Raw genomic sequence first — 140,187 nt, forward strand, 5'->3', positions numbered from 1 at the left:
CAGGCAGAGTCTATGTCCTGTTCTTTGCCAGTTGTGTTTTTCTCCTTCCTGGATTGCCAGTACTTTGAAGACAGGGCTGCTGGTTATTATACAGCGTGTGGATTGCTCTGTATGAACATGGAAAAATCTGCTGAACAGAATTTTTGATGATGTGCTTGTCCCAAGCCTGTCAATATGTCAGGAACTGCTTGCCAGGTTGGGGTGGCCTATTAACATAATCCCCAGATTCACTGGGCCTCCGCATCCTTGACCCTCTGAGCCTTATCAAGTGTTAGTTAAACAGTGGCCCAGCCCAGGTGGGTTACTGGTGGGACTCTGCGGCCTGCCTAAAGTAACCAGATGCATTCCTGCACCAAGCAGGCAATTTACACATGCAGGTTCTGCCCTAAGAGTGGGGGTGCCGCGGGAGGAGGCAGCGGAGTTCATTAGCCCCCTCATTTGGGGTAAAGGGGATCCGTGTGGTGACAAACAATTGTCCGGGAGGATTTAGGAGGCTTTGGCCAAGTGTCCCTGTGGGCCCCAAGCCTCGTCCTAATCCGGTCCACATTTCAGACTACTTAGGATCGCATTAAATGTCAAAGCCGGCGTTTAGGGAAATATCTACATTTCGTATGCATCGCCCGGGTCAAAAGAAAAGCTGAAGCGAACCTTCGAGCACTTGGCTGGAGAAGCGCTCTGTGTGGTCCGGAGTGTGAATGGGGAGAGGGGGGCGGCGCCCTCGCGGCCTCTGGGCCCAGGAATGCGGGCTTTTCACATGTAGAAAATGCTAATGCTTTGTTCCAGCCTCGGCCTCCCGGAGGCTCGGAGGCGCCCGGCCGGATTGTCACAGCTGCATTTGCATGTGAGCGGCCCCTTGTCCCCATCCCCACCCCCATCCTCCCCTCCCCCACCCCAGCTTCCCTGGGGGACTTGCTGAGACAGATGGAAAGGCCGTCTGCAATGTCCTCTGCCCCATTAATCCCCGCCAAAGCCACAGGTACTATTTGGGAACTTTCTGAATAGCTTCCCCCTGAGGTAGCAGGCAGGTGAATTGTTTTTTACTCCAATATCGAGATGTTATTAAACACTTCCGATTATTTTATATAAAACAACTGACGCTGTCACGGAAGATCCAAGCGTTGGTGGCCCAGTTGCACATTCACGTGGGAAGAGCCCTGCATTTGATGTGACACTTTGCAGGGACTCCGAGAAAGCCAGTACGTGGCTCGAGCTCAGAGTGGGCGGCCGAGAGGCCGCCGGTGGCGGGGTGAGGAGGGAGACGCGCAGCCCAAAGGGTTCGGGGGCGGCGGGGGTGCAGACGCGCCGACTTAGAGCGGCTGTCCCGGCGGCCGGCAGGGTCCGCGGGCGCTGCGCCTGGGCCTGGGGACCCAGAGCGCCACCTACCGCGACGCGGCCCTGCCAGCTCGGCGACGAGCCCGGGAAGACCCGCGTTACCGTCAAGCCCGCAGCGCCCCATCTCCCCAGCTGGGCTCCGCATTTAGGGGCTCGGGAGCCCACCCCGGGCGGAGGGAGGGGTGCAGTGTCGGGACCCAGCGTTTCTCAGCGCCGAGCTCTGCCTCTGGCCGACAGCCGGGGGCCCGAGATGCTGGCGGAAGAGCGCATCGTGCCCAACGAAAAATACTGCTGTTTCCTTCCGTGATTGTGGCGTTTATTCGATTAATTTCCTTTCTTTTCATTTTACTTAGTTCCTCTTATTTGTTTAGTTAGTTTTATTTATTTCACTTTCTTTAGTTATTTCCTTTTATTTAGTTTTTATTTCGTTTATTCCATTTTGTTACTTTATTTGGTTTATTTCCTTTCACATTCGTTTCACTAATTTTGTTGCATTAATTTCATGTTTATTTTCTCTACCTCACGAATTTATTTTTAATTTTATGTTATTCACTTAATCTTATTGTTTACCTTATTTCGATTGTTTTATTTTACCTTAGTTTATTTGCGGGTCAAAGAAAGACAGCTACTTCTTTCATCCTATTCGGAGGCTTATATATTTTTCTGCCTCTGAGTCTTGAGTGAAAACAAATAATATCAGCTAATTATTCAGGTGTTAAGAGACTGAACGTTATTAATAAGCACTTCCTCAGCGGATACGGTGTAAAACTCATTGCCTGTCTAGAGAATTCCGACTGTTCAACTCCATGACGAGAACGTGCCATGTAGGGTGCATGGCCAGGGATGGAGGACAGAAGACCAGGTGAGAACACGTGGTCCGACCTGAAGAGCTCTAAGCCAACTGGACCGAGGGGAGCAGAGAGCTGCTGCAGGTAACTGGATGACAGGAGACCTGCTCCAGATGGATGACACGGAGAGAAGTTCTGTGTCCCACTGCAGAGTCAGGGGCTGCAGGGAGGAGGTGGTCTGTAATCTGAGGTAGGCGAGCGATCCTCCGCCAGAGAAGTCTTGCTTCCCCGGCCCTATGGTTCCCCGGGTTTCCTGAAGGGTCTGAACCCCTGGGGCTGACGCTCCTGAAAGACCTTGTGCCAAATGGTGTGTGTCCTGGGTGATCTGGGGGAAGGGGAGCACCAGTCACTATTGATTTGCTATGGAACACTGTGAATTGCATTTCTGAATGTTTACCTTATCTTCCCCAACTTTTCTTTTGGAAAAATAGACATAGATGTTATGTTTATAAAATGTATGTAGTGCATTAAATATATATTTTTAAATAACTTGTGAGAATTAAGATGTGGACATGATTCTTCACTGCTGAATGCTCCGCCCTGCATCTCTAAGAACAGGACCACTTTCTATGTAACCATAACATAATGATAATTCCCACGAAATTTAACATTGATCCAAAATTTTATTTCATTAGACACAGTCCGTATTTAAATTTCCTCACTTGCCCCCCCCAAAAGTCCTTTATGTGTAGGTCCTCATCCACCTCAGGATGCTGCATTGTATGTGGCCGTCGTGAGTTTTTAATTCAGAACATTGCTCCAGGCTTCTGGTCACTTACGACTTGGAGAGTCTTGAGGGCTCCAAGCCAGTGGCTTTGGAGAAGTGTCCTCCGCCTGGATGTATCGGATTATTTCTTGATTCTATACATGACACGGTCCCTCGCCCCCGAAGCTGAAGGACCTCTGCTGAGAAGCCAGGATTGCGGTTTCTTAAAAGTTTTCTCCTCTTGCTTTCCTGTCTGTTCAGATTCCAGCCCCTCTGGCCTTACACCACTGTCAAAACAGCCCAATAAGGAAGGCACTGAGACTTCCAAATTTCCCTTCCTATAAATGGCATGTTTTCCAAGTTGAGAAATGCAACTCTCTATTCCTGTTTCGTTACTGCTGTTTTGTTTTGTTTTTTTAAGATTTTATTTATCTTCAGAGGTAAGGGGAGAAATATCAATGTATGGTTGCCTCTTGTGAGTCCCCTGCTAGGAACTGGCCTGCAACCCAGGGATGTGCCCTGACTGGGAATTGAACCACGATTGTGTGGTTTGCAAGCCCGCACTCAATCCAGTGAGCTACACCAGCCAGGGCTACGTACGTTACTGCTGTTTTCATTAGCACTGAGCACTGCAAAGGCAGGAATCTGGGAGCTGTAGGATGTGGTTGCAGACCCAGGCCACAGGTCGGAGGCCGGCTAGAGGAACGCTATGGGATCAGGAGATGGACCCCGTGGTGAGGAGCTGTGAGCTACGCTGGCCCTGCTGAACCTGCCTCTGGTGCAATGCGAGGTAGATAGCAGTCCTGAGCTGGGGACTGATCCACTGCCTGTAGGGGCGGGTCTTTGGACACCTCTAGCTCACGTGGGGCTTTATGAGATTGGCAAGGGGAAGGAACGAGCGGGTATAAAGAGAGAAGCCTCCTTCCAGGACTTGGACCCTGTGGCTCACAGGGCCACAGTCAACAGTAGAGCCAAGGAGCCTGCTTGGACAAGATTCCTGCTGTCCCTGAGGGAAAGGGCCCCTCAGAAAGGAAGGGCTGAAAAAGTGCCCAAAGACGACGCTGGCCAGGCATGACTCCCTATGAGGCTCTCCTCTCTCAAACAGGGCAGAAGACCAGCTTCCTTTCTGCGAATTTCGGGAGGTGCCCCACTCTGCTTTCTTTGTAATTTGTGAGGCATTCTCTTGTACACCCTCTCCTTTGTGGGGATCTGGCTTCAGGGAAGGTTGGAAACAGACTCTGGAACCCGACTGACTGCCTGTGCCCAGTCGCCATTCCACTACTTCCTGTGTGCCCTGGGACAAATTACCTCGCCTCACTGGGCCATGAGATCTTAATGATATGAACCTAATAGGCCTGTTTTGAAGTGTCAGTGAGCTAATATTTGTAAAGCTCTAGCAGGAGTGCCTAGCCCTGGTGAGCACCAGATCAGTGATGGCTAAATAAATTAATAAATGCTGGGGCTCTTATCAGTGCCATGCAGAAATCCTGAATCCAGCCCTCTCCCACAGCCTGGAAAAGGAAGGATGGGCTCACAGAAAGTCGTGGGCATTGGAATCAGACACTGTTAGATTCAAAGCCCAGCTCTGCAATTTTTTGGCTGTGTGACCATGTGCAGGTCGCTAGCCCTCTCTGGACTTCAGCTTCCACACCTGTAAAACGAACTCGGTGCTCACTTTGCAGACCAGCTTAAGGAGGAGTACTTTCCTTTAAGGATGCAGCGTAATAAATGAATGGCTGCTAGCCATTTCAGGAGTGGTTCTGAGTCTCTCTGATTTCTGCCTGTGAAAATCTGCTCTGCTCAGGCATAAGGAGTGGATGGGAAGGGGCCTCCCCTGGCCTGCCTCTTGCCTGGAGCCCCGACTTCTCCAGGCCTTCTCTCACAGAGAAGGAAATAGGCCTTTTCTTCCTTTCTGGTCTTCCATAAGAACGAAGAGTGTAAAGACCCAAGAGTGGTTCCATGAATTAGGACTCTGAGGTCACCAACAGCCCTCACGTGGCCTCTGTCAGCCCCTCAGAGGCCACAGAAGCAGAGTGGCTGTTGGCTAACCCAGTGTTTCTGTTACAATTGTCCTCACAACATCAGAATGTTTTATAGAATTCTGAATATAGGTTGGCTTACCCATGCATCTATCTATCACCTCTCTGTCCATCCATCTATCTATCTGTCTATTATCTTTCATTGAAATCGGCTAGGCTGTTTGTGAAAATGAGGGCCGGGTTCTGGGAGGAAATGACAGGCTTTCCACCTCCCATCCACTCACTCATTCAGTAAAACTCATACAACAAAAGGACTCAAGGTTTCCAGAAACCTGCCTGAGCCCAGGATTTCAGAGAGAAAGTCTAGACTTTTCTTGGCACAATATTGTATTTTGGGAATTTTTACTATGTTTATCTATTCAAAAAAGTTTTAAGTCAAAATAAAAATGGTTTTTTAAATTTGTTTTGTTGTAATGAAGGTGGAGTTCTGAAAGGGGCGGAGCAAATGGAAGAAAACCGAGCCAATAGAAGGGTGACTTGGGCCACAAGGGAATGATCTTAGCCGCAGCGCCNCCCCCCCCCCCCCCGCACCAAGTCAAAAGAAGAAAAATCGAATTTGGGAGGGTGAGTAGATTGAGCCTGAGAAAGCTGGTGGTTGGTTTCCCTTCCTAGGCCATCCTTTGCTGAGAAAGAAAAGGGAACTTTTTCTGCCCTGGCTGGTGTAGCTCAGTGGATTGAATGCAGGCCTGTAAACCACACGATCGCAGTTCGATTCCCAGTCAGGGCACATGCCTGGGTTGCAGGCCAGTTCCCAGCAGGGGACACACGAGAGGCAACCATATATTGATATTTCTCTCTCTCTCTCTCTCCTTCTCTTCCTCTCTAAAGATAAATAAATAAAATCTTTTAAAAAAAGAAACCTTTAAAAGAAAAGGGGACTTTTTCATTATGGCTCAAAATAGAGGTGCGTGTGGGGTGCCGCATGGCTGGATTTCCACCCTTCGATACCCCACTCTGCTTGAAAAGGGCTTTAAAAAGGCGTCAGAGCCCTCTCTGGCTCGACCTGGGTAGTCGGTGCTCCTTTTTCAGAGGGCGATCCTACTGAATTAAAATTCAATTAATCTGACTTTAAGGGCAAGAAAAACTGTTTGTGAAAAATCATTAAACAGCACATAAAACCCTTTGAGGAGCAGCGCGGACTGGGGGCAGCACAGCCCGGCTTTTGTTAAGGCGCTTTGAGCCCAAGGAGTTCACTTTTTTCAGGAATTTTAACAAGATAGTGGTCAAAGTGGAATTTGTTCATGTAGTTTATTTAAGGTTTTACAAGGCCCTGCAGAGAGTAACCCCCCCCCCCCCCCGCCCGGAGTCTGGACCAGAAGAGAGTTGGGTAACAACGTGGTGAGAGGTACAATCTTAGGGGCGTTTTGAAACCCGTGAGGAAACAAAACCCCTGGCCTGGACGCTTCTGAAAGGTCGGGGTCCTGAAAAACCAGGCAGGGCTGGGGACTGTGCCGGGTTAAAGGGAGCTGCACAGACGGGGACTCCTGAAGGCAGCCTGCCACCCCGGACTGGGTCCTGGGAAGGACAAATGTGCTCAGAAAGGATGTTATTGGAACAACTGGTGAAAGGTGAATGCGGTCTGGGAATTAGATAATAGTGTTGTATCAACGCTAAATTTCCTGATTTAGATAATTGTGCTTTGGTCATAAAGATACCGTTGGTATCCCTAGGAAATGCACGAGAAAGTGATTAGGCACAGAGGGGGCATTGTTATTCCCTCCCACACGTTTCAGAAAAACGTAAAACACATATATACATATATGATACATACACAGTATGTACGTGTACTATAAACATATAAACGGAGAGGGAGAGAAGGAGTAAAAATGCAAATGGAAAAAAATGTTAACGTTTAGGAAATCTGGGTGAAGGAAATATGGGAGTTCTTTGTACTACTGTAATTTTTCTCTGCACTTAACATTATTTCAAAATACAAAGTAAAAATAGGTAAAACTAGCCCTGGCTGGTGTAGCTCAGTGGATTGAGTGTGGGCCTGCGAACCAGAGGATCGCGGTTCGATTCCCAGTCAGGGCACATGCCTGGGTTGCAGGCTGGTTCCCTGCAGGCCAACTCCCAGCAGGGGATGCAAGAAAGGCAACCATACATTGATGTTTCTCTCCCTCTCTCCTTCCCCTCTAAAGATAAATAAATAAATAAAATCTTAAAAAAAAGGTAAAACTAGAGAAGAGATAAAAGATAAAAAAAGTAAAAGAAAGCAAAGGAGCAGGATGTAGGGAAATAAACCGAGTGTTCACATCCAATGACAACACTCACTGGTCCTGTACCCCGACCCCTCCAGTCCCGAAGATGAAGCCCTAACATAGGTGCCAACAGGCTGCACGTGAGTTAGGGACCACCCTGTGGGAGGTTTACACCCTCACTGGGAAGACCTAAGGCACTTGCGTGTAGTCATTGAACATCCACTGTCATCCACACATCCAGCAGCCAGCATTCAACAGAGTCACTGATGACTGATGCCCTGGCTGGTGTGGCTCAGTAGGTTGGAGCATCATCCCATAAACTAAAAGGTCACAGGTTCAATCCCCAGTCAGGGCACATGCCTGGGTCAGGGCATGTTGCAGGCTGGTTCGCAGGTCGGGGCAACTGATCTGTATTTTTCTCTTATATCGATGTCTCTCTCCTCCTCTCTCCCTTTCTCTCTAAGCATGTCCTTGGGTGAGGATAAAAAAAAAAAAAAGAGCCTTGGCTGGTATGCCTCAGTGGACTGAGTGCTGGCCTGTGAATCAAAAGGTTGCCTGTTCGATTCCCAGTAGAGGCATGTGCCTGGGTTTTGGGCCAGGTCCCCAGTAGGGGCCACGAAAGGGCAGCCACACACTGATGTTTCTCTCCCTTTCTTTCTCCCTCTCTTACCTTATAAATAAATAAAAATCTTACAAAACAAAACAAAAAAGAGTCCCTGAGGGCCACTGGTGCCTAGAGTAGAGTTTGGGACTTAGCCCCCACCTCCAAAGAGCTGGCCATTTTATAAGGAAGACAGACGTGTGTGAATTTACTGCAGTGTGGCTTGGCAGGAACCGTGGTGGCAGTATGACTGTGTGTGCGTGTGTGTCTGGGTCTGGGGAAGGAGCCTACCAGAAATGACTGACTTCTCGATGGGACACTTGAAGTAGGCGTTGAAGGCTGAATAGAAGTTTTCCAGGAAAAGGGAGCTGTGAGCAATAGTAGAGGGGACAGTCTGCCAAAGCACAGAGGTAGGAGAGAGAACGCAACCACTGGGCAATGTTTGAGCACGTGCACATTGAGCAAAGGCCACAGGCTGGAAGCTGGACAGATGAGTCATTGCTGGAAGGCCTGGAGGAGGCCAGGGTTTCCGAGCTGGGATTTGAGGAGGGAGATTGCTGTGGATGCATAAAAACCGAGCATTACATACAAATGGAAAGAATGTCTGGTACAAAAGCACAGAGGTCAGCAATGAGCAAATCCCAAGGTGAAGGCTGGTAAACACCCTGGAGCCTGGGAGTCTGTACAAGGTGGGGTTGTGCAAGGTGTTTGCTTCCCACCTGAGCCTGCATGCCTTCATGTGAGTCCTCGGCCTATAGTCCCATGGTCAGGGTCAGCTCAGAAAAACAGAGCTGACTTTACATAGTTATACAGAGGGGATTTAATGGAGGGATTTAATTGGACAGGTGATGGAACCCAGAGGTCAGCTATGGCAGGAAACTGCTGACACTCCATGGCTGGAAGGTCAAAGAAGCAGATGATGTTACCAGAGCCCAGGGGTTGGGGTCACCTGCTGGAAGCTGAAGCCACAACAGGCATGAGAAATGCGTCCGTGGCTGGAGACTGAAGTTGCTACCAAAGCTCGAAAGTGAACGGGAGAAGTACCATGGCTTTCCCTTCTTCCCACTCTCCAATCTACTGTCAGACTCCTGTTTGCCAAACCCAGGCAGAAGTCAGCTGACTCAGGACCCCAGGCAACAATGCAAAAGTCAGCCCCTCTGTGATACAGGACAGAGCAGCGGAGGACAAGGGACAGCTCTGAGGGCACACAGGCCCAGAGGCAGCCCCGTTAGAACTTGTCCACAAATTGCTTTCTGTCCTATACATAAAGTGCACAGTCCTTTCATACCAGTCTCAGCACAAACTCATTCGACGCCCCTACCCCCAACATTCTGCAGCTCAGAAAATGGTACCACCATTTAACCAACTGTTCAGGCCAAAACTTTGGAGTCACCCCCGTTCTCACCTCTTGACCTTCTCATTCAATTCTTCTTTCAAAATATACTGTAGCCAAAGCAATCCTAAGAAAGAACAAAGCCGGAGGCATCACACTCCATGATTTGAAACTCTATTACCAAGCTATAGTAATTAAAACGGTATGGTATTGGCATTAAAAACAGACTTATAGGTCAATGGAACAGGATAATCAGCCCTGAAGTAAATCCACATATATGTACGGTCAATAAAGTCATATATGACCAAGGAGCCAAGAATATACATCGGGGAAAGGTAGTCTCTTCAATAAACAGTGCTGAGGAAATTGGACAGCCACATGCGAAATAATGAAACTGGATCACTAACTCTCACTATACACCAAAGCTAACTCAAAATGGCTTAGACGTAAACATAAAAGTTAAAACCATAAAACTCCTATGATACAATATAGGCAGCAAGTTCCATGAGACAGATCTCAGAGATGAGTTTTTGAATCTGACACCAAAAGGAAAATTAAGAAAAGCAAAAATAAACAAAGGAGACTAGATCAAACAAAAAAGCTTCGGTACAGAGAAGGAAACCATCAAGAAAATGAAAAAGCAACGTACTGAATGGGACAAAATATTTGCAAATCATCTATCTAATAAGGAGTAATATGCAAAACATATAAAGAGCTCATACAACTTAAGAGCAAAAAGACAAACAATCCTATTCAAAAAATGAGCAAAAGTTCTGAATAAATATTTTTTTAAAGAACACAGACACACGGATGGCCAACAGTACATGAAAAGATGCTCACCATCACTCACCGTCAGGGAAATGCAAATCAGAACAACAATCAGGTTATCACCTCACACCTGTGAGAATGGCTGTCATCAAAGAGACAAGGAATGTGTCGGCGAGAATGTGGAGAAAAGGGAACGCCTGTGCACTCCTCGGGGAAAGGTACACAGGTGTGACCGCTACGGAAATCCTCACGGCAGCTGTTCAAAAAGTTAAATAGAGAACTATCGTGTGGTCCTGCAATTCCACTTCTGGGTATTTTTATGAAGAAAGTAAAAACACTTATTCGAAAAGATATCTGCACCCCCATGTCCATTGCAGCATTACTCACAACAGCCAAGACGTGGAAACAACCTAAGTGTCCATCGATGGATGAATAGATAAAGAAGATGTAGTATTGCCCTGGCTGGTGTGGCTCAGTGGATTGAGTGCCAGCCTGCAAATCAAAGGATTGCTGGTTCGATTCCCAGTCAGGGCATGTGCCTGGGTTGTGGGTCAGGTCCCTAGTTGGGGGCACATGAGAGGCAATCATGCACTGATTTTTCTCCTCTCTCTTTCTTCCTCCCTTCCCCTCTCTCTAAAAACAAATAAATAGAAATATTTAAACCTATGCACCCCAATGTTCACAGCAGCACAATTTACAATAGCTAAGTGCTGGAAGCAACCTAGCTATTCAGTAAATGAATAGACCAAATGAATCAAATAGATCAAATGTGCCCATCAGTGAATGAATGGATCAAAAAACATGGTACATTTACACAATAGAATACTATGCAGCAGAAAGAAAGAAGGGCCCCCTACCCTTTGCAACAGCATGGATGGAACTGGAAAGCATTATGCTGAGTGAAATAAGCCAAGCAGTGAAAGACAAATACCACATGATCTCACCTTTAACAGGAACTTAAACAACAAAACAATCAATCAAGCAAAATATAAGCAAAGACACTGAAATAGAGAACAGGCTGACAGTGTCCAGAGGGGAGAGGGGAAGAAATTTCAGGAGATGAGAGGAAGGATTCACAGGAACAAGTATAAAAGACACATGGACAAAAACTAGGGGGGGTGGAAATGGGAGGGAGTAGGGAGGGCTGGATGGGTGGGCTGGGATGGGAGTAAAAAACAGAAAACTTTACTTGAACAACAATTAAAATAAAATTTAAAAAGTGTCTTGATCTAAAAATAAATATATATTTAAAAAGGATGATGTACTGCTTATATATACAATGAAATATTATTCGGCCTTGAAATAATGAAATCTTGCCATTTGCAATGACATGGACAGAACTTAAGGGCTTTATGTTAAATGAAATAAGTCAGACAGAGAAAGACAAATATGTGGAATCTAAGAACAAAAACAACCACAAACAAAAAATGAACTCAGGTTCACAGACACAGAGAACAGATTGGTAGTTGCAAGAGACAAGGGGCAGGTGGGGAGAAATGGGTAAACTAGTTTTGTTTAAATAATTGAATACATTTTTTAAAACCCCAAACATAGTGTATTTCATCCATCTGAAGAGGCACATTTTTCCTGCATGATGTTACTGAGACTGGGATTGATGGTGCAGAATAGCAAATTGGAAGTTTTTTTGTTTGTCTGTTTTTTAGTGATGGGTAAGAATGGTATATGCTCCACTTATCCATTGCTGCTTAACAAACCATGCAAAACTTAGCAGCCTAAAACAAATGCCATTTTACTATGCTCCAGGAGTCCGGAGTTAAGACAAGGCGCAGCAGAGCCGCTGCGTGAGCTTCCTGGGTGAGGCCTGCAGTCTCAGCTGGGAAGGCCCCAGTGGCTACGGGGTTCTAAGGGGTGGAGCCTAGAATCGTTTGGAGACAATTTCACTCACGTGTCTGGCTCCTTGGCTGGGATGGTATGAATAACTGGGGCTATCTGCCTGTCCATCTGTCTGTCCATCTGTCTAGTTTATCTATCTAATCTGCAAGTATTCTCAGGATTCTTCATGTTTTTTTTTTTAAAGATTTTATTTATTTATCTTAGAGGGGAAGGGAAGGAGAGAGAGAGAGAGAGAGAGAAATATCAATGTGTGGTTGCCTCTCATGCGTCCCCTCCCGGGAACCGGGAAGTGGCCTGCAACCCAGGCATGTGCCCTGACTGGGAATCGAACCGCGATCATGTGATTCCCAGGCCCACTCTCAATCCACTGAGCCACACCAGCCAGGGCTTCCCATGGATTCTTTACAGGGCCTCCCATGTGGCCTTCTATGACTGAGCCTCTGAAGTCGTCAGGGTCACTTCCACTGCACCCTGTTGCCTGAAGCAGTCACAACCTGCCCAGGTTCTAGGGGAAGAGACATAGACCACTGACCTCTTCATGAGAAGAGCATCCGAGAACTCGAGGCTGTTGTAGAACTGCCATAGTGGATCTTACAGTCAATGGGGTTTCAGAGTCCATAGAATATAGTATGGATGCCCTGGCTGGTGCAGCTCAGTGGATTGAGCGCGGGCCTGCGGACCAGGCAGTTGCAGTTCGATTCCCAGTCAGGGCACATGCCTGGGTTGCAGGCCAATTCCTGGCAGGGGATCCATGAGAGGCAACCATACATTGATATTTCTCTCCCTCTTCCCTTCCCCTCTAAAGATAAAGAAATAAAATCTTTAAAAAAGAATACAGTATTTTTTAAAAAAGATCTTCTTTATTTATTGTTATTTTTAGAGAGAAGGGAAGGGAGAGAGAAAGAGGAGAGAAACATTGCCTCTCACACGCCCCCAACCAGGGACCTGGCCCGTAGCCCAGGCATGTGCCCTGACGGAATGGGAGAAAATGGGACAGGGAATAAGAAGCATAAATGGTAGGTAGAAAATAGACAGGGGAAATTAAGAATAGTATGGGAAATGGAGAAGCCAAGGAACTTATACGTACAATCCATGGACGTGAACTAAGGCGGGGGGGGGGGGGATGCTGGAGGCAGGAGGATGCAGGATGGAGGGGGATAGATAAAGAGGAGAAAAAAGTGGGACAACTGTAATAGCATAATCAATAAGATACACTTAAAAAAGAGTGAGCTGATAAACTGAACATCAAAATTTAAAATTACTCTAAAGAAAGAATGAAAACACAAGCTAAAGATGAGGAGAGAAATCTTTGCAAAGCATGTATCTGATAAAGGATTTTATCCAAAATATATAAAGAACTCTCAAATAACAAGGAAATACTCTATTATAGGGGAAAAAAACAACAACCCAATACAAAAAAGCGAAAGCTTTGCCCGGACTAGGTGGCTCATTTGGTTGGAGTGTTGTCCGTTTAACCCCTGGTCAGGGCACACGCCTAGTCCGGAGGTTCCGTCACTGGTTGGGGTGTGTATGGGAGGCAACTGATCAATGTTTCTTTCACATTGATGTTTCTCTTTCTTTCTCTCCCTTCTTCTCTTTCTAAAATTAATAAATATATCACCTTTGGTGAGGATTTAATTTTTATTTAAGAAGCAAAAGGTCTGAACAGACACTTCACAAAAGAAGACCTATGATTTGCAAATAAACACATGAAAATACACTCAACATCATTAGACATTAGGGGCATGAAAATTAAAACAATGAGATATTACCTTATCTTGTATCTTAGAATGGCCAAAACGAAATAGAACACAAGAACGATCGTACCAACTTTTGGTAAGGACATGGATAGAACTGAACTCTCACACACTGCTGGTGCAAATGTAAAATGGTGCAATCACTATTTACAACTATTTTGCAGATCAGATCCTTGACAAGGTAACATACACCTGCCATATGATCCAGCTCTTCCACTTACAGGTATTTTTCCAAGAGAAAAAGATATGCTTGTCCATACGAAGACTTGTATATGAATGCTCCTGGCACCCTTACTTGAAATAGCCAAAACTGGAAAACAAACCAAACGACCAACATGTGCATGAACCAACAAGTTGTAATGCACCCACACACAATGGAATCCTACTCAGTCATAAAAAGAAATGAATTACTGATGCCCACAATGTGGATGAATCTCTCAGTGATTATGCTGAATGAAAGAAGCCAGATCTCTACCCCATCCAAAAAAGTACAAATTGTACAAAAAAAAAACAACAAACACCAAACCCTAAACCATATCATATGGTTTCATTTAGAGAAAATGCAAACTGATCTACAGTGACAGAAAGCAGGTCAGCGGTTGCCCTGGATCAGGTTGAGTGGAGGGATTATCAGAAAACTTTTAGGGGTGATGGACACATTCGTCCTCTTGGTTGTGGTCGTGGTTTCATGGGGATATCCATCTATCTAAACTGACCAAATTGTACACATTTTTTGGTTTGGGGGTAAGTTTTGATTTCTCTTTTTCAGTTACAGTTCACAGTCAGTATTATTCTGTACCAAATTGTACACTTCAAATGTGTGTAGCTTATTTATCGAGTGTCATTAAAGGCATTAATCTGGCAGAGCATAGAGAGTGAGCTGGAGTGCAAGCATCTGCGAATTATTTATTGCTGTGTAACAAAAGACCCCAAAATGTAGTGGCATAAAACCATTTATTATATTTCACAGTTTTGCGGATCAGAAATTTGCGCTGGCTCAGCTGTGATGCTCCATAGCACGGACTTAAGGCTACATGGTCTGGAGGTGCCAAGAATGGCTTCCCTCACGTGCCTGGCACCTCAGCCTGGATAGCTTGGAGGCTGAGCTCAACGGCACCTTTCCCTCTCTGTGTAGGCTCAGCAACTCTCCATGTGATCTCTGCAGAAGGGAGGTCAGACTGCTTACTTGGTGGTTCAGTCTGTAGAGTCCAGAACTAGCGGAGCATCTCTTCTGCCACATTCTATTGGTTAGAGTAAACCAGCCCAGATGCTAGGGTAGGGGCACTAGACCCCACTTCTCAAGAGAAAGGCCTGGGAGGGGGAAGAGGCTGAATTGGCACAGCCAGGATCAGGTAGAAAACATAACAGGGTCCTAAGCAGTTGAGTTTGGGAATATATGGAAGGTGGGCAGGACTTTGTGGAACAGGGGATTGGGGACAGAGCAGAGAGGTCCTTGGCCATCAGGTTAAACCATCTGAGTTAACTTGTTTAGGTAAGAGGAAGCCCTTGAAGTCTGGAGCAGGTGGAATGAGTGAGGGTCAAGGTCAAGCTGAAACAGGGATAACTTGAATGGCATAGAGTCTTTCTGCTACAAAATCAGAGAACATGTGGAATAAGAAGTCTTAACTATGTACCGATTTATATATCTTTCAATTTTCTGCTATTTTAAATTTTAAAATATTTTTATTTATTTATCTTTAGAGGGAAAGGGAAGGAGAGAAGGAGAGAAGAGAAATATCAATGTATGGTTGCCTCTCATGCATCCCCTGCTAGGAACTGGCCTGCAACCCAGGCACGTGCCCTGACTGGGAATCAAACCGCGATCCTTCAGCTCGCAGGCCTGTGCTCAATCCACTGAGCGACACCAGCCAGGGCTGCTATTTTAATTTTAAGAACAATTTTTATAGGGTTTTTTTGTCCCCTTCTTATGAAAGACATGTTTCCTCTCTAGAAAATTGAGGTTGAGAGCTTTAGCTAAACCATAACATGCGGGCCATAGGCAGCCACAATAGGGTCTTCAGTGGAGAGTGACCGGAGGTAAGGTTACAACTCTATTACGGAGGAGGAGGAGTACATAAATGAATGTGTGAAATTCTAAGGTCTGGTGAAGGGTAGTGAGTAGGTAATGGCAAACTTAAATGCGTGGACAGGCACTTTGCAGAACAGCCTGCTGAATAAACATAATAAAAACAGAAATATTTAAATGTGTGCTTGAGATGTGATTGGTACTATACTAAAACTGTACAGTTAATAGCTCACTTAACCCTGATGGGCTAGGTACTTGTACCAGTCCCGTTACATGCATGAGAAAATTGAGGCACAGAGAAGTAACTTGCCCAAGGTCACAGTTAAGAGTGAAGAAGCTGGGACGTAAGCCTTGCTGAGCTCTGACCTACTTTTAACTACTAAAGCTGGATGTAGACTTTTAGTTTTCATATGTGCAAATCAAGTTTCCTTACTGTTTCTGAAGATCTAAGTGACCAGAGCTTACACTCTATCATCTGACTTGTCGCTATTCTGAATTCTGGGATATGGAAAGCACCTGACACACATCTGTTAATGATGCTAAGGCCAGAGTCAGGGTAGAGTCAAGAGTTGGTCTGGAGTGTATAACTCCATCCTCTCTCAACTGGCAGGATGCAAGCAATGCCTCAACCGAAGGTGGTCTATTAGGCTGGTACCCCACCCACCGGCATAAATCAAAATAGTCACCCTGATGGAATATTTGTTTAGCGTTTTAAAAAATACTCTGGTGAGTTATGTCTGAAAACACTACATGAATATACTCTGAGGAAGATGGTGAAGGCGCAACTTTGACATCAAGACAAGTAGGTGCATCGGGTGTTTAATTAAAAGATCAGCTGGAAAAAAAAAAGCAGGTGCAAAGTCGTTCTGATGAAAATGTGGTCGAATCTCCAACCCCAGGTCAGAGAGCAGCAGCGTCTAGCATCATCTTTGGAAACAAAATATGATTACAGGTAAATCTGAGAAAGAATGCAAATTTAGAAAGAAAGAAGGCAATACGGACTCCCTTTCTGATGATAACCTGCAGAGGGTAAACTGGGAGGCTGTGTGCTTCTCCCTTGCTGAGAAAGGGTGTTTATTAGCTGGGATGCAATGAAAATTTTAATACTAGTTTATAGCAGGGGACTGTCTTTGGCCTTTCATCTGGATATAAGGCTTTTGTTCCTCTCGTGGATAAGCCTAATTAGGGTGGAATCCTAATTAGTTCTTTATCATTATACCAAATTTAAAAAAAACATCCTGGCTGTATTTCTGTACAATTAGACTAAATGACTTGCTTTAAAGAGTTCCGTCTTTCCTACCTACAGTACATTAAATCAATGGACATCAGGAATGTGCTAATTTAACAATTTATATACCACGGCCCTCTTTCCTGGCCGGTCTCTGTCAATTCAAGGAAAGGAAAGTGATTTTGTGAAATCAAAACCTTCCCCCCCCAACCCCGCTACTCTCTCTTTTTTTCCTTTTAGTTTATTCTGAGCAATCGTCCCCAGGTAGCTAACCCACCAATCACTGGCGGCCAAGTTTGATTCCTCTTTCTGGAGTTAGGCCTCCATGAAGTCTCAGCGGACTTCTCCTGTCATCTCTGCTACCCACTTGCAAGGCACTTTAAGGTCCCACGATCAGAACTGTCCAGATCTGCCCCCAACCTCTTCCCTTCACCATTTCTTTATTTTTTTAAATAAACCTTGTAGGATGCTGGTGGGTGGGGCCAACGGTCTGGACCATTCTTTTTCCGACCCTCTGGGGCCGTCTTCCTCCTGGCAAATTCTCTTCCCCCATCTGTTTTCCTATTTTTTTAGGGGTGGGGGGAGGAATGAAAAACAAAGAAAGGAAGAGAAACCAACCCCAAACACCTACAACACCTCTGAGGTAGGGCCAGTGTGGTGGAAAATTCTACAGGTGTGTGTAGAATCCTGTGTGACGTGAGCATGTTTACACACGTGTCAAACTATGGAAGAAACTACAAAATTCATAAAGGCAATGCATGGTAGCATGAGACGCTGCTCTCTGAAGCAGAAACTGTGTACTTCTCTTCCCATTGGCAACTAAGGAGCTGTTTTATTTTCCAGTTTTACTAAGATATAACCAACATGTTTTGCTTTTGTTAACAATTTTTGCACTCACACATGTATTGGTCAATGTTCCCCGAGTCTGGATGAACCCCAGGTATTGAGGAGAGGACACCTAAGGGCAGCTGACACCTTGGGCCTTCACAGAGGGCCTCTCAGGCACAGGACAGCACTTGGCTTTGTCCCTTTAGGGAAGCGCCTGCAGCCTGGGACTTTTCAGCACATTTGTCCCGCTGGGTTGATTTAAGGGGTCTCTTTCCAGGTTGCTCTTTTCCTGGAAAACTCCCTGAATTCTGCTGAGCAGATTCAGAGGAAGAGCTTGGGATACTAATGTAGTTTGTTTATGTATTTTTTAATCTTTATAATCCAGGCATTGTTATTCAGGTTGGACACCAAATTATTATTTTTTCACTTTACTGAAATATAATTTAAACACAGTGAAATTCTGCATAGATTTTAAATCTCAGATTCGCAAGTTTTGACAAACGTAGACACCAATATATAATCTCTCTCTGTCATTACCTTAGACGGTTCCCTTATTCCCCTCTCCCAGTCAATACACCTTCACCCCCAAGGATAATTTTCCTATCCCCATAGTTTAGTTTTGCCTCTTCTAGAATTTCCTGTAAATGGAACCACAAAGTATGGGCTCTTGTGTTTGGCATCTTCCTCCTAACGTGCTGTTTCTGAGATTCATCCAGGTTGTTGCCTATAGAAGTGGAATCCAACGTGTCACTCATAGCTTGACAGTGTTTAGAAGGGGATGACTGTTCACCCCCTTGGCCTCCTGACCAGATACCTCTAAATCCCGATAGTATGTGGTCCCCTCTGCTCTTCCAAGTCAGTCTCTCTCCAGGGCCAAGCCAGTTCCTCTCCCAGAGCCGCCCAGGCAGCCAGGGGCACCACCCAGATGGCCGGGAGGCCATCACCCAAGGAGCGTCCCCTGAACAGCTGCCCTCGGCCCCCACCCCTTATTAAGACGCGAAAGGAAACCGTCCCCTCCAGAGATGGGAATTCAGATTTGTTTAATCCCACCCATTCGACTGCACACAACCGAATGTTTTGGTGTTGATCGCGGATATGCAGAATCCTTAAGAACACGTAAAAAAAAATAGTAATGAAATGAGAGAGAAAGAGAGAGAGAAAGGAAGCAAGGAAGGAAAGGTGGGGGGAAAACTCAGATCTCACGGGCAGTGGATATCAGCTCCTGCTGAAGCAGGATTCAGAATGAAATCTTTTCCTTTCTTTTCTTTTTTAAATAAACGGGAGTCGCTCCCCGTTCCTCGCTAGGAAGGTTTCAAAGGTCGTCACACTGAAGCTTGGGGGCGTTCATCTCCCCAGCGGCCTGGAGAAGGGAGGAGGTTGGAAGGAGGAGGGAGGGAGCACACAAAAGCGAGCCACGCAGAGAGGGCTAATGTTTCCTGTTTGCCTGGAACCCCCTCCCCTGTGTCCCCTCCCCCAGCCCCCTCCCAACACTCGGGCGGAAGTGAGTTTGCTCCTTTGGAGATTAAAAGGATTCCGAATTCCGATCAGTCCCAATAACCGGCGTACTAAGAAGAGGAGGAGGAGGAGGAGAAGGAGGAAGAGGCGGCAAAGCAGAGAAAGAGAGGGCTCGCGCGCGCGCGCGCGTGCACGCACGCAGTCCGTATTGGGGGAGTTGTGCAAAGCCCCAGGAGGTCAGGGCGCACGGCGTTAGCAAAGCCTGGTAGGCGCAGCGCGGCCGGGGCCACCGAGTCTCACACGGCGACCGGTTTCAGAAAGAAGATGACGTGGGCGCGGGCCGGCGGCGTTGGCCACGCGGCTCCAGAGCTCACCGCGCTGGGCTGTTGCCGGTTCCACTGATTCCTGCGCGCCCCGGAGGCGGCTCCGTCCCTGCGACTCGGGATCGGAGGGGGACTAAGGCGAGGGCGAAATGGCCCGATGACAAAGGAAATGTGATCCCCCTTCGCTGCCAAGGTTTCAGAGAGGACGGACGTGAGGAGGAGGAGGGGCGCGGGGCGCGCGCGGAGCTCGGATAGCATTGCACGACGGCTCTCGCGGAGCGGGCAGCGGGTACATCTAATATCTTCCTGCGGATGAATAATTCAGGACGGCCCGCGGGGACCTGCGGCCCCGCGCTGCAGCGCAGCTAAACCGAGAGGAAGGAGCGCGGGAGGCACCCAGGCCGGGCAAGGCGGGGGCACGAGGGCCCTGGGCCGCGTGGGACGCGCGTGCGTGTTAAGTGTCGGCAGCCGAGGCCAGGCAGGCGCGCGGGAGACTCGAGGCGCGTGGGACGCGCGTGCGTACTACTACACGCGTGCGGCCGCGGCCGGGCCCATACGACCTGCAGCTGCTGCGGGGCCCGCGCCCGGCCGTGCGCAAGCCCGAGCGCACACTCCGGGCCACCCAGGAGGAGTCCCTGGCCGCCGAGTCATGCAGTGGGGTGGCCGGCGTCGCGCAGGGGGACACGGGCTTGGCGTCGCGCCGCTCCCACCTTTACTAGTTTTGGGGTAACCTTTCTCTCCAAAGAGACTAACCAAATCCGTTTAAAGAAAAGCAACGCACCAAATACTCGTCAAACCAAATTTTGCTTCTCCCGCTGGGACTGGGATTGCACATTGGACTTTAGAGGACTTATCTCCGCGAGCGAGAAGCTAAGCTAAGGTCCAGCTACTCTAGGGAGTCTTCTGACCTCCCTGCCCCCACTCTCCCCTCTCGAGTCGAGACTTGTTCCGGCGCTCCGGGTTCGTAAGGCACGCAGTCCCCACGTCGTCCGGGAAGAATCTGTGTCACCTCTGGATAGTGGCATTTAATGCCCGCAGCGTCGGGGGTGGCAGCGAGAAGGGCCGGACGCGGGGAGGCCAAGGGGGCCGAGCCGCTCTGGTGCGGGCTCCTGGATTGCAGGCCTAATAGATGCATTTTTCTGAGTGAGTTGGCTCCCCCACCCACCTCGTCCGCACTCTCCTCTCCTCCTCTTCCTCTCTGGTCTCCTCCCTCCTCCGGGCCTGGTTGCAAATGGCTTCGTTCCCCGAGACCGACTTCCAGATCTGCCTGCTGTGCAAGGAGATGTGCGGCTCGCCTGCGCCGCTCTCTTCCAACTCGTCTGCGTCCTCGTCGTCCTCGCAGACGTCCACGTCGTCGGGGGGCGGTGGCGGGGGCCCTGGGGCTGCGCCGCGCCGCTTGCACGTCCTGCCCTGCCTGCACGCCTTCTGCCGCCCGTGCCTCGAGGCGCACCGACTGCCGGCGTCAGGCGGGAGCACGCCGGGAGAGCCGCTCAAACTGCTCTGTCCTGTGTGCGACCAGAAAGTAGTTCTGGCTGAAGCGGCAGGCATGGACGCGCTACCCTCGTCTGCCTTCCTACTCAGCAACCTGCTCGACGCCGTGGTGGCCACGGCCGACGAGCCGCCGCCTAAGAACGGGCGTGCCGGCGCCCCAGCGGCCGCGGGCGGCCACAGCAACCACCGGCACCACGCGCACCACGCGCACCCTCGTGCGTCTGCCTCGGCGCCCGCGCTCCCGCAGGCCCCGCCGCCGCCGCCGCCCGCGCCTTCTCGCTCCGCGCCTGGAGGACCTGCTGCCTCCCCGTCGGCGCTGCTGCTGCGCCGTCCTCCTGGCTGCAGCTCCTGCGACGAGGGCAACACCGCCTCGTCGCGCTGTCTCGACTGCCAGGAGCACCTGTGCGACAACTGCGTCCGCGCGCACCAGCGCGTGCGCCTCACCAAGGACCACTACATCGAGCGCAGCCCGCCGGGTCCCGCCGCCGCCGCCGCCGCCGCGGCCCAGCAGCTCGGCCTCGGGGCGCCCTTCCCCGGCCCGCCCTTCTCCATTCTCTCGGTCTTCCCCGAGCGCCTTGGCTTCTGCCAGCACCACGACGACGAGGTGAGTGCGTGGCGACTTTCGAGGGGGCTTTCCGGAGTAGGGTTTGGGCATGCGCGCGCGCGCGCGTGTGTGTGTGTGTGTGTGAGAGTGTCCACCCGGGAGTCGCGGGACGCATCCCGAAGCGGTGGGTGGCTGGCTGGGGGAGTCCTTTCGGAATGCCTTCTTTTTCTCCTTGGCTAGGTGGCGGTCATCGCCACCAAGAAGTAGCGGCTGCAGTAGTAGTGCGTGTTTAGAAGATAGGCTTTCTGTGTGCGTGGCTGCGGGGTGTCCCCTCGAGGAGTCCCGGAACGCGGGCTTCCCTTCCCTCTTTTCCTCCTCTGATTTTTTTGGGTGGCAAAACGTGGTAAACATTTTTCTCTAATTAGATACGAGCCGGGGAGAGTGAGGTGTGTGTCCGTCCAGATCTGGTTTCCTTGTGCGGAGGTTCCCGCCGCCCCCCATTCCCGAGGTTTGAGGACACCCCCACCCCTTCTTTGTGAACTTTGATTTCCTCACTCCATTTCTGTTTGACAAAGCGTACATGCTATTACTTTAATTAAGACCCGAGGTGGAAAAAGCATGTGCTGTGTATCTGTAGATGGGTCTCCTTGTGCACGCACGTTAGAGGCCTCTCAACGTACTGACGGTTCTCCTGTCCCTTGGTTTCTCCTTTCTGTTTGTAAAACTCCTACATGGTTGCATTTTGGTAGGGCATAAGTCAGGAAGAGGTGGTTGTGGTGGGGGAGGGTGCGTGTGACTCTGACCTGGGTTCCGCGTGCACACTTATGAGAGGAATGAAATTTTTTTGTTGGGACACGGTGGCAGTCGTTGTCTTCTTGGGGCCTCTTGATCTTTGACGGTCAAGGGGCCCTCGGTCTAAACCCCTTCCCCGCAGTTGTTTACTGCATTGAAGAGAAAACGTATCATAGGCCCAGGGCCTCTCGGGCCCCGGGGCTGCACCTTATAGAAGAGGAATTCAGGGGACTGGACCCATTGCCCTCTCCCAGCTGGCGGTCCCTCGGGCCGCTCCAGACGGCCCCTGTTTTGATCCCTACTGGAACGGGTTCCCTGGTTTGGAGGTGTTTTTCACCCCGCTTAACCAGGAGCTAGACTTCTCTTGGGGGGAAAAAGCCGGACCCAGCTGCGTGCGGCCTGAATCTGAGGGCTGCACTGCGGTCTGTGGGCTTGAGTTCTCTGTTTTGGCTGTTCCTTATTGCTGATTTTTCACACCATCCTGTGACACTTTTGCACTCTTAGGAACCATGATTGGAAAGGGCCCGACATTTTTAGCAGCAAAGAGGGTCGGCAGTTTCCGTGATCTCTGTAGACCCGTGAGATGTTAGGTGTGTGTTTGGTCCAGTCTTGGCGTTGGACGGAGAGCAGGAGACAGTAGAGGCTCTAAAAATCATGGGGGGGGGGTGCGGGGGGGGCGTGCTGGCAACACGCCGGGCAGGGGCTTGCACAGCGCAGAGTGTCCCACTCCTGATCTGTTATTTGGGGAGGAAGGCGGAGTTGTTTCCTGATGATGGCCTTAAGCCGGGGTCTCCTATTGGAAAAAAAGTTGAAATCCTAATCTACTTGTGGTGGGTGCCTCACTTGAAAAGTTTCCTCCTAGGGACGAAGATAGGGAGAAGTGATTCTTCTCCTCGGTTTTTAAAGCTTTGGATGGACTCACTAGAATTTTCCACATTCATGGGTGAATGTTTCCAGTATGTTCTTTAATCACTGCTAGAAAAATGATTGAGCTGAATATCAGTCCGCATCTCAGGAGACGTAAGAGGGACAGGTAAGGAGGGTAAGGTAAGGAGGGGGGCGCCCTCAGTGCAGGGAAGAGGGGCTTTGCATCCACCACCGTTTTCCTCCTGGGAGGGGTGTTGACTCAACCCTCCTTCCCACCAGTTGATTTTAAATGTCGGAATTTGTTTATATTCCCAGTTAAAGATCCACATAATGTTTTATTTGGCCTAAAACAGTGGATGCTCAGTGTTGCCAGACTTGTAAAAGGTTTATACACTTTTTAAATGATAAAACCATTCAAATGGGATGGGAGAGTGTAAATTGCTAAATGAACCTCCCCTCACCCTGGGAGGCTACCTGGCTGCCCTGAAATTTTACTTTGTAGAGGTGCTACACTAGGTTAAATTTGTTTGGCACAAGTGTGAAGATGTTACATTGTTAAAATACAGGTCCTTTAAAAACATGAAACTTTTAAGTTTTGAGCAAAATCATCCCCCCCCCTCACTATTCAGTTTTTCATTTAAAGAAAACTTGGAAGTTAGATTTAGCATGCTAGAAAACTTGAGATCAAGTAGGAAATGGCCTTAAGTTCATACATGGCCTTAAGTTCTTCTTTCCTTGGAAGGAAATGATGGGTAACAGTTTTAAAAACACCATTGCATTGAAAAGTCACCCCTTCGACCGGGAAAAGAGCATGAGGGCACTTCGGGAGGATGTCCAACCTCCATCTGTGACAGGACTGAACCCCTAAACCTGGGTGTGTGGCTGTATGTACAGTGCACCTCAGTTTTTAAAACTCACTACTTTGGCGAGTTGCCTGTCGGGACAACAGGCTCCGTTAAATAATTCAGGGTGCTCTTGCTTTGTGGCGACTAACGCCACCTGACCTTGGGGAGGAGGTCTGACTCCAGGTGTTTGTTCGGTAATTTTAGGGAGGATGCCTCCCACAGTTGGCCTTCCTCAAGCATCCTATCCTCCTCCCCCCGTTCCTCCAGTGGCTTTTCAGCGATTGGCAAAGTGCTTTGAGCGCTTGATTTAAAATTAACTTTAAAACCTTAACAGTGGCTGGGGAGTTATGGTTTGCAAGAATTAAAAGTTGCGTGCTCCCACGCTTCATATTTGGTTTATAAAAAAATAACCGTTTAGGATTTTCGCCGGGCGTAGGTCTGAATGGGCAGTCCGAAAGGCCTGCAGGCACCGCGCCCCGGCGGCCATCCAGGGCAGGCACCGGGCCCTTGACCCCACTGGCTGCGCGGATCCCGCGGGAGGCGCCGCGGAGTCCAGGCGCCCGGGAGCCCGACTGTGGGCCTGCGCGGCCGCCGCCTCCGCCGCGGGGCCAGCCCGCCACCCGCAGCCTGCGGCCCGCGGACCTGGTGACGCAGCCGACCCGGGCTGGCCGCTCCGCAGCCCGCGGGCACCCGAGAAGGAATTTGGAAGAGTTCGCACGAATGCGGAAGAAGAACGCGAGGGCAAGGGAGTGCAGTGGGGCAGAGGGCCCTGAGCCCGGGAGCGCGCTTTTCCGGCCGTTCTCGAGTTGCCCGTTAATGTTGTGTTAGGGGCACAGAGGACGCGATCCCTTTGCTGCCTTGGACGCGACACTGGGGCAGGTTCAGGGCGCGTGTTGCGTGTTGAAGACGTGGGTGCCAGGACCCTGCAAACGGCAGAAGGCCTAGTGGGGTCTGAGCGAGTTCCGGTTCCCAGGAAAGGCCTTGTCGTTAGAAATGCGGGCGATGACACAGCACCAGGGACACACTTCCCAAATTAGCCAAGAGAGACACTGTAGCCCATCTATCTCATCCAGGATGGCAATAGTTGTTTTCCCGTTTGGCAGGCCAGCTGCGGGATTTTTCCTGAGCCCCCTTGGAAGGGAAAGTGGGGTGTTGGTATTGACGCTGTTTATATCCTGTCCCTTCTTTGGTCTTAAGAAAAGCCTGCTGGAAAGGAAAATTTAAGAATTTCCGACCAGTAAAGAAAGACTCTGAATATTGAACCATCCTAGGTCTGGGGAACTGTATTTCCCTGGGAAAACACTCCCCCCAAATTAACCTCAAACCACGTTGAGGAAGACAGTTAGCTGCCTAAAATAATTGGTTGTAGAATAAATTCTTGTCTTGTGCCTTATTTTGAGTAATTCACGGTGAATTGGGGATTATACTACTGTTGGCAACGAAATACATACTTACCGAGCATTCGCAATGTCAACCCTTTTTCAGGCAAGCATATCTATCCAGTGTATGCATGTTTGCTTTAAGATGACGCGTGTGCCATGTAAATTATAAACCTATACCAGAAGACTTGGCTAGGACAAGAGAAAAGTATAGAAATGCACATTGTACTATTTCTGCACCCCATTTTCAATCCCCTGTGTAGGACTTCGGCGGTGTGCCTGTGTGTGTCTGCTTTAATTCATACATCCATACATCTCACCTGTTCCTCAGAAAACCCAACTTTTCATAACTTGGAAATAACCAGAGACTGCTACTTTCAGTCCTATTCAGCAGGTTTGTAGTTTGAAGTCTGTTGAACGAAGAAAATGCTTGCTGAAAAAATATGGGCGGCAAATGTTCATCATGGATATATATATATATATATATATATATATTTGTCCTTGAAGGTAATGGGTAGGCTTTTAAAAAGTCATGTTTGAGCTGAGGAATGTGCCCCATCTTTCATCAGCCACTGTTGTAAGTGATGGGGTTTATCAGTGGGGGTCTCGGGAAGTGGGCCTTGGCCCCTTTGGCAAGCCTTTCCTGGGAGGTAACCCCAGGCCATCATATTCGAGACAGCCAGTGGCATCAGCACTGCTTTGGGAGGGGGGACCTTTTGTGGCTCTTCATATTCAAAAAGAATAAACTACACTGGTTTCGATGTTGCGTAGACTTGCTTAGGGTCTACAGGGTTTTTTACTTCCAGTGCTAGGAACGAATATATAATATATGAAACAGTGAAGAAACTTGAGGAAGAAAACAGGCACTTTCCCTCACACCTCATTCAGTTCTTCATTTGACGTTAGTGTATGTTCTTTATGGTTCAGATGTCTTCAAGTGAAGTAATTGTACACGGAATCAAGTCTCAAAAGTGTAGGAAGATGCAATAAAAATTCCCATTTTTTCCACCACAGTGCTCCCTCACAGTTTCAGCTTCTTACAAATTCCAGGACACTGAAACCAACATTGAAATAGTTTCTTAAAGCACTACTTAAAATGGAAGCAACTTTTTAGTCATAAGTAAAATTTCGAACACAGTTGTTCCACTTGTTTTCAGTTTTTAATTCTGCATGTAAAGGGAGGATGTTAGCTTTGGGGGAAGGAATAAATGAGGTGAAATTGTTAAAATGCTAAGTCAGGAGGAAAAGGGGTTTAGCAGGTTTCCTGATCCAAGAGAAATTTTAACTTATTTGATAACTCTATAGCTCTAAAATTTAACCCCACCAAAATGTTATTTCCTCTGGTGCCAACTGAAAAGCCGTGGTCTGCCTGATCTTGCCACTTCTCCATCCAGTTCCTCGAGTGGGATGATGTTTCATTCTCGGTGGATAGAGGACCATTTTGGTGTCATCCTTCATGAGCAAAAGGTTGAGGTCAATTCTGCCATGCAGGCGGTTCCAAAGTAGTGTTCCCTCCCCTTGCCCCCCATGGCGCTGACAGAGACTTAAAGGTTTGGCTCACAAAGGCTGTTTTTGCCATCTCTGTTATTTAGAAGAGAGCAAGAGAAAGGCTAGTAAAGAGTTACGGTTGCCTAAAGGGAGCAAGACACCACCCATTGCAGTCCACGCTGTCCCCTCTTCTCTTGACCTTTCAGGCATAGGGACTTGCCAGAGGAACCCTGACCCATCTTTCCTCCTCAGTTGATGTGACCTCACGATTGGACACCACTACTAGATTATTTTTCTCCCTTTGAGGTTTTGTCTATACCTACAAACTGAGTTGACTGAAACCAGATTGACTGTTTTGATGGACAAACCTCTGACCTAACAAAAATTGGAAGGGGTGGGGGCCGAGCCATTTACATCTGAAACTGTTTGACTCTCCCCTTATTCCAGTGTCATTCTTTCCCTCTTTAGTTTCCACATTTCAGTTTGCTTGCAAGAGGCTTTGAAGGTAGGGTGGCTTCCAATGGGGGAAGACCCTGCCCCCCAACTCTTGTGCGTCTCTTCTCCCACTCAAACCCAACTGGGATTTTGGGAGATCCATATTTAATCTGAAGACATCAGGCCAGTATTTTGTTTTACTCTCCCTATTGCAGGTTCTCTCTCTTTTTTTTTTTTCAAGACACTTTTTTATTTTTACTTTTTTTAAAAGATTTTATTTATCCTTAGAGGGGAAGGGAAGGAGAGGAGAGAAATATCAATGTATGATTGCCTGTGGTGTGTCCCCTGCCAGGAACTGGCCTGCAACCCAGGCATGTGCCCTGACTAGGAATTGAACCGCGATCGTGTGTTTCGCAGGCCCGTGTTCAATCCACTGAGCTACACCAGCCAGGGCCTATTGCAGGTTTTCTACTAATCCCAGGTAGTTCTTTCCCTGAGCATCACTTATCCCACTGAGTGAAATTTTTAGTGAATCTGTATAACGACCCCCAGTTTCAGAATCAGTAGGCAAAACATGGTAAGGAAGCGGTAATCTTTAGTGATAAAAGTTACTGCTTTGGGCAAATTGAAGTTGTCAGTTTGGGGGAGGGGAGGCTTGGCCATGAATAAGGGGATATTTCTTAGTTGTGGTTATTTACCAGGCTAGACTCCTGCAGAATAGCACACTTCTGTCAACATAAACAGAATTTGAATGAAGCAGAGCCGTGTACACTAAAGAGAATCAAGTTGGGTTAGTTATGCAGACTGAGGGGTGTCCCCCCTCACGGCTTGGCCACCCTGTGAATTTTGAGGCCTCCTGAGTGGACTTTGGAGCCTGAGCTGGTGAGAAACCCCTGGGAATGAGAGAGGAACCCCTCTGCCTTCCTACACATGTGTCAACAGCTGTATCCTTTAGTTGTTACTTCTGGAAAGGGTGGCCAGCCGTTTCCTTCTAGCCTTAGCCATTGCAGTTAAAAATATGTTTTTCTTGAAATGCCTATGGGTTTTGGGAATGTCTTTCCTATTCTTACTAATTGGGGTAATTATAAAAATGCTGTTTATAAAACATCTGCAGATAGATTTTGCTGCTGGACATGGATCGATCAGCTATGACGACTTTAGCACAGGTTTGGTTTTTTTTTTTAATCCTCACCAGAGGATGTTTTATTTTCAGCTCTTTTAGACAGAGAAAGAGAAATGGCTTCATTGCCTTCTCTTAGTGTGCCCCAACTAGGGATCAAACCCACAACCTGGGTATGCGTCCTGACTGGGACTAGAACCCCACCGCCTTTTGGATTATGGGATGATGCTCCAACCAACTGAGCCACACTGGCCAGGGCAGGTGTTTTAAAAATGAGAATGGTGGCCTGGCCAGGTGGGTCAGTTGGTTGGAGTGTTGTCTGGTACATCAAAAGGCGGTGGGTTCCATCCTTGGTTGGGATGCATACAGGAGGCAGCCGATCAGTGTTTCTCTCAAATCAATAAACATATCCTTGGATGAGGAGTTAAAAAGAGAGAGAGAGAGAGAGAGAGTCGTGAATAGGTGGCTTCAGCAGTCAAAATTAATGATGTGTGAAGACCACATCTATAAATTGTGATCTGTGCCCTCTGTCTCTTTGAGATCAATGTCAGAGGGACATATTTCTCCCTGACTGGGGGTCATCTATAGGCTTGTACTGAAAGTGCGCACACACAGACGTGTATGGATGAGTGTTGAGCAGGAAACGGTCGGCAAAGAAAATTCTAGTGGTAGTTGGAAAAAAGGTTTTCGTGATGTTTCTTATTCAAGGTTCCTGTTTATCTTTGAGCCTGAGACAGTGTGATTCTAGGTTGAGTCCTTGGTGGTCTTCAGTTTCCTCATGTGGCATCACACTCTTCAGTGTGGTGAGGATTAGAGGCAACGCAAAATGTCACAGTACAGGGTTCCACAACGGAGGGCAACTGTAAACATTTATAATATGTATTATTAATAAGCTACGTATTAGAGTATTGAAGCGCATTCTCCCTTGCTTTTCCTCCCTTTCCTTTCTCCTAAAAGGGGATGTTGTCGAAGAATACTAATTTGTAGTGGCAGAAATTGCTGCCGAGCTGTGCTTTTATCAGTTTACCATTATCTAAGAGATAGGTGAGGCAAGGTATGCCGGAGAAAAATGCGTAAAAACTTGGAATCAACTTTAACTTCTGATCTCTAGACCATTTGAGGGTTCTAGGGCTCCCCAAACTAAGGAGAGAAGATGGGCGCGAGTATGTTTATAGGCTGTAGCGATACCTTCAGCTTTTTATTTTCAGGCGGAAGTATTGGAGAGCCATTAATCTTTGAAGCCATGATACTTCCCCCACCCCCAACGGTACTGGCATTTTCAGGAGACAGATCAACTTGCTTAAGGGAATAATAGTCTGATTTCAGGGACTGAAATATTATATAAGCTTTAATTTTACATTGTTGTCAGGTGTGTATGTTAGGGGGTGGTTTGGGGAGGCATCTGAAGAGGAAAACTTAAGTTATTAGAGGGAAAGCTTAAATCTCCATGTGGGAAAAAAACCCTACTTCACAAGCCAGGGAGGGTGAAATGACTTCTGTTGGCTGTTGGTCAGGCTCTCATCTAGTCCGTTCGCCTTTTCACACTGCTCCGTAGTCACCGCATTTGGCAAGTTCGTGTTTTTGAAACTAGTCCTTAAACAGCTGGTATTCAACACACAACTTACTTGAATATTTAGCTTCTTGTATCTTATTTTCTTATTTGGGAACGTTTCTAACTTGAAGTAGGAAGTTAAATATCATACACACGAATGGGCTGTGGTCTCGGCAAAAATGAGTGTGACATCCTTACTCTGTGTCTCATCCCCAAATTGAGTAACTTCATGTGTAAAGTGTTACTAGAAACAAGTAAATCTCAAAAGATAGCCCTGCAGTAGCAGAGGGAGAAGGGCGCTGCTTTGCCAGCCAGTTTGTACCATAGGCACAGTCTGCTCTGGATCTCAGGCCCCTCCGGCCCCCCCGGCCCCCACCCCAGTTCACCCACACTCTGGCCTCAGCTCAGCACTTCAGAGAAAGTACTTTGGTGTTGGTGGGTAGGGGCTCTTAGTGGATCTGGCCTCTGTGGATGTTAGTGGATTTTAAGGACCAGTTCCCCAAAAGATTTTGCCGGATTGTCCATTTTCAGTGGGGACTGATGCAAATTGGGTTTGACCTTCAGAAGATGCTTGTGCTGCTGCCATTTTTTTTATTTCTTTGCCAGGAACAAAGGAGACTTTTTAGTTGAAAGCCAAAGAATGAACGCCCTTGAAAATATTAGGTTCTGGTATTTGGAGCTTTCTCTCACCGTATGGGGATGAAAGGAAAATATTGGAAGATGCTTGTAGGTTTTCAGTATAAAGGCAAAGAGTATGAGCTCCTTAGAGTAAAAAGACCTGGGTTTCAGGCCCAGTGTTGCCTTGAAATAGCTGTGTGACCTTGGAGAAGTCATTTAACCTCTTGATCTCTGACCTTTTAGATGGGAACAGCGGGAGTGGAATGGTTACATTTTACCAAGACCTACCTATCTGTGGGGAGAGCTGTAATTTACATAAAGGTGCTTTAGAAGGCACTGGGAAAATTTGTTTTAATAGTTTAGGTGCAGACCACTGTGTAAATACCCTGGGAAAAGTTTCGGCTTCAGCTTTGCCTGCAAGTTGCTGCCGAACAGGTAAACTTTCTTTTTCGTGAAATTAAATATGCTGCTTATCTTTGTTAAACACTTCCCAGTGGGTGGCCAAGCGATACTTGATGCTACAAAATAATTTGCGCAGTTCCTCCTCGCTGACAGGACTTGCTGTAAGATTTGTATGTTTGAATGTCTTTGCTGCCTAGAACTGTGCTCCGCGTTAAAGATTTAAGGCCAGTCGGCCACCTGGCCGGTCCCTGGGCTCGTGTGTCTGTCTGGGAAGGGAGAACCGAAAGGGAGGTGAGTGGAGAGGGGGATTCTTGCCTTTTCTGTGAGGGAGCTTTGTGTGTGTCTTGTTTAAATTACTGGGTGAAGTCCGTGCTCAGGCTCAGGGCCTCTGAACAGAAGTTTCTAGAGGGAGGTGAGTTTGGGCTGAAAGAAGAGGAGTTTCTTGGAGAACTGTGGCATTTAGGTCAGAGATGTACTGACAGGCGGAGAAGCTTCTGGGAACCGGGAGTGGATGGACTTTTTTAGAGGAGGGCGTCTAATCAAAATCTGCACCCTATTTTTCCTAATCCTTTCAACATCTCTCAGGAGAGGGGCAGAGTGTTAGGGTTCCCTCCTCTTGGCCCCTTCTTCCGGCCGGATTACTGATAGAGAGGTAGAGGAAACTGCTGGTGAATCCCGTCAGGAGTCAGGGCCACATTTCTCTTTAACAGGTAGGTTAGTGTAAAGAACTGCTGACTGGTAACCATAGGCGAGGTGAGAACACTAAGATATCTGGGGAGTGGCTGCCACCCCAGGATTGGGATCCACAGGGAAGAGGTTGCAGGTGCTGATACTCAGGGGAGGGTTTCTGTGGGTCTGGCCCCTCGGGTGGGTGTGGGGGGAGGTGGTGGTGAAGCTGGGCCCCCCACGGAAGTGACCCAACCACTCTGTTGCTGGTTTGACCCCGGAAAATCCCCCCTTCCTGTAGCATTCCCTGTTGGCAGAGTAACTCTGCCACCCAGGTGACGAGGAGAGAGAGATGCTTTGCCCCATCTCAGTCCCTCTTCCCCCAGTCACAAAGTGGGGTGGGGGAGGAGCACAGAAGGAGGATGGGTTTTTGAGTTGAGAGACAACTCAGGGAGCAGCATAGCTGGGAAGATGGCCTCCCATTTGGAGGGGCCACCTGGCTTGATTTCATTGAGACTTCTCATGAACAGTGTGTGTGGGGGGGGGACCTCAAGACTGATGAGAACCAGAGCGGGTCCCAAGTTTTCAGCGCTGTTCTTCCCAGTGGTCAGCCTCACCTCACCCAGCCTGCACTGGCCTCTACCAGTTCTCATCAGTGGAGCTGTGTGCTTACCAGGGGCAATTGCTGTCTTTGTATGTTGTACTTGCTCCTGTAGTTACACAGTTTCAGAAAAGGTGCAGTGAAGGCAGGAAATTGTAATTTCTGTGCAAACAGGCCTGAATGTCTGGAAACCACTTGGGTAAAGGAGGAGGCCCTGGGGATACAGCAGCTGGCGAAGTGGCCCCAGATCCCTTCCTCATGACCGATTTGGGGTTGGGTGATTCCCCACCTTCCCTGGAGGTTTGTTTCAGGCCCCGGAGTGGGAGATGCCACTGGTCCACAGAGGGGGCACCTGGTGTCCCCTGGTGTCCCCTGGTGTCCAGCCCATTCTGGTTAAGATCTTGGGAGCGAGCTGGGGAGTCTCAGTCCAGGTTGGAGGAAGGAGCCTCTCCTTGCCCTGCTTCCCCTCCTGCCCCCCCCCCCCCTTCAGCCTTTAAGATACTGCCTCCCCCACACCCCCAGCTTTGTCCTGTGGTTGAATAGAAAGGCCTGACTTCTGGTCTGGTGTTTCTCTAATTTGTTTTTGTTTATTGAGGTATAGTTACATAGTGTATAGTTCTACACATTTTAACAATAGTATACAATGTATAAGTACCACAGTCAAAACAGTTCCACCTCCACCCAGCCTCAGGCAGCCACCTCTATTCCTGCAATTTGGTCCTTTCTAGAATGTCATACATGCAGTGGTGGAACCATACAGCGTTAAAGGCTTTCTCAGTTGCCCTAATGAAGTAAGGAGCCTCTCGGAGTTGTCCGTCCGTGTATAGTGCTGAGTACTTCTCCGTTGTCCGAATGTACAAAAGTTAACAAATGACCGCCCATTGCGGGACACTCAACGGTTCCTGTTTTTTTGGTGATTGTGAATATTGATTTGAATGCCTGGCTTGTGTGCAGAGCTGCGCAGAGTGGCGGTGGGTCAGTCCTTAGTGCCGGAGACCCAGGTTTGATCCAGCGCAGACGTGTGAGATTTTAGCCTCAGTTTCCTCATCAGTCCATAGGGGCTGGTAACAGTCCCATTAGTGAGCCTCAGGCCCACTTTTTTTGTTTGGGGAATCAAATGAAGTATTTCTTGAGGAAAAATTGCCATGTGCCTTGTGCTTAAATTTAAGTGGAGACCTTTAAAACAGAGGGACTGATTTGGGAACAGTGCTGTGGGGGTGGGGGGCCAGTCAGTGGAAGCACCTGCTAGCCCACTCTTTATTTTTAATAACCTTCCAGAGAAACTCCCCTTCATTTTTATCTCCTTTGGTTTTTGTTGTTAATTTTATCAAAGCTTTTGGGGACTGAGAGGGCTATTCTAAGAGGAAATTTTATTTCACCAATTTAATTGGATTCTTAAAATGCCGCATGGGTGCAAATAAAAAGTCAAAGCCAGCTCTGGGTCAGATGTGGACCCAACCCAGGTATAGCTGGAGCTTTTAAGGGAATCTTGGAAAAGATCCCTCCACATGGGGCGGATGGAGGAGGGTTTGAGTCTGGACATTTAAACCGAAAGTTGGACATTCATCCTTAAGTTGGTTGTGCAATGAGAATAGATGGGCCTTGATGTTAAAAGAAGTGAACTTCTCTTACCTATCTTCCTCGGTAGCATCCTTCCTTTACTGTTGGTTTTTTGCTAACTGAATTTGTGTGTTAATTGTTCATTGTGTGCAAAGGTGAATGGCATGTGACTACCTGCGATGAAAAGCACTGAATATATTTGGGCGTCTCAGATTCAGTGCAGCATAACTTTGAAAACAAACACTTCCCTCATAAAACGAGGGGCGCAGTGTCCACACTCGGTGTTTCCAGCATTCGTATGAGAGTGTTTTTTCCTCTGGTGATTGTCTAGGGTTTTGCTGCACAGCTGAGCACAGAATTTGTCTGAATTTTATGACAATCTGCATCGTTCACCAGTGCCTATTTTTTTACCCCCAGCCCCCCTAAAACTTATTTTCAAGTTTCTTTTGTTTGCATTCTAGAATGCAAGACTAACTTTGCTCTTCACCCAAGAAAGGGGAGGGGGAGGGGGAGGCGGCGGGGGTAAAGCAACAAATAAATGGGAATAAAATTAGAAGGCCACATGTGACATCAAATTATGCTGATGAGGAGGTGCTGTTTGGCCCTGGTTTGGCCTTAAAGGGGATGGGGTTGCAGGCTCCGTTGGGTCCACTGTTGTAACATGGTGGAGGAGGAGGAGGAGGATGTTTCATGGGGGAGCCCAGAATGTCAAAGGTGTAACTTGCTGTGGTTCCAGCAGATGCAGAAACAAAAGTCTTAAAAACTAGCTTGGAGGTGGGGTCCTGTGCTGCCCTCCAGGGCCTGCCAGGTCCTAGACTCACAGTTAGGACTTTGCCAGTATTGTCACTGGGTGAGGGCCCTCACCCTGTCTTGATGCTGAAGGCAGACGGGTCTGCCCACCAGGAGCAAAAACGAGGAACCAGGCGAACGTGCCCCTGATAAAAACTACAGATGTGCAGACACTTCATAGCGGTTAAAGGGGGGGAAGAGGTAACAATTTTGATTTAAATTTCTGTTGTTTTTAACAACATTTAAGGTTTTTCTAAACTGGCATTATGCTTGACTTCGTAGCCCTTGTCATTTGGGGGTGTAAGTTTTCTGAATACCTACCTACCTGCTTGGGGACCGTGTTTATTTGACCTCCATTCCTTCCTCCAACCATCCTCAGCTTATAGTTGCTGGGAGGATGGAGACATTTAGGTTTTTCTCAGGGCTGCCTCGTATTCCCAGCAAGTAACTTTGACCAGTTAACTCTAATCCTGGTATAATTGTACGAGTTAATACCTAAATATATCTTTGTGTGGCTCATCTGTAAAAAAATTTTTTAAAGCATACCCCCATTTCCACTTCCCAAAGTGTATATGATCTCGGTTTGTGCATTTTCTTTTAAACCTTAAACACACAGAAATATGGTCGTTTAAAAAAAACCCTTTCAGTGATCTGCTTTTTAAAAATTAAATGTATTGGGGTGAAATTGTTGGTCACTCCTGCTCCGAACTTAGTGTTTCTGGTGTGGAATTTATTTAGTTCTTCCCTTGCTGGGATTTTCTCTACATCTGGCCATTGCCATCCACCGGCCCCCTCTCCTCGTCCCTGTTACTTCTAGAGGGAAGATCCCTCTCCACCCCCAGCCAGGGAATTGCTAGGAAGCTGGAGAGACACATTTGAAATGTTAATTTGCTCCTGAGAGCTTGCCTTCTGCCAGCCACATTTCCTCCCACCCCACCCATCCTTGTTGCCATCAATTTAACGGAGAAAAATGGCTCTGTCCTGTTGTTTTGCCTTGCATTTCCGTGATTGTGGCCAGGTGGGCGTCTTTCTCATATGTTTATTGGCCATTTGGGGTTCCTCCCTGGATTGCCTTGGTTCCTGGGCCTATCCTGGGTTTTTAAAAAATCAATTTGTAGGATAAATACGGAGTACTAGTTGTCTGTCGCGAAGGATTTCTCTGACTACGTGGCTCGCCACAATTCCGTTTAGCTCAGGTAGGCGTTTTAAATTTTAGTGCGGCAGATGGCGGCCACTTATTTTCTCTACATTTTGAACCTGGACTCCCACTTTAGTGCGTCCTATGAAGCGGGATCTAATCCTATTTAGAGCGAATGATGGCCCCGACGTCCTGACTGTTAGTGAGTGGTCTCATTTCCCCCTTTTCTCTGAACCTCACATTTCTGGGAAACCGTTCAGAACATAGCTGTTGTCTGGGAGTGACGAGTGGATGTAGTAGTAAGGCCTTTACCCTGAGAGTGCCAGCCGGCTCACAGTTTAATGCCTGTCGCATTCTGGACATGCCAGTGATCTCTTTAAGAGAAAAATCTTGGTAACGTGCAAACAATTCTCTGCAGATGCATATGGTGCGGTTGCAACACATCAGCAGCAATGCTTATTGGTCTAGGCCTCTTACACACCAGGCCATCCTCCTTCACTTAGCACGCGTATTGCTTGCACGGTTACCCGTTTTACACCAAGTCCTGGGCAGGGCCTCCCCCACCGCTCAATTTTTATCTTCATTCGATCGCTGGCAAATGCTCAGTAGCTAAACAAACAAACAAACAAACAAAATACAACTTGCTAATGCCATTTCTTAGCTGTAATTGCTGTTAACAGTTTTGATCATCATATTTCCTATGCCACCTTATTTTTACGACGGTTGTTTAATCATGTACACACTGTGACGGTAATGAAGCCGCCTTGAAATGTGTTTGTGTGCAGCCTGTGGGCCTGCATTTTATTTTTTAAATAATAACGGACCTGGCCTGTTCTTGCACGACAGACGACAGCAGGCAGCTTGTTTGTTCATCGTTGGTAGTGAGGTACAGTTTTTTTTAAAAAGCAAATGCCCTCATTTGGAGGACTTCTCACAGATTTTTATGTGTCTCTGTGGCACTGCCACCACAATCAAGACGGAGCATCTCTAGCATTCCAGAACGTTTGCTTACCCTGGTGCCTTTTCGTGCTGATCTTGGGAGAATTGGGCCTGCTACTCTGGTCATGGGTTTTTGGAGGATGTTTGGAAACTGGAGTGAGTGGGGGCAGGGGGTTTGGATGAGAACGAATCTCGAATGATGGAAAGTTGCGATGTCTGATGTCCTGGTTTATCGTGGAAGGTGAGCTCACCCTGGAAATCTTTACCTTGAGACATTTTATCCTCTGCTAAGAAGGCCCAGAATCTTTTTTTCTTTACACATTTGCTGTCTCAGGGCCACAATGCAAATGGCCATTGTTTTCTAGTGAGCAGATGCCTGCTGGGAGGCAAATTCCTCGAGGATTGCTTGGAAAATGTGGAAGTGAATTCCGTTCAATCAACATACCTCCCATTGAGCATCTGCCATGTGCCTGGCTCTCTCCGGGTGTTTTGAGGACACAAAGGACTGGAGCAGAGGTCCCCTCTGGGGACTCCTCACATCACTGTAAAGGGAAATAGAATTCCTCGGGCAACTTTGGGGAGCCTGCTGCACGATGTAGGTGTAAAAGCACTCAATTATTTTTGAGCAGGTATAATATGCTCTTGTATACATTCAAGGGCTCAAATGGGATATGTGGTGCAGAACCAAAGTCTTAGCAACGGAGCACCGACTTCTGTGTGCCTCAGAGCGGGGTGGGTGTAAGGGAGCTGAGGCTGCCGCATCCTGGGGGTCGAGGCCCTTGGTGGTAAACACATATGAGAGAATTCATAGCTTTCCACGGCCTGCCAGGTCAGTGGGAGTTGACAGCTTGGTGGCTTCCATTTCCAAAGACTCTTCTTTTCAGGAAAATGTTGGTTTTGAGTTTCTTAGAAAATTTCACTTGGGGGCAGGCGACAGTTCCTTGCATTGGACCGACTATTGTGTGTGTCATTCAGAACTGCCTTTTGCTGATTGACACGTGACCCCCAAGCCTGAGAACTTTAGCCCAGGTTTGAGGCAGTTTCCTGTGCACGGAATTGTTGAGACCTCAGTTTAGAAAGATTGTTGGACTTTGCTGTGGGGGAGGGTCCCTAACTGCCCAACAGCCCAGACTCACAGTTGGTTTCTCTGCTCCCCCACACAACCATGGCCTTAGTGTCTGCCTCCCCCCCCCCCCCCCCGAGAATCCAGTCTACTGAAATAAGTAGCAGGTTGCTGACCTGGAGCTGGAATGGAGTGTGGGTTGGATGCTGTGAGAGACCCAGTGGCAAAGCATGAAAGCAAACTTCTTTTTGGTGTTGGGGGGGCGATGGGGCCTCCAGTGGTGTCCCAGGAAGGAAGACCTGGGAGCCTCTGAGGAGCCTGAAAAACTGGGCAGCACTTTGCTGAGGGCTTCTTTGGCGATGGGAACTTTATCTGCAAAGCAAATGTTCAACTAGTGTTTACGGAGTAACTCAAACAAGCTTTAGGGAGCTTTTGGGCCCCATGAAAAAACCTGTGGTTGGGGACGGTTGAGGGGGGGCCTTTCATGGGAGTAGTCACTCAGCCCCCAAAGCAAAAGAGACAACCGTCAGTTGTGTGGGTCTGCCCCCAGACTTCTTCGCAGGCGCCTTTGGAAGCACAAGTCTCTAATCTTTCTTATAAGCTGTGTGAAGATCCCATCCACCACGCAGTCAATTGGGTGGGCGCACCAGCCTGCAGGAGGGAGGAGAGGTTGCTTTCATCAGCTCCTACTCCCCCCTTCCAAAGGTCCCTTTTGCTGGGGACCCCTGATGGGAACCTCCCTGAAATTATCTCCTATGGAATTATCTCCCGTGGCGACCTAGAAGCCGCAGCTGAAAAAAAGCAAGCCAACAAAACCCACCTTCTCTGTGTTTGGAAGGACAGTAAAATGTTTGCATTGGTTAGAGTAAGAGCCAGTATGTATCATGAATACAAAGAAGACCCTCAAGATAAAGTTAATGATTAAATTCAGAGGTTTTGGCCTAGTTCCTTTAGAGATTTTTCCCTCTTGAACTTTACTCCATTGCAGAGAGAGAGAGAGAGAGACTCAGCCCCCAAATGGCACACCACGTTTATAAAGTCCAATTTTAATGCCTGTGTTGGAGTGCGTTCTTGGCTTCTCCATTCCTCTGGCTTGCAGGGAGTGGGCTCCCTAGGTCCCTTTTTTCTGCCCAGTTTTGTTTGGATACCACCCCACCCCCCAGGCTTGGGGCAGCAGGAATTCCTCCTCGAGCTCTTTGTTCCTCCTGAAGGGCGGGAATGGCTGCCTCCTGGAATGTTGATCGCCTGGGCTTGAGTGGCGAGCCCCATTGAAGCCTTTGCCTCCTGGTCCCCGGGAGTTCCCAGGGCTCCATTGGGCGATGGGATGGGCGCGGGCCCTGGCCCGGGTGGGTGGCCTCTCATCTCCGTCACCCCTGGGTTGGATGAGGTGAGCCAGAAGTACGATCAAACTACCCTTCCTCCCCTTTAAAAATGCTTAAGAAAGATTTGGTGCTTATTTCTGTTCATTGGCTTAAATCCATTTGCGGTTTCCCTTTTCTAGATTTGTGGGGCCTCACCTAACTGGGACACCCGCCAGGACTCACCAGAAAGTCTCTTGATCAGGGTTGCCCCCTTTAGCGCCCCACCTTCTGCCAGTTCATAAACAGTAAATAATTTTATTCAGTAAGATTAGGTACTATGCAGTATTTGGGACGTACGCATACTAAAGATTGTCTGAAGTTTTAACTGGGCAATGCTGTTTTTTGTTTGGTTGGGTTTTTTCTCATGGTAATTCTAGTTCTGACATTCCTCCAGAAGTTATCATGGAGACTGAACTGCCCAGCATGAAAGGCTTCTCCCCGGGGAGTGTCCCCCTCGTTCCTCTCCATGACTCTGCCTTTGGGCCTTGGAGACCATTTAGGGCTCCTCATAGGTGACGGCAGTTTGTCTCAGGACACTACACTTGAAACAAGACCATTCTGACTCCCCCCATCCCACCAGGTCCTGGTAAAGAAGGGAGGGGGTCCTGGCTAGGAATGGGGTGGGGAGATGGAAACCAAATGCCAGCCAGGAAGGGGAGGGAGCGCAAGCACCCCTCCCCCCCACTCCCCTCCATTCCTGGTCCATCACTGCCAGATACTCTGGGGTCTTAGTGCCCCCACAGGTCAGGGTGTGTCATTAAGAAACACTCTAGTCTCAAGGGGTTTGGGCAGTAGCACATAGAGAGAGGTTCTTGGGTTTCCAGAAGAGGATTTTTAGGTTGCAGTTCTTGCAACTTGATTACGTAGGATTTTAGCAGGGGTTTCCACAGCTCAGAGAGCAGGTTATATCTGTGTGTGTCTGGCCGTGTGTAGGGGGCTGCTGGGGAGTGGTATTTAAGGTTACACTACCTACCATGCCTGCATTTGCTGCCAGGAAGACTCTTTGTCCTCTCAAAGTGGTGGATTGACAGTAACACAGTAGCATAGTTTTGCTCATTTTGCTATGGCTGCCAGGAAGCTCAGGACCACACTCCAGGTCCCAGTGTGGGAATTCTCAATGACACGTTTCTCCTTTCTTGACTCATACTGCTTGTTTGTGCCTGTTACTTGGCTTCCTTTGACAGTTGCTCATCCTTGATTTGATTTGGGTAAGAACGTTGCTTGAAATAGAATTTCAGTACAAGAAACTGAGTGAGAAAGATGGGGGGGGAGGTGGTTGTAAGCTGCCCAGGATAGTGGCAGCTTTCGATCCAATAAATCTGGCTGATGAGCATGTAAAAGAATCAAGCCATTGTACCAGTGTACTGCTTGTCAGACAAACACGTAATTCTCATGTGCGCGCCGTCCCTCCCTGGACAGAGTCCAGACCTGTGCCGAGGGGCAGTGAGGAGGCTTTGGGAGGATGTGCCTCAGAGCTGCGGGGCGGCAGGGCTACAAAGCCTCATCTGTAAAAATCAAAGCAATTTGAAAAGTCCCAGGGTTAGTCATGTCCCCTGGTAGAGGTGTAGGATCGATCTTCTGACCTGACTCCCCACCCCCACCCCACCCCCTGGGAACCCTCTATTCTGCAATTTGGTAAAGCTTGAAACCCCTTCTTGAGGGGTGGGAGGAAGTGGTTAATCCCCACTTCCTTCCCTGGGAGTTTTATGGGCCTCTGGGAGCCTGCCTTACTCTGGCCTTAATGGTCATAAATGACCCTCTCCCAGGGCAGGGGCCAGGGCCCTGTGAATCTTGGCCCGGATTCTGGGCTGTTAGGTGTTTTAGTAAATGTATTTCTTTGGTGATGCTCACGGTCTCCTGTAATTGGGAAGTGTGGAGTGTGGGAAGCTTTGTAGGTGGCTCAACACCCTTGCAGCCTGGCTCGGACTTGGAAAGACACTGTGACTGGGCAAGGTTAGATGGCCCCAGGTGTCTGGCCTGTGTGATGATAGCGTGGGCAGAAATGGGAAGGGAACCCTCACTGAGGCTTGAGTGATTGTCAGCTTTAGAGGAAACTGCTACCCCCCCTCCCCCTTTGCTTCATTCACCAGAGCTTTAAGTTTAATTTTTAATGAAAAAAGCATTTGGAGTGGCCCAGCTCTGGGGACAGGTTTGCCGAGTGGCCTTTCAGGAGGGGACACCTACAGAATCGAGCTAGCGGCCCCCTCAGGGAAGAAAGTCCCGGGGGCAGGCAGCACCTCTGTAAGCAGCCCCCTCCTTTCCGCCCAGCAGCTAATCCCCCTGCCTCCCGTTCCGCAGGGTTTTAATTAACTGTGTTTAATCTTGCTCGGGAAGCGGGCTGCCCTGCTGGGTTTTCAGTTCCAGCCCAGCCAAGGACAAGTAACATTCTGGGAAGGGCCATTTGAACCTCCCTGAAAATGCGCCTGTCTTTCCCAGAAGGTTGGGAGGGTGGGGAGCCGACCCAGAAAGCAACCCGGGTGTGGGCAGGGGTCATTCTGGGCTGTGCCCGTGAGGTACCCCGGCCCTCCTTTGTGCGGGAGCTCCATAAATCCTCGAGGATTAAATGATATGCAAATCACTCCAGATAATGCACTTTTTCCCTGCAGGAGTAGAGAGGCTGGGAGGTGAATTGTAAAAAAAAAAACAACAAAAAACAACAACCAAAAAACAAAAAAACAAGTGTCTTAAACTATTAGAGCAGAAGTATTTTATGCATTTTTAGTGACTGCCTACTATGAACTTGCTTATGTTTTCTCACTTCATCCTTAAAATTAGCCTCTTCCCGTGAACAAGGGTGGGGAGTTGATAACCCCGGAAGGCTACCCTGTGGAAATTCTTCTCATGCTTTAAAGCTGAGGTGGGAATCAAATTTGCATTTTTAACTAGCACCTTGTATAGGTGACCTCTGGGTAATAGATTTGAAATGGTACTCTGGAGAGGAGTATTAGGTCATAGCTAGTCCTGAGCAGTTTTGTTTTTTATATTGACATTTAACCCCCAATTGTCAGCCATAAATTATCTCTCTTTCATTTATCCCATTTAAGTGATTGCACCTGAGTTGTTACACCTGTTTATCATCAGATGCCCTGATTTAAGCAGCCCTTGATAATACATGACTTACCATTATTTGGTGTTTCTTCAACTTTAAGCCCGAACCGTATCACCTTATAGCCAGCCCCCTCTTCCGAGACACCTTTGAAAAAAGAGGGTCGAGGTGGAAGAGACATTAGGTTTCTAAGATACTACCCAGTATTCTCCAAATTCTCCAATCTTGATAACATTTGGGATGAAAATCCAGTTGAGACAGGTCAACGAAGGCAGTAAGTCGTTTGTTTGGGCCTGCGTTGGGGTGAGGCACCCCCCAGTTGTGCGTACAGAACTCAGCCTGACACGCACAAAGCAGCTGGAAACAGGTTAGCCGCTCCGTGTGCACACGGCTGCCAAGGGCGGAGGCTCGGTCCCTCGCTAGGTCTTCGGCTGCTGGTCTCGCTGCCGGCTGCTGGTGTCGCTGCCAGTTGGCATCTCCTTCGTTTGAACAGTCCTAGGGCGACCATCTGGAGGCCTTCCAGGTACCTCTCTGTAGGGCACCGAGTCCCCAGGGGTGCGGGGGACCTCAGGGCAGCTCCTGGCAGAGTGGAAAGGCAGTCATCCCCATGAGGGGTTGGGGGAATGAGTGTAGTGCTCCCCCAAAAGCCCAGCCTTAACCCTGCTCATCAGGATCCTGTAGGTGCTGTGCACACCCAACTTGAGTTTTGGTTTAAGAAACGATCCTTTTAGAGCTACACGGTTTTATTTTTATTTGGAAAATTCACCCGTTAACATTGTGCGCTATATATCCCAGTATTATTTTTTATCATCTCCATGTTTCCTGGAAACAGTAAAATTTGGTAAATAAGCTTTTTCTTTTCCCTTGAAGCCGACTGACATTGTTTCATTCAAACTCCCCAGGAGCCATTGAAGGGGAGATACTCAGCTGTGACCCATCTTCCCCAAGTGTCCTTTTCATTTGAAAATTGTATTAAAATGGATTCTCCTGTGCTATGGAGAAAGAGTGCCATCATTTTAAGACACGGCTGAGATGTTGAGGCTGTGTCCCCCAGAACAAGCCAGGGTCGCTGGTCACTGTCCAGGGTGACATGTGGGAGGATTCGTGGCTGTACCCAGCTTCTGACTAGGAACTAGACCCACACAAACCTCACACAGATGTAGGAATCCCTGGGACCCCTGGAAAGGGGGTGGGGTAGGAGGCAGAGGATGCGCACTCACTGCTGGTGTCCCAGAATGTGTCCCCATGCCTTCGTCTCCGCTCCCTCCCTCCCTCCCTTCCTCCCTCCCTCCTTCCTTCCTTCCTTTGTTCCCTTTCAGTCTTGCCTATAAAACTGGTGGCTCTTGCACAAATCAATATCTGTGCCTTTCGCACACTCTAGCACATTTGTAGGGAGTTCGTTGTTCAGGTTTACTCACAGATCCAAACCTTTTCTTAAAAAGCTGTGGACACTAGGTAACTGAGTTCTGTGAGAGCATCAACCCGTTGTGCCTATTGTGGGTTAGTTATATTTCCTTGCCCTGCCCTGTGTGAGAAGAAAGTGCCTAGGGTCTTGCGTGACGTTTCTGGGTCAGATTGCAGACCCGCGGGGTGACATGGGTGTAACTGTGTTTCTACCATCTGTAAAGTGGTGACGCGACCTCTGTCTCCTCAGGTTGTGCTTTTTAAAATAGGGATGATACAGGGGAGCACCAGCTTAGTACCTGACTTATTACTACGTCCATCTGTTTGGCACATACCCTCGGAGTACCTGTTGCGGGCCGTGGAATGCGGCCCCTGCCTTCTTTGGCAAACCAGCGTGCTGACAGCCAAAGAGGCCCACCCCCTCCAGCACTGGCCTCTGAGTCTGGGCTCAGGTTGCTCTCTGTGGGGCTGTGTTCTTGCTGCTTGTGACAGCACACGTTTGAGAAGTACCGTCGACTCACACAGCTCTGGTGTTGGGGTGCTGGCTTCCGTGCAGTCAAATTTCACGCGTGTAATTTTTGACTCCCGCGCAACTTAACTTAATAACTCTTAGTCCACCATTGGCCGGAAGCCTTATTGGCAATGTCAGCAGTCAATGAACACATTTTGTATGTTATGTGTATTATAGTCTGTGGTCTTAACAATAAAGCCAGAGCAAAAAAATGTTCCTAAAAAAAATCATAAGGGAGAGAAAATAAACTTACAGTACTGTGCGTAGCTGTTGAAAAAAATCCGTGTGTAGGTGGACCTGCATGGTTTAAACTCTTGTTGTCCAAGGGTCAACTGGGCTGTGTTAAATGGGTGTGTTTTCTCCTAGAATGTCAGAGAGCGGAGCACCATTTAACTGCTGGGTGACCTTGTGCAGGTTAAAGTTAGTGAATCTCTCTTTGCCTTCATTTCCTTATTTGTTAAATAGGGATAACGAGAGCCGCATTCCTCTGTGCACACCTCTGAGATGTGTGCGTTTTGGCAGGTGAACACCCAGGGTAGGGCTCATTTCCCTCTGCCCTCTTGGTTCAGCAGGACAGAGGAATTCCCGCCAAAGGCGTTCCCCGCGCCCATAAACTGTTATCATTGTCTTTCCAGAAGTCAGCTGGTCTTCTATCTCCTATTCCCTGGGGTGGTGGGGGCCTGAGTCATCAGGTCATGGGGTTGTTGGAAGGGCCCCTCCAAAGAAACAAGGACACGGTTTTTGCTGTTGCTTCATCCCTCTCACATTTCCGAAGATTGCTTCTTTCCATGCTCAGCTTGAGACATGAGACTCAAACACATACTTCATTCACTCGTGGGCAAATGTCTGAGGTGGCTTTCCTCTTGCCATACTCTTTTAAAAGGCCCATATCCTCTTCATTTTTGCCCCCCAGTTGTGGCAGGTCCAGGGAATCCTGCCCAGAGAAGTGGCCAAGATCGGAGACTGTAAGGAAACCCAGAACTAGGCGAGTCTTTCATAGCTGCATCGCCCTGCAGTGGATGTACTTTTGTCCCCAAACCCCAACCCCAGTCAGTGAGCTCCCTGCAGCCGCAGCGTCTGGGGGTGGGTAAGAGTTAAGACGCTACTTAAAAATTTTTCAAGGAAATGGGATCCTGGGGGATCCTGACCCTGGGAGGTCATGGGGGCAGAGCTAGGGGGATGGTCATGATAACTGCAATTTCAACTTAAAAGCCACACGGTAGAAAATGGGCCTCAGTTTGGATGAATAGGGTCAGAAGGAACCGGATCTTCTTGGGGGGGGGGAGGCTGCCATGAAGTCTTGGTCAAAACATCTTTTCATGGGGAAGGCAGAGCCGGGTCCTTTTACCTGCCTTCGATGATAAACCTGGCATCGTGGCCCCGCCAGCCCCACCGCCGGCCAGTTAAACGGCCGGGATAGAGGCCAGAGGCCAGAGGACCACGTCCTGATCCTGCTCCTTTCATTAGCCGCGCCTGTCTCACCAGATACACCCACACCCGCCATCTTCCCCTCCAGTTTGTCTGGTGCAAGTGACAGTGTTGAAGGCATTAACTACGAATTTTCCCTTTTAAAAATCAGGAGCCAGAAAGGCGTGCACACAAACATTGTGGGTTGCACCCGTCCAGCTTACAAGATTTTGTGGTTCAGAGGACTCTCGGGGACTGTCTTCAGTTGCTTCAGCAAGGTAGTCCTCTGTAACCCTANGCCTTCGATGATAAACCTGGTATCGTGGCCCTGCCAGCCCCACTGCTGGCCAGTTAAACGGCCGGGATAGAGGCCAGAGGACCACATCCTGATCCTGCTCCTTTCATTAGCCGCGCCTGTCTCACCTGATACACCCACACCCGCCATCTTCCCCTCCAGTTTGTCTGGTGCAAGTGACAGTGTTGAAGGCATTAACTACGAATTTTCCCTTTTAAAAATCAGGAGCCAGAAAGGCGTGCACACAAACATTGTGGGTTGCACCCGTCCAGCTTACAAGATTTTGTGGTTCAGAGGACTCTCGGGGACTGTCTTCAGTTGCTTCAGCAAGGTAGTCCTCTGTAACCCTAAGTTTTCCAAGTGGACCCGCCACCCCCACCCCAGCCCGCAGGGCTTCAGACGCGAGCCCCTGTGGCGGAGACCCACCTCCTTGAAGCCTGCTAGGCCCTGTATCTGCTTCTTGAGGGGATAAGGTAGGTAATGGGGCAGAAAGGTGTTGAGGCAGTTATGAGCTTGTTTAAGGTACCACCAACCCTGTTGGCAAACCTGGGGAAATGTTGGAGGGAGAGTGGTGATTAGAGGAGGGAATTTGCATTAGTAATGAGGAGTGCCGAATTTGATTCCCTCAGGGCATTGGGAGGGAGAAAAGCTAAGAGGAAAATTGCTTCCCAAAGGGTTTTTGTCAGGCATTCCCCTTCCCCTTTCTCTTGCATTTCACCCACTTATGTACTTTCAGAGTGTTGATGTCACAGCATTTCAAAGGGATATTGTGTGTCTTAACTGGTAACTTCTTTTAAGTGGGCCTAAAATATCCCATCTCCATTAATGACAGCGGGCTCCCTCTAGCACTGGAAGTTGTCAGAGGGGGTCGGATCCCCCCCACCCCCGGTGACTGGAGTCATTCTCCCTCCCGCCTGATTCTGGACCCCCTTTGACAGCGACTGGCGTGTCATCAGCAAATAAAAATAACCTCTACGGAGAACGAGCTGGTGTAGATGAAAGTTCTTTGGATTTTAAAAAATGTGTTTGAAGATGAAATCCTGAGAATGGGTTGGGGGGGAAACCATGCTTCACTAGAGCATTTTTTCACCTATTAGTGGGGGTTTTGTAGGGAAGCCATTCCCTGCGCCATCCGCCTGTTTCTCTTGTGGGATTAATCATTTCCTTTTGACCTTGTGCTCTGCCCCTAACATGTTGCATTGATCAAATCCCGAAATCTCAAGTCATTTCTCCTCCCCCATCCCCCAGCCCCATTCAAATGAGAAGTCTTGAGGTGCAAGTGGGGGGGGGGTGGTTTCAGTAGGAAAAGTTATTTATCGAAACTGCACAAAAATGGGAAAAAAGTTTATTGTTTAAAACAATCCTTTCCACCTTTCTGCGGTTTTGGTTTTTGTGTTTTTTTTGTAAGCACTTTTGTTAACAGGCCATTATAAAAGCCTCTTTTCCCAAAACATGACTGGAAGTGTCACCCGTTCAACTCTTGCATTTTAAAAAACCTTGTTTGACAACGTTTCTTAGGAAATGGGGAGAAGTTGGTTTTTTTCTAATAGGTGTTAGGTTTCCGTTCCCTCCCCTCCCCCACTCACACTTACAAAAAATCCAAGTAGATCCTGAAATTTAAATTTCTGCTTACAATTAGCAGGAGAATTGCCATCGGTAATAAGACAACTAGAGTTCCTAATAGTGCTGAATGCAGTTAGCAACAGAGTTGAGTCAACAGCAAGCAAAGGCAGAATTGACTTGGATTGTATGCTTTCTTCTCTGAGAATCCACTCAACTAAAATACAGTTATTTGAAGTCTCTTAGTTGGTGTTACCATCACCTTTTAGTCCACTTAGTAAGGATGTTAGAGCTGGCACCTTTAAGAGAGGGGTGGGGAAATTCTGGTTTAAATTAATTAACTCTGGTGTGACAATCGAATAAATTTGGGGAACCTAATGATTTCAGGGAGACAAAATGGGGGGGGTCTGAAGAGTGTGTCACAATGCAAACAGGGAAAAGAAAGAAGAGAAAACCAATTTTACCATCTAGGCACAGCTAATCTCTTTGGGGTGGGGTGGGGTGGGGTGGGGAGGGGAAGGGAAGGAATTTTCCGTTCACTTCCTGCTTGCAAGAAACTCTTCAGTGGGACGATGTACCTGGAACCTTCTTGCTGGAGCCTGTTTGGGGGGAACCTGGAAGAACAAAAGGTTCTGCCTTGGACCAGCTGCCATCTTGGACCATCTGTTACATGATTGGCCCTAAGCTCTGGACTAAATTGGTCACAGACCCCCTGGGAGGGGTGTAGACTTTTGGATCCTGGAGCCAGGAGTGAAATTAGGGACAGGGACAGTGTTGTGTCCTAATCGCAGCCCCTGGGGGCACATCCTGGAGAAGGACTTTGAGAGCTGTGTTCCTTGCCTCTGATCAGAGGGGGAGGGGTATGGGTCCGGAGACAGATAAATGGGCTTTCCCAGCCTCCCCACCGGTCCACTGCTGGGCTATGCCCCAGGGAGTTGTATAGAAATTTGAGGTATTAGGCACCAAGATGAATGGTTGGAATAAATGCTGTGTAGGGAGGGAGGAAGGCTCCTTAAGAGCTGGGAGGAGGGTGGGGCCCTCAGAGGTGGCCTGTAGGAGCAGAGGCCCAAGTAAATTGAGAACATTTGGTCAGGGGTTTTATCATAAGTTCATGTTACAGTGCCCTGGGCATGTGCTGGTAAATTCAGGGACACTAAACTCAGTGAATTTATCCTCAACCTGTAGGCCACGGGGACTTGCCAGGATTGTGGACTACTTGTGGGCACACAGATAAAAAAAGCCTGTCCCACAGATTTCCAAACCCTAGCTGGGTAGATGGAAGTTTTCAGAGGTATTTCAAGGTAGCGGGTGAGGGGAGGGAGTGCTGTTACAGTTCGGGGAGGCGGCAAAGCCTGGTGGCTGCCGCATTGACTCTGGAGCCAGATTCTGCCACTTTCTACTTGTGTGCGTGGGCAAGTTACTGTCTGCTCCTCGGCTTCTTCATCTAGAGAATGAGGATGATGACAGTAGCTACCCCCTTGGGTTATGCAGAGGGTTAAACCAGTTTATAGGTCTAGTGCCTGCTGTAGAGATTGATCCTAGTCAACGCTGAGAGAACTGTTTGCCGTTAAATTCCTTCCACATCCGATAGAGCTTGGGAAATAAACCCCAGGGAAAGCCCCTTGATTTGTTAAAGCCCCCAGTATGTATGCTGTATGTGGAAACTTTCAAAATACTATGAAAAATTAGCCCTGGCTGGTATGGCTCAGTGGATTAAGTGCTGGCCTATATGAACCAAAGGGTCTCAGGTTCGATTCCCAGTGAGGGCACATGTCTGAGTTGTGGGCCAGGTCAGGTCTCCAGTATGATGGGGCGCATGAGAGGCAACTGCATGTTGATGTTTCTCTCTCTTTCTTTCTCCCTTCCTTCCCTCTGTCTAAAATAAGTAAATAGAGTGTTAAAGAAATAAAATTAAATTGTTGGTCATCTTAACCAAGAGATAACTTAACAATTTTATGTGTGGTTTTTTTGCTTTGATGGCTTAGAGGAAAGTGGACACCCATCTATTAACCTATTAAGAGCATACTGTTTTTTCATTTCACAGTAACATATCATGTTGATAGCTAGTTTTATCTATTTAGTACAAACAGTAATCAAATGTGTAGCTTATCTTAGCAAATACTTTAGGAATGTAAGGGAAATAGCAATTTTATTAAGTTCTAAGTTATTAGTTAAACACATCCCAGTTTGCACTGGAAGGTACCTGGTAGGATTCTGCAGCATCCAAACCACATCCAGGTGTACCCCTCTCCATAGAGTTGGTTAGCAAGGTGTACTTGTACCTGTTTTTCTTCCTTTACACCAGTAGTGAGTAGCATCCTATGTATGTTACTCCGTATTTTATCCATAGTAATGCGTTTGCAGATCATCCTGTGGGTCCAGAGCATCTCATTTTTTTGCATGTCACCCAGTCAGTAATTGATCTCCTTAACAGTCATTTAGCTGCTCCCCTACTGATGGGCATTTCGTTTGCTTCCCAGCTTAAACGTGGTACCATAAATCATCTATCTGTTCAAGGAAGTGCCTGGTTCCTACCTAGTGGCTTGAACATGGAAAGAACGTACCCTCTCACTTGTAAAGGTTCTTGTTTACTGGAGAAAGGAACACCCTTTCTTCTTCCTGAGAAGCAAGGGAGGTTAAAGCTCTTCCCGAGATCACGCTGGGTCAGTGGTGAGAATAAAAACTAGAGCTCTGGACCTTGGACCAGAATTTGGTTGTGTCCGAAGTCTGCGTGAGAGCGAGTAGCTGAGGGAGACCCATGGAAAGACGTCTTAGGGTCGCACCTCTGGAATCTCACCGGGGACTTGCACTCTGCCCTTCCCATTTAATTGGCTACGTTTTCCACCTCATTCCATGGGTGGTTATTTCTGGAGAACCATCAGGTTGATAGATACTATCTCAGACATGGAAGGATACTTCCAGACATACTCAGCAGACGTGTGAAGCTCTGAGAGCCAGACACCAGCCCTTGGGGTTTGGGAATTGGAATTTTCCTGTGGCTCAACCTCCGTGGCTGCTGCCTGCCTGACCAAGCCTTAGGAACAGAGTCTGGGAATCAGTTTCGATGGAATTGGCCGTGGGCAGGGCTAAGAAGGAAGGAACCTCTGCATATCCTGGGTCTCCCTCAAGGAGAAAGGGACTATTCAGCAGTATCTGGCTGAAAAAAAAAACCCTAGCCCTCAGCTCCTACTTGGTGGAGAACTATTTTATCTCTTTTAAATAAAAACGCTTTTCTCATGGTTCTGTAGGCAGACTCAGCCCAGAGTCTTCTGTCCTGTTTGTTACTGGAGGTGGAAGGCCAGCCAAGCTAGAAGGTCCAAAGTGGCTTGCCCACATGGCTGGCGGTCCGGCGGGGCTGTCCGCCAGTGTGCCCTGGTTCTTCTCCCTGTGGCCTGGGCTCCAAGAATGGATGGTCCGGCACATGACCGCATCGGCTGTGCTGCTCGGAGTTTGCGAGCATGACTTGCACCACGTCTGACTGGGCAACGGCAAGTTGCAAAACCAGTCCATTCAAGGGGAGGGGAAAGCGGACATTTTGATGAGGAATAGCAAGAATAGCAAGAAATGGGCGGTTGACCACAAATGGCTTTTCCAGGAAACGTTCATAAACTTAGCCCAGATACTACCTCCTAGTGGTGGGAATTGGATTTTCCTCACACAACCTGACTTCTGTTCACTGTTTTAGAATTGAAAACTGCGGAATACGATGCCTCTCATGCCTCCTGCCCTGTCTTCTTCCACTTTCTCTGTTGTTTGTTTGTTTGTTTGTTTTTGTTTCTTAGCTTTTGATTTGGGCGTTGGAGTTGGGGTTTCATTAGGCAGATTGCTAAACAAAATGAAAGAGGTAGCCAGAACTTCCCAAATCATTGCTCAGCACACTTGCTGTAGGACTGCTGGTAGAGCTATGAGACTTTTCTAAGCCGCAGTTTTTATTCTGGTGGGATACGATGCTAACCACCACCTACAAAAGCTGTCCCCGTGTTTATTGAGCGAGCCTCCACGTGCCAGGCGCTTTCCGGGGCTGGGAATGAAGCGATGAACAAGATGGAAATCCCTAGTCTTGGGAGTGCTCAAATTCTAGTGCGGAGACTGGCTGTGAGTGAGTAAATAGATGATAACACTTTCAGGTAGTGAAAAAGTGCCCCGAAGAAGAAGAAAACTCCCAGGATAAGGGGTGGACCCAGGACCAAACCACCAGTTTCGTGGTCAGGAGGAGTGTCTTGAATGCAGTGAGGGAGGAGGGTGCGTGTATGTTGCGTGGGCGGGGGGAGAATACAGTCAGCAAGTTCAGCTTGTGTTAATTGTACAGTGAGGCTGAGTGGCCTCCTGATGGGGAGCCCCCAGCAGGCTGGGATGTGAGGAGCGGAGTACTGCGGTCCATCTCTGTCTTTTTCAGAGGTGCTCTCTGTGTGGGCAAAGAGACCTGTAGGGCAGGGATGGGAGAGGCAGGGAGGCCCTGGGAAACAAGTCCCAAGCCTGCTGGTGGTCTGGGAAGGGGTGGCGTGCCCTGGGAATGTCTGAGAGAAGAAAGACTGTCTTGTCCCAGAATAAAGGTTCCGGGGCAGTGGCTGGGTGAACCCAGCAGGGGCTCCGACTTGAGGGGAGAGAGCAGCGACCTCTGAGGGACACATCCTGGGCAGGAAGGGGACCCCGAGTATCAGGGCTGCCCCACCTGAGCCATGCTGTATCCGGAACTTTCCTCCCTCCCCCCATTCCTATTTGTGACATGAACATCTCAGGCCCAGTGCTTCCTGGTTTTCTTCCCCACTCCTGAAATGGCTGGCCTCACTCAGCTGCCCCTCCTACTGAACTGTATCCTCCTGTGGGCAAGGGCCTAGGGGCAAGCACGGTGCAGTAAGGAAATAGGCATCTTGGGAAATCGTGTTAAAAGATATAACGACCTTTATTGGTGGAAGCTAAAAGAGGCTGACGTAACCAGTCCTGAGTTGGAGGGACAGAGGCGAGTAGGAGACAGGTACAGGTCAGAGGTTGTCACCCAGGACACCTTTTCCACTCATCCACAGCATCTTTGCAGTGGGCAAGTAAAATAATAGCCCTGGAGAACACTGGCCCAGAAGCCGCTGGAGTCTGCCTTCTTCAGACCGCGCGCCCCTTGCATCCAGCCTGCAAACGTGAGCCTGGAGACTGAACTTGCCCTGCTACTCCCCTTGTGCTTGAACCCTTGGGCAGCCGGCCATCCCTCTTTCTGTTACAGGTGGTCAGCGTTTGGGTTTCCTGCACTTTATCTGAAGAACAACTCTTCACCACCGCCCGCCCCTGAGATGAAGTGTGTTATCCCCGTTTTATGGGTAGAAACAGAGCTCAGTAGCCAAGTCACCCAAACGAGCGGGGGAAGGACGGGGCCACTTCAGTATTTGAACACAGGGTTTTTTGACTCAACGGAAAGAAGATGGCCCCGGGCTTCGTGCCCCCGTGTTGTGTGTGCTCTGGTCTCCTTGCACGTCTAGCTGGGTGAAACAAGTCACTGTGATCTGTCCCTTCAGGGTCACCCAGCTACCATAAGCCCCTGCTCAGAAGCTTGCTTTCCCCGCACCATCCCGCACACCTGTGGCTCCCTCCAGTCTGCCCCACATCCTTTCCCCTACACCCCGGCCTAAGAACAGTGTGCTTCCTCCTTTGCTCCAGGTGTTCGATTTAATGGGATTTGTGAGTCTTCTACTTTGGTCCTCCTTTTGTTCCGTTTTTAGAAGTCATTTTGGATTTACCTGCCCACCCCCCAGGCCTTGGTGACCACAGTAAGTTGTGTGAAGTGCCTCATTTTCTGGAGGGCAGATTTTCCTCTCTGCTCTTGCGTATTTTGGCAAATTCCTCATTTGTCTTAATGGCCCTCTCCAGCAGGTTTCCAAACTGCCATTTCAGAGAGTGAGAGAGGGTGCTGTCAATGCTTCTACCTGGACAATAGGAGCAGGCTGGACCTCCCAAGACTGGAAGCTTCTTGAGTTGTTTTTTAATTCTCCCAAGGCCCTTAGCTCAGAGCCTTAAATCCAGTGTAAATAGGAAAAAAGAAAAAGAGAAAGAAAAATAGTGGTGAACACACAGCACACTCGATAAGGGTCCCGTGGCCTTGGATTCACCGGTGCACAATTGGGGTGCGAGCTGAGGAGGAGAGCTGACCCTACAACGTGAAGTCGACCACCGAGGGAGGAAGTGTGTGTGTGGGGGGGGGCTCCCCACAGCTGACCAGAAAGTGGACAGGCCAGCCTGAGTCCCAGGCCAGGGCTCTTAGGGGGCAGTTTCTTTGAGTTTTAGGTGCAGCAAGATCAGCAGTTTCAGAAGGACTGAGAAAAGCCGCATGGGGCGAGAACTTCAAAACATGCCAAATATTTGGATTTCGCCTGCCTCCTATCTTCTCTTTATCTAGTGTAGGTGCTCACCAAAGTAGGGGTGACTTAAAAAAAATCAACACAGGGCCAGATGAAGGTGGTTATAAGTTTTAGGACCTAAGCAGAGACCTGATTTCCTGCCTTTTCTTCCTGAAATTTTAGATTACATGACTGAAATCCTACTTTTTCCCCTCTACCCTATCAGGTCTGGCTTTCCTTATTTCTTTCAGTGTATCCTTGAATATCCTTGGGTGGTGATGAAGTTCTGTAGAACCGGGGTCCCCAACTTCCCAGCCACCGACTGGTAACTGGCCCAGGCCTGTTAGGAACTGGTCACACAGCAGGTCACACAGCAGGACGGGAGCTTGAATCATCCCAAAACCACTCCTGCTCCCCAACCCGGGGTCTTCCACAAAACAAGTCCCCGGTACCAAAAAGGCTGGGGACGGCTGCTATAGAAGATGGGGGGTGCGGTGCCTGATTTCATTACCTGTTGAGACCAACACGCAGGTACAGTTTGCAGAGGTGCCTCCCCTTCACAAGCTTCATTTGTTGGAATGAAGTGGGATTTCTGAGAAAGCTCCATATCTAGGACTTGGAATTATTATTTGTCATCACCATCATTTTGTTTAATTGCGGTGTGGGGTGGGGACAGTGAATGATGGATGGTCCTGGGAACGCTGGCTTCTTAAGGAGTTTGACTCCAGTGGTTTGCCTACGTTCTCCCTGAACGTGGGCCTTTTTTCCCCAAGATTGTATCTTATTACTAGTTAGTTGGCATTTTTCTGCCTGAAACCCTGGTGGCCTGGGTGTGGGGCTTCCCTGACTCCCTGCCAATCCGACTGTAATTAGTGCTTCTTTAAGAGCACAGCTGTTAAGAGCCTTGCGCGCACTCGTGGGAAGAGGGATGGGTGAACTCCCCGGCACGAGGGCTTTGCTTCTGGCTTTAGCTGGGCTCCTCTGTGATTCCTGATTGTCTGGTTTGGCAGCTGAATCCATCCTTTGCAGTTGGTGGGTTTATCCCGGTTTGTCCCCTGTGATTCCAGCACTGGTTGGGCCCTTCCTCCCCAGGTCACATCGCCTAAGATTGGAATGCAGCTTTTCTGCCACCCAGTTCTTTTCTCTGCTGGACCAGTTTCTACTGGTTTGCGGAGGCTCCTTGTCCCACCCTTTGTGGAGTCTGGTTTCTGTTTCCCACACCCTCCTTGAAAAAGGCCTTTACGTTTTAATTGTGCTTAATCTGAGATAAATGTCTTAGTGTTAGTGTCTTTCTGCACTGCTGTCCCCACCCTACCTGTGCCTGACCTGGGACCTCTGTACAGTTTGCATTTCCCCCATCTGGGGCGGGCAGGGAGCACTAAGACCCACCCAGTATAATTGCCTTGGATCAGGGAACAGCCCTGGGGCTCCCAGACCCCTGGTGATTCCCAGTGAGGGTGATAAGGGACTCTGAATTTAAGCCTGGGCTCCTAGTCTGTCTGTGAGTCTGGCCAGGGGTGTCCCTTTTTTGGCCTTTGTTGGGGGTATCTTTGGAATTAGGTTTTCTACTGTTGGAGTAGAAGGGTGTACTGAGGGGGTGTGTGTGTGTCTGTGTGATTTAAATTAATTAATTGCCTAACGCAGGGCTGCGTTTAACCCGCCGTCTTAAAAACCCTTGAAAAGGGTTTAAAAAAAGATCGGCCCCCAGCTGTTGCACTGGAGGTTCGGTTTGAGCCCCCTCTGTTCTTGCTCAGTTTGCCTTTTACCCACAGGAGAAGCCCTTGCTTGAGAAGGGCCCTGGTGATTCCTGGGGAAAAGGAGGTCCTGTAAGAGTGTGCCTGTCCTCTGTATTTAATGCTCTCCTCCACGGGGCGGTGTGGAGGGGTGCTGCACAGAGGGCCTAGGCCTGGGCCTTGGCCACAACCCGCCCCCCCGCCCCCCCACAACACTGCTTGCAGACACACACTGTCCTTGCCTCAGCCCCTCTGAGGCTCGGCACTGAGTGGCATTGAGAATTCCCAGAGGCCTGCTGCCGCATCCGTGATTGGTCCCCTCCCCAATTTAAACAAGTCCCCGCCCACGGACAACTCTGGATTGAAACAAGATTTCTGCAGCAGTAAATACTTGGTTAACCTATTGATTTGCAGGCAGTGCCTGGTAAGGTAACCTGCTCTTAAAATTGTCAGCGGATGTGACAGAGCACGTAAACCTGGGCCACCTGGGAAGGCCGGAGTTGGGTCAGCCCTCCTGGTTGAGGCCGAGGGCAGCTGACTAGCAGGAGCTTGGCTACTCCCTGCATTAGTAGAACTTGCTGGAAAGGGGAGAAAAAAGAACAAACATTTATTGTGTTAGGGTGGAGGGAGAAACTATGTCTAGAAAGGTTTTAAAACCTTTTTTTGTTGCGAATCGCAATCTTATCTGTGTCTTTACTTTTGCTTCCTTCTCAAGATAGTCCCGTCGTTCCCCCCCCCCACCCCCGCCCCGTGGTGAAGGCCTTCCCTTGCTTTAAATCCACCTGCCCATGTGACCTCTGCCACACAGGCAACTGAAACCCCTTTGCGACTTTAGGAAGTGAAAAGGTTTCAGGTGCACAATGTCGCCCACTGTTTAAGAGGTGAGTGAGGACTGAGTTACACGGCCACCTACAGAGTCTCGCCATTTAAAAAAAAGGCAGCCTCCAAGCACTGCCGACTCTTCCTTGTCCAGAACACACTCTTGGAAACGGTGCCTCGCTGCTTTCGAGACCTCAGAGGCAACGGGAAAACCGTGTCTCTATGTCAAAAATCTATCTTCTCGGGTCTCGTTTAAAAATCTATAATTTACGTGGACAGTGATCTCGCATTGGAGCAAATCTCGATTTTATTTGCTGCTGGAAGCTGCATGGGCCACTCATTAGTACATCAGAGGTCAGATGCAAGCAGGGGCGGCAGCTGGGGCACTAACGATTTCATACGGCTTTGTACGCGCGCAGGCCGCCTGCGGTGTGTAAATCGGGCTGGGGCTCTGATTTTTTTTTTCCCTCCCCAAACCTCCAGGGAATTAGGCCAAGGCTTGTCTCTTGTGAGCTAGAACTTAAGATAATATTTATAGTGGAGGGCAAAGGAGAAATCATACCTAATGGGAACATTGTGGGGAGAAGGGTAGAAACCTATTCAAAGTAAATTACACAGGGCCATCGGAGTAGCTCATTTATAGGCTCAGCGAGTATTTACTCGTTAGCCAGGAAGAGGGCCGTGCGGAGGCACCCCGCTTCACCCCGTCAGCAACACAAACAAGGTTATTGCTGGGAGGGCTTCCCCCTCACCTTTTTTAAGGTGTAATTTACATAAAATAAACAGATTATAAATGTGCATTTTGAGTTTTGACAATTATATATACACCTGTGTCTCCGTCAAGATGTTAGAACATTTCTATTACCCCACACAGTTCCTTGACTTCTCTGGGTTTTTTTGTTGTTGTTGTTGTTTTTTTGCCTTAATGTACGTGGAATTATGGCAGTGTGCTTTTTTTTAAGGTTTTATTTATTTATTTTTAGAGAGAGGGGAAGGGAGGGAGAAAGAGGGGGATAAATATCAGTGTGTGGTTGCCTCTCATGTGTCCCCACTGGGGACCTGGCCCACAACACAGGCATGTGCCCTGACTGGGAATCGAACCAATGACCCTTTAGTTCACAGCCCACACTCAATCCATTGAGCTACACCAGCCAGGCAGTGTGTTCTTTTTTGGTTCTGGCTTTTTCTACCAAGCATATGTCATCGATGTAGTCACACCAATAAATCTCAACGACATATCACTAGTTTGTTTTCTTTGCTGAAAAATAGCCTGTTAGGGTATGTACCACAGTCTGTTTCTCTGATGTGGAAGTTTTTATTTTTGAACACGAAGAATTCTCAAACACCCATTATATTTGAAGTAAGTAGCTTTATTTGTGAAAGTATGTTTGGTAGGTGGTGGTCCAAAACACAAGCCTGGCATGTTTCAGGTGTCCCTTAATAATGTCATTCATTATAACCTGGATCTGTTGCAAGAAACCCAAGTGCAAGTGTCATTTGCCACTGTGGGTGGGCGCAGGTTAGAGCCTTCAAGAAATGTGAGGGAGACTCCACACTGCAAGTAGCAGACTGTGCTGGCCTTGGTGGGCATGGCCGGCCATCAGTGTGCTTCAGGCTGCGTGGTGGGGCCAAGGAAGCAGCCTCCAGCCTGGAGATCAGAATCAGACCAGAGTGGCGAAGCTGGTACAGGCTGGGTTCCAAGAGGCAGGCGCTGGGAGCTGGGATGGTGACACGTTTGTCAGAGGCTGTGAGAGGCGGGCAGAGGGAGCAGATGCGGGCCCAGCAAAGAAAGCCTCAGTGCCCGCAAAACGGAATGAACCTGACCCATAGCCATGGAGTTGCGTGTGTATTGTCCCACACTGGCTATTTTATGACATCATGCTCATACTTTAAAAGATCAGATGTTCCTTGTGATTTCACAGAGGCTCTGAGAAATGCTAACAGTAGCTCAGTGTGGGACGTGCAGTCTTCTGCCCATGAGTTTTTCCACCCAAATCCCCCTGCACCCTCCCCACCTTGACTTTTGCTCTTTTAGCTCACCTGGACAGTTTTCCCCAAGCTGTTAAACTAACTTCAGCAACCTGAGTGGGGTCGGATGCCAGGAAAACACGTGCGTGGGTTATATTGTCACTGTTGCATCCTAAAGCAACACTCCTCCCCTTACACAATTTTTTAAAATTTATTGATTCTTTTTTTTTTAAGAGAAACATCAGTTTGTTGCTTCACCCGCCTATGCGCTCATTGGTTGGTTCTTGTAGGTGCCCCCAACCATGGAAGAACATGCAGGGATGAAGGGAAACCCCCAACTTATGGGGACCTCACTCAAACCAACTGGGCTACCCGGCCAGGACCTGGTGGCCCTTCCTTGAGTCAGGCAGATGGACTGCTGCGCCCTCAGCCTCAGGGAGGGGGCTGTGTGGTAGGAAACATTGTGAAACTAGTTTGCCTGTGACACTAGTTTGCCTGTGACTCTGGCAAAGCTGGTGCAAGGCGTGTGTGCTGTGTTTCTCAGGGTGCCTTTGTTCTCTGGGTGTCATCTTTGAGTCCTCGCTAGAAGGGGGATGCTCTTCTTCCAGGATGAACGCGGTTCCCTACATCTGAATAGTTCCAACAGCTCCGTGAGGCCCAAATTGGGTCAGTTCTCATTTTACCCAATCTGCAGCTAAGCTCAGCCAAATTCCACCATCCAACTAGGGAAACAGAATTTAAACCTAATGATCTGTTTCTTTGTATTTGGTCTTAGCTTTAAGAAGGTGATCTTTCTGCTTTTGCATATGTTAATGATAAAAGCCTTTTGCTGGGGGAAAACAAGGGCTGTGATGGTCTACAGGGAGGGTCCTTGGCGGGTTTCCCCACTCTAACGTGGGGAACCTCTCCCGTGCCCGGGTCTGGGGCATTGGGACCTTGTCCCAGAAGAAAGCAGGGTGACAGGTGCTGGGAAGGACAACACGTGACATTTCATGGTCATCAGACTAGGCACCAGCAGCCTCACTGAGCCTGAAGTTGTTAGAGCAAAGGGCCTCCCCCTCTGTGTTCAAGCCCTTTTCATGTTTGCCTGCGAGGCCTAAAAATGTGGTCTGGAGTCGAGCCCACTGTGCTTGGGGTATCACCAGGTACTCTCAACACGGTTGCCTGGTGAGAGAGCTGGTGATGAATTTTATTCAGTTGGATGGCCAGGCAGGTAGTGTATAATATTTGTCCAAGTCTTTTACCCTAACCCTTGGGATCAGATGTGCCTCAAAATCTCTGATTTTAGAAGAAGTTAATACTGTGCATGCGTATCTGCTAGTGACAACATCGCAAAATAATGAGTGTTACCATTTCTTCAGTAAATATATGGAAATTCACACTCAGTGGTAAGAATTGTAATCATTTTTATGCCACTTCCAGTTTTGCTGTCAAATAACTGAAGTAAAAACTTTGGGTTACCAGAGCCTGCCGGGTTTTGGAATTGCAGAAAAGGGACTGTGGGTTTGTATGGGGGGGGGCATCCTTAACACCCTTCTTCCTGTACATTGTCTGAGACCCCTTCCACCCACTGCCTTGCACTTCGGGTAGTCCTCAGCAGCCTACACCCCCCAGTCCCCCAGCCTTCTCACCTGGCGTCCCTTTGCTGGGTTTTTGTGTTCATTTGGGAACAGAACCCATCACTTACCAACCTGGGTTCCCATGGTTGGAGGTTCCCATGGAGGTTCCCATGGTTGGAGTTATTATTCAACTGGGGAATCTTGACTGCCCGCACTTAACAGGGAGGCGTTTTCCCCAACACATTCAGTGATAGAACAATTGAACATAGTACCAAGTGGGAAATTTGGGTCTTATAAAGAACAAGGATAGTCACTGTGGCGTTGCTCGTGAGGCAGGCTGGCCTGCTTGACCCGGAATATTTTCCAACTTGATATAGTTAAGGGAAGACGGCCAAGTGTGATGTACAGGTATTTGTCTCTAAAAAAAAAAATCCACACGCGTGGACTCTAGCATATTTTTGGATGATTGTGTACGCTGGGAGAGATTTAAAAGTGTTGGCACTTGTATATCTTTTTGCATTACAAACACATGTTGTGTTCCCTATCTAAATAGTTTTTTCAGACACTTCCCTTCTCCACCAAAAAAACAAAAGCAAAAGAACAAGGGTCCAGTTTTCCTCTCTCCCTCCTCCCGGCCCCAGCTCTAGGAAGCAGCAGCACGTGGCCCGGGGTGTGCAGTGGGAGCCCCCGCCTCGGGTTCGGACTTCGTATTCAGTGTATCTTCCATAAATCAGGTGAAGCTTGGTTTTTGTGTTATTGAATAGACTTAGTTCCTTGGCTGGACTTTACTCCTTGAACTTGGCTCACCACTTCTAAATAGGAGAGCCTGTGCAGCGGCACATACTGATAAGGCTTCTGGTTGTCACCAGTCATTCTTCACTTCATTTCATTTCTACAGTGGGGAGCTAAGAAGCCCTTTGGGATGGGTGGGCACCTCCTGCCGTCTCAGGGAGAGTTTGTGGGAAGCCAGATGTGTCGTCCCCCCCCCACCCCCCCCCCGGTCTTTCCTAAAGAGTTGTAGTGGGGGACATCTCAAAACTAAATTTAGAGCAGTTAATGTATTGTGTTTCGGTTGGTATGTTGATGATGAGAGGCCCCTCCGTCCTTGGCACCTACCTGGTTTTCACTGATGTGTGAGCCCTTGTATTTAAAGCGAGAAGCCCATTCTTACACGTGGGCAGTGTGTTTGAATTCCTTGTTGGATCGCAGGCAGTCGAAAAGGAGGTTTCCAGAAAGCGTGTGCGCAGACAGCACACAAGTCGTCTTCGTTAACAAAGCACTTGATTTAAGCTCTGGCTAAGGAAAACCTACCTACTTGGTATTTTTATTTATTTATTTTTTCTTTAAGCCTCCCCCTTCCCCTCCCGCTGGGCCCACATTCCTAGGTCTTTGTCTCCGCGTGGTATTTTAGAAATTTTGGGGAGAGGAAGGCAGTGGGTGGGGCCTCCTGGAAGCTGGGGGCAGGGAAGAGGGTGGTCGCTCACAAGGTCAGAGGTTGAGCCTGCTCCATTCAGCCGGGGTAGCCAGATTGTCGCCAGGCAGGGGCGGGGGTGGTGGGGGCGGGGGCTTGTGCATGCATCTGCCTGGGAAGCCCCAAACCGGCAGCCCCAGGCCCTGGAATTCCTCCCGCCAGAGGCCTGCGCCTCTCCCCCCACCCCCTTCCTGGAGCCATAGTTCACGGCCTCTGCTACATTTCTGGCCTTGGACCCTCCACGCAGCCCTTTCTTCGGAAGACGTGGGTTCCAGCTTATTCTGTAAAAATACTCTTGCAGCTAGTCCAGAGAGTTGTTCCCACACACATCCTTACCTATTTATTGGTTGTGGTTCACAGGCTCTGAAGTGGTGGGTTTTCAACTTTACGGGCTGAGCTCGTTAGTGGGTTGGAAGTTCTACTCCAACTTTCTGCTAAAAAAAGTTTATAAAAGTGGTCACATGGTCCCTATTTGGATAATATGTCCTCTTTTTTTCCCTTCAAAAAGAAATCAGTGGTTTATTGATTACCAGCACCGTGATGCTGTGCTTTTACTCACCCATAGCGTTTCATGATTGACTAGCTGGGTGCTCCCCTTGCCTAGCACCAGTGCCACCTTTGAAGTCCCAGTGTGGTCTCGGTCACCTAGCGCTGCTCAGTCCCATGTGGAAAGATGCCAGGTGGGGTCTGCCCATTGTAGAGAGTCTGGGCTCCAAGGCTGCACGCGTGAGAGGCCTGCTGCCAGGAGCTTCTTTCTGGGGTCTGGACCCCAGAAACAGGGCTCCTGGGGTGTCAAAGGTAGAGTGGGTCTCCCGAGGCACCTGGTCAGACTGGCTAGGTGGTCCCATGACCAGGTAGTGCCAGGCTCAGGTGAACAGCCTAAGGGCCTTGGCCACTCACTGCCTGTGCAGCTGAGCAGTTGCCCAATGACACAGCACAGCGGGTGTCTCTAGCACACAGCTGTCCCAACAAGAGGTTAGACCTGAGAGGAGGCAGAGAAGATGGCTTCACTGATTGGCAGGAGGGGGCAGGAGCCGGCAGGTTCTGAGGCATGCTTTATTCTAATGTAAAAGGAGCCTTCTGATGGAAGGTTTTCACACCAGCTGTTAGCATAGGAGTGATCCCTTTATTCCCTCGACAAATGGAGGGAGCAAAGCAAAGGAATGTGGTTGGAACCTGTGGGTGAATTGCTTTAGCATCACATTGTTAAAAAAAAAAAAAGAGAGAGACTGTCCGGGAATTACTGCCAAACTCGAGAATTTTAGGTTTATCAGATCAGAAAGATGAGCTCATCTCTACATGGTGGCCCCACTTTTTTGAAAGGGATTGGTCTGGAAGAGGGCAAATTGCCAACACTTGGTTGCAGGCTACCCTGGCTCCCGGAGAAAAGGGTCGTACGAACAACAAAAAGTGGTGGCAAAGCCACGACTGACCACGTTTCCCCCCTCCTATAAAACTGAGTCCCTAAAACTTGCTGCATTGGAGCCACTTCTTAAAAGTAGGAACAAATCTCCTAAATCTTTTTCTCTCTCAGAATCCAAAGTTCCTGGAGAAGTAGCCTAACCCACACTGGATTACATACCTCCCTATTATAACTTCGTTAACCGGGAGCAGGGCAGGCCTGTCTTCCAGCTGAGCCATTAGAGAGACTGTTTCCTAGTGGATGCCTGTGCTCCACACCAAGACTTGGGTGGGTTAATAAAATAACCCCGGGAAGGAGAGAAATGACCTTCTCACTGTTTGCCTCAGGGCTGCTTCTGTGTGAGACTTTCAGCCTTATGGGAACTTCCTGGCCCTTGGGGTTACCACCTCCACCCCCAAGCCCCATCTCTGTTTCTCTGCATCTGTCTCTCAGCCGGGATGAGCTCTTGTACTGTTTCATGTCTTGGACCTCCAGGTGCCTAGCAAGGTGCTGTGGGCTCTGCATGAAGTAGCTGGTACCAGGCATGTGCGGGAAGCAACTCTTTAAGACCCTCGGGTTTGCCCTGGCTGGTGTGGCTCAGTGGATTGATGGTGCGAGGGCCTGCAAACCAAAGGGCCGTTGGTTCGATTCCCAGTTAGAGCACACTCCTGGGTTGTAGGCCAGGTCCCCAGTGGGGGGCACTTAAGAAGCAGCCACACATTGATATTTCTCTTCTTCCCTTCCCTCTAAAACAAATTAAAACTAAAAAAAAAAAAAAAGTCTCAGGTTGGCCTCCCTGCCCTTGCTAGCTCTGTGGCCTTCAACAGCTTACAGCCTCTTGTCTGCGCGTGGGGATTGGGTTCGTTGTGTATGTGGGAGCGCTCCCCTCGGACACCACTTCTCTGCTTCCTGTTGCGTGCCGGCTGGCTTCCCTTCACACCCAGGTGTACCAGAGGCAAATTTAAGCTCTGCTCTTGAAAGCAATCCAGCAAACATTTACACAGAGTGGCGCTAAGTGCCCTGCTCGGTGGAGGGATACAAGACTGGCCCAGTTTCTGTGCCAAGGAGCTGTCTCTCTAGAGAGCTCCTCATTTATCAGCAGGTGGAGGTGGTGCCAGCCCTCCTCTCCCGCCCTCCCAGCGTGCTGGGCTGCAGGGAAACGGAGAACATTGCAGAAAGCAGTGAACGCGGTTTTCTCAGCATGGGCTGCCCCCCAGGGTCAGCTCCTTGGAACAACTTGGCAGGAAGAAGAAAGACAAGAAGCTGGCTGACCTTACCACTAGCTCTTGCCCTTCGCTTGCTTGAGTGCCTAGAGGACCACACTTTGCATGTTGTGCTGATCTCCTTGATGGGAGTGGGCGGGCAGAAACCTGTGGTGTGAGCCCATTAGTACTGGCCCCTAACCTCGCTTTACATGCCCAGAGGCTGGGGCGGCAAGAGAAATATCTTGGTAGAGTCTGTCCTTTGGGCCACGAATCTCAGTAATAACACAATCTTAGAACTTTTCTGGGTGAATCATCTAAGATACAGGGCAATGCTAACGCCTTCGCAGTGTCTGAGTTGTCTAGGTTGTCTGTTCTTTGACCTGGGACAGGGAGGGGGAGAAGAGCAAGCTGTGCTCCCAGACAACTACCCTGCCCCCTGTCTTCAGAGGGGCCGAGCCCCTTCTCTGGGAACGGAGTGGGCGGGAGTCCGGGATCCGGAGCGCCCTGTGGGTGCCCTGCCTGTCCCCAGTCCTGCGTCTCTCATTAATGCCTGTCCTGGCTTTGGTCCCCAGGTGCTGCACCTGTACTGTGACACTTGCTCAGTGCCCATCTGTCGTGAGTGTACAATGGGCCGGCACGGCGGCCACAGCTTCATCTACCTCCAGGAGGCGCTGCAGGACTCTCGCGCACTCACCATCCAGTTGCTGGCCGACGCCCAGCAGGGCCGCCAGGCAATCCAGGTCAGTCCTTCCCCAGTCTTCACCTATTTCCCTTGTTCTTTTCTTGCCCAGAAAACCTTCCCGCTCCCTTCCAGATGGCGTGTGTAGATTACTGGGCAGACACCAGTGACGGGGGGGGAGTAAGGGGGGGACGTGGAGAAGTGGCCCAGATGAGCCGCTGCGATGACCATACCACACCTATCCTTGGGTCCCCGGGGGCTGCGGGGAGACCTCCTTGAAGCCTTGTGCAGATTGGGTTGTGGCCAGAGTTACTGGCCAGTCTGGGCTTGTTCCAGACACCTAGCCCGGGCCCTTATCACGTCATCTGTCTGTTCCCCATCCAGGCCCTGCCCAAATCCAGGTGGGTGGCTGAAGGAGAGAGCTCAGTGCTTTTCAGACAGAGGCCTTTGCTATTATTCAGAGTTTGTTTGCTTGTCTGTTCATAGGTGAGAAATAAGTGAGCGTGGGAAATTTCTCAAGATCCAGAGTCTCAAACTCTTTTCTGGGTGATAAAGTCACATCCTGGTAATTCGGACTCTCCATCTCCTTGGGGCTAGGAAGGGGCACATGGAACTTGGGAGCATAGCGAAGCTCTCTCACACAGTCGGGTCGCTTCCTGTGCCTGAATTGATTTTAAATCTTCTCTCCTGGTCCAGATAACGGGGTTTTGGTACAACAGAAAAATATTGAATAGGAAACTGCTGCTATTTAAATTCTAGAGTATTTGACCAAGTGAATTGTTTGAAAAATACCTTTTAGGAAAATGGTTAAAGAACTGACCATGTGCTTTAATCAAGGGGTCCAGGGGTGCTCAGCCTGCAGCCCAACACAAAACTGTAAATTTACTTAAACCGCTCCCATCCTTTTTGGGGGCGGGGAGCTCATCAGTTTTTATTAGTGTTGGTGTATTTAATGTGTGGCCCAAGATCGTCATCTTCTTCCACGGTAGCTCAGAAACTCTGAAAAGGTTGGACACCCCTGGGTTAGATTTGAATACATTTCTCTACAGCTATCACATTCCTCTGCGTGGTAATGAAGAAATCTTTCTAATGTGTCAGATGATCTGATATGCAAGTCATAACATTGGAAGTTTGAGAGCCTGTATTTCTGGAGTCACTTCTTCTGTCGTGTTCTTAATGCTTTCAGAGTGTCTCTCCATTGCTGTTAAATCTCTTTCATCAGCATGGTTTGGTGTATAGTTTTTCTTTCTATTTTATTGTAGTGACTCTGCGTTCCTGCAGCTCATGTCCGAGTTCTTCCCCCCGGTCCATTGTGGTGTTATTTGATGAACCCCTTTCTGTCCTTGGAGATTGAGAACACACAGGGCTTCCTCGGAACGTAACCAGAGAATTGCTGGTGAACTCTGTGCTCTGCCGGCATCTGTCGCTCGGGGGTGAGGAGGATGTGTGGTTAAAATATGAGTTCTCAGGAAAGTACAAACTCGAGCTTTCTGTAGGGAGGAGAGAGGAGAGCGGATTTTACCTGCCACTCCCCGCTTTCCAAACATGGTCGGTGACAGCTGAGAGTCCCCTGTTTGGGTGGTGAAAAGGACATGGGAGTGAAAATCAAATACTGCGTGGTACTATTAATAGCTGACACGGGTGCACATACTGGAGCACGGGGCATTTTGTGGGGAGGATCCAAGTGGCAGGTTGGGCATCTGGGTGCTTGGAGTGAGTTGGAGTGCTCACTATATTAGTAATCTGTATGGCCACACCGAGAGGCGCCTGCTGAATGCCAACCGCGGGTGTGCTTTTGGGGGAAGGTGCAGTCTTTCGTGGCTCTTGGTTGTAATCCTGTCACACCTTCATTCAGCCAGTGATTGGAGACTTGGGGTGCAATTGGACACCCGTTTCTATCTACAGTTCTTACTGCATTGCCAGTGCGTTGGCCATCCCTACAAAACTGTCTGAAGGCCTCTGTGAAAGTAGGGTCCAGGTTCTTCATACCTGTTAACAAAGAAGTCCCTGGGTGTTGGTAGAAAACACAGCCCCTTTTTCCTCCAAGTTGACTCTGTGATGTTGGCTCCCTCCTTTGGAGGCTGGGAGGAGAAGTCGAGGTAAAGATTGAGGACCAGTTGCTATAACTTTGCTCAAAAAACATTTTGCTGAAAAGCCAGTTTGTTTCCCGTGTGGCCAAAAAAAAAACAAAAACCCAGCTCTGTCCCCAAAGTCTGAAGACAGGTGTGATCTGGTTTTTAGTGTGAACAAGTGTTTTTGCTCCATTCTCACCCAGTTTCTTGGACACATAACTCTGGTTGTCCTGACCCCATACAAGAAAGCCATGGCCAGTCCTAGACTGGTGGCTCAGTTGGTTGGAGTGTCCTCCCATATGCCAAAAGGTTGCAGGTTCAAGCCCTGCTCAGGGCACACAGCTACATTTTGAGTTAAGTGCCCAGCTGGGGCACAAACAGGAGGCAGCCAATCATTGTCTGTCTGTCTGTCTCTGCCTCTGTCTTTTTCTCTCTCTGTCTCTCATCCCCTCTCTTCCCCCTCTTTTCTTCTCCCTCTAAAAGTAAATGAACATATCCTTGGGCAAGTATTAGAGATAAAGGGAGGGAGGGAGGAAGGAACCTGAGAAACTGAGTGAGAAGAAAGGGGGAAGAGTCTGCATGTCTTCAGCAGAAGCTCAACTGTGCATCTGCAGTGTTACAGGAGAGCACTGTTTTGGGAGCTTCAGGGGGGTCCCTGTTAAATCCAGACCTCACTTTTAAAGTATATCTGGAAAGATTGGGAAAAGCAGGCAGTATATAGTACAAGGTATGTATTTGAGTATATAAAAGGATTCTTAGATGTATATGTGAATGTGTAAGTGTTTTCTCCTCCGCACTGATCACTTAAGCGGTGGGCAGAATGATAGCCATGAACATCTTGAGCTGTGCCTACCCCACAGGCTCAAGACTCAGTGGTGAAACGCCGTCAAGTAACACACTGATTTGGGTGGACCTGCTTTGGACACTTGATTTCTTCATGCTGTGGGTCGAAATGTTAAGTGAAGGGCCCAGACACACAGTATTTACACTGTCACTCCATAGCATTTATATTAATGAATACCGCAGAGATGGTACGGAGACTTCTGTTCTTGATGTGAACATCAGAGAAGTAAGGAAGGAAGGTAGTCCATTAACACAATTTGGGAAGAGTGGTACGTTTCTTGAAAATAAACATAAAACCACTTCCTATAAAATAATTTTATTTACTTATATTTAGAGAGGGGGAAGGGAGGGAAAAAGAGAAGGGAGAGGAATCAGTGTGTGAGAGATAAATCAGTCAGTTACCTCTGTCACACCCCCAACCAGGGGTGTGGCCTGACAGGGAATCAATCTGACAACCCTTGTGTTCACAGCCCTTGCGCGATCCACTGAGCCACACCAGCCAGGGCCACCCATTCCTTTAAAAAAAAAAAATCACAAAATACTGAATCATTCTAGTCACAGGGTGAGAAGAGATTCTGATTCGGAATTCATTGATCTTAGAAACTGTCTTAGGTTTGTTTATCTGCTCGTAATAGTGTTAATGTATTAAGTATGTCATTGGGGGGGGGCTTTTAAAAGCCATTTATTTGTACTGACAAATTGGCAGATCCAAGGAAGAGTAGATATGCCAGAAACAGGCTTTATTTTGCTACTAACATAAGACAGTTAAGAAGACATCAAACCCTGGGGTAGAGAACACTCAATACAGTGTCCAGGTGATCCATTGTGGAATGGTGCACTTGGAACCTGTGTAATTTTGTTAACCAGTTATCGTCCTGATACATTCAATAAAAATGAACAAAACAAAAAGACATCAAACCAATTATAAAGCATGGTAAAGGAGGGAGAAGGAACAGATTTTAATCAGTCACAACGAACACCAAAATTTAAACCTAGCTAGATTAAAGGGGTTACATGGAGGGCAGGGGGAAAGTATTTAAAAAAAATACAAGTGGATACTTATGCATAGAAAATATGGCATATGGTTACTCTGAAAAGATCATAAAAGTAGTTAAAACAGGAAGACATAGAAGAATGAAAGAGAAAAACACACCTGTTGCAGAGAGAAAATTCAGCTACTCAGTGTATTTACCCTGAGCAGCTATCCATTAAAAAGACACCAGAACACTCTTTTGGGTAAATAGAACGCACCATGCTCGCTCTTTGTGGGCGGGAGAGCATGTTTTGGAAAGTATCCAGAGCTTTAAACGTGGGAGTAGCTTATTTCTCCTTTGGGGATCTCCTCCGAGACGGGGCCCTGCATTTTGTGGAAGGTATTTGTTGCACCATTATGAATCATCAACAAATAGGGGTAAGGATGTTTTCAGCTACTTAAATTTGTAAAGTATTTGTGATCACATGCAAAATAAATAGTGTTACGTAAAATGAGAACACTCTTAAGTGAGGTTGGTTCAGGAAAAATTAGGCAGACCGAGAAAAGAATGCACAGAAAAATTGGTAGTAGAAGTAGATCAAAATATTAATGTTTTCTTAGAAAACCATGACTGTATTTCACTATGTAACTTCTGTACAACCCAAAAATAAAACACCACCGTAAATAACAAAAAACATAGTATTTCATTTGCAATGCGTAACAAATGGCTAACACCTTTAGTCATAAATGAGCTAGTATTTTCTTTTAAGGTGGACTGAGGCAAGAATTTTTCATATTTATTAAGGAAAACATGGACAATAAACTGCACGTATTTAAAGTGTATCGCATGTTTGGTATATAGTTCACCCATGAGAAGATCACAGTCAAGACTGTGAACATGTCTGTTACCATCAAAAGTTTTCTTGTAGCCTCCACTCCCTCTCTCCATCCCTTCCTCCCTCTCTCCATCCCTTCCTCCCTCTCTCCATCCCTCCCTCTCTGTTCCCATGTTCCCAAGCGGCAGTTCCTTATCATCTGCTTTCTGCTGTAGGTTAAGAGTAGGTTAAGGCTTCGTTACGAGGAGTTAGGAAGTGAATTTAGCAACGGGTGACAGGCCCTCACTCTTCTCTCAAAAAGTAGTGGTTTAAGGAAATATTCAAGGTTTTAACCTCTCATACTAAAAGATATACAGGTAGTGATTGGAGGATCCTTTATATCTGCCCTATTGTTCCTGGGTGTTGACATTTACCGCTGTGTCCCAGAATGGCTGCTGGAACACAAAACATTACATCTATGTTCCGACCAATTGAATGGAAGTAGGCATACCCTTATTTTATAGAGATTTCCCATGTCTTTTTTTAAATTGATTTTAGAGACAGAAAAACATTGATTTGTTCCACTTACTGATGGATTCATTGGTTGATTTTTTTTTTAATTTAAAGATTTTATTTATCTTTAGAGGGGGAAAGTAAAGGAGAGGGGGAGAGGAAACATCAATGTATGGTTGCCTTTCGTGCGTCCCCTGCTGGGAGTTGGCCTGCACTCAATCCACTGAGCTACACCAGCCAGGGCTTCTTGTATGTACCCTGCCCAGCATTGAACTCACCACCTTGGTGTGTTGGTGTGATGCACTAACCAATTGAATACCCGGGCCAGGGCTCCCACAGGTCTTGCATGACACATTCACTGGCCAAAAGCCCAATGTCATGACCACATCAGTTGCAAGGGTGTTTTTATCCAAACTCACTGCAGCCTTAAAAAAAATTGAGCTTCTGTTACTTTTTATGGGGTATTAGCAGTGAGTCAGTAGCAGGACAGAACTGAAGTGAAATGGATGTTCTAGCCAGCTGCTTTTGCCCTATCCTCTTTCTGATTTCCTCTATTGGGCAGGACTTCTCTACCCATTAAAAAAGTAAACGTTGTCACTCTTCATGTTAAAGCAAGAGGGATAGATATTGAACCATTTAGGACCCAAATGAAGAGGACTGAGCATAATGATTAAGCATAATTTTCTTTAAAATTTGTTTTAGTGGGGGAGAAAGGGGGAGAAAACCTCAGTGTGAGAGGGAAACATCGATGGGTCACTTTTCATGTGCACCTCAACCAGGACTTGAAATGACAACCTTGCGCTTTGCAGGGTGACACCCAACCCGCTGAGTCACACTGATCCGGGGCTACGCGTGATTGTTTTAAGTTGCACAAATGAAATTCTAAGTTAATCTAGACGTAAGTAACCTGCAGGCACACCTGCCTGCCGTGATGGAAAGTTACCTCAAGGCTTGCTGGGAATGGCTCCTGACTATCCCAGGAAGTGGGTCGAGGAAACATTTTTTCTGTCGCAGATATGGAAATGGAAGAACAAAATACCAGCTCTCCTTAATCATGGGCCCCCCTTTTCGTCAGCAAGAATTAACAGGCATGTTTGCTGACTTCAGCTTTGTTCCAGGCACTGAAAATAGGTACTTTGTGCATACATAGAAGCGCCTGAAGGATGAGGGTGTCATTCTTTCCATTTTGCAAAGAGAAGACTTTGCTCCGAAGAGGTTAACCTCAAGTAACCTGCCAGAGGCACGTTGGCAGTGAAGAGAATTGCAGTTTGGTTCCAAGTCTAATGGATGCTGTCTCTCATTTGGGAGGCAGGTGTTCTCTCTCTAGCTGCCCACCACCCCTTCCCCCCAGTAGGAGTGAAGAAAAAATCATAATTAAAAAAACTTAAATACACCGTGGCCTGATTTAAAAATTTCCCATGTTCTCTTAATTAGTATTCTTGGTCACAGTCAACTCAAAGAGGATGAATAGTCTCGGGTGACCAGGTAGAAGAATATTGACAGATCAGGCTTCAGGTATCCAGGGACGCAGGTCTGGGCACCGGCACTGTCGGGCACTTGGCCCTGTCCCCCTCTCCGTGGTGATCTCATTCTTGCCCGTGGAGCCGGGCTCGTCCGTGCAGTGGGGAGAGAAAGGTGGGCTTTCGTGGAGATGTGTTCAGGCCCGCACTATCCAGCAGGCCGTCCTCGGGGGAAGAGTGTGGGGTTTCTCGTTTCCCTCTGTTCCTCCATTTGGTGGGGAGGGGAGGAGGCTGGCGGCGTCCATACATAAAATCCCAGGGAAAGGGAAGAGTACTCGGCAGCCAGCTCTGCAGGTGGGTTTACGTCGTGATCAACTTTACACCACCTTTAAATGAGTATCAGCATCCTAGAATTATATCCTACATTGTGTTCTGGGTATAGTACAGTTTGGGAACTGGGTGTTTTAATTCCCATTTAACAGCTTTTGTTTAGAAAAACTCTTTCAGCCCTGGCTGGCGTAGCTCAGTGGGTTGAGCGCATGCCTGCGAACCAAAGGATCACGGTTTGATTCCGAGTCAGGGCACATGCCTGGGTTGCAGGCCAGTTCCCAGCAGGGGATGCACGAGAGGCAGCCATACCTTGTTGATATTTCTCTCCCCTTTCTCCTTCCCTTCTCCTCTAAAGATAAATAAATGAATTTTTTTTAAAAAGAAAGAAGCCCTGGGTGGTGCAGCTCAGTGGATTGAGCGCACGCCTGCAGACCACACGATCGCGGTTCAATTCCCAGTCAGGGCACGTGCCTATGTTACAGGCCAGTTCCCAGGAGGGCACTCAAAAGAGGCAACCATACATTGATATTTCTCTCCTTCTCTCTTTCCCTTCCCCTCTAAAGATAAATAAATTAACATCTTAAAAAAATAAGGGGAAAAACTTTCAGACATTCCATTCCCTTTCTTCACCCAGGGACATTTATCTTACTAGTTTCCTCTTCACAGTTGGAGGTAATACACACTTACTGGAGGCTCAGCAGAAGGGCGTTTTGTCTTTTCCAATCACTTCTGGTCCCCGAATCACACCGCAGACCCACATTTCTGTGTCTGCATTGGTGCCAAAAGGCTTGAGATTTTCATGGACTCCTCTCCTGCGGTAAGGACGCAGCCCAGTACTGTAAGCAGTGCGTGCATTAATCTCCCTAGTGAGACCCTCTTGTCTTGGGCGCCTTATTTTCCTCCACCCTGAAGTCTTCATCCACGTATGTTCAAGAGTATTTTTGACGTGAGCATCTAATCATTTCTGGATGGGAAGGGTAGGTGTAACAAAGGCATATCTCTGCCACTGACTGCCTTTTTTCGTCCAGTGTTAAATTACGAGTGTTCCACGGACGGCTGGGTAGGAACCACGGTTCCTACTCTGTGCCTCTGAGAGAATCGCAGCTTGGCTGTATGTAGCTCAGGAGTCTTAGTTCTTGACAAAGCACCCAGAGGTGACAACTTCAGTGAATTCAGTCGGTACAGAGTCCTGTAAAGGGAACGGACCCCGACGAGGGTCTAGAGTTACAACAAAGAAAGCATGGACTACATCTAAAAATGTAGTGAACCTCGTTTTTACTGCTTTTTAGAACACCATTACTTCGACTCTTCCCAAAAGTACACTTTGGGTCACCACAGTAACTGGAGGATTGTGTAAGGTGCCTTGTTTACCTGGGAGTGCTCATAAGCAGGATCAGGGATATAGTTACTCTCCACGTAGGAGAGCCTTGATTCCTTACTGTATTCCATCACATTTAAGGTGCCATTGAGTGTATTTTACATACAACTAATAAAGGGAAAGTCCTACCGACAATTTAGGACAAACCCACGACAAAGATAGTAAATGTGACTCAAGTGTGTGGAGTGCACTGCAGCCTTTTCCCCATCTGGTGTGGCGGACTGAGTTTCTCGGTGCTGTATTGGCACTGTCATTACCTGCTGACTGCCAGGACACTGTACAACACCAGCCACTAGGCCACCACTGGTCTCCATAGCAGACGCCACTAGTACATTGACTCAAGCTACACCCTTCCCCAGGAAACCCACAGTAGGGCCTCCGGCTCCTCAGCACAAAGTGGCCATCGCTCAAGTCCACTGGACCCTCCAATTTCCAGTGTTTTTGCTTGGATCTGTTAACATTTAGAGCATGCTAACATTTTCTTCTCACCCCCACCCCACCCATGCTTGTCATTTTTTGTTTTTTAACAGCAAAGTGTGATTCTGTTTTCAGAGTTTACCCAGCCCCTTCCCCGCTGTTCCTGTTCCCCAACCCACCTGCCTCTTGTCTCCTTCAGAGGCCTTGCTTTCGGCGCTGGGAACTCGTCCAGCAGGTCCCAGTCTGCACATCCTGGAGGGCAGTGCTTGGCCGCATTGTGTGCGGTCTGGGGAGGGAAGATCCATTTTGTCTGAAATATAAAGCTTCTCTGACTCTCAATCCGAGGACTGATAACTATCTTTGCCTGCTTGGGGATATTCCAGTAAGAGCTTCGCACTTTCCACCTGCTTGAAAAATGAAAGTGGAAGAAACAGTTCCTAATAGAATGTTCTAGACCCAAGGGCTTGCAGGGGCCTGGCAGGACATGAAGCAAGCCCGGCTGGGCAACAGTAGGGGAGAGGTGAGCAGACAGTCGCATGCTAAACATGCCTCTCCGCTCCCACCCCAGCAGAGGGTAGGTGGTCATTGCCCTCCCAGCCTTTTCTTGCCCCTGCAGGAGTGTGGGCCTGTTACTTCCTTCCATTTCTTGTGATTTTTTTTTAAATGGAAACTCAGTTTGGTAAATAAGATGACATTGGTATAAATAGAAAGCAGTTTGCCTCCCCTGCGGACCATTGAGGAAACATCAAGAAATAAGGGCATAGGCTTGGTTGTGTTGGTCAGATTTTTACTTGGACACCAGCTCCTTTGCTAATGAATAACCAATAAAACAGGGCGTGCCAATTATGAATTCCTCTCCCACCCTTTTGCACTACCGCCACGGGATGCTGGGCTGCAGCACTCACTTCCACCCACGTAGCTGGAAGTGGGAAGGAGGGACTTGCTTCCTCCTTCTCCGTGTTCTGGTCAGGGACGTGTTTTTCATCCTGTCTGTAGGAGTTGGTTCCGATTTCTAGCTTTTGCCTCCCCAAGGATGAGCTGGGCAGAACCCCCAATATCTTCTCCTTTTGTTCTCCCTGCCCTAGGGGTGGTGGCTGCTTCCTGAAGTTACTGTCTATCCGTAGTCCTCAGTGTACCCTTTGTCCTAGCACCTCTCCAATTCCTGTTGAATCAGATTCCCTCCGTTAAATTGTACCTGTTTTTAAACGTCTGGTGAGGTCTCTTTTTCTGAATGAACGTTGACTGCTGGCCTGAGATATCTGAGGTCTGTTAATGATATTATGATATTTGCTTATATGCACAATTTTTGATTGGTCATTCTAAATTTCTATCTTAGGGATAATTGGTATGTGTCCATCAGCTTCCATTTGTTGGCAACTGTATCCGTTTCCTGGGTTTGCTACAACCAGGGATGACCATCTGGGGGACTTAAAAACAATAGGAATGTGCTATCTCAACAAGTCTACAGGGCAGAAGTCCAAAGTCAGGGTGTCAGCAGGAACAAGTTCCCTCGGAAGGTTTGGGGGAAGGACTCTTGTCTTGCCTTGTCCTAGTTTTCTGGCTCTTGCCACCCGCCCTTGGTACTCTGGGTGTCACTCCCAGTTTCTGCCTGTCTTCACATGGCCTTCCTTTTGTGTGTCTGTGTCTCCGTCTTCCCTTGACCCTACGTGGGTGAGTACAGTGGATTTCGTTTTCACCCTTGTCCATTATCCCCTCGTGTTAATATCTGCGAAGACCTTGCTTCCAGCTAAGGGCACATTCTGAGGATTGAGATGCACCCGGATTTGGCGGTGAAGTGGGCAGTATTTAGCCCAGTACAGTTACCTGGTGCTTCGAGGAACACAGCTATGTCCACAGACATGGACAAGTTTAAAAGGTATAGATGATCGTTGGTGTTACAAGTCAGAGGCTGTGTACTTGGCCCTCACTTAGTTTGATACATAATGACACTTGGGATAAGATTGTAAAGGTGGAACAGAAGGACGGTGTGACGGTTGTTCCTTCGCTTTTCAGCTTCATGAAGGAAGCTGTTTCTGAGCTGGGTTTAGAACAGGGTGCATCTGGAAGAGGAGGCATTCCAGGCAGTGGCCTGCCTGTGGGCTGTGTCGGTCCACCCAAATGCCCATGCTGGTCAGCTCAGTGGGTCCTTAGGTCTCCCAAGGACTGGAGTTGAGAATGGAGTATGGGGGGTGGCTCCCATGCCATGCAGGCTGAGGGGATTAAACCTGGTAAACAGGGGCCTCGATTTGACTTTATTTTATTGGGGGAGTGGTTTTAAATGACCAAATGAGTTGTGACTGTTAAGCTGGAACTGTGTTCATAACAATAAGGTTGGTTGTGGGCTGTTTGATTCTGTAGATTATGGTTGCCTTGGGGAGGCGGAGCTGGGGTCGGGAATGACGGCTTAATGGGTGTCGTGGTTTTCTTCTGGGGTGATGGAAGGGTGGCGGATTTTATCTTCTGTATTTTGCCACAATTAAAAAATAAATGAGGCAGGACATGTGACTAGGCCTAGGTGCGTGTGATCCTGCTTGCCTGATGAGAGCTAAGTGGGATGAGGGGAAGGGATGGTGGGGTTTTTGCTGGAAGTGTTTTCTGAGAACTGTGCACAATCACCTGTGCCTGGTCCTCCTTCCACATCTCCCATTTACTGTTCTCACAGGCCCCCTTTACCAAGGTTGGGGCCAGGAGCTATTCCAAGTTCTTCCAACTAGTAGGATGTGGAGCCAGAGTTTGAGCCTGGATACCTGACTCCTAAGGTTGACCATCAGCCTCATTTCCCCAGTATTATCCCAGTTTTAGATGTGCCCTATATTCCAGAAACTCCTCGGTCCAGGGTGCACGGATGCTTGGTCACCCATAACTAATTCCTGGGCCCAAACTTTTTTTTGTCTTTTTAAAATTTTTAATTGTTTTTAGAGAGGTGGGGAAAGGCAGGAGATAGAGAGGGAGAGAAACATCAGTGTGAGCACGTGCCCTGACCTGGAATTGAACCGGCGACCTTTCGCTTTGTGGGATGGTGCCCAAATGCCTGAGCCCCTCTGGTCGGGCCAGCTCCAAACTCTGCATACTTCCCCCAGCCCCTCCTGGCTTTGGACACCTGCTCTACAACTATTGCACCCTCAGCAGTCAGTTTGGAATCCCTGATTTAATACCTCAGTATCTCAAATCCTTGTGGCTTTTGAAGGTGTGTCATGTAATATTAATGAAAACACGAGGCCTTCTGTCTGGATTAATTTTTTATGAACAATAATACGTCTGATTAAACTGGCTGATTTACTAGAGCTGGTGGTACTGGGTGGGGGGTGCGGTGGTGTGTAGATGGTCTCTGACCACAGGGCATGGTTTCTTAGGTGGCCAGTATTCCCAGTATGCACTTGCTGTTGGTTCTGGGTGGAAATGACCTGACGGGGAGATGATGGATAACCGCTGGGCTGCAGCCTGTCTCAGGCTCTCACCCAAGGGGTGTGCCAGCCTTCGGGGTTCCCCCCAGGCAGGGCGTAAGGCCGGAAAGTCGGGAGTTGGTCGTGTGCGGGGCGGGGCAGGGGGGCCGGTGCATTTCACATCTGATCCCCATCCCCAGTTTTCGGCTGTGACCCAGCTACACTGGTTTCACTGTGTCAGAGTATCTTTTAATAGTCCTGACATTCACTGCGTAGGTGCTATTTCTCATACAAAGAAATCCAGCGCTTGCCAGCAGCTCCTTCGGTTACATGTCAGACAGATGCCATTCTCTCCCTAAGTACCTGCTTTCTTTTCCAAGGAAGTGAATCCAGCGGCCCGGGGGGCCCAGGGTGTTGGCTTTTCAGGTCTGCGGAGAAAGAAGGCCGTCTTCAGTGTTTTGTCTGAGGCCGGTGAAGGTCCTTCTAATGCCATGTGACTGTTCTTGGTCTTCCAGCTGAGCATCGAGCAGGCCCAGGCCGTGGCAGAACAGGTGGAGATGAAGGCCAAGGTGGTGCAGTCAGAGGTCAAAGCCGTGACGGCGAGACATAAGAAGGCCCTGGAGGAGCGAGAGTGCGAGCTGCTCTGGAAGGTAACGGGCGGTGCAGGCCCACCCGCCATCTGGGCCTCCTTCCCCGGCAGGGTTTCTTCCCTGAACCACATGTGTCAGATCCTGGACCCTGGCTCTGTGTTTAGAGTCCCTGGACCCTTGTGGGTGCTGTCCAGGCAGTAAAACAAAAAGAAGCCTTTGCAGAAGTAGTCTGGTCCCAAGGCCAGAGGGAAAGTCCTGAGTGTTCTCTGGCACACGCGCAGAAGGAAGCGGAAAGGCAGTACAGTTGCCGCCGCTGTTGTGGAAGCAGGCTGGTAGGACGCATCACCCCTGTTTTGGGTGTCCTGGCTGGATGCACTTCCTGAACCCTTGGGGGAAGGCAGCTTTCCACTAGTGAGGGCATGAGCATGTACCCTTTCTTTCTCTTGGGGCAGGAGAGAGTGCTGAGCACACTGGTGTGCTGTGTAGATAAAACTCAGCTGGGAAGGTGGCTCTCCCCACCCAACTCACCATCCCAGCATTTTCCTCTTGGATCTTCTACCCTGCTTCTGAGGGAAGAGGGTAGTACGCCTGCACATGGGCCAGTCATGCCATTGGTACATTCTCAGAACCCACAAGTAAGGCCGCACACAAAGCTGATTTAAAGGGTGCACGGAGGTGTATGCCTGCTTGTTTTTATTTTTAGAAGGAGGGGAAAGGAGGTAGAGAAACATTGTAAAAGAGATCCACCAATCAGTTGCCTCTTGGCACATCCCCCATTGGGGGCCTGGCCCCCAACCCAGACATGTGCCCTAACCAGGAATGGAACTGACGATCTTTCAGTTTGCAGAGTGATACTCAATCCACCAAGCCCCACACCAGCCAGGGCTGCATGCTTATTTTGATCATCCCAATTATAGGATGGTAGAGGTGACGTCTCAATTTCTGAAGGTGACCCTCACCGGTCAGAACGCTCTCTGGAAGGCTATCTTGGATTCTGCATTTTCCATTTAGTTAGCTTTCCGCCTCTTCAGACCTCTCAAAAAACTATGGCTTCATTGCTCTTAGACAAGAAGAGAAAGAATCCATGGGTAGAAACAAGTGCAAGATTTAATTCGGCACCTATTTTATTTAGGCACCTTTGTGGCCCTGACATGGTTTTCAGGCACTCCGATGTCCCCATGGTCTGTCAGTCTCGTGCCACCCACGAATGTTAATTATAACTGAAAGGGGCCGGCTTCTTGCAACCTGAGAGCTCTGTGGTGAACTCGGCCACAAACTTGCTCTTCTGGATTTGCGGATGAAAAGGCCTTTGTGTGTTTCTGCAGATCGCACCTGAGTTATCTAACTCCCTCCTGCGAGGCTGACTCACACGGCCTCTTAGGCAGCGCTCTCAATGGAGAGCATGTTTTCCCTCTAGGAGAAGCAGATTTGGCAAAGAGAGTCCGTTTCTTTCGTGCAGTAAACTTTGTTTCTACTTCCCTAAAAACCCCTTCTCAGATTCCTCCAAAATAGGCTTGCTCATTCTGGACACACCTCAGTCCCATTGATCTTCACCTTTTGCTATATAGCACCTTGCTCCAAATCACGTGAGAATCCCCATTCTCTTTTATTAATTACTAATTGTTCTGCCCCAACCCAGCAAAGTTTTCCTGCTTGTATCTGCCCGGGCACCTCTTGGATACAATGTTGTGTGTGTTTGCTTGTTTTGATAAAACATTACTGAGTGCCAGGGAAACAATTTTATGTATCTGGATACATCTTTCTCTTTTTTTCTTTAACTCATCAAATTATATACTTTATATTTTCTTTTTCTCTCTCTCTTTTTTTTTTTTACACTTTATATTTTCTTAAGATTTATTTATTTTTAGAGAAGGGAAGGGAGGGAGGAAAAAAGGCAGGGAATCGTCGATGTGCAAGAGAATGGATCAGTTGCCTCTTTGCATGCCCTCAGCTGGAGACCTGGCCCACAACCCAGGCATGTGCCCTGACTGGGAATCTAGCTAGCAACCTTTGGATTACAGGCCAGCACTCAATCCACTGAGCCACACCAGCCAGGGCACCTTTCATTCTCGTGGCTTACAAATTTCCAGTGTTCTTGCCTTCCTCTTGGAGTTAGCTACAACTGCCTACCCAGCTGAGCAGTCAGAACTAAAGCCTGGAGGTCTGGTCCAGTGCAAGACCAAAAGACAAAGCCTGACTTTGATCTGTTCCCACAAGATCTGTCTGCACGGGTGTGTCCTGCTTCCAGAGTGGACAGATGAAAAAGCACATTGCATGGGTCAGAAATCACATCATCCCTCCCTAAGGGAAAATTCAATTAAAATACAGTGTACCGTTATTTTGAAATAGGCTTTCCGTAGCTTTCAGATCAGCATCGCACTCCAAATTCACTGTTCTCTGCAAAGCAGCATGATCTAGCCAGGTGATCTGTGTATTCCCTTCATGGAGGAAATTACTCGAAATTAGAGGACTTTTAGTTAGTTAATGCAAAAGAATGAAGAAATGACCCTATTTCAGTGGTCAGACAAAATCTCGCGTTCGCAAATAGTATGGTTTGAGAACCTCAGAAGCGGGAATTATTACAGCAGGTCAGATTCAATGTTTATTGTAGCATTTTAGATTTAGAGAGCTCCTGTCTCCAAATTTTCTGTTAGGCCTGGTGAGCTCCCTTTTGTAGGTTTCTACAACCTGTTCGATAGAGGGTTGGAGAGAAGAACAGGGGAGGTGTAATCTCACCAAATCCATTTTCTCTGCCTAATCATGTGTGGGGGAGAGGGAGAGAGAGGGAGGATGGGGGGCTATCTTTCAAGACATTTCAGACTCTGTAGCTGCTTTGAAAAGTCCGTCTTTTGCCCTGGCTGGTGGGGCTCAGTGGATTGAGCACCAGCCTGCAAAACAAAAGGTCACCAGGTTGATTCCCAGTTCAGGACACATGCCTGGGTTGCAGGCGAAGTCCTCACTTGGGGGCATGTGAGAGGCAACTTACTGGTGTGTATCTCTTGCATATCAGTGTTTCTCTCTTTATTCCTTCCTCCCTTCCCCCTCTCTAAAAAGTACATAAATGAATTTTTAAAAAATAAAGAAAAAGGAACATAAATCTACGCACATACTCCCTACGTAAAACTATAGTTTTGTTGACATTCCAAGCCAAGCACCCATCTCCAAGGTCTTTGTGCTTGCTCTTTCCTCTGCTCCAATTACTTTTCAGTTCGGCCTCCCTGGGCACTGTCTTGCATGCCTACCCTATTTCTGCTCTCTGACCCCCCCCCCCCAGCATCACCTACAGTAAACTTGGCCTCCAGTGTTTCCCTGTGTGTTTGCTTAAAATGTGACCTCTGTGAGGGCAAGGACCATAGTTTCTATTGGTTACTAGGTGTCCCCATGCCTGGCACAAAGTAGGTACTCAGTAAACAGTTGTTAGGTGCCAGTTCTTAACTTTCGTTTTTATTTAATTTCTGAAGTCGCGGGAAAGTTGCAGGTGTTAATAATAAAGGAACTCCATATTATATCTTTTACCCAGATTGACCAGTCATTTACATTTTGCCTCGTTTCTCTAAATTCTAAACTGTTTATTTCCTCTGAGTGAGGACATTCTGTTAACTAATCACAGTTAATTAAGATCAAGAGGTTTGATCGCGACTCTATTCCAGTACAGAATCCTCCGTCAATAATAGTCAGATTTCACTAACGGTCATTTTAGTAGCATCTCCCCCAGTCCAGGATCACTCGCTACACTTAGCTGTCATGCCTCTCCTGTCACCTCCCGTGTCTGGAGCAGCTCCCCAGCCCTCTTCCCTTTTTGGATTCTGCCGTGTGTGAGGAGTGCAGGCCAGTCGTTTCTGTGGGATTAGCCCTCAGCACGGGTTCGTTCCTCTGAGGCTTCCTCCTGACTCAGGTCAGGGGATGTGTTTTCTGTGCTCGGTTCTAAGCCTCCGTCCTCTCTCCCTGTTCTGACCTTTCTCTGCAGGTGGAGAAGATCCGCCAGGTGAAGGCCAAGTCTCTGTACCTGCAGGTGGAGAAGCTGCGGCAGAACCTCAACAAGCTCGAGAGCACCATCAGTGCCGTCCAGCAGGTCCTGGAGGAGGGGAGGGCGCTGGACGTCCTGCTGGCCCGAGACCGCATGCTGGCCCAGGTGCAGGAGCTGAAGACCTTGCGCAGCCTCCTGCAGCCCCAGGAGGACGACCGGATCATGTTCACGCCCCCCGACCAGGCGCTGTACCTCGCCGTCAAGTCCTTCGGCTTCGTCAGCAGCGGGTCCTTCGCACCGCTCACCAAGGCCACGGGTGATGGCCTCAAGCGGGCCCTCCAGGGTAAAGTGGCCTCCTTCACTGTCATCGGCTACGACCATGATGGGGAGCCTCGTCTCTCAGGAGGCGACATGATGTCAGCTGTGGTCCTGGGCCCGGACGGCAACATTTTTGGGGCCGAGGTGAGCGATCAGCAGAACGGGACTTACATGGTGAGCTACCGTCCCCAGATGGAGGGCGAGCACCTGGTGTCGGTCACCATGTGCAACCAGCACATTGAGAACAGCCCCTTCAAGGTTGTGGTCAAATCGGGCCGCAGCTACGTGGGCATCGGGCTGCCCGGCCTGAGCTTCGGCAGCGAGGGTGACAGTGACGGCAAACTCTGCCGCCCTTGGGGTGTGAGCGTGGACAAGGAGGGCTACATCGTCGTCGCCGACCGCAGCAACAACCGCATCCAGGTGTTCAAGCCCTGCGGCACCTTCCACCACAAATTTGGCACCCTGGGCTCCCGGCCGGGCCAGTTCGACCGGCCCGCAGGGGTGGCCTGCGACGCCTCCCGCAGGATCGTTGTGGCCGACAAGGACAATCATCGGATCCAGATCTTCACCTTCGAGGGCCAGTTCCTCCTCAAGTTCGGCGAGAAGGGAACCAAGAACGGGCAGTTCAATTACCCTTGGGATGTGGCGGTGAATCCTGAGGGCAAGATCCTGGTCTCTGACACTCGGAACCACCGCATCCAGCTGTTCGGGCCTGATGGAGTCTTCCTGAATAAGTACGGCTTCGAGGGGGCTCTCTGGAAGCACTTTGACTCCCCTCGGGGCGTGGCCTTCAACCACGAGGGCCACTTGGTAGTCACCGATTTCAACAACCACCGGCTCCTGGTCATCCATCCCGATTGCCAGTCGGCACGCTTTCTGGGCTCCGAGGGCACCGGCAATGGGCAGTTCCTGCGCCCGCAGGGCGTGGCCGTGGATCAGGAGGGGCGCATCATCGTGGCCGACTCCAGGAACCACCGGGTGCAGATGTTCGAGTCCAACGGCAGCTTCCTCTGCAAGTTTGGCGCTCAGGGCAGCGGCTTTGGGCAGATGGACCGCCCTTCCGGCATCGCCGTCACCCCCGAGGGGATGATCGTCGTGGTCGACTTTGGCAACAATCGAATCCTCATCTTCTAATCGCATTTTCTAGGCTTCTGTGTTTGGGGTGTGCATGTCTCTCTCCCTCTCTTGCTCTCTTGCTCTCTCGCTCTCTCGCTCTCTGGTGCTCTTCTCTCTCTCCCCCTCCCCGCCTTTTCCCTTTTGAATTGCAAAGAAGAAACAGTCTCAGGGAAATTTCTTTTTTTCTTTTGTTTAAAGAGAACAAGAAAAGTACAGCATTGCTTAAGCCCTACCTCATCTTTATTTTTTTACAGATGAATGTACTTCTCTTTTCTGCAGGGATTGAGCCTGTGAAGTGATACTTTCTATCTACCTCATCACTCTTCACATTCCCTTCTCCAGCAGGTCCTCTGCCCGCCTTGCACCCTTGCTCAGTGGAGCTCACGTTCCCCTCTTCCCTCCGCGGGGCGTGACATGCACAGGCCTAGCGTCTCTGGCTGGGAGGGCACTGGATGTGTGTGGTGGGCTGATATTCTGTAGATTGAGCCAAGGAAACATGATAAAAACTACTAAGAAAAAAAAACAAAGGTATAAAATGGAAAAATAGGATTTTTAAATGCTTAATTATAGATTATTTGTGTTCTTGAGAATACTGTGTTTATGGGGTTAGATTGCATTTTGTGATCTTGATCTTTTTGAAAAAAATCTTTTTTTTTTAATGCTGCAACAGAGAACGTTCCTATGTTCTCCTTTTATACCTCAGCGTGTTTATCTTCCTGTTCAGCATCTATTCTTGTTCCTAGAAGTGGCTGTGGCTTGCTAGCCAAGAAAAGCAGACTGTTCTTATTTTAGGGTATGGGATCTCTCTCTCTTTTTTTTTTTTAAGGTGGGGGGTGTATGTGTGTGTGTGAAGCCATCTGACACCAGGTTTTAGTGAAGCTGAAGATGATACACCTCCTCCCAAAGAACTTTTCTTCGCATACTTTAGTGTCTAAAAATAATCAAGGTAGTTCAGGTTTTTGATTAATCTCCATCTCAAACGTTAAGTTGCTGTTGCTTATAAAGAGCGAAGTGAAAGAAGAACAAAGCGTGCCTCTTTCTCAGAAGGAGGGCTTCCGGACACAGCCTGGTGTGCAGACAAGAGTGGGCAGGCACGCGTGTGCTGAGGTGCAGTCGGTGGGGGAGCACGAGAGAGAAAGAAGTCACCTCCAAGCTCCTCTGGACTCTGCAGGAGGGCGCAGTCCATCCCCAACCCGAGATCGAATGATGTTCTGTAAATGGAGGCATTTCTTTCCTAAGAAGAGTAGGCCAAGGAACGAACTTTTACTTTTAAAAGCACAATTTTTTTCCTGCCTTGGAAGTTCAGGGAAACAGACTGTTTGAAATGAATAGAACAGCCCAGCCCCGCGCTCTGTGTGCGGGTCTCTTCCCAGAGGGGTCTGCTCAGAAGCCAGGAGCCATGCTGTCGGACCTCGTGGTTGACACCCATCCCCGCCCCTCCCCCTCAGGCCTTTGAATGTAAAGGATTTACAAACTCAATTGCCACCAACTGGAAATGTAGGACGAAATGAGTATCTTTTGTTAAACCTGTATCTCGGTACCAAAGAAGGAACATTTAAGCCAGGCTCCCACTGCAGAACTCGTGGGATGGCGTCTGTCACTTTACAGGGTTGGTTGGTTGTAACCTGGATGTGAGGACAAACCGTGTGCTTCTGGGCACCGTCTGTCTTTTCAGTGAAAAATTCAGTGGCGCTAATACCCTGCCTGTCAGAATCCACGTGGGTCCCTGCATTTCCCACAAATACTGAAGGAAGAACCAAATTCGAGAGTTGCACAGCTCAGGACAAAGTCAGGCTCTCAGAAGGCGAGGGCATACAGGAAGAGCTCTCCTTTGGCCAGAAAGACCAACAGATCACATTCTGTTCCTGTATTTCAAAGAAATTCCTTTTGCAATGCGCATGTAGTTTTCAACCAACAGAGTAAACTGACAAGTGAAGCAATTTGTTCTTGTCATCCCCGAAGACATGAGGAGGTGCTGGGGACACGGGGACAGTGTAGCCACTCAGTCAAATTGCTTTTCTCATCCGGCTGTTTGAAAATCTAATTTACCACTTCCCTGCTCCCTCCAGTGACTTCACTTGTAGGGTTTCTGGAAGACCAAAATGGGGAAAAACTCCTGTCTTGACGAACTGCAGCAAAGTATTCAAACACTAAAGAAGTACCTTGAACGAGCTGCCTCAGCTGCCGGGTTACAGGGGGAGGGAGGTGGCAGGGAATCTCATTCTGTAAAAAGCGCCTTTTCTTTTACTGAAGAACTTGGTAGTGAATCCTTCCTCGTTTTCTATTCACTTGCCATTTATTTTGTCCCTGACCTCTAAGCTCTTTGGTCAAGAGCTTGTGTAATGAAGCTTTTTTTATTGTTTTTTTGTTTTTAATTTTAGAATTACTTGGTGCTGGTCCTCCTTTCCTCCCCCCCTCCCCTGCCCGCTGCCTAAAAAAATCACCCTCTAAACACCAAAGACAATGGTTTTAAATGCTTAAGAAATACTTTTATTGAGGGAATGGGTCTTGAAAGTTCTTGGACATTCTCAAGACCCCTAGGTTGTGATTGTGGCTGGGATGGGTCATCTCAGGTCCTTTGATTCTTCCTTTGAATTCTTCATCTTTACTTTCGCTGCCATCTCTGCTCTTGCCCTTTCTTTCCAGTCTCCTGCATGTGGGGCAATCTCAGGTCCCGAGTGGGGCTTATTTATTTTTTATTTTTTATTTTTGGTGATTAGCTGCAACTAAAATTGCTTAATGTCAACATTTTCCTATGGATTTGGTTGTAAAGCCAGGGTTTCCACACATGACTGAAATGACCAGCTCTTAAAGTTAATACACTGACCAATTTGCAGGCTTAAAGCTGGTAGGTTCTCCCTGAAATGAGTGTGTAGGTGGGCAGAGCTGCCCCGTTGCACCCTCCGTGGTGGGCGGTCTCCACACCCAGAGTTGTGTGTCACTGCCGTTCGCAAAGCATGGTCACCCTCGGGGAAGATTCTGTTTTTAAAACACTGGCCATCTGTGGCTGCCCACACTCGGCTCCTGGCCCACAGGGATTGGTGCAAAGCACTTTGGAGTGTGTTTATTGGACAATGCAGAATGCTCCAAATCAAAGCAAGAGGAGAAAAGCCAGCCTTTGGGACTTCCTAATGTGCACGAGGCTGTTCAGATCAGGTGTATGTAAATGCGTTTCTCTTGTGTATTATGAGGTGATGCTAGTAGGTAGAAATTGGGTCAAAAAGGGAAGTCTTTACCACAGTGAGAGGATAAGGTCCTGGGTGCTGTCAGGGAGGAGAATAAACCGTTTCTAGTGAGTAAATGTGATGTTGAGACAACAATACCCATGCGTGTGTGTCTGATGTGGTCAGGTGGCGAAGTAAGGTGTAAAGTCACCACGTGTAAAAAAGTTTGCATGCAGGGATGGCTAAAGGATTTCCAAGTAACGCACAGAGAAAAACCACTTCTGGTTGCCACGGACTTAACATTTCAAAAGTGTTAAACTTTTGTTGGGAAAAAAAAAAAGGAGAGAATCATTTCTTTGTAAATTTGGTTGTGAGAAGCCGTGCTCTCTCACCCTGTGCTGTGTGGCGGCTGGCGGTGGCACGCAGGTTGGCACGCAGGTTGGCTGGAGCCCGGGGCCCTGGGCCGTACCCCAGGTGTGCCGACTCTCCGACTGATGGACGCCCTTTTAAGTCTAACTTATTTGGGGAAACACAAGGGTACCATAAACAGAATCTAAATTATGTGTTGGGCCAAAAAAGTTTGCCAGATTTAAGGCACTTTGTGATAGAGCTGTAAGAATAGTTTGAGATTGGCTCAGTCTGTTTTATTCCAGTTAAGCCAAAGCTTAATGATTGGAGAAGTAAAGGTCTTTTAGGCTTGAAGCATCAGAATACTGTTTGTATATGTGTTGTCTCCCTCCGCGGGAGATTGACGATCCCTGTGTTCTGGTAGGTAGTGAAAGAAATGCCAAAGTTCATAGGCTCTTTTGTTTTTCCCCTTTTCTGTTTAAAAAAAAAAAAAAAATCTAATGGTGCCAAAAAATATTTAGGGTATTTATTGAAAACATCACTTGTGCGTTTCCAACAGTCTGGGGCTGTATAAAAGTCAAGCTTTTCTACTTGCGTGTGCGTGATACCACAGAGCCACGCCCTCCCAAGGCTCGTCCGCCTCCTGGAGCTTCCTGCAGGCCAGGGGCGCGGGATCCACACCCCACTCACTGCACACCAGGCCGTCTGTTTTGTTTTGGTTCTACCTCACTTCTGGCAGAAGTCATCTACCTCGTGTCAGCATCTGACCGGTCTCTGAGGAGAATAGTGTTAAACCTCCGGGCAGTGGGTGGGAAGCTACCTCGAGGAGAGAAGGTTTGCGTGAACCCCAGACGGATCTCTCCCAGGAGAAAAACATTTCCTTGACCTTGCAAAAGACACTCTGAAACCAAATATTCCTATACTCAGGCAAATGTAGTCAGAAGTCCCCAAGTGTCCCTTACCAACCTGGCTCCCTGTTAGCGCACACTGTGACCCCGTTGTTCAGTATTACGGAACTACTGGTTCATCTGACCTATTGGAGGACTTGACTGCAAGCAAAGACCTTTAGGTCTCCTCCTCTCTTCAAGAGAACAGTATTTTATCTGTATTTTGAATGCCGACAGGCATACCCTTTTAGGAGCAATTCTGAGGGTCTTCTTGTTGGAAACATCAGCCATTTGAAGGGAATGAGAACCTGTAGACTCCTGATGGTGTTTGTCATTTGTCTGGACCCAGCAAGGGTCATTCTCTCACCATCACCGTGACATTGCAACAATCGCAGTTTCACTGAGCAGTGACTGGGAAAGTGTGTGTGTTTTGCGTTTTAATTTTTTTTTTTTTTTTTTTTCCTACCAAAGGTAACATGTTGACGGGTTGTTCTTTTCCTCCGCTTGTTTATTAAATACTTGATGAAGTTGAGAAGCACATGACCATGATATACTGTATTGCCTGTCTGCCTTTTCTTCCCCTCTTTAATTTTTGTTCGGGTTGTAGGAGAGGGTCCTAAGACCACTGTAATGGTTGTGAATTGGGTTTTAAATGTCATGGTGAAGCGATACCTCAATGATGTCTATTTTTAAACTGATCTTACGGGTTAACACGCCAGCCTGGTGGGATGTTTTCCATCATCATTTAACCAGTAATGGTTCTAAAAGTTTTGTCTCTCCGCATGGTCTTAGACCTCCTTTTAATGATTGTATTAACTTTTACAAGCTCAGGTAGTATTTTTCCTAAGGCTCTGTCTCGGGGCGCACTGACTGAATGCTAACGTGTGTAGCAAAGTGTTTACTTTCCTTAAATAACCAGCTCTGTGATAGTTCTTTATGTTGCTAGGAGTCTGTAGGTTTCTCGCGCTTCTGGGGTTTTCTTGTTTTTAGGGTGCTAAGGTTTCTTTTTTTCCTTGTTTCCCCCGCCCTTAAGAATCAATGCAGGTGAGAGGGTGGGTGAGTAGGGGGTGTTGTTTTTAACTAGCATGTTAGGTATAATTGGGTGGGTGGGAGGGTTGTTAGTATTTTTAAAAAAAAATAAATCTTGTTTAATATTGTCCATTAGCTGTCATGCCCGGTCAGCAAAATACTTTAAGTGTAGAACACATGACTCAGTTGAGTTGTTTTTTTGTTTTGTCCACCCCCCCCGCCTTTGGAGGGGGGAGAGTAAGTGCAGAATTGGAGAAATTAACATGGGCATGTTGCCTGGTGAGACTAAGTAAAACTTTTATTTAAAAAAATTTTTTTTCCAAGGCAGACATGAGGTGTTAAGGAATGTGCACCCTCGGAATAACTGTGGCCCACATGAACCGCACCTGCAAGCCCATCTCGGGTGCTTACTGCCTCTGGACACTTTTAAATGGAATCACGGTGGTGGGGCAGATCCCGCCAATTAGGTAGAGAACTAGGGAGACCAAAAGTTTTCCCTCAAGCCTTTAAAGTGGGTGTTTGTTTGGGATGCGTTCTCCTCCCCACTGTGGATTTTTTTTTTTTTTACTTTTAAATCTTAAATATTATACTGCAGGCCACAGGCATGTCAGCAGAGAACCAATGGGAAAGTGTTCAAAAACTCCTGTGTTGGCTAACGGGCTTCTGAATGTATCGCTTGGTCCACGGAGAAGGCTGGGGAAGGTAGCAAGGAGATGCTGTATCAGCTACCGCAGCCTTAAAACAAAGTTGACATCTCTTTGGACTTTAAAATTGTTCCTATGCAGCCTATTTTATTTTTGTTTAATCAAATAAACAAGAGGGTGTTCTTTTTTTTCATGGAAATACGTGTCTGTGTGATCCTTTAATCCAGAATAAAAATGGATGTGCGTGCTACCTTTATGAAAGGGATTTGATGAGGGAGGCAGGTGGATACAGCATTTTTTTTTAATGGAGGAAATATTAAAGACCCTAGATGTTTTAAAACCTGGACTTGGGGAATTTGGGGGGAATTTCAGATCTGGTGGCCTCAGGCCTAGCTTCCCCCAAGGAGCTGCATAGCAGATGTCCCTTTAGAGGAACAGAAATATGATATCTGCCCTGACCAAGGTGCTCAGTCACTGGGCAACTTCCTGCAAAGCAAAGGGTCCCCGGTTCCATTGCCGAGTTCCTCTTCCCACTCAACCTGTGTTGACCCACAGAGGCCACCACCCTGGTGGGCACTGGCCTTTTGTCAGTGCTCACAGGTATGTAACCCCTCTGCCTGGGATCAGGGACTGACTGGGGCCTAAACTCTGGCTGGGGTAGTGAGCAACACATGCAAATAACTTCAGCAGCGGACCGCCCATGCCAGGTGGATGAAGGAGACTCCTGTGGAGCTCGCTTGCTGTTGGCAGCTCCGTTTTTCATTTGAACTACCGTTGCCCCCCCTTGGCTCACTTGTTCTCTGTGTCTGATCCCACAGCCTGAGTTTGACTTTTGGGTGAGGCGTGGCAGGCTAGCGAGATGGCCAGCACACAGTGCCACTGTTCTCCTCTCGCTTTCTCCTGGTCTTTGTCTCTTCCCTGCTGTGGTAATGGATGGACGTCCTGACGGCAGTGGGTCTTTCCCCTGCAGCACAGGGGATCTCTGGTCTTTGCCCAGACCACATGCTGCCACCATTGAGCACCGACACAGTTTTGCCCCATTTGTGCCTGCAGCTTCAGAACTGTGACCCATCCAGCGTTAGCCGAGCCCTCAGACTCCTGACGGGAGTGCAGCGGAGCCCCAACCCCCGTCTCCACTTCCTTCCCCCAGTCTTCACTGTTGCTTCTGGCCCTGGATGGACCCGGTGGGAGACCTCTGTGTAAAAAGTTCGGTGAATGCACTTGTGTCTTTTAAAAGGAAGGGTCGGTTCTCATTAATCCTCTGAAGGCTCAGGAGAAGCAGGACCCACTGTTGAGGGATGTGCAAAGGAGAGAGGTCTGGAGAAGCAACACGTGGTCTTCAAGACACTATCATGCCACACTCCATCTTGCCACCCCCATCCCATCAGCCTTTTGCAGGGGTGTCCAACCTTTCGGCGTCTGTGGGCCACCCTGGAAGAAGAGTCATCTTGGCCACACATTAAATAACACAAATACTAATGAAAACTGATGAGCAAAGAAAAGGTTTTAAGTAAATTTACGGTTCTGTGTTGGGCCATATTCATAGCCACCCTGGGCCCTAGGTTGAGTGAGCTTGGGAGGACTCAAACCTAAGGGTGATGACACTCCTTGGCAGCTGGCCGCTGAGGTCACCCTTAACAGTTAACAGCCCATATTCAAAACTACAGTACGAGGAGTAGTCGGAACACTCAGTACATACACTGTGGGGTGTGAGATGGTACACTTTGGAACACAATCAGGCAGTTCTTCAAAGTGTTAGGGAAGACCCAGCAGCGCTGTTCCTACATGGTGTCTGAGAGAATTTACACTTCCACACCGCGACCCGTGTGTGAATGTCACGGTGACGTTTGTAGTTGCCAAAAAGTGGGAACAACCCGGATGACAGACTTACGCTGGTGATACAGGATGGTGTGTATCCTCGCAATCGACTACTATTCAGGCATAAAAGGGAATGAAGTACCCATACATGTGATGACACAGGTGAACCTTGAGTGTAAGTGAAATCAGCCAGTTACACACATGATGCCACATACAAGGAATACCCCCAAGTAGGGAAGTACCTGGAGATGGCAGGTCAGTGTGGGACTGGGGGCTTGGGGAGAATTAGCGGTGACTTGCAAGTTTTCTTATTTAGGAAAAAAGTTTCAAAGATGTCTCAATTAGCTAATGATAACTATCGCAATGCATATAAACTGCTTACAACTCCTATAAAGTATTTTTTCTCTTATTGATTTTTATTGAGTTTATTGGGGCAACATTGGTTAATAAAATTATATAGGCTTCAGGTTTCCAGTTCTACAACACATCATCAGTGTACTGGATTGCGTGTTTACTACCCCAAGTTGTCTCCTTCCGCCACCATTTATCTGCCCTTTACCCCCTTCTGCCCCGTCCCCCATCCTTGCAGGGCAGTTGTAGTTTCATGTCAAAAGTCGAGAGGAAGGTCCAGAAACTTCCCATGCGTCCCACGCCCCACCTCCCAGCCCAGCCACACACATGCATACCCTTGGATTATCAGCACTCTGGGGGTTCTTTCTGAGATAATTAAAACTGTTCTAGAATGGTAGTGTTGATAGTTTTACAAATGAGTGGGTGAATTTTATGGTATATGAATCTCAGTATGAAAAGGTAGAGGCAACAGGTACAATCATTTAGTTCTGCCTGGTGGGTTGGAGTATCCGGAATTTGGTGCCGCTTCCTCACTGGAGTATTTTGCCAGCAGGGTGAGCCTTTTCAGAGTTCTAGTCCCTCCCCCGTGGCCACAGGGCAGTCAGGATTTGGGAGTGGGCACCCAGCCAACCAGGTGCGTGCATGTGATCAAAATACGTGCAGTTATTTATTCGAATGTTTTTAAAATCTGTCCAATGACCAATTGAGAAAAACAAGCCTCGGTCTGAGAGAAGATACTTTATAAAGGTGTAAGTAAAGGACTAATATCCCAAGTCAGTAAGGAAAACAACCCAACTTAAAAATGCAAAGTAACTTGCACAGTTCAACTGCACTAGGACTCAGGCAAATAAAAAAGCAACAGTAAGATACAATTTCATACCCGTCCATTTGATTAAAATGTAAAAGGCTAATTGTAGCAAGTGGTGTTGTGAAATAGGAATCGTCCTGCACATCTGGGTGGGTGGGTGGGGGGGCGTTGGAGTGTATCCCCTTTGAAGGGGAAACTTCAAAGTGTCTAGCAAAGCAGAAGACGCAGGTGTACATTTAGATCCGGTGCTAATTTCACCTCCGAGAATATTCTGTGGGGAAACTGCAACACAGGCAGGCAGTGGCCACCCCCTGTGGCCTGGATTAGGCAGCCTATCTTGTGGGTGGAAAACTGAATTTGATACTTACTCAGTAGGAGTTAAATGGGTGCGCTAACCGTGGATGCATCCAAATATCGACGTTGAGTCAAAAGAGCAAGTTCCAAAATGACTTCACGGTATTTGTCTGACCCGGTGTTTGGAAACAAAAACAAAAAAACAAGCCACGAAACAATGCTACATGTTTATTGCAGATTTGGTTTTTGTTCAGAGAGCATTAAGTGGTTTGGTGGGTTGCAGGTTGGGTTTCTTGCCAGACGAAAACGTGAAATTGAAAGCAACCAACCCCCTTATGAGAAATGGAGAGTGACCAGGGAGGTGAAGAAAATCTCAGTACTTTTGTTTCCTCCTTTCTCAGTGAAGATTCTGACTTGCTCATAAAATACGACATTGGAGGCAGAAATATCAGAATAATGACGGTGGAGCTTTGCATTTGTAGAAAGAGTAGAACAGGGTGTGAAATGGTGTCAGTAGCTAGCTGCAGGAGATTTCCTCAGGGTGCCAAAGTGAACCCCCTACCCCCCTCCACCACCCCCTTTCCTCAGACGTGTTGGAAGTTTGTTTTCTCTGCCTGTGATGACAGTCCTTCCTTCCGAAGTGTGTAGTGCTAGACTTAAGCTTGCTTCAGAGTGAGTTTTAGGTCTCCTAGGCAGCAATGCTAGTTATTAAAATTTAACAGCTTCACCATAAATCACCAAGTATATAATCTGATGGAATGTTTAGACAATCCAACTTTTCAAGACTAGCACTTTTCATTGTAAAAGTTTGGGTTTACAGACAATAAATTTCACTTTTTGGAGTATATGCCTGTGAGTTTTGACCAACATACACAATCGTAACCAATACCACAATCAAGACAGAAAACAGTTCCATCACCCCCAAATTCCTTCAGCTGATCCCTACAGCACCCTCAACTGGGCAAACAGTTTTGTTCCCGGGATTTTTTTTTTTCCTCTAGAATGTCACCCAAATGGAATCACTTGAAAAATTGCCTCTAGATTTTCACTGGGAAACCGGTTAGAATAACTGTTGAGCGAAGAATCATGTCAACATGGCTTTTACACGTTCATGCTTATATTAAGAATTGCAAACAGCCTTGGCTGGTGTAGCTCAGCGGATTGAGCACAGGCCTGCAAACCAGAGGATCGTGGTTCGATTTCCAGTCAGGGCACGTGTCTGGGTTGCAGGTCGGTTCCCTGCAGGGGATGCACGAAAGGCAACCATACATTGACGTTTCTCTCCCTCTCTCCTTCCCCTCTAAAGATAAGTAAATAAATAAAATCTTTTTTAAAAAAAAAGAATTGCAAACATTTTTTTCATAATGCTTGCATGCAAACACCAAATACGAATAAAAAGTTGCACACAAAGTAAGGAAAGAAGAAAATGCCTGAATTTATTTTCTTTCTACCACACTGCCCCAAATAAATACGACAACACAGTTGACATGCCAGGGCCCCAGCGACTGAAGCAGGGCTTCGAGGGTCCAGGTGTGTATGGAATGGCCTTGCAACCCAGGGAGGTACCTTCTCCCCATTGCCCTTCTCAGCATCAACCATTTCTTTGCTCCCCCTGAAACTCACAATATGCTATGTCGTTAATTATAAGAAGTCAAACATCAATGAGTGGTTTTGGTAAGAAGAGTTCATTGGGTTGGCCAAAAAGTTCATTTAGTTTTTTCCACAGGATGGCTCTAGTAGTGTGCTTAGTTGTCCTTAACTATATTTGAAACGGTTTTGTTAGATTGTATTGTGACAACTGTCATATCAGTGTGCATTTGCAAAAACATCCCAACTCATCAAAATTGGTGAATTTTTGTGCAGCTATTTTAATATGGAAAATAGAAGATATGCTTCAATTCCCAGTCAGGGCACATGCCTGGGTTGTAGTCCAGTTCCCTGCAGGCCAACTCCCAGCAGGGGAGGCACAAAAAGGCAACCATACATTGATGTTTCTTTCCCTCTCTCCTTCCCCTCTAAAGATAAATAAATAAATAAAATCTTAAAAAAAAAAAGAAAATAGAAGATCTGCAACATTTTCAGCTTATTATGCTTTATTAGTTTAAGAAATGTAAAATGCGTCCTGACTGGTGTAGCTCAGTGGATTGAGCTCGGGCCTGCAAAACACACGATCACGGTTCAATTCCCAGTCAGGGCACGTGCCTGGGTTGCTGGCCAGTTCCCAGTGGGGGACGCAAGAGAGGCAACCACACATTGATACTTCTCTCCCACTCTTTCTCCTTCCCTTCCCCTCTTTCTGAAAATAAATAAAATATTTTTAAAAAAAGAAATGTAAAATGCAACTGATGCAAAAAAGTGTGCAGTGTATGAAGAAGGTGTGTCAAAAGTTGTTTGTGAAGTTTCTTGGTACTATTGACATTTTGGTCAAATAATTCTTTGCTGTGAGGCTGTCTTATGCATTGGAAGATGTCTAGCAGCACCCTCCCGCCGCCCCCCCCCCCCCGCCGGCCTCTATGAACTAGAAACCAATAGCGGGAGACAGCTGACATACTCAATATCCAAATCAGTAAAGTTATTGGTGAAATGAAAAATCTGTCTCTTATTTTACAGGAAAAAACCACATGAACTTTTGGGCCAGCCCAATATTTATTTATTTTTAGAAAGATGGGAATGGAGGGAAAAAGAGGAGAGAGAAACATCAATCAGTTGTCTCTCTCATTCCTCCAGCCGGGGGCCTGGCCTGCAACTCAGGCATGTGCCCTGGCTGGGAATTGCACTGGCGACACTCTGGTTTGTGAGAGGGTGCCCAGCCCACGGAGCCACGCAGTCAGGGCTAGAAAGAATTCATCTTCTTGCCCTGGTCGGTGTGGCTCACTCAGTTGGAGTGTTGTCTCATAAACAAAGGGCTGAGGGTTTGATTTCCAGTCAGGGCACATGGCTGGCTTGTGGGTTCAATCCCTGGTACAGGCACCTATGATTCCGGGTCTGGATGCATACTGGAGGCAACCAATCAATATATTTCTCTCTCATGTAGATGTCTTTCTCCCTTCCTCTCTCTAAAAGAGCAACAACAATGAAAAAATGTCCTCAAATGAGGAATATATATGATATATATATATGATATCATATATATATATAATTGGTTTAAAAATTTGATAAAATAAAATTACCTTTTTTCAAGCTTAATTAATTTTGTGTGTTTATTGAATTACCACTTTCCGGAGACTTTTCTCTGGACGGCTTCCAGAGAGACCTCGTCGACAGTTTTGCCTCCCATGAAAAAGGACTGTTGGTCCTGGCCGGCGTGAATCGTTGGTCGGAGCAGCGTCCCATGACCAAGGTTGCTGGTTTCCTCTTTGACTCCTGGTCAGGGTGCGGCCCCAGACTGTGGGATCGATCCCTGGTTGGGAATGTATGCAGGACGCAGCCGACTGGTGTTTCTCTCTGGAATAGATGTTTCTTTCTCCCTTCCCCTCTCTCTCCCTCGAATGAGAATACAATAAACCTTTTATTTAAAAAAAAGATTTTATTTGTTTATTTAGAGAGAGGGGAATGTAGGGGGAGAGAGAGGAAGAAAAACATCAATTGGCCGCTTCCTGCATACCCCCAGCTGGAGGCCAGGCCCACAACCCAGGCATGTTGCCTGAGTGGGAATCGAACCAGTGACCTTTTGCTTTGCAGGGGAACATCCAAACAACTGCGCCACACCGGCCACAGCAGAATAAAATAAACCCTTAAAAAAGAGTACTCTTGCCCTGGCTGGTGTAGCTCAGTGGATTGAACACGGGCCTGCGACTCAGACGATCGTGGGTTCGATTCTCAGTCAGGGCACATGCCTGGGTTGCAGGCCAGTTCCCGGCAGGCCAACTCCCAGCAGGGGATGCACGAAAGGCAACCATACATTGATGTTTCTCTCCCTCTCTCCTTCCCTTCCCCTCTAAAGATAAATAAATAAAATAAAATAATAAAAAAAAGAGTACTCTTGTCCTTTTGTATGTAAATTTATGCACTCTATTTTCTAACTATGGACTTTGTATATTCCTTCATAGTGTCCTCTCCACGGCCCAAACACTCCATTCAGAGAGAGGACGGAACGTGAGTCGGCGTGGGAAGGGAGCTCTGTTCAGGGACATCAGCGGGGTCTACCTGGGGACTAACTTTGTGGCTGACCTCCAGCGATTCCACGGGCAAGCTGGAGCTATGTTCCCATCTGCAAAAGGGTCTGGGTGTCTTAGCTTGGTCCTTCTCATAATTCATACTCAGGGAGTGGTCGTTTAGTGTAGGCACTTTCTAGGATGACTTCAAACTAATTACAGCCTCCTCACTTAACTCACTCCCAGTGTGGAGCTTCATCCCCCGGGTCCAGCCTGCTGCTGATGTGCTGGCGCTGCTGGAAGAAACGAGGAGGTTGGGAAGGCAGGCCTTCGGTGGGGAGGTAGGGGATGTATGGAGTTGGGAGCACGGTTTGGGAGAGAATACGTCCCGCGGCACTGACGAATGTGAGCCCGATCTTGCTGAATCTGAAGTCACACCGACATGTGGTTTTGGCCAGATAGTCACACACTTTTGCCTGGCAGGTTTGGTAGTGGTAGGGTACTTTCTGCTCCACCAAACCCTTTGGGGCCTGCTAGGACAGGTGGCCAGACCACAGCTTTGTTTTCTTGGGTGAGGTGATTTTTTTGGTGTGTTCCTCAAAAGATGCCAACTTTGATGTTCGCGACTGAGGTTCAACTTGGCCACTTTGGCAGTCAAGCGTTCCCAGCATGTTTCCCAATGGCTGTCTCATCACATACAAGGTCCAGAGTTCTAGTTCTAGCAATGTGTGCTCTCCTCGCTACAAAAGACTAGAGGCATGGTATTTTCTCCAGACTGGCAATGAAGGGGGGGGGGGCTCTGCCCACATCCCCCGCCTCCCCTGCCCCCAGCCAAGAATAAGTCTACCAAGACATGATCTGCTTGGGTAGGAAAGGTGGCCGATCTCTCAGAGAAGGGCCAAGAGCCTTTTCCTCAATGGGCTTTTATTGGGTTTGTTCCGCACAGGAATACAGGCAAAGCTCATTAATCATGATCAGGTAGTGAGAATCAAACAGACAAATAACTCTGAGGGCCTATTTTGAGTCAGGGTCAGACAGCTAAAGAGCCATAAAACTTTGAGGAACAAACCCACTTCTCGCTGGGACCCTTATCATTTAATTGAGAGCATTCTAAACAAAACAGGTTTCACAGGATTTTACATATCCTTTCTTAGGCCTGATCACCCTAGGGGACCCGCCCTTTCCATCATAGGGCTGCACCCACCGCCAGCATTGTTTCAGGCTTAAGTCATTGTTTCAGGCTTAAGTCAGGCAGGGGAAGTAAGGCAGCCAAGAGATTAGGAGAGGTCTCACAGACGGGATGAGGACCCAGACTTTGTCAAAGCTGACAGGGGGGGGGGGAGAGTCCATCACTCTCCCTTTTGCTATAGCCCCCCAAGTCCTTCCCTGGGGCCTCCGTGTGATCATGCCTGTCTTAGATCATTCCCCCCTTGGGGAATCTTACCCATCATTGGCTAATGGATCAAGCACTGGGGGTCAGTTATGGATGAAGTAAAAGGAGCAGAAACGGCACTCCTGCCAGGGAGATAAGCTTCGTCTCCTTAGTGGATTAAGGTCCAAAGGTCGCTCACTCAGCCTTAGCCATGGGGGTGTTACAGCTTCTGAAGCCAGGCAGGGCGGTTCCCAACAAATGGGAACTTCTGAATTTTTTACATTGTGTTCTGGGCAGGGGGAGACCCCACTGCACGCGGAGATTTCAACTGCAGTCTGGACCACCCTGGGACAGATGACTCTGTCACTAGCTATCTGTGAGGGTCTGGCCGAGACAAGTGCTGAGTAAGAATGGACGGAGCAGGGGGGCGCAGCGACTGGAACAGGGCCTCCAACTGCCCTGAGATTGTCTCGTCAATCTCATCAGGTTGGAGGATTCAGTGGAGGAATGTGCCCTCACTTTAAGGCCTGTGATGGAAACGAGAAAGGGTGAGGGATTCACCCAGAACACACTGTCTCGCACCGCCCCCTCAGGCCACGAGGGCTGGGCAGGTACCAGCCGGTTCTAGCACAGCCTCAGGAACAGGCTTTGTTGTGATACCATCTTGTTCTTGCTACACCGTCCACGTAGTGACATCACCTCGCCGGAAAGGTCTCCCTCTAGGATACTTTTCCTAAACCAAGGCAGACCAAGCATCAGGCAGAAGCCCACTTCCACAGAGTAGGGAATAATGTTGCAGACGCAGGGATGGCCCAGTGTGTGGCTTTGGGGGGCTGGGCAGTTTGCCCCGAGGGGACGCAGGCCGAGCCGCCCCCTCTGTTTCGGAAGGGTCACTCTGTACTCACTTGGCTTCCTTTCTCGTCTGGTGGAAATGCCTTCATTCTTGATCACACCAGATATGAGTGTGTACGTGTGTGCAAGATGGTGAACATGAAAGTTTATCTTCATACTTGTCGGTTCTCCTGGAATCTCTGCCGTCACCACACGGAAGGAGCTGTACAACCAAATCCCTCTTTCTCCCCTTGCCAACTAGCTTCCCCTGGCAACCTCCTTCCTCAGGCCTGCCAGGGGCGCTTCCATTGTTACCCTCAGACCAGAGCGTTGATGCCATTTATGTATTCACTAGTTCATCCAATAGCCAAATAGTCAGCCTGGCCAGGTAGTCCAGTTGGTTAGAGTGTCATCCTGACAGGCCAAGGCTGCAGGTTTGGTTCCTGGTCAGGGTACATTCAGGAATCAGTCAATGAATAGGGAAAGGTGGAGAAACAAACTGGTGTTTCTTTTTCTCTCTGACTCTTCCTCTCTCTCTAAAATCAATGAAAGATTTTTTAAAAATAGTCAAATATTTGTTGAATATTTCTCTTTGTTTTCTTTCTCATTTTTTTTACTAGCATGTATCAGTATTTTAGGGTATCTTGTTTCTTGATTAATTTGTCATTTTTATCACGTCCCCCTCTGTTGAGCTGATTCACTGCTGCATTTCCATGTGGGAGGCAGTGACACATTGATGTTTCTCTCCTTCTTTCTCCCCCCTCTAAGAGTAAATAAATAAAATGTACATAAAAGAAAGAATATACTCATTACTTTACCATACCTGGGAGAATGTTCTTATCTTTAATAATCTCCCAAGCAGCGTAAAGACTGTATAATATACTATGATATGGGTACTCCATAAGTAATTGATTCATCCTCATATTGTTTGGCCTGGTTTTTATTAATATCTATTCACTGTTTGAATAATGCTACCATGTCTTCCTTTTACATTAAACTTCATCATTAGCTCTCATTCATTCTGAAAGAAAAATTACTGGGAGTAGGATTCTTGGGTCAAATGGTATACATTTCTGGCTTTTAATATATATACACTCAAATCTCCTATAAATAGGCTGAACCAAGTCTCTCACAAGAGTCTGAATGACTGTTTGCCTATACTTTATCAATGAGAATTTTCCTGTTTTAAGAAGACTTGTGCCCTGGCCAAGTAGCTCAGTTGGTTAGAGCCTCCATCGTCCATGTACACCAGGGTTGAGGGTTCAATCCCAGGTCAGAACACACACAAGAATAGACCAGTGAATGCACCAATAAGTGGAGCAACAAATCTCTCTCCTTCTTCTCTTTCAAAAAATAAAGTTCTTGTATAACTGAGCTGCGAGCTTAAGTAACACTCATTTCATACAATTCTCCTATATATTTTTAAATATTTTCTAAAAATAAATATTCTCTTTGGGATTCAAAGGCATAATTTAAAATCGTGGCCAATACAAATTGGAAAATGCTGCTGTACCTGCTGCCCTCTGCTGGCGGGTTCCATTTCCTGAAAACAGCAATTCTCGAACTTCGGTCCTAGGATCCCTGAGGGGAGAGAGAGTAGGTTTCTGTGCCCTTTTCCAGGGGATTGATGATATCAAACCTACGTTTGTAACAATACTGTCACTTTCTGTTTTCCACTCTGGTGATGTATGCGCTGCTAGTGGAAAAGCAATGGTGGGTAAAACCACTGGGACCTCCGGACAAATAGAGGCAACAGACTCATACTATAGACAGACTATAGGCAACTACAGACAGACTCTTCACTGCCTGGAGCTCTCAGTACCGGCTCTCCTTGAACTTGTCCTCGATGAAGCAGAAGACTTTGTTTTCTCTACCCTGGAATTCACGTGGAATTCCATTTAAAAGTCCACAAACGACTTAGAATTTATGGTTATTCAAACAGGTGTTTTGTAGACATTTGATTAAAAATGAAAGGAGTAGACCTGTCATTTCAAGTAAAACAACTGACAGCATTTGTTGCCAATGATAACATATGAGCTTTCAAGTGAAAATGATACTCTTGGGCCCTGGCTGGGTGGCTCAGTTGTTTGGAGCGTTGTCTCATACATCAGAAAGTTGTGGGTTCAATCCCTGGTTGGGGTGCAAATAGATTCGATGTTTTTCTCTCACATTGATGTTTCTCTCTCTCTCTCAAATCAATAAATATATCCTCAGGTGAGGACTACAACAGGACTATAATCTTGGAAAATTTATATGTACTGTGATGAATATGACGATTTCTTAATCTCTAGAGAGTTTTTTTAAAGATTTTATTTATTTATTTATTTTTTAGAGAGGGGAAGGGAGGGAGAAAGAGGGAGAGAAACATCAATGTGTGGTTGCCTCTCACATGGCCCCCACCGGGGACCTGGCCTGCAACCCAGGCATGTGCCCTGACTGGGAATCAAACCTGTGACCCTTTGCTTCACAGGTCGTGCTCAAACCACTGAGCTACACCAGCCAGGGCTAGAGTTTTCTTATGAGATCAGTGGTGATATTACTGAATGTGGATGTGGTAAAGAGAATCGTGAGCCCTAAAGGTGTTTTCATCCTAATCCCTGTCACCTATGAATATGTTACCTTAGGTTCAAAAGGAATTTTGCGCATTTGATTTGAAATAGGGAGAGTATTCTGGTCTATCTGGGTGGGCTCAGTACAGTCCCAGTCGTGCTGGGGGAAGAGTGGGAGAGGAGAGGGATGCTCCACTTCTGGCTTTCACAATGGAGGAAGAGGCGGTGGGATGAGCCGGCCACACACCTGGTCTCTGGGAGCCGGAACAAGCAAAGAAACCTATTCTTCCCTGGAGCTTCTTGAAGAAACCCGCCCTGCTTCAAAATGATTTCTGACTTCTGACTGCTGGAATTGTAAGATAATAAACGGAGGTCGTTTAAGCCACTTAGTTGTGTGATAATTAGACACAATAGCAGCAGAAAATGAATACAATGGTGTTTGGGTATTGTGTAATAAAATGACAGTTTCACACTTTCTAATTTTTTTGTTAATTCAGCTAAACTTATTCAAAACTTATTCAGCTAAACCTTGACCAAATGGATCCCACGTCTCAACTCCATGTAAGAAGGGTCATTGACCAGCATTCAGCAATCAATAACGCCTGTTTTATTTTTCCCCTCTTAGTAAGCCCAGAGACTCAAAGATCTGTCTTAGAATTGTTCACAACGTGTGCATGTCCCATAAAGGAAGATGAAGCCGGATCCTAAAAAAGAGGCATGGTGAGGGGGCTGGGCGTACTGTTTATCCCGTGAGCTCATTGTGCAGGGGTACCTATTGCTCATGTAAGTAATTTTTGCACTCAAAACTATGTGTTGATACAGGTACACACACACACACACACTTGTTTGATGAGTTGTCCCTGCTGTCATTTTGTGATCTGCATAGAGTCGTAAATATTTGCAGAGAAAGAGGAAATCGTTTATTCTAAATTAAACTACTGTTTTAACCTGGTTGATGTGGCTTAGTGGGTTGGAGTGCCCTCCTGTAAACCAAAAGGCTGCAGGTTCTATTCCTGATTAGGGCTGGGTTGTGGGTCTGAGTCCTCATCTGGCGCATGTGCCAGAGGCAACCTATCTCAGTATTTCTCTCCCTCCTTTCTCCTCTTTCTTAAAAACAAACAAACAAACAAACAATACCAGTAAGCATGTTCTTGGGTGAGGATAAAAATAAATAAACTACTATTTATTTCAGAATTATTAATACTACATGAAAAAGTTTTTTAAAAAAATATTTTATTTCTTTTTTTTTTATTTTTAGAGAGAGGGGAAGGGAAGGAGAAAAAGAGGGAGAGAAACATCAATGTGTGGTTGCCTCTCACATGGCCCCCACTGGGGACCGGGCCCGCAACCCAGGCATATGCCCAGACTGGGAATCGAACCAATGACCCTTTACTTCACAGCCTGCGCTCACTCCACTAGGCTACACCAGCCAGGGCGAAAAAGGTTTTATGATTAAAATTCCATTGCACATCAGACATCACTTATATCGGAATGCCCCCAAATGCCACGGCATGAGAAAGCCAGGGTGGAACTGCTCAGCCGTTCACATTTCATCTCCCCCTCCACGTTGGTGTCTGGCACTACGGGAGACTTAGGCTCCCAGCCTTAGCCCCGTGGTGCTGCTGTTTAAGCAGATTGGGGCGGGAGCGTTGATGAGGGGTAGGGTTAGGGAAATGGCAGGGCTGGGGAGTCTAGGGGAGAGAGGAGGAGGGGTGGTGTTAAGGGATGGGAGAGCCCACGTTTGACAGCTGGGTGGGAACACTGAGAAGGGAGTCCCCTGAGGGTATTCTAAGCAGTCTCATTTTAATTGTTGCCAGCCCTACATTCTCCAGCGTAGGGCCCGCTTTGTGGCCCATCACGGTGCCCTCATTTTCTGACAATTTTTTCCTGCTCTTCTTACCCTAGACCAAGAAAAGGAGCCACAGAGGGTGCACCAGTGTGGCCTGTCTTCCAGTCTTCCACCTCCTGCTCCCACGAGTTTCGCCCCAGGATTCTCAGGACCGCAGAACTAAGCTTTTTCCCCTCAACTTTCGTCCTTGTGGTGACTTACGCCACCATCTTGGAGGCTATGGAAACTGTTTCTCTGCCCGACTCTTTCACTGCACCCTAATATATAAGATGGCACATGGAACTGGTTTATAGTTTTAAAATATACAAGCCTGTGTCTATATACTTTGTGTCTCTAATTGTGTTCAACAGGGAAGGGATAGAAGCTGGCGTTGGGGAGGGAGGAAGAACCTAAGCCAGGGCTGACTTAAACATGGAAAGAGGGAGCTGGGTATTCCAAAGACAGGATTTGGTGGTCTGCGCGTGGGCTGGGTGGGTAGGGTGGGGACGGTGCCGAGCAGGTGCCCTAGAGAGCTGTAGCCTTGTGCTGGGACATCTTGGTATTTGAGGGTGTTAAGGGGGTAGCTCTTCTTCGGGTTTTAACCCATCAGCAGTCTCTCTGGTTATATTTCTATTTTAAGTTCCTGTGTGTAGTGGGTGCTGATATCACACATGAGGCTTCAGTCTGGGGAGTATGACATTTTGGGCATTTTAAAAATAAAAAATGTGTTCAATCTGTCTCTAGAAGGGTCACTGAAGCTCACTTTTGGCTGCTTTATTTTGTGTCTGTTTTCCTCTCCTTGAATCAGTGCCGCCAATATTAACCAGGTGGTTTTTGTTGTTGTTGTTGAGTTGTAGGAGTACTTTATATATTTTGGATATTAATGCTTTATCAGATATTTGATTTGGAGAGAGAAACATCAATGTGAGAGAAACATCAGTCGGTTGCCTCCCGTACATACCCCGACTGGCAATGGAACCTGAAACCTAGGAATGTGCCCTGACCGGAGGTCGAATCCGAAACATTTAGGTGTATGCGGCAGCACGCCAACCTACTGAGCCACCTGGCCAGGGCTCCACTGTTTTCTTCTAAGACTTTTATAGCTTTAGTTCTTATGTTTAGGTTTTTTGTCTATTTTGGGTTAATTTTTGTTTATGGTGTAAGCTAAGGGTCCAACTTTATTCTTTTGCATAAGGATTTCCCAGCTTTGTTTGTTGAAAAGACTGCCCTTTCCCTATTGAATGGTCTCGACACGCTTCTTGAAAATAATTCGACCACATATGAGAGGGTTTAATTCTGGGCTCTATTCCTGTGGTCTGTGTGTCTGTCTTTATTGCCATTAACCTATTTATTGATTAACAGCATGCTATTCAATCTCCATTAGTTTGAGTATTTTTAAATTTTTTTCATTGAGGTTGGTTTCTAGTTTCAAGCCCTTGTGGTACAAGAAAATACATACGATTTCAACTTTCTTGAATTTGTAGAGGTTTGTTTTATACTCTACCATATGGTCAAATCTTTGAGAATGTTCCATGTGCATTTGAAAAGAATTTGTGTTTTGCTTCTTTGGGATGAAAAATTCTGTATATATGAGGTAAGTCTATTTGATCTAATGCCTCATTCAGTTCCACAGTATCCTTGTTGATATTTTGTTTGGAAGATCTATCCATTGTTGACAGTGGGGTGTTAAAATCTCTCACTATAATTGTGTTGCTGTCTATATCTTTCTTGACATCCTCCAAAATTTTCCTTATAATTTGAATGCTCCTATGTTGGGTTCATATATGTTTACAATATTTATGTCTTCTTGATGAATTCTTCCCTTGAGTATTGTGAAGTGTCCTTCTGTGTCTCTTTTTATGGTCTTTGTTTTGAAGTCTATTTTGTCTGGCATAAGCATTGCTACTCTGGCTTTTTTTTTTTTCCTGTCTGTTTGCTTGGAATATTTTTTCTAACTCTTCACTTTCAGTCTGTATAGGTCTTTTGTTCTGAGGTGGGTCTCTTATAGGCAGCGTATGTGTGGTCCATTCAGCTACCATATGTCTTTTGATTGGAGCATTTATTTTATTTACCTTTAAGGTTATTTTAATAGGTACTTTTTCATTGCCATTTTACCTGTCTGTACCTGTGTTCCTCTTTCTCTCTTTTTCTTCCTCTTCTTAAAGCAGTCCTTTTGCATATCTGTAATGCCGGTTCCAGGGAGGTGTATTCTTTTAGACTTCTTTTGTCCAGGAAGCTCTTCATTTCACTTTCCATTTTAATTGAGAGCCTTGCTGGGTAGAGTAGTTTTGGTTGCAGGCCGTTGCTTTTCATTACTTGGAATATGTCTTGCCATTCCCTTCTGGCTTGTAGTGTTCCTGTTGAGAAGTCAGCTGCCAGCCATTTTAATGGTGATGTGTCTGGAAGTGGGCCTCTTTGGGTTCCTCTTGAGTGGGACCCCCTGTGCTTCCTGCACTTGTGTGACTTTTTCTCTCATCAAATTAGGGAAGTTTTCCATCAGTATGTTTTCAAACAAGTTTGCTATGCCTTGCTCTTCCTCTTCTCCTTCTGGCATCCCTATTATACAGATATTATTACAAAGCGTGTTGTCCTGCAATTCCCTTAACCCCTCTTTGTTCTTCCTGAACCTCTTTTCTTTTTCTTGCTCTTTCTGGGAGTTTTTCCTACCTGGTCCTCCAGCTCACGGATTTGATCTTCTGCCTCATCGATCCTGCTTTCGAGTCCTTCTACTGTGTTCTTCAGTTCAGAAATTGCAGTCTTCATTTCCTCTTGGCCCTTGATTGTTTCTTTTTCCCCCCGGCCAATTAAAAATTTTATTTATTTATTTATAATTCTTATTCAAGTACAGTTTTTGTTCTATATTCCCTGCCCTGCCCCCCGAGTGCTCCCCACCTCCCTCCCACCTCCGCCCCCCACCCCAATTATTGTCCATGTGTCCTTCATACTTATCCAACCTTGATTGTTTCTATGTCCCTTTTCATGCTGATGTAGTTTGCAGTAATTTCCTCATAGTTTCCCTGTAGGTTTTGGTAATTCTCTGTGAGCTCATTTAGCTTCCTTATAATCATTGTCTTGAACTCAATATCCGATAGTTTACTTACCTTTATTTCATACAGCATTCTTTCTGAGGCTTCCTCCTTTCCTTTCAATTGGGGGGTGTTTCTTTGTCTTCCCATTGTTTGTGAGACTCTTCTTGTTTGTTTCTGTTTCTTAAATGAGTCTGTTTTGACTTCTTGACTTTGTGGTGTGAGTTTCTGTGGCAGGAGACCTGTGAGATTCAATGGGGCAGTCTCCTTGATCTCCTAAACTTGATGCTCTTGGGATGGCCTCTATGTTGTTTCTGTTGTTTTTCTGGATGTAGCCGCATTTTGATTGTAGTGGGGTCTTTCTTTGGTGGGTCGTTCCCTCCAGCTGGTTGACTGAGGGTCACTCCACCTACCACGTCTTGCGTGCTGTTGCACGGGTGCTGCCTGAACAAAACCACAAAGCCCAGGAAACAAACCCACACCTGCAAAAATAACTCCCACCCATAATCTCACTATCAATAGCAAATGAACCAGTATTAATAACGGTGTAAAGAGATTAAAACCATTTTAAGAAAGGAGAGTGAATATGAGATGACTTACTGAAAGAAAAAGGATTTTGACAGGGCAGAGCAAAGAGCACTAATAAGAGTTGAGAGTCATAGCAATGTGAGGAGAGAAAGTAAAATTTACATCATGAATTAAAGGGGGGATGAAAAGCCCTGGCTGGTGTAGCTCAGTGGATTGAGCGCTAGCCCGAGAACCAAAAGGTTAGATTACCAGTTAGATTCCCAGTCTAGGTAGGGCACATGCCTGGGTTACAGCCAGGTCCCCAGTAGGGGGCGCATGAAAGGCAACCACACATGGATGTTTCTCTCCCTTTTTCCCTTCTTTCCTCTCTCTAAAAATAAATGAATAAAAATCTTTTAAAAAAGGGAATGAAGAGCTCGAGCATGGGCCTGCGAACTGGAGGATTGCAGTTTGATTCCCAGTCAGGGCACATGCCTGGGTTGCAGGCCAGTTCCTGGCAGGGGACACACAATGTATTGTGTGTCTTCCCATTGTTTGTGAGACTTTTCCATACATTGATATTTCTCTCCCTCTCTCCTTCCCTTCCCCTCTAAAGATAAATAAATAAAATCTTTAAAAAAAGGGAATGAAGAATGTGGAATGGAGTATGAGAAGGGAAACATATAGTATTAGGTTTAAACAGAAAATAAAATAAAATACAATAAAGTGAGAGGGAGAAAGAAAGAGGAAGGAAAAAAGTAAAATAAAAAATAAAAATATGGGAGCCAAATTGGAGAGAGATCCACCACAGCACTATCAGCAACAAATGAGCTGAAATTAATATAGCTGGTATGGGAATAAGAAGGAAAAAAGGAAAAAGAAAAGCTTAGGAGATGTCTAGAGGAATGGGAAGTCATTTTGAAATGATAGAGGGACAGGGAATATTAAGAATGAGGAACAAAAACCAGGCTAAGACAGGGAAAAAATAAAATTTGAGACGAACGGGGGAAAAGGGGAGAATAAAGAAAAAAATGCAGGATGAAAGAGAAATAGAAGAAAGACAAAAAAGAAAAAAACTGGCTAAGAGAGGGCAAAATTAAAAATGTGAGATGAAAAAATGAGTAGGGGAGGGGACCAGTAAAGTCTGATATTTGAAATACAGAATTAGTGAAGATCTAGAGATAAAATTGAAAAAAAATACAACAACCACCCTACCCACAACCAACTAGCAAAGATCGCTAAAGGTGGAGAGAGAACGTGGGTATTTTAAGAGCAGGGGGAAAAGGATGTGAGATGACCATTGACAAGAAAATCAGTTTTGTGTGTCTGGATGGCAGAGAAATAGTTGAGTGTGGGCTGGAGACAAGTTGTAGCAATAGAGAAAACAATATTTAAAATGAAAATAATGAGAGGAAAGAAGAAGGTAGAATGGGGTAGAAGGAAGGGGCAAAATATGTGAATTGAAATAAAGCACAGTGTAAAATCTAGTGATATAATATGCACAGACTTGCTGGACAAGAAAGGAATGTTAAAAAGCTATGCAGGAGCCCTGGCTGGTGCAGCTCAGTGGATTGAGCACGGGCCTGTGAAGCAAAGGGTTGCTGGTTCGATTCCCAGTCAGGGCACATGCCTGGGTTGCAGGCCAGGTCCCCAGTGGGGGACACATGAGAGGCAACCACACATTGATGTTTCTTTCCCACTCTTCCTCCTTCCCTTCCCCTCTCTCTAAAAATAAATAAATAAAATATTTTAAAAAAATAAAAAATAAAAAGCTATGCAGGAAATAAAATATCTCAAATCATGGAGAAGACCACAGTGGATTTCATCTCGGTTGCCTCGAGTATTGACCACTGTGTTTTTCTTTCTGGATCCACCTCAGGTGATGTCAGATGTTGACCCCACGTGACCTTAGGCAGCCAGTTTGCGAATTCTAGGGATTTACCGTCAGCGGCTGTCTCCTTCTGGTGTTAATCGGTTACTCTGCACGTAGCAGTCAGATTTGAGCACCGTAGGGCAGACTCCCCCCTGGGGTGGGGACTGTTGTTTCCCCCCAGGCTGCTGTTGCTGGGAAGGGAGAGGTCTGTCAGAGCAGGGTGGCTGCCGCCCTAGGGGTGATGACTCAGCACTGGGCTCCCAGTGTCTACGCTCTCAGGTCTCTCCCCAAAGCCTTTGTCTCCAGTCTCTCCTCAGGCGTCTGCAGCCCAGGTAAGTGGCTGCAAATGGAAATTTGTGTGTTGGGCCTTTAAATGTTTCTCTGTGTCTCCAGCCACCCATCTCTGGCAGAGAGCAACCCTGCTGCTTGCTGCTGCTTGTTTTCTGTGAACTTTTGGGGCTCTGGTGCTCTCCACTGGGGATCTCAGCTTAGGGTTTAGACCCCATTCTTCTCAAGGGGCTCCAACTAGTTGCTCAATTATCCTTTGGGTTCCACCATCTGTGGGCACCCAGCCAGCACTCTCAAGTCTTCACTGCACTCCTTACCAGTCAGTTAGTGCTAAAGACGATTCTTCTGTCTGCCCAGGTTATAGGGCTTCTCTCTTGCAGTTGCTCAGTTGTTTGTTCTGGGTGACTTCTCCACAGTTCAGTTGTAATTCCAGATTGGTCGTGGGAGGAGGTTAGTGTGACCTCCATGCACTCCTCCACCATCTTCCTGAAATCAGCCATCTGGTTGTTTTTCATAGTCCATGCTCTTTCCTTGTCAGGTGTCTTTTCTCTTTTTTTCTGCTAGTGTCCTGAGTTTTGTTAATAGATTCTCTAATAGTAAACCAACTTCGCATTTCTGAAGTGAGCTAACTTGGCCAGTATGTATTTTCCAACCTCAGTGAGCCTGGTTTATTAGTATTTTATATCAGGTAATTGCATCGATATATTCATAAGTGAAATTGAGTAATTTTATTTTTTCACTTGAACTGGTTCTTATCAAGGTTATACTCACTTAAATGAATCCAGGAGTATTTTAATTATTCTTGGGTTAAGTTATATTTTATTGATTGGGCTATTAAAATTGTCCTGATGTTTCCTCCTTTGCCCTCTCCACCCAGACCTCCCACTCCCTCAGGCAATCCCCCACCATTGTTCATGTTCATAAGTCCTGTGTAGATTCTTTGGCTACTCCATTTCCTCTACTGTACTTTACAGCCCCATGGTTACCTATTGGTGCTTCTTAGTCCCCTCACCTCTTCACCAATTCCCCTACACTCCCATCTGGGAACCATTAAAACACTGTCTGTATCCATGATTCTGTTCTTCTTGTTTGCTTAGCTTTTTAGATTCAATTGTTGATAGATATGTATTTTTTGCTATTTTATTGTTCATAATTTAGACCTTATTTTTCTTAAATAAGTCTCTTTAACATTTCATATAATAATGGTTTGGTGATGATGAACTCCTTTAGTTTGTCCTCGTCTGGGAAGTTCTTCATCTGCCCTTTGATTCTAAACAATATCTTTGCTGGGTAGAGCAATCTTGGCTGTAGGTCCCTGCTTTTCATGACTTTGAATATTTCTTGCCAATTCCTTCCAGCCTGCAGTTTCTTTTGAAAAAATCAGCTGACAGTCTTATGGGGATGCCCCTTAGGAACTAACTGCTTTTCTCTTGCTGCATTTAAGAGTCTCTCTTTATCTTTAACTTTTGGTATTTTAATTATGATGTGTCTTGGTGTGGGCTTCTTTGCATCCATCTTGTGTGTGACTCTCTGTGCTTCCTGGATTTGCATGTCTACTTCCTTCACCACACTGGAGAAGTTTTCTTTCATTATTTTTTCAGCTAGATTTGCAATTTCTTGCTTTTTCTTTTCTCCTTTTAGCACCCCTATGATTTGAAAGTTGGACGGATTGAAGTTGTTGGGGAGGCTGTTTACACTATCCTTGTTTTTTATAGATTCTTTTTTCTTCTGGTTCTGATTGTTTGTTTTTTGCTTCATGTTCCAAATTGTTGTTTTGATTCTCAGCTTCATCCACTCTATTGTTGTCTCCCTGTAAATTGTTCTTTATTTCAGTTAGTGCATCCTTCATCTATGATTGGATATTTTTTATGCTGTCGAGGTCCATACTAAGTTCCTTGAGCATCCTTATAACCAGTGTTTTGAGCTCTGAATGTGATAGGTTGCTTATTTCCATTTTTTTGTTTAGCTCTTTTTCTGGAGTTTTGATGTGTATGTTCATTTGGGCCATGTTTCTTTGCCTCCTCATTTTGGCAGCCTCCCTGTGTTTGGTTCTATGTATTAGGTGGAGCTGCTTTGACTCCGTATCTTGGTAGTGTGACCTAATATAGTAGGTGTCCTGTAGAGTCCAGTGGCACAGCCTCCCCTATTACCTAAGCTGGGTACTCAAGGTGTGCCCTTAAGGTGGGCTGAGTACACCTTCTTCTTGTGCTTGAGCCTCAGTTACTGTTGGCAGGTCAGTGGGAGGGATTTACCCAGGTCAGTCAGCTAGTTAGTTAGTTAGAAAACTAACTAACACTAACTAACACCACCTGCTTGGAAGGACAGGCTGTGGCAACTGACCACCAACCTCCGTCTTTTGTGTAGGATCAGCTGTGCAGGGGCAGGGTGGTGCTGCTCTGACGTGGTCTGCGGCTGTGTGCTGGGTGTGCAATCTTTGGGGTTTCCTGGATGGTGCAGGCCAAGGTCAGCTCCTACCTGTGTCTTGCTCGGGGCTACCCTGCCTGAGCTATAAAGCAATCTGGGATGGCTGCTACTTGTGTTAGGGTTGGTGATTCCCAGGTGAAGCCAAACTGTGAATCTAGGCTGGTTGTTGCTGGTGTCAGGCCTGTGGCCTCTTAACAAAATGTACAGGCTGGCTGTTGCTTGTTTGAGAGGATTTAGTAAGTTGAGAAGCATGAGCCAAGACCAGCTATTCAGATGGAAAAGCAGCTTGGGTGGGCCCATAAGTTGGATGGGACAGAGTCTGAGGGGATCTCCAGGGTGGGACAAACTGTGTTAGCTGGGTTGAGAGTCTCAGATGTGGCACAAGCCTGCCTCTGCTGGCTCTGTGGTCTGTGGGGGGAGGGTTCAGAAAAGGGACAATGGCTTCTGCTCCCCTTGATGCCAGACACTTCAGTTCCTCCCGGTATGTCACTGGTGCCTTTCAAACTATTCTCCCAGTGCTGGCGCTCAGAGGGAGTGAGTCTGAGTAAATCTGTGTGTGGGTTCTTTAAGAGGCACTGCTTGGGATTCCAGGAGTTTCTTCCACCCACTCAATCCCCACTGATTTTTGTAGCTGGAAGTTATAGGGACTCGTCTTCCTGGCATTGGAACCCTGGGCTGGGTGGTCTGGTGTGGGCTAAGGACTCTCTGCTCCTGAGATATCCCTCCTGCATTTTTCGGTTATAGTGTTTTATATTTTCCATGATGATATTTCCTTTGCCATTTAGGTTACATGAACATATGTCTTCTAATTTTCAAAAGTGTGAGGATTTTTAGTTATGTTAAAAAAATCAATTTGTAATTTGTTTGCAATGTTCTGTTTCCTTACCCAAATTTTATCTGTTTATTCTGACCCGCCCTGTAATATAGTTTGTTTAAATGCTGTCTTGACTCAGTTTGAAGCCCTGGCTAGAGGTCTGTCAGTTCCTCTTTTGGGGCAGGTAGGTCCATATGACCATTACTTCCCATAATAGCTTCTCATTTTTGGGGGTCACTGTGCACCAGCCTCTTTGCTCCAGGCCCACAGAATTATTGAAGTTAGCCAATTGACAGAGAACCCATGAAAACTAACTAACACCACCTGCTTGCCATACATTATCGGCCCCTCTGGTGCCAGTGTGCTGTATAACCCAGTGCTACCCAGTTTTTGGGTGTCCACCCCCACCCCTGCCTTGTGTGTCCCTGCCTGGCAGCCTTCTCTCATTTTAAACTGTGACAAGTCTGACACCACAGCTTTGATGCTTTGCCATCACTGTTTTACAGCTCAGTCCCTGAGCTCCTCCTGAAGGCCGTGCGAGGGTATGACTTCCAATGTCAGATACTATACTGGTCCCTGTGGATGGCTTTGGTCCTGTGTGGGCTGGTTGAAGGATGTCTTCGGTGTTGACATAAGGCTTTGTAACACGAGGGGGCGCTGTAGTTTCATGTTAGTGCTTGCTTCTGGGCATGCCCGTGCTGCGCAGTGCGGCGTACCACCTGGGTTTGGAGGAGGATTGCCCTGGGATATTTTTCCTGACCTGCTCCTGTTTAGCTTTCAGAAACTCAGCCCAGGGGATGACGGTGTCCGTGAAAGCGTGAGGAGTGCAGGTCCTGTGTCTTTGGCCATGTTGTGCGGAGAACACCACCTCCCCTCTCTAGGTTCTTGTTTCCCTGTCTATGAAATAGGGATTACTAAAAACTTGATCCCTTTTTGGGAGAGGCTAGGGGGGAAGTGGTTAGTTCTGAAACCCTTTCCGGAAGGAGAACCTAGTCAGTGTTTCTCCAGGACAGTAATGTTAAATCTTAATGCCGACACCTGCAACTTGCAAACCTGAAACCTTCTTTTGATTTGAGCACCGACTCAGAAATCACATGTGGCCCACTGAGTCTAAGTCCCAATATTTCTTGACTCCTAGTTATGGCCAAGGGCAGCATGCCAGGCTCAGCTCTTTCAAGGGAGAGAGTCGTTCCTGTGCACTTTGTCCGTCCCACTAATTTTCACCACTGCTGTCACGGTCCTGCACCTCTCTGTACCAGGCATCGTACTAAGGGCTTCACAAACATTAGCTCATTAATCTCGCCTCAGTCCTCATGCATTATTACCCTCCTACAGGTGAGAAAATCAAGGCCCCGTAGCTAGAAAGTGGTGGCATCGAGCCCAAACCCAGAGTGAGCAGACCTCCAAGCAAGGGCTCTCAACCAGCATGGACATTGGAGCTCATGGTTTCTCTCACTCCTGACCGGTGATGCCCACCACGTGGCCAGATCCAGTCTGGGGAGCTCTCACCGGCTTTTAAGGGTTCAGCTCAGGACCTAGTCTGACCAATGATCGCATATGGTGATTTGGACTCTGGGTATCTATCACACGCTCTAGAACCTTAACAACCCTTGCCCTGCCAGCCAGGGGCCGGGGAGACTCGGGTGCTGTGCTCAGGTGGGCATGGCCATGGCCTTGCTGGGGCGTGTGCTTTCACACCATCCGCACGGTGCCCCTCAGCTCTCTGGTTTGTCCTTTCAGGTCTACAATTCCATGATAGAAACTTCCTCAGCCTCCACATTTAAGAAATGGTTATTTTATAAATTGCTCTGAGGAGTGGGTATAGATTCACAGGGACATGTTCATTCAATGCCTGCCTTCCAGAGTTCACAATGATATTAGCATCGGAAAGCCACGGGGAAGCATTACAGCAAAGGACTGTATTTAACCTGCACCCAAGCCCTGCGTTGGCCAAACGGATTTGACCACAGATCTCTCTGTGTTTTGCTTTTTTTCAGGATGCCTGCGGGTCTGGATACATAGTGCACACTCTGGGGCACATTGGTCTTGCTCAGGGTTTCTCACCCTCAGCCCCATTGACATTCTGGGATGGACAGCTATTGCGAAGGGCCTCTCCTTTGCCTCGTAGGACTTTAACAGCATTCCTGGCAAAAATTTGTCCTTAGGGGTGAAAAAAAACCCTTTTTCTATGTGTAAAGCACAGGTACATGTATATTACACACACAGATATATGGTTTGTGGTGTTAAAAGTTCATGGGGAGGTGATTTGGCAAAAACAGCTGAGAAGACTCTTTGTGGGGGTGATAAGGAAAAAAGTTTGGTCAACGCTGCTTTAGGTCAATCTTTTTGTTTCTATGCAGGCAACTTCCTCAAGAAAAAATGACACGAGTGGCTCTTTCGAGCTGAACTGCAGAACTAAGTGGTTCTACTCGTGTGGAGGGACAGCGTTTGAAAGCTGGCAGAAGCTGAGGCTAGATACACAAAAGACAGGATTGGGGTCAGCCCCTTGGCTACCAACCGCTAAGCAAACCCGATAGGGACTCCGCCAAGATCACGTCAGTAAAATCACCACGATTTCTAAGAGCAAGGGGCTTGGGGGAGGGGTCTTCCCACAGCCAAAGGGGCTTGAAGCTGTATTGTTCTGTCCTGTGCCCAAGACTGAGGATTTCTCCACTATTGAATGTGGTTGACTCAGGTCTCCCAGGTCACTCACGGACGTGTATATTTGCACACACTTCTCTTCTCTACCTGACTACTCTTTTCCTTGAGTGTGTCTGACTTCTTGTTCTGACCTCCTAGACGCCCCTTGTTCAGAGAATATCACACCTCTTGATTGCATGCTGCTGCGCAACCGTGGTGGGGAAATAGTGAACAGCCCCCTGATCCAGAATGTCCAGAATATAAAGATCCCTTCTCCTGCAGAGAGCCTGCTAAAAGGACAGTTTTAAAATTAGAAATATGGCAAATCAATGATTTTGTTTTACAGGTTTCTCTTTTCAATAATTTACTTCATTTTTTCTCCTTAATCTAGCTTTCAGTTTTGAGAAATGAGTGACTAAGAGTCACTAAGAGTCATTTTCTCTTTCTTCTAAAAAAAAAAAAAACCACTTGAACTCAGCAGTGATGGGTGAGGAGCAGCGTCGGAGCTCACAGGAAGACATGCCCATCAAAGGCACCTGTCTTTCTTGATTCTGCTTCTTGAGCGAGTCTGGCACTGCCTCACAGACCTTCCTCAGAGCCACTATCAGGAAAGCAAGGTAAGCGGGGAGGGAAGGGGCCACTTCCAGGGCTTTGGGCTGTGGGCTGATTTCGACACAGGCGTGAGGACTTCGGAAGCACCGGGGCTGGCCAGCCACTCCCCCAGTCCTATCACCCGGGAGTCTCGGTCAGTCCAGTGCTCATATTTAGCTCCCATTTTTGGAGGTCATGAACGATCTGCCTGGACCCACACCTTCTGAGTCCCCATCTGACGGCACTCATTTATGCACACACCTGGCCCGAGTCCACATGCTCAGAATATGCAGACAATTTTCATTGAACATATACGCTTTTCCGCCTCTCGCTTCTATGAAGACTCCCGGGTCAAGAAAGACTGCAGCAATGACGACAGAATAATTCCAAACACTTACTGGCTGTGTTTACTTTCGTGTGTTTTGGTAATTTCTTAATTCCTCAGCCTCTTTTGTTTCTTTAATTTTCGCTGGCACTATGGTGCAGGAAGACTACAATTGCTCTTCATTTAAATAGAATTGCTATTTGTTTAACACATTTTTTTGAGACCCTGAGATGCATCAGTGTTCAGCATCTGTTTGCAGAAGTAAACCAAAATCTCTCACTTGAGAAACAGAGAGTTTAGGTGTTTGGGTGTGTGCCAGTGAGGGTGGGAGGTAGGCAGTAGCTGTGAATTACTCAGCACTGTGAAAAGGATTTTAATAAGGAGCCTCAGGGTATCATTAAGGAGAGAGCGAGAAGAATAGAGCCAATAATATCATAGTAACGATGTATGGGGCCAGGCAGATACTTGAAACATTGCGGGGAGGGGGGTAACCTGTAAACTGCTTGATTGTTTAATCCCTATGCTGTACATCTGAAATTAATACAGAATAATAGTGAACGTAAATTGTAATTTTAAAAAAAGGAAGCAAGAGGTATTGCCTTTGAGTCAAAGTTCACTCCTAAATTGCTCTGATTCACGTGTGAGCTTGTGTGCGACTTTAAGGTTTTAACCTCTTCATCTGCCGGTTTAGATAGGTGGTGAGAGTGTTGTGAACTTGTATGTAACGTTAAGTGGGTTTTGACCTCATCTGCCGATTTAGATAGGAGATGAGCGTGGTGCAGGATGCAGAGATTTTGTTTCTGGCTCTGATGTGCCTTTTCTAGAGCGATCATACTAATCCCCACTCTGAGAGGACTCAGTCAGTGCATGGGGTTGATTTTCACATATGGTTTCGATGAAAAGACCAGACATTTCCCTCAGTTTACCCAGCTATGTGATGACTGCAACCTTTGGAAGGGCCTGGAGAACAGGTTTGCTGCACTGGTGTCAAGTTGGCTGGGGAGAGGCCAGGCTGGGGGGCCGAGTGCGTTCCCACCTGGGACCAAGCTGTGGCACAAACGTGATGCTGGGTGGCGGGGCCTGGGAACCCACGTGCGCCAATGCTCAAGAGCTGGTTGTGAGACATTCAGGAATTTCATGAGGCAGCTGGTAGCTCGACCTTGTTCGTGGTGGGAGTATTTACACCATGGAAACCAGCAAAAACCGTAACGTGGAGCCCTTCCATTCTCAGCTCCCTCGACCTGCTGCTTTGCCAGCGTACCCTGGGGCTCAGAGTCTGAAGAGCAAGCTCTGTATATACCTGTGTGGCCTTCAGAAGTAACTTAACTTCTCTGAATCGTTCATGAGTCGTCTGCACAATGGCTCGGGATGCTTGGTTGGCCTAGAGCAGCAGTTTTTGTTGGGATGGTGGGATGCTGGGGACAGGAGCATGGGAATGGGGGTAAGGGGACAAACCAGTGAATCTGCTTTGAAATCTAAGAAGTGCAAAGCATGTAGGAGGAATAAGAATTTTCATATAAAGGCAATTCCTTCTAGCTTAATGATCCCCTAAGTGATTACCAAATTTTGGGGGTTATAATCTAAAGGGGTAACACAGGCAGATATTAAAATTCTTTCTGTTTTTATGTCGGAGAGGCCCTTGGTGGAGTGCTGTTGGGAATGTCAGCTAGCCTCGAACTTCCTGCAAGCGACTTCAGTAACCCAGACTACCTTTTAGAAATACATTTCCACCTACCGAGGAGAGAACTGAAGCTCTCAGGAGAGGGGCAGTGACAGAGCTGGAATTGGGAAACTGTCTGACTCCAAAGGGCAAGACTCTTTTTTAAAAAATGTTTAAAAATTTTTTCTTATTGATTTAAAAGAGAAAGGGAGTGAAGGAGAAAGAGACATTGATGTGAGAGAGAAACATTGATTGGTTGACTTCCATATGTGCCCCAACCAGGGAGTGAACCCTCAACCTAGGTGTGCGCCCTGATCGGAAATGGAACTCCCAACCTTCTAGGGTGTACAGGCCAATGCTCCAACCAACAGAGCCACACTGGATAGGGCCAAGACTGTTTCACTGGGCTGCACTGACCTGTGAGAAACCGAGCCCTTGAACCCGGGAAGCTTGAAAAGGATGTAGAATGATCTGGGGCAAAATATGAAGTAGCCGTTCTCTGCACTCAGCACTGTTTTGATCTGCTTTTGTTTTTACAGAAATCTTGTTTGCTCTCCTCCTTATTAGCTTCTTCTGGCTGGATTCTGACCCGCCTTGGGGAGCCTGGTAGATTTGAAAATGAATACCACGGATGTAGCAGACACTACCATGGATGACAGCATCTATAACAATTACTATCTCTATGTAAATATCCCCGAACCTTGCACCAAAAAAGGCATCAAAGCCTTTGGGGGGGTCTTCCTGCCCCCGCTCTACTCCTTGGTCTTTCTGTTTGGTCTGCTTGGAAATTCCATGGTGGTTCTTGTCCTGTTCAAGTACAAGCGGCTCAGGTCCATGACTGACGTGTACCTGCTCAACCTGGCCATCTCGGACCTGCTCTTCGTACTCTGCCTCCCTTTCTGGGGCTACTATGCGGCGGACCAGTGGGTTTTTGGACTAAGTCTCTGCAAGATTATTTCCTGGATGTACCTGGTGGGCTTCTACAGTGGCATATTCTTCATCATGCTCATGAGCATAGACAGATACCTGGCAATTGTGCACGCAGTGTTTTCCTTGAGGGCCAGGACCGTGACTTACGGGGTGGTCACCAGCTTGGTCACGTGGGCAGTGGCTGTCTTAGTCTCCCTGCCAGGGCTTTTATTCAGCTCTTGTTACACAGAGGAGGGGCGTACCTACTGCAAAACCAAGTACACGCGCAACTCCATGTGGTGGAAGGTCCTGAGCTCCCTGGAGATCAACATTCTAGGGCTGGCGATCCCCTTAGGGATCATGCTTTTCTGCTACTCCATGATCATCAGGACCTTGCAGCACTGTAAAAACGAGAAGAAGAACAAGGCGGTGAAGATGATCTTTGCCGTGGTGGTCCTCTTCCTGGGATTCTGGACACCATACAACGTGGTGCTCTTCCTGGAGACCCTGGTGGACCTGGAGGTCATCCAGGACTGCGCCTTTGAAAGACACCTGGACTATGCCCTTCAGGCCACAGAGACCCTGGCTTTTGTCCACTGCTGCCTTAACCCAGTCATCTACTTTTTCCTGGGGGAGAAATTTCGCAAGTACATCATTCAGCTCTTCAAAACGTGTGGGGGCTCTTCCATGCTCTGCCAATACTGTAGGCTCCTCCAGATTTACTTCCCCGACCCCTCCAGCTCATCTTACTCACAGTCCACGGTGGATCACGACCTCCATGACGCTCTGTAAAAAATGGGGATGCCGAAACCAGAGTTCATCTGCTTTCCAAATAAAGAGCTTACTTAAAATTGTGTTATAGTGAGAGTTCCCTGAGCAAGGAAGTGTCAGGGAGAAGATGTACCTCCGCTGCAGTAAGCCGGGCTTCTCACCCTGCAGTCAGCTTTCCTCCTCCGCACACAGGTTCCCTGCAGCGAGAGCTCACCTGGGCTGAGGTGTCCTTCCCTGCACCAGGCTGGCTGGTGTGATAAGCAAACCCGAGGGGAACTCGGAGCAGCTTTTCAAAGAGGTCAGGAATAATGCTGGCAGGGGAAGACCATTCGCTCCTAATCTGACAGATGGGGTTCTCCTGAGGAAGTAGAAGAGAATTGGTGGGATAAATTCTCTCCTTGAGAATTCGCTACTTCCTGCTGGAAAAAAACGGGCTCTTTAATGAATTTCTAGCTTTCACGGAACAATAATAGAAAGCTTTGACATGCTGTCCCCAGGTTTTTTCTAGTAATATTTCTGAAGCCAGGTGTATGCAGAAAGGAATAGAGAAGTGATGAACTTAGATCTGATCCTTTGAATTTAAGCGATTATTTGTTAATGAAAGCCAAATTTTTAATGCTGATTCCGAGTAGAAGTATACAAAAATGCTAATTTGGTCTGGTCTCCAAACACAAAATTCAAGGCATTAAAAAAATCCAAACATACTTGTGGAAATTCAAATACTTTGTTTTAATTATGAGAGATGAATATTGAAAATTTTAAAATGTCACATAGCCCCTGACACATTCATTTGCAGTCTTTTACTTATTTACAAACAGTGCCTTCAAAAGTAAAAATAACAAGGACGACTGGAGCATGACAATGCCCCCTTTGTTCCTTTGAAGTGCCCGCCATCCAGGCAGGTGAGAATAATCCGTGAAAACGTTAATGTTGATGTGACATAAAAATGACTCAAAATGATGAAATTGTGAGAAGTGTCATCCTCTCTTTTAAAACATTGGCCCCGGTTTTTAACTGGGCGTGACTCAAAAATTCAGTCATTTCCTGTCATTTTAATCATGTAATTAATCATTTTACACCATGAAGATCATTCTTACAGCCTTAATTCACCAGTTATGTAAAGACTTGAACCAAGTCTGGGCACGCTTGTAAAACAGGGACACTTATAACCCCTCCAAAAACAAAAGCCTATCTTGCAAAAAAGCCTACCTTGCCATTGACTGAGCAACCTGGTTCAAAACTGCTTCTGTAAATTTACACATTATTGCACGCTTTACATCGAAAAGGAATGCATTTCCAGAACATTTATTTTCAGAAAGGTGATTTGAAAAGGGTACATCGATGTTGCCTTAATAGGAAAAAACATAAAATAAATGTGTGTACAGTTCCATGAGCCTTTTTTCCTGATTGTGTTTGTTTCCGATCTGAGGGGGACGAGAGTCCCAAGCAGCCGAGGTCCCCCTGGGCTTGTCCTCCCTACATCAGCGGCAAGATGAAGATGCTGTGGATGTGCCCATGGGGAGGAAACGGGGGGGTTCGTTGTTCAGATCTCCACTTGGGGTGGGAGATAGAGTTGCTATCTTGCTCCAGTGCGCTTGGAGATCAGAGTGCCTAAGAAGTGGGGGTTGGGGGCAGGTTTCCAGGCGGAGTTTCCTTAGAAACCCCCTACGTGGTACGCTAGGGCCCGCCACATTCCCACTTCCCACTCCCTTGTGAGGCCGAGCTCGTTTCTTTCCTCTCTTTGCCTCTGTTTTCTCTGATCTACAAAGCAGACTGTATTGTGGAGTGATTGAGAAAAAGAGAGGAAGACCCATCCTGGGTCGCAGATAAAGGCGGTTTGGGGAGTGGTTCCACCAGCGGCTGCCTCCTCTTTCCCAGTGGAGCCTGGGATTTTATTCATTTAATCACAGGGAGACAGACCAAAAGACAAGGACTGGCCAAAGGGGTTACTGTCGCTTCATTCCCCATCACACACAATGCTAACTAAGCAAGGGCGGGGGGCCAGCCACACAGCTTCCAACCCTCCACCCGCGCGATGGGGTCATCCATCCCCTCAAGTCACTTGGGGCTTCCCCTTTTCCAAAGCTGGGGGATAGTTCCTCAGGATGGGACTGCAGAACCTCTAGTGACACCCAAACGTGACCCTCTCGGAACACTGAAAAGAAAGGTCCCTCCCAGTCAGTAACAGAAACATAGAAATGCAAGCCCGCGTGATTTCTACACACGGGGGGCTAAACTATGAGTTTTTCGGACACAGGACCCACTCCTTTGTTGTTGCAACACGCCTAACTTCTGGAAGAGTGGGTAGAATTTGTTTAAGAATAATAGAAGCAGGTTTGCTTCCGGGCTGATGTCAATGTTTTGGAACTGGACAGAGGTGGTGGCTGTACAGCACTGTGAATGTGCTTAAATGCCGCTGAATTGTACATTTTCAAGCGATTGGCTTTGTAGTCTATGAATTTTACCTTAATAACACCACCACCACGAACAATACGAATACTAGGAAGTAGCTCTGGTGGTACCTGTCCATAGTACGTGCTCAGATGATACGGAAAAAATAAATATCATTTTTTTTTTCCCCAGGAGAGGAAAAAGTACAGGGTGATGCCAAAGTGTCTGCAGACCTTTAGGGAAATATTTCCTAAGAAACTCTTAGAGCAATTTGGAATATTGGATATAATTCCTATTTGTTGAATGTCTGTTTGGTGCCAAGCAGAATGCCGGGGTATGGAGAGAATAATTGTATAAAAGAGTAAGTTCTGCACTCACTGAATTCACAATCTGATGAAGGATAACTCAAACACGAGATCAACTATAATACTAAATGCAGCAGATACGATCAGAGAATCAGGAACCGCATGCTTCGGGACGCCAGAGGACGGACACGTTGATTCCGTTTTGAGTTTTTGTAATACAGTTAGGTTTTGAAGTAGGCCTGGTAAGAGGAGCTTGGTTTCGATGAATGGAAGGGAGAAAGGACATTCTAGACTGATGAAATAGCACATGAAAAGGTAGGGTGGTGTTAAGAGCACACTGTGCATTCAGGGAGTGGTGAGTAGGTTTTTGTAAAGTGACTGTGTGGGCGGTGGGGAAGAGTAGCAAAGTAAGCAAAGACCAGAGAGAGAGAGAGAGAGAGAGAGAGAGAGAGAGAGAGAGACGGCAGAGGCTGCAGTTCTGGGCTAGGGAGCCAGCTGCCAGCCCCCCCTGCGCTAGAGGAGACCATTAGTGAGCTTCGAGGGGCGCTGCGCGTACACTCCCGTCCAGGACAAGAGCACGCGTGCTACGGCCACCGGGAGCATTGACAGGTGACAGCTCTCGGCTAGTTTCCTTTCAGGATTGCCCTCTCCGGGCACTGTTCACACCCAGTGAGTAGAAAGTGACCCAAACAAAACACCTTCTTTCCTTAATTTGGGACAACTCTGAAGAGTCATTTCAACTCCAGAGCTCCCCGTAAGATTAGCCGAGACCTCTGTTGTAACTAACCTTGCAGGTCACCTTTGCCTGTCGGTCTCGTTGTGCTTCCTTCGTGCTCTTACGGGGAGCGGGGGTGGGGGCTGCTCCCAAGAGGGTTCCCCGTCAAATCTGGATGCTGATCTGAGACCCAGAGTCTGTTTCCAGGAACCTCAATCTAAAATGGGACTTTTGGATCACAGAGGGGACAAGTGAGCACTCTCATATAAGTGGAAATAGACTTCAGGTGTGGGAAAACGAAGAGGCATACTCTGCACCAGGAATGTTCTCTCCTTGCCCTCTGACCATCAGCCGCAATTTGACTCTTGGTTTCTATGCTTCCCTTAGTCAGTCTTACGTTTGCCCCCACAATTTGCCTGCCTCATGCCCCGAGGCATCTTCTTTACACCACTCCCTTCCTGTCTTATCTACCTGTGGCCATGCCTCCGTCATCTGACACCCTATATCCTTTACCGGTCAGTGACTTCCTTGATTTAAATGAACCAAGACACAGCTCCAGCCATTTTTGTGGTTACAGTACTATACCCCCTACAAGTTTGCAGTGGGGAAAGCTGAATTCCTCCAGGACGCATGGAAGTAGAAAGACGGCTGGCTCTCTGGCTCACGAGCTCTCTGGCTCACGGGCTCTCTAGCTCCTGGGCTCTCTAGCTCCTGGGCAGGCTCTTTCAGGCTATCTGGCTCTTCTTCCTCGAGGATGCCTGGGTGATGGTGCTGCAGCTGCCTGCACTTCCCAACAGATGGTATTTTGGATGGGAAGGAACTCCAGGTGCAGCCTAGGACTGGGCTGGCCTGGCAGCGGGGGTGCAGGCTTACTCTCTGGGTGTTCTAGAGGGGCTGAGCTCTGATGCAGAAGCCTGCCATTCTTCCAAAGTCGTGTATGTTTTTGTAACTTATGTATTAGTTTCTAAACTACCCCTAAAGAAATAAGATAACTAAAAACAGGGGGAATGCTAGGAGCACCCGGGTGTTAGAGTGTAGCCTTAACTGACAGGCTTAAGTGATTAAAGCTATAACTAAAGGGTTAAAGATGTAGCCTTAATTGACAAGCTGGAAGTGACTAATGCATGTGGACAGCTGTTTGTCCAAAACTGAAGCTTTGGAATAAAAACTCCTTTCATTTATCACCAAAAAAAAAAAGTTTATAATGGCTCCAAATTTCCTTTCAGAAAATCAGAAGCTCACTAAGTGCTTTCATACTCTCAAACTCTTCTTAAATTAGATACATTTGGTTTTATTCCCCCAAAGAGGTTCAGGAGAAACCGTATTCTAAGCACGAATTAGGCTAACTCCACCAACAATAACCACCAGCTAACTGCCTAGCAAAATGCCTTGTGCAAAGCAGTTCTTTAGTTTAGGTTTTTTGGTTTTTTTTTACTGAATGAGTGAATTTCCTTATCTCTTCATCAAGTTCTCTGCACGGTGATTCAAGTTTCTATTTCACCACGAAAAACTTCACCAGCCCTCTCTCCAAAACCCCCATTAGGTTTCTAATAAAACTTCATGTGACACACTTCAAAGATTGATTGAATTTGCCCCCTAGTTCCAGAAATTAGTAGGCGGTCTTTGGGTCAAAAATTACTTCATTAAGACTCTTGGTATGAACACAGCTGCAGAAGTCTGCATTTTCGCCTTCTCTGGGAAACTGTAAAATAACAGCAAGAAGAATGAATTTAAAACCCCACAAATCCCATCCTTGGTCAAACCTGGAAAGAGATATACCTTTCAGAGTCCAATATCTATGTAGTAAGTTCTACTGAAAAGCAGATAAAAGCTGTGGGAAAAGATGACAAGAAGCGGGGAGAGGGTATAGCAGTACAGACTTCAGGAAGCACTACAAAGACCCATTTCCTGAAGCCTGGGGGACTCTTGAGGTGCAGGAGCTGGGTCGAATAGGGTTGGGTCAGAAGCCTTCCTTGTCCCATTTTCATTGAGATTTGCCAAGTTTCAGGTTTGCAGGAGGCAAGTCTGTTCCGTGGCAAAAGAGCCACCGGGGCCGTGAAACAGCTGTAGTCTGGAAAACTACAGGAGCCCTCGCCCCCCACACAAGCATGTTCAATAATTCAGAGATAGACTCTGAGAAAGTGATCAGGATAGGAGTACTGCAGACATCTAGGAATTTAATATCAAATAGACACCTGTTCTGGCTTTGATGCTTAATGAGGCACTGCAGAGGCGTCCCAGCCAAAAATGAAACAAGACAAGAAGTTGTTCTGCCCTCACCACGTCTGCGTAACATCACGCTGCACGGACCAGCTCTGTGCTATAAGAGGAATAAATCAAAGGGACACAAACTGGACTAGAGGGACATTTTACAAAATGTTTCCCCAGTAGTCCTCAAAACTGTGAGCGTCACCAAAGACAAGGAAAGTCTGAGAAATTGTCACAGCCAAGAGGAGCCCAAGAGACAACTAAATGTAACTAGTTCTGGAAGAGAAAAGGGCATTCGCTGAAGACTAAGGAAATCTGAATAAAGTAAGGTCATTGGTTAATAATAATGCATCAATATTGGTTCATTAAGTACATGAAAAATGCTCCATACTAGTGTAAGATGCTAGTAACAGGAAATTGGATGTGGGGGTAAAGGGGAATTTGCTGTATTTCACAGTTCTTTGTAATTCTAAAACTGTTATAAAATATAAATTTATTTAAACAAAAGAAAAGGTATCCCTAGTTGCAATGATAGTGTTGAATAACTGGAAAACTCAAGTTCTTACTATAAGCAATGAGGTAATTAAGCAAGTTAATAGGGCAAAATATTAATGCACCCAACTCAATTATATTTATATTTATATGTAACAGTCAGAAGATATGAAGAAAAGAAACAGCCCTGGCTGGTATAGCTCAGTGGACTCAGCACAGGCCTCCAAATCAAAGGATCACGGTTCAATTCCCAGTCAGGGCACATGCCTGGGTTGCAGGCCAATTCCCAGCATGGGGCACACAAGAGGCAATGTACATTGATATTTCTCTCCCTCTTCCTCCCCTTCCCCTCTAAAGATAAATAAATAAAATCTTAAAAAAGAAAAAAACAAACCCATATTTTGAAAGAGAGCAGAAGAAATTTTAATTAAAATACATATTATATATCTAAAATACGTAGAAAATAGATGGAACTCCAGAATACTCTGTGAGAAGCCAAGGAGTGGCGGCTTTTGGAGGTGAGCACAGGAATGCGTTATTTTCTGCTCCTCCATATCTGCATTGGCCCACTCATCTGCTGTCAAAAACGGTGAAAGAAACCATTTGCTATGATGTTTTGGGGTTCAAACCCAATGCCACCAGGAAGAACTGAAAAAGAATTACAGGAAGCTGGCCTTGAGGTATCACCCACATAAGAATCCAAATGAAGGAGAGAAGTTTAAACAGATTTCTCAAGCTTATGAAGTGCTCTCATGCAAAGAAAAGGGAATTATATCATAAAGGAGAACAGGTGATTAAAGAAGGTGGAGCAGGTGGTGGTTTGGCCTCCCCCAGGGACACCTTGGATATGGTTTTTGGAGGAGGAGAAAGCATGCAGAGGAAAAGGAGAGGTAAAAATCTTGCCCATCGGCTTCCAATAACCTTGGAGGATTTATATAATGGTTCAATGAGAAAAACTAGTTCTGCAGAAGTATGAGATTTGTGACAAATGTGAATGTTGAGGTGGTAAGAAAGGAACGGTGAGCCCTGTCTTGGTTGCCAAGGTACAAGGATGTGAATAAGAGTTCGTCAGATAGAACCTGGGATGGTCTAGCAATGCCAGGGCCACAGGGGACAGATCGGTCCTAAAGCTAGATGCAAAAGCTGCAATGGAAGGAAGATAGTTCAAGAGAAGAAGATGCTAGAAGTCCGTATTGACAAACGCGTGAAAGATGTCCAGAAGCTAGCATTCCGTGGTGAAGAAGGCCAAGCACCAGCACTAGAGCCAGAGGTATTCTCCGTGTTTTAGAGCAGAAGGACCACACTGTTTTCACTCTGTGAGGAGGAGACCTTTTCATGTGTATGGACCTACAGCTGGCCAGAGCCTTGTGCGGCTTCTAGAAGCCAGGAGCTGCTCTTGACAACTGAACCACAGTCACCTGCTCTCCTCCAGGTCAGATTGTCGAGCGTGGAGATATCAGGTGTGTTTAATGAAGGCACGCCAATTTCTTGTAGCCCGTCTGAAAAGGGTGGCCTAATCATTGAATTTTAGGTAAACTTCCCGAGAAGGGCTTTCTCTGTCCTGATTAATTCTCTTTGCTGGAAAACCCCGACCCGAAAGGAAGCAGGAGAGACCGATGAAGTGGACCAGGGAGAGCTGGTTGACTTTGATGCAAATCCAGAATGATGGTGCCATTACAATGGGGCAGGTGAGGGGGGTGAACACCATCCTAGGCTGGTGTTCAGGGTCAGAGATCTCGATGTGGCCAGTGAACGACACTCCCTGCTGGCCCTTTATATGCAGTAGTGAACGGGTGAAGGGCTATAACCATAATCGGCTTGCTATTTGCTGTTGTTTTTGTTTTAATATTCAACCACAGTAGTGCTTTAAAAATGAAATGAAGGATAAACTCAAAACACAAAAGCTAAAAAAAAAACCCAAAATAAAAAACCCAAAAAAACCCATCTATTTCATAGGAAATAGATGCAAAATATATTTTAAAAATCCACTTTAAATCTCTATTGCTGGACACCAGAATGATCTAATGAAAGGGCCTAGATGTTCTCAGACAAGAAGTTTCAAAGTTAAAAACGTCAATTTTTCCCAAGTTAAATTCTAAAATTCAACTTTATTTTTCAAGATATATCAATGGTTCTTTTAAACTACATACAATGATTTAAAAATTCATGTAAAAATGAACAAGAATAGCCAGAATCACTCTGAAAAGGAAGAGCAATAAAGATATACACAGTATGTTATGTATATTAAATTAGTCAGCTAATTGAAATAGTATGGCAATTGGCCCAAATGAGAAATATAGTAGTAAATTAAATTTACATGGGAATTAGTATATATTAAAGATGGCATTTTAAATCAAAGGAGAGATACCAAAAATTATTTACTTAAGAGGTGGGCCAAAGGAACTGTCATCTGGGAAAAAAATTAAGCTTGATTTATGTCTCACATTGGTTACATGGTTACCTTGCAAGAAGACAAAATATTCGTATGTAAAAATTGAAACAATGAAAGTTCTAATAGGAAATACTGGGAGAAATTCTGAATAATTTTGGCATGGGTGAGGTCTTTCTCAAAATTCAGAAGCCATAAAAGATTCTTTAAGTTGACTCTGTGACTATAAAAATAAGCATGAAAAACATCACCAAAAGAAAAACCAAAAGGCAAAAGACAAATGGGGAAAATATTGGTCATTGAACTGTTTTCTAATAACTCAGTGGCACATGGATGCTTGTTACATTATTTTTAGTACTTTTCTATGTGTTTGAAATATTTAATAATACAAAAATAATGTCTATTCATACTACAGAATATGATGTCATTAGAGAGAATGACTTCTAGCTCTATACCGACTACTATGCAGAAATGTCCAAGCGCCTTTTAAAAACCTGGGATGATAAACCTCAAATTGAAACTCCAAACTGCTAGCTGTTAAAAAAAAAATTTCCCCTGCTCTTTTGAGATATTACTGATGTGGTCTATTCTCCAGAGGGAAAAAATTATGCTTTATAATTTCTAGGCTTCTTTATTTCTTTGAACAATATACATAACTTTCAAATCTGTCCAAACAATAGAGATATTGTCGTTTTAGGGAAAAAAAATAGAGGAAGGGCTCTGTGATTATGGGAAGCTGACTAATGAACCACAGAGAGGGATTCTAAAACCTCAAGGCTCACAGGTGAGGTAAGCGGGCGGATGTTCCTCCTGGTACACTGACTGCCTACAAAGACGTGCGGTGCTTTGAAGGAGATGCTGACATAAGTCAGGGAGATGGGTAGCAGGGTTTATAGTCTGAGATGGATACAAGATAGCTGTGGGAGTCTGCAGAACGTTTGCATTCCTTTGATCACACAGGAGATAAACCAAAACCATAACTGGAGTCCGATGAGGCACTAAACGGACGTGCGTCAAAACTGGACTGAGAATTCACGGATGATGTCTTATAGAGTGGTACACTCGAAACCTATATAATTTTATTAACCCATGTAACTCTATAAATTCAATTAAAGAAACACTTAACAATGTGTGTGTGTGGGGGGAAGACTGGACTATACAATCCCCTCTTCACAGTTGCCTTGGTCAGAGGGAGTCCTCCTAATTTTAATAACACCACCATGAAAATATCACACGCAAATAAAGTGGACTTTGGTTCGGGTGGAGCATTTTGTGGTTTAGCTGGGTTCCTTTAGGGAGAATAACTGAGGAGGAACTTGGGTGGGTTTGTGCAGTGGACAAAGGGTGAGCTTATGAGGGAAGGGATTTAAGTGGTAAATGAAAGAACTGTCCCTTGAAAAATTCTTGAGGGTCACAGACTCGTTGAATCTACCACTGGGAAGCTGCCCAATTAAGGTGCAGCAAGGAGTTCACAGTTTAGAAGTTTTTCTGTTTCCTGAAATTCACTGAGATGATAGATAGAAATATAACAAGAGGGATTTAAAAGACGGTTGGGTACAATAGTTACCATGGAAAGCAATTTGACAGTTCTTTGTGAGGTTGAACACACACCTACTCTGTGATCCAGGAATTCTACACCGAGGTATTTACTCAGGAGAAATGAAGACCTCAGTCCACAAAAGATCTTGTCCAAGAACACTCATAACATTTGCCCTGGCTGATGTAGCTCAGTGAATTGAGCGCGGGCCTGTGAAGCGAAGGATTGCAGTTTGCGATTCCCATGTGCAGTTTGCACAGGCCTGGGTTGCACGCCAGTTCCCAGCAGGGGACGCACGAGAGGCAACCACACATAGATATTTCTCTCCCTCTCTTCTTCCCTTCCCCTCTAAAGATAAATAAGTAAACTCTTAAAAAGAACACTTATAACATCATACTTAATGGTGAAAGACTGAGTGCTTTCCCTTTGAGAGCAGGAACAAGACAAAGATGTCTATTTTTGCCACTTTTATTCGTATTGTACTGGGGGTTCTTGTCAGGAAAAAAAAATACATTCTAATTGAAAAGGAAGAAGTAAAACTACGATTATTTGCCAACAACATAATCTCTTATGCAGAAAATTCTAAGGAGTCCATAAAAAACGATTAGAGCTAATAAGTAAATTCAGCAGTTTGTAGGGTACAAGATCAATATACAAAAATCAATTACTTTTCTCTATAGTGGCAATGAATAATCCAAGCATGAAATGAAGAAAAACAATTCAATTTGTAACATCAAAAAATATTTAGAAATAATTTTTTAAAATAAATGTATGTTTTTAAAAATTTTTAATTTTTTAACATTTTTAAATATTTTATTTATTTCTCTTTAGAGGGGAAGGGAAAGAGAGAAGTAGAGAAATATCAGTGTATGGTTGCCTCTCATAAGTCCCCTGCTGGGACCTGGCCTGCAACCCAGGCATGTGCCCTGACTGGGAATCGAACCAAAATCCTTTAGTTCGCAGGCCCACGCTCAACCCACTGAACTACACCAGCCAGGGCTAGAAATAAATTTAATAAAAGAAGTGCAAGACAAGTATACTGAAAAACTAGAAAACATCACAGAAATAAATTAAGAGACCTAAAAAAGTGGAAAGATATTCTGTACTCATTGACTGGGAGATTTAATGTTTCAAACATGGCAATACTCTCTAAATTGTCTCTAGATTTAATAAAATCTTTGTCACAATTCCAGCTGGCTTAAAAGAGTTTTTTTCTTTTTTTTCTTCCAAAAATCAACAAGCTGAATCTACATGGAAACAAAAGGAACACAGAAGAGTTGAAATGGTCTTGAAAGAGAACAAAGGTGGAAGAATCGCACCTCCTAAATTCAAAACTTTATCACAAAGCTACTGTAATTGAGACAATGTAGAATGTCATGAAGATAGACATATAAGTCAAGGGAATAGAACCGAGAGTCCAGAAACAAACCTTCAAGTTGATGGCCAATAGATTTTTGACAAGGGTGCCAAGATTATTCACTGGGGAAGAGACTGGTCTTTTCAACAACTTGTCTTAGAACAACTGGGTATCCACACACAGGAAAGTAAAGTTGGACCACTACCTTACTCCAACAGAACAAAGTTAAAATGGATCACACAACCGAATGGAAGATCTGAAACTGTAATGTTCTTAGAAACACCTAGTTATGAATCTCACGACCTTGGGTAGGCAAATTTATAAAGACAAAAATAGTGTCATGGCCGCCTGGTGCTGGGAGAAGAAGGAGCTGGAGAGTGACCTCTGATGAGCATGGGGTTTCTTCCCGGGGTGGTGAAAATGTTCTGCACTTAGATTATTATGGTCGTGGTTGCACGACCCTGTGAACATACTAAAAATCACCGAACTATATATTTTCAATGAGTACATTTTATGGTATGTGAATTACATCTGAAGAAAAATGTTTAATTATGTTTGTAACAGCTTTATTCATAATAACCAAAAAGTGGAAATAATCCACCTGTCCATTAGCAGGAGAATGGATAAACAAGCTTGGTATATTCTTGTAATGGAATGCTACTCAGCAGGGTAAATGAAGGCATCACTCATGGCCGGACACAACAACATTGATAAACTTCAGAAATGTTACTTTGAGCCAAAGAGGCCTGGCACAGAAGGCCATATATTATATGATCTTATTTATCTGAAGTTCTAGAACGGCACGGACTAACCCAGGGAGAAAAACATTGTAACAGTGTTTGCCTCTGTGTGTGTTAAGGAGTCAGCACACAGAGGGAAAATCTGGGTGATGAAAATTTCCTGTATCTTATTGGGTGTGGGCGAGCTGGGTAAATGTTTTTATTTTTTTAATTTTTTATAAAGATTTTATTTATTTATCTTTAGAGGGGAAGGGAAGGAGAGAAGGAGAGAAATATCAACGTATGGTTGCCTCTCGTGAGTCCCCCGCTGGGAACTGGCCTGCAACCTAGGCATGCGCCCTGACTGGGAATCCAGCCGAGATCGTGTGGTTCACAGGCCTGCGTGGGTAAATGTTTTTATCAGCTTTTATTATATAATGCACTTAAGTACGTTTTGTGACCTGCAAATTATACAATACGTTAATGAAAATAATATTGCAGGAAGGTGATGGGGTTAAGCATTTTTGAGGAAGGCCCACAGGTGGGACAAAAAAGCAACATAGTGAGCAAAGCCGAGACCTCAGGTCTGCGTTATGGGGCCTGATGCTTGCAGTAACTTCCAGCAGTTCAGATCCTGCGGGGTAACTGCTCCAGACAACATGGGGGCTTGAAGTCAGGGGTGATGGCGGGGCATCTCTGAAGGGAGATGGAAAAACTGCTGGTTGGCAACTGTAGGCCTCATTAGGCTGGAAGATAAACACAAACTCCTAATGAAGATTTGAATCAAGCCCAAGACCATGATTTAATAATCAGACAGATATGTGATACCCGCAAACCACCACTGGACTTCAGATCCCAACCACCCACATAAGTCCTGCTCGCAGGCTGACTCTAAGCTGTTAACTAGAAGGACCTGTGGTTGGGTTCTCTAGAACCTGAGACAGATTCCAGCGAGAGTGATTTGTTGGGAGTTGTTCCCTGAAGAAGTGGAGGAGGAATGTTGGACAGGGACGGGGAAGAAGCTAAGCGAAGATGTGTTTTGTATTAGGGTTTTCCAGAGAAGCAGAACCAATGAGAGAGGGAGAGAGGGCGAGAGGGAGGGGGAGAAAGAGAGAGAGAGAGAGAGTGCCCCCTTTATAAAGTAACATAAATCTCTCATTCAAAATGAGCAAGCCAACCAAAATTCCATCATTCAAGGAAGAAACATAATTCTAAAACAATGAACAAGATTAACAATCAAAACAAGAGCTTACCTGCGGTGAACTCAATATAATGTAATAGTGTGGAAAGTCCTTTAAAATAAGTATTTTGATCTATTTCCAGCAAGTAATAACACACACTAAGAAAGAACAGAAGGTTCTAAAATACTTACTGACATCAGGAAGTACTGACTCTACCTAAAGGTGTTAGGAATGACATACCTGGGTGTCAACAGTGGGTTTCCTTCTAGAACTAAACGTAATTTGTATCTTGAGTCCCAGGTCTCCTGGGAATCAGAAACTGAATCTTAGTCAATTTGGCATTTTATCCACTCCCTCTTCCCTCAGTAACATTAGGAGTTACAATTTTGGGAGAGGACTCCGTTCTTTGTCATCACTGGTTTTAGCACCTCAACCTGTCTGGGTCTCAAGCATCAGTCCGTGAAATGACCTGCCAAGTTGATCCATGCTTGCATACAGGACCCTCACAAGGCTACTTTGTAGGTATTGTGGACTCCTCAGGACACAGGGCACCCTGAATTTCCTCTTGCTCTACTCTGTGGTCTTAGAGGGCTTAGTAGGGCTGTCTAGAGCCTTTGTTACATCATGCTGCTCTAGCTGGTATGAGAGACCATCCTCCTACTCTCTACCCTGTGTCTGGCTCATGGGGACCCTTGGTCCACGTGCAAACACCCACTTACATCCTGATGGGGAACTTAGGGATCTTGCTTCCTCCCCAAGCTTGACTCTTAGGAATGGTATCTCAAAATCACTGTTTGCTTAAATCTCAGAACCTTAGGGAAATTCTATTGTCCTTCCCAAACCAGGGGTGAAGGCACGGGAGGTGGCAGGGCCAGGACTCGTTTGGAGGATGCTCACTCGCATCTGAATTTTTGCTTTCTTCTGACTCCTCTCTTCCTCTCTGTTAGCCCATGGGTTTCTCATGCCTCGCAGGGCCCCTTCCTAAGAAGCTGGATCTCGAGGAGAAAGACAAGCATGTGTCATTTCAGAAATACATATAAGACCCATTTAGTTTTAAATGATTAGAAATTCAGAGGTGGGGGTGGACCAACCGGAATATCTAATATTTAATACTATTGAGCGTATGTTGTTGCAATGTAGACTGCTTCTTGCCCTAATCTCTTCAAAGCTTCCGAAAAGTTCTAAAGACAAAAGGCCCCGTGTGGGTGAAGTTTTTGTGAAATTCAAGGGACTCAGTTCCACATTTGAGTCATGGCGCTGCAAGAGAATGTGTGGGATGTCGAGATCACTTATTTGCTTCTGAACTTCAGTGGAAGCAGGGGCAGAATGTCTAGCCAGAGGAACTGAGAAAGTGAGCCCCCCACCGGGGTTCACAGAAAACTTGGGAAGGTCTTAACAACCGATCTTACCTAGATTTTTAAAGAGAAGGACACCTCAGCTGCTATCTGTGTTAGACATGCCTAAAGGAATGAGGAGAACACATGGACCCCCTCTCCATCTGCGACTGTTGTCACAGACACACTCTCATGCAGGAAGCATTGATGGAGGACATACTATGGACTAGATGTACTGATTCAGGGAAAGAAGAAGTAAAGTCATGTAGGACTTGTCATGAAGGCTCTCTTGGTCAGTCGCACACAAATAACTACAATATTATGAGCTTGGTGCCAGAGAGAGAACTCTAACCTGAGAAAGATTGACAGCCCCCGGCACTAATAAACAACAGGAGAACATAGCTCGAAGAGGCCATGGGAGAGCTTATTCTCTGTCCCCTCAATTTCTTCTTCTGCCGTCAAGGTTCTCAGAATGGCTCACCAATGTGGTCCTCATCCACAAGTTTGAGTTTCTGATATAGTGTACCTTGCCTAATTAAAAGGAAGTTTCTCTTCTTTTTTGATTATTGATATTATCCTTAGTTATCGCTTTGTGAGCCCAGAACTATGCTGCAGAAACTCCATGACCACCACTATAATGATGCTGCCGTTAAGCTAATAGGAGAGTGCAGATAAAATATTACGAACAGGTGTCTCAAAAACAGGAAATTACCCATCACCTCAAAAACCTTTGTGTGAGAAAGCTGCCTTGTTTTGATTTGCATTTTCCATCTTTTAACTTTTAGCCTTTTGGTATCCTTATGTTTTCATTTGCTTTTTAAAAAATTTTTAAATACTTTTATTAAAAAATTAATTTTATTTTTAAGTATGTTTTATTGATTATGCTATTAGTTTTCCCCATTTCCCCCCTTTACCCACCCCCCTTGGCCCCAACCCTCTGGCATTCCCCTCCTTAGTTCACATCCATGGGTTGTACATATAAGTTCTTTGAGTCCTCTGTTTCCTATATCATTCTTAACCTCTCCCCATCTATTTTATGCCTACTAATTATGCTTCTTTTTCCCTGTACCTTCCCCGCAATTCTTCAGCCCCCTCCCCACTGAAAACCCTCCATGTGATTTCCATTTCTCTGATTCTGTTCCTGTTCCAGTTGTTTGCTTAGTTTTTCTTTTCTTTTCTTTTTTTTTAGGTTTAGTTGTTTATAGTTGTGAGTTTGTTGTCATTTCACTGTTCACAGTTTTTGATCTTCTTTTTCTTAGATAAGTCACTTTAATGTTTCATATAATAAGGGCTTGGTGACAATGAACTCCTTTAACTTGATCTTATCTGGGAAGCACTTTATCTGCCCTTCCATTCTAAACAATTGCTTTGCTGGATAGAGTAATCTTGAATAGCGGTCCTTGCCTTTCATGACTTCAAATACTTCTTTCTAGCCCCTTCTTGCCTGTAAGGTTTCTTTTGAGAAGTCAGCTGATAGTCTTACGGGAACTCCTTTGTAGGTAACTGTCTCCTTTCCTCTTACTGCTTTTAAGATTCTCTTCTTATCTTCAACCTTGGTAACTTAATAATAATGTGCCTTGGTGTATTTCTCTTCAAGTTCAATTTCTTTGGGACTCTCTGGGCTTCCTAGACTTCCTGGAAGTCTATTTCCTTTGCCAGACTGGGGAAGTTTTCCTTCATTATTTGTTCAAATAAGTTTTCAACTTCTTGCTTTTGTTTTTCTCCTTCTGGCACCCCTATGATTCTGATGTTAGAGTGTTTAAAGTTGTCCCAGAGTTTCCTAAGCCTCTCCTCATTTTTTGGAATACTTCTTTCTTCATTCTATTCTGGTTAGATGTTTATTTTTTCCTGTTGTTCCATATTGTTGGTCCCAAAAAGCCTCCAAACCAATCACCACCACCACAACAACAAAAAATGAGACCCTTTTATATTGTTACTGTCTTATAGTTCCTGTTTTTGTTTATTGTAATTCACTATTGTGAGATCCACTGGTCATTACTATTATTGAATAATTAATTTAATGTTTTTGTGTATTTATGAATTGATTTATCACTTTTTTTCCTCTGCTCTTTTTTACATTCTAGACTTTCCTTCTAGAGTCACTTTCCTTCTCCCTGAACTATATGCTTTAATATAATTTTAGTAATAGTCCCTGTTTATGCTTTTCAAAAATGTCTTCACTGGCCAACATTTTTGAGAGATAACTTTATTGGGTATAGAGTTTTAGGTTGGCAGTTGTTTTCTTCAAGAACATTGAAGATATCATTCTGTTATCTTGAGTCTTATTTTTGCTTTTGAGAAATCATCTTTCAGGCTGTTGCCACTCCACTGAAGGTAATCTTTATTCTCTGACTGCTTTTAAGATATTTTTATTTTTTGCTGGTGTTCTTCAGTTTTACTATGATATGTCTAGATATAAACTTGCACTTAATTTACATGTTTGGGATTTGTTGGGCCTCTTGAGTCTATGGACTGGCACCTGACATTGATTCTAGAAAGTTCTCCTCCATTGTTTCTCTAAATGCTACCCCTGTTGCATTCTTTCTATCTCCTCCTTTTGGAATATGTTCAGTTGTTTCACTCTGCCCTGCATGTGTCTACTCCTCACCATACTACGCCCTGCATCATTTCTTTGGATCTATAGTCCAACCCATTTCTCTTCTACTGTGTCTAACCAGCTCCCCAAACCTACACTGAGTTTTAAATTGTGATTTATTTTATTTTGAAGTTCCAGAGTTCTGTTTAGTTCTGTGGCAAATCCGTGGTGTTTCATCACAGAGTTTCCTATCCAATATTTTCCTGCCAATAGTTTCCTGCCAATATTTTCAAGGTTATTTAGTTGTCTTTAAATATTGTAGAACATTTAAAGAATATCTCATAATTTCAACATCCGAAGCTGCTGTTGGTCTTTTTCGGTTGGTTCTTGTTTTCTTGTGCACTTGGTTATATTCGACTGTGACCACTTTTGACCTTGAAGATTATTTGGGAGGATTTCCCAAGATGTAGGATAATTAGTGCCATTATTACAAAGACGATTTGAATTTGCTTCTGTCAGAACATAAAGAGGTGTTATCAACCCTGTATAACACTTCAATTCACTGCCTGAAGTGTGATGGACAATCTCAGTGATACAAATTTAGACCATAAGTCCCTGGCCTGCGCTCATAACCTATCAGGATGGGTTGTTAGTTATTTGCCTTGCTGAGAATCAAGGTGCTTGTCCCTACATCTCTTGGGAATTCAGACAATGTAGGGCGGTTTCCATTTATTTCACTCCTAACTGAGAATTGCAGCCACCTACTCTAATGGGGGCCAGTCATCTGTTAGACTTTCTAAACTTTATGAATGCCAGGAATTAACTTCTGTGTTCCTTGCCTCATGACCCCAACTAAAAATTGTTTCCAATTTCACTGTTAGTTTACTTTGGATCATCCAATGCAAACATGTCTCTGAATGATTTACTTACCTCTCTCACTACCCTGTCAGCATTTCAATGCTCTATGATAGAGGACTATTAATTCCTCCCCGTAGGGGAATCAGTTTTTCTTTATATATTTTATGTATAAGTGTTTACAATAATATAGCTTCTTGATGAATAGTCATTTCATAATTTTTGTGGTGATGCTCTATTCCTAACGATGTTTTGAAAATTAAAGTCTGTTTTGGTTGTTTGTTTTTAGTATCACTTCCAGGTGGAAGCTCTGAGAGTCAATGTGTGATTTCCCACATTCTCTTTCGCCTGTTTTGGGAACTGTGGAAGGAAGTTCCAGGTGGTGACTGTTAGCCTGGGTCCTAGTGTGAAAACACAAATCAACAGGAAACTGAGATTGCCAGCTGATTGGCAAAGAACATGTAGCAAGAATGACAAATAAATCTTGCTTTAAATTACTGAGGTTTGGGTGTTGTTTGTTACGGATTGATAACAGAACTATTGTGCTAATCCCCCAACAATGAGGACTGTATAATATCCTCATTATGCAATCATGTAAAACACTTCACATGTGGCTCCCTGATTGCCCTGTAGCTCCAGATGTTCTCAGTAGTGTCCATCCCCGTCACATACATTTCTACGAATGGTCCTGCTCTCTCTGAGCTCTGCCCATCTGCCTACACTGTTAACTTTACCTGGAATGCTTTTCCTTCATCCACCCTCCATGGGATTGATTCTTACTCATCCTTCAGGTCTCTGTTTAGTCCCCATAGCAGATGCTGCTGATGCCTGCCCAAATCTCCTATAGGAACTGGTGCACCCAGCATCAAGGTGCTATGGGCATTGGCTTCTAATAGGGCACTGGCCTTCTCTTGTTTTTGTACCATCTCCCACTACCTTCCCATAGCCCAATAGTTCCTTCTCCCCTCAGCGGCAGCCTGCAGCCAAGGGCCACTTGGCGTAGCCGGTGGGTATAAAAGTCTGGCCCCCTTGGATCGAGGTAAGACCAACTTTATGGTGCACTTAACCTGTGTGAGTTTTTCTGGAACTAGCCAGCCCAAGCTGACCTACTGACTAACCTCACACACATGGATGAGCTAAGCCAGCATCAGCAGAGTCCTGTCCAGACTAGAACTTCCTAGGAGAATTATGAACTAAATAAGGTTATTTTAAGCTGAAAGTAGTCTTTATTCATTTTTATTCCCCTGCCCCATGTTCTTCCCTTACCCCCTTCCTTCTTATAGCGGCCTCTCTATAAAGCACATGTGTCCAAACCCTTGTTTTAGGTTCTGCTGTGAGACAGAGTCCCTGGCTGCCTGGGCCTGGGCTGTCAACCCCCCTCCCACTCTGGGCCCTCCTGTCCCATGTAGCTCCTGGGCCTGCATTGAATGTGTCTGTTTTCTTTACCGCTCCTCTCGCTATAAACCTCTTGGAGTCCTGGGCCACATTTTTACTATTACTGCTATTAATAGTAGCTCTATACTTTTAAAAAAAGTGATTGAGAGAAGGCGGTATGCAGCGGTTACTATTTTGTCCTCAATGCCTAGCATGTATTAGGTACTCACTAGTAGTTGGATGAATGGATGGATGGATGGATGAATGAAGGTTGTCCTAGATTTAACAAAGGCATGGAGGCCACTGTCACTTATGTAGAGCATTTTTAGAGATTTAAACATTTTCATAAAGAATGGAGCTTGGAGACTTTCCCGGTTCAAAGACCAAGGACTTAAGTGATAGGACATCTGAAATGCAGAAGGGGCAATTCCAATGTATAAAAGCATGGGAGCAGGAAATGGCAGGATTTTGTTACCAAGAGAAAGAGGAGCAGTTGAGACTAGTATCATGTTGAAGGGTCCTGCTCAGTGAGAAGGGACTGAAAGTTTGGTTCACTCCTGCTGGTATGGTTTTTGCATTCTCTTTTAGGTTCTGAACTAAACTTTAGGTTCTGAACTAAACTGAACTACAGGCACTGAACTTTTACACCTGAGTGAGGAGTTAATTATTCTCAAAAGCATGGCTCTATTTGAAAATCAGAGATAGCCCTGGCTGATGTGGCTTTGTGGATTGGGCATTGGCCTGTGAACTAAAGGGTTGCTGGTTTGATTCCTAGTCAGGGCACATGCCTGGGTTGCAAGCCCTGTCTGGTCCCCGGTGGGGGTTGTGTGAGAGGCAACCACACAGTGATGTTTCTCTCCCTGTCCTTCTCCTTCCCTTCCCCTCTGTCTAGAATAAATAAATAAAATCTTTTAAAAAAAAGAAAAGAAAAGAATACCAGAGAGAGATGATTCTTTCCTACCTATCAAGAGGAAAAAGTTTGGTGTTCAGAGCAGAGAAAAAAACCACATTATTCTTCCTATCTTCCGCTTCTGCCTTCCTGAACAATCAGAATTCCATATTTAACCACATTGGCCTCTGGAAAGTTTGTAATGAGACTGATGTGAATCTGGGACCTAAGGACAGGGCCTGAATTTACTGTTCCAGTAAATTCTGCCTGTTACCAGCTTATCAGGCAGTCACAGAACATTTTAATAGAAAGACAGAACTAGCCTTCCACCCAACTGTCTTCCATCTGGTGCTTCTTTCCCATGGATATTTAGTAGAGCAGGTCCTCAAATAAAGCCATTTTGTTCAACATCATTTCGTGACAATGCCGATCTTGTTTATATCCATTAGCCTGCGGTAAAATTGGTTTCATTACACGTTGTTTCACCACATTTCCCAGAACCCACACACAAAGGTTCAGCAAGGACTTACTGTACTGCAAAAATCCCATCTGGTGGAAGGATTCGCATTTAGGTTCTAAGGGATCTCAATTTTAGAATACGAAACCGTGAAGCCTCATGCAGGGCTTTGGAAATGGTCCAAGGACATCTGGCCCATTACAAATGAACTCTTTGGTGTGGTTTCTCAAGTCCTTTACCGTGTGTGTTCTTTGCAACTGAGTGTTGGTGTCTACCCAGCGTGGCAGGGATTAGACAGAGGAGCGCAGTCACCCCTTGTGGGTGAGGGGTGGGCAGGTTGTGAGGGTCTTACCTCCTAAGGGCTGGAGTGGACGTCTGCCTGCAGTGCCAGTCTGTCCACTCTCTGCCTCCTCAGCCCTGTCTCACCGCTGGGCAAAGCTCCTTTCAGAGGAAAACCCGGAGTCACCATTTGACTTCTCAACTACAATTCCATGTAAAGTCTCTCTAGTCACTTCATTCAGAGAATTCGGTCATGGAACTCTTCGGCTAAGTTCCTGGGGAAATTTGCTGAGTGTCAAAGACCAAATTAAAGTGGAAGAGAGGCTGGGCTCTATAAGGGTGGTTTTGTGAGAGAGCTTCCTCTCCAGCCTTGGGAGCAAGCCATTTTCCCGTGTGGGGGGTTCCCCGCTTCCTGACCTGTGTCCATGGGGGCTCCACCCATGCAGGCCATTCTGCTGTCCTCACCTCACAGGTCATTCACCAAAACCGCAGTTCACATCTGGCCTGATGGAAGCCAGGCAGTGTGGCTGAAAATATCATTCTTCTGTGTTTTGAGTTTTCTCAAATGGAGCACAAAACATTTTCTGCGCAGCCTCATCAATCAGGGTAAAATGCCTAGGGGAAGATTTGGAGGCAAGAGTCTCAGTTTCGGCCCTCCCAATTTTGGGTAAATCACAATCCTTCCTACCTCTCACTTTCCTAAACGGCAAATTGGGCTGCATATCACCTGCCCTATTACTTCAAAAGGTTCTTATAAAGACTTGGTGAGACCCTGGCTGGGTAACTTAGATGGTTAGAGTTCCACCCTGATACGCTAA

At 46.7% G+C, this 140,187-nt stretch overlaps 2 protein-coding genes and 1 pseudogene across 2 annotated transcripts; all 3 read left to right on the forward strand.

Annotated features, from left to right (window-relative positions):
* The first annotated feature begins 20,530 nt into the window (after window positions 1–20,530).
* TRIM71 (tripartite motif containing 71) lies at window positions 20,531–82,569 on the forward strand. Its single transcript, XM_037070754.1, has 4 exons — window positions 20,531–21,394; window positions 64,225–64,392; window positions 77,031–77,165; window positions 81,073–82,569. Exons 1-4 carry the CDS (start codon window positions 20,531–20,533, stop codon window positions 82,522–82,524), a joined length of 2,619 nt encoding a protein of 872 aa, XP_036926649.1. The 3' UTR covers window positions 82,525–82,569.
* Window positions 82,570–114,511: 31,942 nt separating this feature from the next.
* CCR4 (C-C motif chemokine receptor 4) lies at window positions 114,512–118,774 on the forward strand. The gene is made up of 2 exons (XM_037070833.1): window positions 114,512–114,712; window positions 117,211–118,774. The coding sequence occupies exon 2, from the start codon at window positions 117,290–117,292 to the stop codon at window positions 118,370–118,372; it is 1,083 nt and encodes a 360-aa protein (XP_036926728.1). The 5' UTR covers window positions 114,512–114,712; window positions 117,211–117,289; the 3' UTR covers window positions 118,373–118,774.
* Window positions 118,775–124,544: 5,770 nt separating this feature from the next.
* Window positions 124,545–126,128, forward strand: LOC119004056 (dnaJ homolog subfamily A member 1-like; annotated as a pseudogene).
* The last annotated feature ends 14,059 nt before the right edge of the window (window positions 126,129–140,187 follow it).

Source organism: Sturnira hondurensis, unplaced genomic scaffold, assembly GCF_014824575.4.
Source record: "Sturnira hondurensis isolate 20B ecotype Veracruz unplaced genomic scaffold, ASM1482457v3 Scaffold0019006, whole genome shotgun sequence".
In the NCBI taxonomy this organism is placed as follows: Eukaryota; Metazoa; Chordata; class Mammalia; order Chiroptera; family Phyllostomidae; genus Sturnira; species Sturnira hondurensis.

Bases quoted from the DNA above. Each gene is read 5' to 3' on its own strand.
- TRIM71 (XM_037070754.1), top strand. From the start codon at position 20,531: ATGGCTTCGTTCCCCGAGACCGACTTCCAGATCTGCCTGCTGTGCAAG. The intron at 21,395-64,224 runs GTGAGTGCGTGG...TTTGGTCCCCAG, and splicing joins GCCAGCACCACGACGACGAG to GTGCTGCACCTGTACTGTGA. The intron at 77,166-81,072 runs GTAACGGGCGGT...CTTTCTCTGCAG, and splicing joins AGTGCGAGCTGCTCTGGAAG to GTGGAGAAGATCCGCCAGGT.
- CCR4 (XM_037070833.1), top strand. From the start codon at position 117,290: ATGAATACCACGGATGTAGCAGACACTACCATGGATGACAGCATCTAT.